This window comes from Oryctolagus cuniculus, chromosome 6 (genome assembly GCF_964237555.1).
Source record: "Oryctolagus cuniculus chromosome 6, mOryCun1.1, whole genome shotgun sequence".
Taxonomy (NCBI): domain Eukaryota; kingdom Metazoa; phylum Chordata; class Mammalia; order Lagomorpha; family Leporidae; genus Oryctolagus; species Oryctolagus cuniculus.
Window position 1 is genome coordinate 111,353,824 of NC_091437.1, and position 144,179 is coordinate 111,498,002.

Here is a 144,179-nt window from a genome sequence, read left to right on the forward strand (position 1 = left end):
AAAATGTTTGAGAAGGTGGTTATGGTTATCCTGATTTGAATATTATACAATGTATACATATGTTGAAATATCACTTGGTAGTACCCTATAATATTCACATTTTAGTATCAGTTAAAATTCTAAGAAAGAAAAATTTCACAATATAAAAACAGAGCAGAAAAAGCTCCTATCACACAGTGTGTATAGATTTATAGTGTGGTTTGTTATCCTGGGTAACTTGATTTTTTTCCTTGAGGTTTACAAATTTGTACAACAAGCATGTATATCTGTGACAGCATAAAAGAAAACAAAAGTGGTATATTAAAAAATGAAAAAGAAAGAGTCATGTGTTGAATAAAGTCATGACCCTGAAAGAAGAAACAGAGACATCCATTGTTCTTCCAAAATAATCGTGATCCTGTAACAGCAACTTGTCATCCACAGCAGAGCCAGCCAAGTGTCATCATTGTTTAGAGTCCAAGCAGCAAGATTATATGAATCTATTTCCAATTTCATTTTCCTAACAATTTATACCAGTGTCGTCCTGCTATGCTGGGCAATACCTACTGCAGGGTTTATGCTTAGACAGACAGCGAGAATGGCATGGCACTCACAGATGTGTGGCAGGACTTCATAACTGAAGTGACTGGAAGAAGCTGCCACAAGCGTAAACACTTCAGTAACCTGAAGGCTACAGCAGGACCACAATGCATACTGGGTGGTGCTCACAGGGAAGCACTGGGGAGACTGGAAAGATGTTTTTAAATGTCTTCGGGCCAGCATTGTGGCATAGCAGGTTAACCTGCTGCCTGCAGTGCCAGCATCCCACATGGGCATCAGTACAATGCCCAGCTGCTCCACTTCTGATTCAGCTCTCTGCTGATGACCTGGGAAAGCAGCTAAAGATGGCCCTGCACCAACATGGGAAACTCTGATGAGGTTCCTGGCTCCTGGATTATGCCTGGCCCAGCCCCAGCTGTTGCAGCCATTTGGGGAGTGAACCAGCAGATGGAAGAAATATCTGTCTCTCTCCTTCTCTTTCTGTAACTTTGCCTTTCAAATAAACAAACTAAATATTTTTTAAACAAATAAAATGTCTTAGAGTAGAAGGAAGGCATGAGAGGATACTAGCTAGAGTTTGGATATATCCAATAAGTTATTGGCAGGCCTTTCAGAAATTTCAAACACCTTGATGCCACAGTCTGGGAGCTACTACAATAATGTGGAAAATTTAGGAAAACAAAAGTAATTCAAAAGCCTGAAATTGAACTAGGATGAGGTGAAATGAGGGAGTAAAATAGATTAGCAAAGACTTGCAGAGGTAGAGAAAGCAGGGCTTGATGATAAAATAGAAGCAGAAAGCGACGGAGAACGTTTACAAGGTGGCTGCTCACACTGCAATGATGCAATTAGCACAACCCCTATACGTTTCCATCATCACAGTTTACAGGAATAGAAGAAACATAGAGTACTAATCTGTTCCCCCGCAACAAGTGACAACATGTGCCCTCCACCCTTCACTTGTAGGTACAAAGTGTCCTTGAGAACCTCGGAAGACAAGGCATTCATTACCATATGTCCAACTATTGCTACATTAAGCACAAGGGCAGAAAACCAATGCATGGGTAAACTGAAAGAGGATACTGCTTAAATATTGGTTTTAGAATATGAGTGTGATTTTAAGAGGCAAACTTTGACCTCCTCAACAAAGAGGAACTCACTTCTTTACAGGTGCCATCATTGTGCTGCTGCTGCTGTTCTAAGTGAGATGTGAAATTCTTCCTGAACTTCAGACTGTCTCTCTATCAGGGTGGGAGGTTTGGTTAGTCAGTATCCCCCAAAGAAGCCACACACAGCCAGGAGGCACAGGTCTGCCACTTTGGCTCTGAGGACCAAGGAAAACAATCCTCTCAGCAAAATGTCTGCATTTCTGACCACTGACTCATGTGGAATCCATCTCACCTCTCATATTCTTCTTGTGTATGTATGATAGCAATGGAAGTATGATGGCAATGTAAATATACAAGAAACAAATTTCAGAGTTTGCATATTTTTTAAGCATAATATTTACCATTGTTTGAAAATACTACTACAATCCACTGAAAATTTAAAATCGAACTTGGGGCAGGTGTTTAGTGTAGTGGGTAAGAAGCCACTAGAGATGCTTGCATCCCATATCAGAGCACCTGGATTCCTGATTCTGACTTCCAGCTAATGTGAACTCTGGGAGGCAGCAAGTGATGGCTCAAGTGTTAGGATCCCTGCCATCCATGTGAGAGACTCAGAATGGGTTCCTAGTTCCTGAATTCAGCAGGACCCTGCCCTGGATCTGTGGGAATTTGGGGAGTGGACCAGAAGATGGAAGATATCTCTCTCTCTCTCTCTCTCTCTCTCTCTCCTCTGCCTCCTTCTGTGAGAGTGTGTGGAGTGTGTGTGTGTGTGTGAATGTGTATGTGTATATGTGTGTGTGTTACTGTGACTTTCAAATGAATAAATTGGAATTTTAAAAAAGAAAAGGTCAAAATCACCCCAGGCCTGCCTTAAAATCCCTATCTACTACAGATTTCATGGAAGAAGTAAATATATGAAAACATAATTGTTAAATGGAAACAAAGATGGGACCTGATCTTGGGCATTCTAATACAGGACGTGGGCGTCACAGGCAGTGGCTTAACCTGCATTGGCTTACCCCGCTACACCACGACACATTCCTCTACCCCTCAATTTTGCCTTTTCTATCTTTTTCCTTTAGAGCAGCCACAAGGTGTTCTTTATAAGGAAAGCCCTATATTCAGAATCACCCATATCTGAGCACAGAACACAGTTGCTTCCATAACACTGATCTTTCATGGAAGGGCAATGTGCTTTTCTCCTCTAAGAAGATTGCTTTCCATGCTAGCCTCCTACACAGAGGCGCCAGTCCCAGATCCCCTGTCTTGGCTGGAGCCTGGATTAGTGAAATCCATAAACCCAAGCTATGATTCAGAAGTCACTCCAGGGCAGCTTCTCCACCCTGGAGGGTGGTTTTGTTTCAGATTAACTATGGTCAGTGAAGAGGCGTCCTCTGGTTGCTGAATGGCACAGAGTGTGACTTCCAAGTAATCTCGACCTTGGCTCTTTCCCTTCAGTTTTCTCTTTCCCTTGTAAGCACAGATCTCTCACAAGAAGCCAGGAAACACCATGTCCCACAGCTCACAACCTCTTCTCACTATTCTGCTTGTCCCTAACGCACACTGGGAATATGGGAAGATGGCATTCATTACGGCAGGGAATGTTAGCACTGAGGTGATGCTATTGCAAGGCATCTTGCTTGGAGTTTCACTTACTGGTTAAAACTAAAGCCAGCTCTGGCAGCAAGTGAAGCAGAGCTCTTGTAAAGCTACTCTAAGCAGTGGCCAGAGCCATCATGCCAAGTTAGTATCAGGAGAACTGTCTGGGGCATGAATCTAACTTTAGGTGATTTATAAGAACAAGCAGAACTCTGTCTACATTCAAAGAACTCCCCAACTGAACCCAGCTGGTTAATCCCCTGGACAGCTCCACAAACACGGAGCAACACCTGTACCCTTCTGCACAGTCTCCCTGCCCCATTTTTTAAGTGGAGAGCTTTTGATGTCAAAGGGAGTAGGGGTGCGTGTGTGGTCAAGGACTCAGAGTAACAGTCCACAATCCTTCCACCCAGACCAAACCACTGCAGCATCCTGGAAAGCAAATGAAAAGGACTTTTCTCCAGTTCTGCTTCTTGCTCCTGCTGTTTTGCTAAGATTTCCCTTTGCCAATGAGAAGAGATCCTCTTCTATCTGTAGCCAGATCACTTATTTTACCAAGATAATATGATTGTTCATGATAAGGAATTCTACATAAAAGCCTTGGGTAGTCACCTTTTTAAAAAACTAGGTATGTTTTGAACAGATCCTACTATTTGATGTCTGCTGGAAAGAAGGGCTCACAATCTATTCTAAAAATCGAAGTCATGATTTTTATTAGATAAGCTTCCATTTTTAACTAGCATAAAGATGTGAATTCTACGTAACACAATTCATTCACTTTCCTGAGAAGTAGTTCTTCAAGCCAGTTTATTTTAGAGGAAAGGGCACCAAGAAGGAACACAAATAGTAAAAGTTCTGTGACATTTTATTGAATTTTTATATCTTTTTTTAGATTTTGCCACTTTGAGATTTCTCAGATAAAAAATGACCCATGTAACAGGCCATCAAGGAGAGAGGCACCTTTCTCTGAAGGGAGGAAGGAACCTCCACTGTGATACGGCCTTGACTAAACAAGTTCAGAGTCGGTGAACTCAAGGGACTTCCATAGCCTAGACAGCTCATAGCAAGAGTCTCGGGTGATTGCTGATGTCATAAATAAGAGTGCCAATTGTTAAATCAACAACGGGAGTCACTGGGTACATGCTCCCCACGTAGGATCTCTGTCAATGTGTTCTACTATGAAACTTAAAAACAACACTACTAGTCGAACAATACCCTATACCTTGTGCAGTTGTGTGAGTACAGCCTGTTGAAATCCTTGCTTAGTATATACAAAGTTGATCTTCAGTATATGAAGGTAATTGAAAATGAAACTCGATGAAGGGCGGGATAGGAGAGGGAGTGGGAGAGGGGAGGACCATGGGAGGGAGGGAGGTTGGGGAGGGGAAGCCACAACAATACAAAAGTTGTACTTTGTAAATTCACATTTATTAAATAAAAAAACTATATAATAAACAAAAAAAGAAAAAGAAAAAGAAAGAACTTAATACTTTACCCTTTTAGTATTTTTTATGTTCTACTTAAAACTATTGGTTGAACTCTGTAATTAATACACAATTACTCTTAGGTGTTTAATTAATGCTATAACTAGTACTCAAATACTATTTTACACTTTGTGTTTCTGTGTGGGTGCAAACTGTTGAAATCTTTACTTAATATATGCTAAATTGATCTTCTGTATATAAAGATAATTGAAAATTAATCTTGATGTGAATGGAAGGGGAGAGGGAGTGGGAGAGGAGAGTGTTGTGGGTGGGAGGGAAGTTATGGGTGGGGGGAAGCTATTGTAATCCATAAGCTGTACTTTGGAAATTTATGTTCATTAAACAAAATAAAATAAAATGACCCATGTAATGTGCGTTTGGATGGCCTTTGGTTGCCCTTCCTTCTGACACTGTGGCAGGCTCCAGTTTCTGGAGAATACCCTGGCACTTCCAAAGAGGTGCCCTTATACTATCTCCATGTGGAGGGGCAACAGCTTCAGTTTAGCCTGTGTGTAGCACAGGTTGTCTTCCTGGACCCATACAACTATGTCCTGAGCTGGCACTCTAGGGTAGCCATGAGGCAATGGTCACTAGGACAACTGGGGTTGCCACTGTATGCAGTGACACAAACCTCAAAAATGGGGGGAAGAAATGATTTTTGGAATATTACTTGGAAGACATGTAAACTATTCCTTCCTTTAGAGTTTCTCAAAATCCCTGTTTCCAGCAAGTGAACAAACATGGACCTTTGTGCCTAGTCCATAATCTCGTGTGCTCCCTGGAGCTGTTTTCACCAAATACCCCACAGGCCTACACTGAGGACCAACAGGAGCGGGAACCCTTTGAAATTGCTCCCTGAGTTCGTGCTAGGAGACTGCTAATCACACTGTATCGTCTCTTCCGGAGATTCTATAAGAAATTCTCTCCTGGGGCCAGTGCTGTGGCGCAACCGGTTAATGTCCTGGCCTGAGGTGCCGGCATCCCTTATGGGTGCTGGTTCTAGTCCCAGCTGCTCCACTTCCCATCCAGCTCTCTGCTACAGCCTGGGAAAGCAGTAGAAGATGGCCCAAGTGCTTGGGCCCCTGTACCTGCGTGGGAGACCCGGAAGAAGTTCCTGGCTCCTGGCTTCAATCAGCGCAGTTCTGGCTGTTGCGGCCAATTAGGGAGTAAACCAGCAGATGCAAAACCTGTCTCTCTCTCTCTCTCTCTCTCTCTGTCTCTCCTCTCTCTGTGTAACTCAGACTTTCAAATAAATAAATAAATCTTAAAAAAAAAGAGAAATTCTCTTCTGAGGCTCAAAGTCAGAAATGAATATGCTTTTCCCCAAACTACTAATTGAAATTAATTTTTTCACTTTATAGTTCTTTAACACATGGACCTGCTTATTTCTTTGAATGGATGCTAGCAAACTGAGAATCAAATATGAAGTCTAACCTTCATATTTTGCCTTCTACAACGGGTAAGTTTTAAACATTTTATGGTTTAATTTCTAATTTTTATGTAATAACATTACCTTCTATTTCCTTCAATCTCTTCTATTTTCATTTTTATATTTTCCTGTGTTCCTCTCCAAGTCAATTCTAATAGATTTTCCTTCATTTTCATCTATTTAAACCTCTAAAATAGGAATTGAATAAATAAATAAAGACTGGAGTATTTGGCACTTTGAATTATTCCTCAGAGACAAATAAATATCTTTTTTCCTAAATTGATACACCAAAATACACAATTATATAATTTTATAGAATTGGAGCAATTCTAAGTAATATTATCCAAGTTTACTAATTAATATGAAACAGACCATTTCATGAAATATTGGCAATGGGGCGGGCCCTGTGACACAGTGGGTTAAGCCCCAGCCTGTGCATCCCATATGGGTGCCAGTTCTAGTCCCTGCTGCTCCGCTTCCAATCTAGTTCCCTGCTAACTCACCTGGGAAAGCAGTGGAAGATGGTCCAAGTACTTGGGCCCCTGTATCCATGTGGGAGAACCAGATGAAGCTCCTGGCTCCTGGGTTTGGCCTGGCCCAGCCCCAGTCATTGCAGCCATGTTGGGAATGAACCAGTAGATGGAAAATCTCCCTCTCCCCTTCTCTCTCTCTCTCTGTCTCTCCCTCTCTCTCTGTAACTACACCTGTCAAATAAATAAGCAAATCTTTTTTTTTTTTTTTTTTTTTTTTTTTTTTTTTTTTTTTTTTTTGCCAGGCAGAGTGGACAGTGAGAGAGAGAGACAGAGAGAAAGGTCTTCCTTTTGCTGTTGGTTCACCCTCCAATGGCCGCGGCCGGCAAGCTGCGGCTGGCGCACCACGCCTATCTGAAGGCAGGAGCCAGGTGCTTATCCTGGTCTCCCATGGGGTGCAGGGCCCAAGGACATCCTCCACTGCACTCCCTGGCCACAGCAGAGAGCTGGCCTGGAAGAGGGGCAACCAGGACAGAATCCGGTGCCCCGACCGGGACTAGAACCTGATGTGCCGGCGCCACAAGACGGAGGATTAGCCTATTGAGCCGCGGCGCCGGCCTAATAAGTAAATCTTTTAAAACAATTTTTTAAATAAAGAAATATTGGCAGGAGGCCCCCAAAGCCAAGGCCAGGGGCAACAGAAAGGAAGGCAGTGACTCAGGAAGCTGTTCTAAAGGGAAGACAGCAGGCATTTGCTCCAGAGCTGTAAACGACAGGGGATGACTCCCATCTGTGAAGCACTGCACAGCGACCTGCAAGGTCTGTCCCTGCAGACCCTCAGACTGAGAACTTACTTGGAATAAGGGACTCTTCAAATTCAAGATCATCCAGAATGAAGATGAACTCCTCATAAAAGACAGACAGAGAAAGAGGGGAAGGCCAAGAGGAAAATGAGGCAGAGAAGGTAGGGCAGCTCCCAAGCTGAGCGGAGTCAGGGATTGCTGGCAACCTCAGAAGCTGGGAGAGTACCAGGGCAGGTTTTCCCTTAGAGCCACCATTAGGAACCAAACCTGGTAATTCCTCCGCTTTGGTCTTCTAAATCCTTGGTAAACATGTTAGAGCAGCATCAGGAAAGCAAGACACCATCATGCGTCCCAAGATGCAGATTCAGGCGCACAGCAATGGAACTGGGCTGAGCCAGTGAGGATGATGATGGACACACAGCAGCTCTCCCTCCTCACCAACAAGCCAAGCACATTGTTCTCTGCCACTCCAAGGCCATCAAAAAATCCCAAGGGAAATGAGTGTGGTTTCTCTACCCTAGGATTCCAGGACCAAGTTGGAGGGTGTGATAGGCCTTCATTCTTCACTTCCTTAATAAAACAAAATATCCATTTTCATCTATATGAAAGACAGAGCAAGAGACCGAGAGAGAGCTTCCACCCACTGGTTCATTCCCCAAATGACTACAACAGCCAGGGTTGGGCCTCTCCAAAGCAGGGGCCTGGAACTCCATTTGGATCTCCCACATGGAAGGCAGGAGCCACAGCACCTGAGCCAGCACCTGTCATATCCAAGGATACACCAACAGGAATCTGGATCAGCAGCAGGGTAGCTGGGACTTAGCAGAATAGGCTTTGCAATATGTGATGTGAGCAACACGAATAGGGCTTTACCCACTGTGTCACAATGCTTGTCCTGGACAAATCTTCTAAAATTAACAACAAGCAAAGATGATAATGAGCTATTACATAACTACCAAGAGACAGAGCAGTAAGAAAGAGTAAAAAAGTAAGAAAGAAAATGCTGAGAAAATGCAAAACCTAAGTGAGGGGCCAGAGTTCTAGTGGAATGGGTTAAGCCACTGCCTGCTATGCCAACATCCCATATGGGCACAGGATTGAGTCCCAGCTGTTTCTCTTCTAACCCAGTTCCCTGCTAATGGCCTGGAAAAGGTAGCAAAAAGTCGCTTAAATGCTTGGGTGCCTATCGCCCACATGGAAACCTGGAAGAAGTTCCTAGATCCTGGCTTAAGTCTGGACCAGGCCCATCTTTTGCAAGCATTTAGGGAGTGAAACAGTGGATGGAAGCACACTCTCTCTCTCTCTCTGTCTCTCTCTCTCTCTCTCTGTGAGTGTATGTACTTTTTTTTTTTTTTACAGGCAGAGTCGACAGCAAGAGAGAGAGAGAGACAGAGAGAAAGGTCTTCCTTTGCCGTTAGTTCACCCTCCAATGGCTGCCGCGGCCGGCGCGCTGTGGCCGGTGCACCGCACTGATCCGAAGGCAGGAGCCAGGTGCTTATCCTGGTCTCCCATGCGGGTGCAGGACCCAAGCACTTGGGCCATCCTCCACTGCACTCCCGGGCCACAGCAGAGAGCTAGCCTGGAAGAGGGGCAACCGGGACAGAATCCGGCGCCCCGACCGGGACTAGAACCCGGTGTGCCGGCACCGCTAGGCGGAGCATTAGCCTAGTGAGCTGCGGCATCGGCCTGTATGTACTCTTTCTTTCAAACAAATAATAAATATTTAAAAATTGAATGAGGGCCGGCGCCGCGGCTCGCTAGGCTAATCCTCCGCCTAGCGGCACCGGCACACCGGGTTCTAGTCCCGGTCGGGGCGCCGGATTCTGTCCCAGTTGCCCCTCTTCCAGGCCAGCTCTCTGCTGTAGCCCAGAAGTGCAGTGGAGGATGGCCCAAGTGCTTGGGCCCTGCACCCCATGGGAGACCAGTATAAGCACCTGGCTCCTGCCTTTGGATCAGCACAGCGCGCCGGCCACGGCAGCCATTGGAGGGTGAACCAATGGCAAAGGAAGACCTTTCTCTCTGTCTCTCTCTCCCACTGTCCACTCTGCCTGTTAAAAAAATAAAAAAAAAATTGAATGAATATATTAGACAGTAATGAAGGAGAAGTTAATATTGTTCAAGAAAAACATTTTTTCTATTGGAAAAATAGAAGTTACTTCATAAAATAAATTTAATAAGAAAATATGAAGTTTAATGTGTGTATTACAGAATAATCTGGCTGTTCTTTTTACTCTATTCATGCTCAAATAAAGGGAAAAATATCCAAATTTTTAGAAAATGATTTGCAATACCTAATTTCACCAGAAGATGGTAGAACAGGGTCAAAACCTAGAAAAAAATACTGTTTTATATTTTTCTCTTAAGTTCACAAAAATACTGAGATATTTTGAGTTTTTTATTCAGAAGTAAAATTTAGAAAAGTGATATGACAGGTTGGTTGGTTGGTTGGTTGATATGCTTGGTATTCTGTTTCATTTGGGGTAGGGAAAGGCAAATGGGGAGAACTCCACCGAGGATGTAAATATTGACATGGGAGTTCCTTGGAATGTCAAATTAACGTAGCAAGAAGTTAAGCCTGTAAAATTTGTAAAGAACTATGAGTTTATCAAAGAAACCATATTTTAAAAAACTGAATTGATTTGGAAGAACTTTATGAAAGTTGAGGAAAGAACTATTTACCCATCCACAATTTTCTACTTAAACACCTTAAAGATTGGGGTCCAGGGAACACTGAGCAGGATAAAGAAGGATTCTAACAAAAATCCCTAGTGTGTCTCTTGTGAGGCATCTCCTGTCCCTCTCCTTATCCCTCTCCATTTCCCATCTCATCCACCAATCTCTACTAAGGACCACGCGATTTGGATATTCTTCAGAGGGAACTGTAGCTGATGAGCAGGGAACATGGCGGGGGGAAAGGGATGCAGAAAACAGCAGGTGATGTGCAGCCTTCCAGGTTCTGGAGCTTCAGAGACAAATAGCATCTAGTGTCTGCATAGAAAACTTAAGTGCAGGTGTTGAGAGCCGCTGTCTACCTGGTGTTCCTTCCATCTTGCTCTCACTAGGGGTCTCCCACCCCTCCATTCACCAGGGGTCCCAGGTCACAGGGAACGAGCACTGTGAACCTGAGGAATCATTGGCTCAGTGGTGCCAAAGGGCAAAAATCACCACAATTGGAAGATTTTTATTAGCTTTGTTGTCAGTACTAGAATGGAGCAGCCCTTCAGCCCACCCATAAAACAGGGTAAGTGTCCCAGTGGGCTGAGCAGAACAGGTTGGTTTTATAGACAAAGACTGAAAAAAGTAGAAACAAGAACAAAAGGTGGATTGGCCATTTCAGAGTTCCTTTCCTTGTAAGAAGGGAACAGAAGCATAGAAATAACTGCTTAGTTAGCACCAGGATCCTTCAGGCTCCCTCTGTTGTGTAAGGATTAATGCAGAGGGCATTTTGTTTACCAGGCTGGCGGAAACTGGCTGTTTGGGAAAGCTGGCAGTTCCCTCCCTCTCCTGATCTCTTCTGAAGGTCAGATAAAAACTCTCTCAGCTTTGGTTTGGTGACATGGAACATGAGCATGGGTGATTCCATTTTGATTTTTTTTTTTTTGATAGGCAGAGTTAGACAGTGAGAGACAGAGAGAAAGGTCTTCCTTCCATTGGTTCACCCCCAAATGGCTGCTACAGCCAGCGCCCTGCGCCAATAGGAAGCCAGGAGCCAGGTGCCTCCTCCTGGTCTCCCATGCAGGTGCAGGGCCCAAGGACCTGGGCCATCCTCCACTGCCTTCCCAGGCCACGGCAGAGATCTGGACTGGAAGAGGAGCAACTGAGACAGAATCCAGTGCTCCAACCAGGACTAGAATTCAGGGTGCTGGTGCCGCAGGCAGAGGATTAGCCAAGTGAGCTGCAGCGCCGACCTCCATTTTGATTTTTAACCTAGTCTGTTAAGGCACAGTGTAGGACCTTAGTCCAAAGCAGTGACCTCCTATGAATGTTCACTTAACACCACCAAGTTCTTCCCTGAAGGCCCTGACACCTTGCTGTGCCCCCCTACCTGGGGACCTGACCCTGAGTTGTCTGGATCATTCACCTGGATTTCTCCCAAAACCCCAAGCTCCTGGCCTGTGGGGATCTCTGAGGCTTGAGCCATCTTCCCAGCCCAGCCACACCTCACTTTTTCTCCATGCATGGAATAGCCCTTGTTGCCCCAGCAACGACCTAGTCCTGCCTTTGAATTTGTTGATGCCTGCAGAGTGGGCTCATTAAGGCTGATGTTGACGGACAAGCACTTCAAGCAACCTACACAGACAGGCAAGATGTGAAAGTCAATTACCCCCAAAAAACTACAATATGTATTTACACCAAAATGCATAAGACTGCCTCTTTGTAGCACAATAGACAAACTGTAAGGCATCAAAATTGCCTTTTGTATTTTTATTTCTTAGAAATGATCAAAGTAGAGATTAAAGGACAAGTTCTGAGTTTCTGTTTCCAGATCTGCTATTTGCCTGCTGTTGACCTTGAATAAGTTACTTCACATCCCTGAGCTTCATGTAGAAAACCAAGAATAACACCCACCTTAGAGATTGTGGTGAGGAACAAATGAAACAATCTATGTTAAAAATCTTAGCGTGGTACTCGGAACACAGCAAGCGTCAATAAATGATGGAATAAAATTACACTACTAAAGGGTTCTTGCCTGGAGCATGTGGGGAGTGAGTCAGTGGATGGATGATTATCTTTTTTTTTTTTTTTTTTTTTTTTTTTTGCTTGAGTAATGCAATCCTGTGTGTGTGTGTGTGTGTGTGTGTGTGTGAAATTTGCTGGAATTCTCCAAGCAAGACATCTTTGGCTGCTTTGCTTTTTTTTTTTTTTTTTTTTAAGATTTATTGATTTATTTGCAAGTTAGAGTTACACAGAGAGAGGAGAGGCAGAGAGAGGGAGAGAGAGAAAGAGAGGTGTCTTCCATCTGATGGTTCACTCCCCAATTGGCCGCTATGGCCGGAGCCATGCCAAGCCGGAGCCAGGAGCCAGGAGCTTCTTCCAGGTCTCCCATGTGGGTGCAGGGGCCCAAGGCCTTGGGCCATCTCAATACTGCTTTCCCAGGCCATAACAGGGAGCTGGATCAGAAGAGAAGCAGCCGGGACTAGAACCGGCGTCCATCTGGGATGCCGGTGCTTCAGGCCAGGGCTTTAACCCGCTGCACCACAGTGCTGGTCCCTATCTATCTATCTGTCTGTCTGTCTCTCCTGTATCCCTCTCTCCCTCATTCACCCTTCCTTTCAAATAAATCAGTAGGTTTTTTTTAAATTACATAGTAGCATGTTAAAGCCATTTACTAATTAATTAAGAACTCTGAAAGTACCAGTATTCCAATTTTTATTACTTATTTTATTCTAAAAATTTCAAGTGGCAAACATATAAAGCATCCATTAAAAAGGATGGATTTTTCATAGTTGATCTCCCCTTTCTCCAGAGTGCCTCTCTGTTGTCTTCCTTCTGCTACTTGCACTTTTCATTGCATTTTCTTTATATATTTAAAGCAAATACATATTTTTTTTAATTCAAGGTGAAACGGCAGTAAAGTGAAGAGAAAACCTTCCCTGCCACTCTAGACTTCCCTGTCTTTATTTCCTTGAAGTAATCCTATCTTCTTTGAATTCCTACCCATCTTTCAAGCTTCTGAACCTTTTTTTCATGCACAGGAGATCATATGATCTCTTGCTTTTTTAATCACAATAATATATCATATCATATAGCATAGATTTATAGTATTTTTTCTTTTTTTTTTTCATTTTACTTGAAATGGAGAGAAAGAGACTGATTGATTTCTACTCTCTAGTTTACTCCTCTATGCCTGCAAAACACAGGCTGGGCCAGGTTGAAGCCAGCAGCCTGAAACAATCCAAGTCACACATGAGTGGCAGGGACCCAGTTACTTGAGCCATCATATGCTGCCCTCAAGGCACACAATAGTAGACAGCTAGATTTGAAGAAAAACCAGGACTTGAATCCAGGCACTCCAGATACAGAATGCAGGTGACCCAAGCAGCAACTTAACTACTACTCTGCCAAACACCTGTCCCTATTGCATCATCTTTCGTGGCTGCATAGTAGCCCTTTGCTTAGATGTAACACACTTCAATGAGTTCCCCCACAAATAGGCCTTTTGGTCGTGATTCTTGTTTATATAAATAACAATATTTCATTCACTTTTGCACTTAGGTATTTTCACACTTCAGCAGGAATATATATATAGGGCAAATTTCTAGAAATGCTACTATTATATCAAAGGTCAGTATGATTTTTATTTAAACAGACACCTCTCCCAAACTGTCTCTCACCCCCTGGAGGTGGCAACACATTGCACTCCTGTCTCCTAATGCAGCATAAGAGTATCTGCTTGCCTGCAACCTTCCACCATATGTATTGTCCAAGTTTTAAATTATTTAACCCGAAAAATGAAAAAATGGCATTGTCATATTAATTCTTGCTTTGAAAATTGAGTGAAACTGAACACTTATTAATCAGCTATATTTTTATAAACTGTAAAATTATTTCCCCTTTTTATTATTTTTAATTTGTAAGTGTTCTTTCTACAGTAAAGGAATTAATCCATGATCTTCCATTTGTGATACAGTGTTACAATTTTAGAAGAAAATATTTATGTCACTATATATGTCTATATACCATATATAGAAACTGTCCCATATGTGTAACTCAAAAGAGAAAAATAAAATGATAGAAATAAGACTGATTTTATAGATTAAATGTCACTCTAGTATTTGCTTATTGTAAGTAGTAAAATAAATCAAGCTATACCAACTAATAAATCACTCATTTACAGTATTTATCTACCCATACAAGTGACCCACAGAGATAGGAATGGTATATCAGTCCTAATATCACTTTATAAAAAATTACTGGGCTGGAGATCAGGCCATATTTATCTGGTCCAGAGAGCAAAGTTTTAGGACTTGCCTCTTTTAATTATTTCATGGTGGGTATTTACAGTCTTCAGGATATTTGATTAAGTAATTCTGGGGGGAAAAAACAGTGCTGATGAAAAACAGTGACAGCAGCAAAAAGAAGTGAAATGATCATACTCTCTTGTATAAACTCTATTGGATGATGAACACTAACACTATAACTGAAAATAAAATCACTGTTTGAGTGCTGAAATCCCCATTAGCCTGGTGGTAGATGCCTACAATCCATATCAAAGTACCTGGATTTGAGCACAGGCTCTAGCTCTTAACTCCAGCTTCCTACCAATGCAGGTCCTGGGAGGCAGCAGTGATGGCTCAAGTAATTGAGTTCCTGCTACCCCCATAGGAAACCTGGATTGAGGCCGGTGCTGTGGCTCACTAGGCTAATCCTCCGCCTGCAGCACTGGCACACCGGGTTCTAGTCCCAGTTGGGGCGCCAGATTCTGCCCCAGTTGCTCCTCTTCCTGTCCAGCTCTCTGCTGTGGCCCAGGAAGGCAGTGGAGGATGGCCCAAGTGCTTGGGCCCTGCACCCGCATGGGTGACCAGGAGAAGCACCTGGCTCCTGGCTTCGGATCAGTGCGGTGTGCCGGCTGCAATGCACCGGCCATGGTGGCCACTTGTGGGGTGAACCAACAGAAAAAGGAAGACCTTTCTCTCTGTCTCTCTCTCTCACTGTCTAACTCTGCCTGTCAAAAAAACAAACAAACAAACAAACAAAAAAAAACCTGGATTGAGCTCCCAGCTTCACTACTGGCCGTTGTTGGTACTTGGGGAGTGAAACAATGAATAGGAGTACCTCTTGTTCTCTGTCTCTAATACATACATAAAATTTCTTTTAAATATCTCCATTTTCCAGTGAAAAACATACAAGTTGGACTATAAGTTTCTGATGTATCAAAATTTAATCTTAAGATTTTTTATTTTTTCATAATTACAAAATTTTCAAAAATATTTGCAGACTAAATATTAAATTAAGAGATACCTGTAACTATCTTGAATGTTACCTAGTTAACATCATACACTGGATCTTAAATATGTCAGTAATGACAGGATAAGTATATTTATTCCCCATATCTAACTATGCCTTTTATGCATATAATTCAGCATTCATTCACATATACATTCTTTATTTCTATAATATTTTATTTATTTAATACTGAAGAGAATTTCTTCATCTACTGTTTCCAGTTACTTCGATGCATCTAGTACTTATCATATTATTAATCTTTTGCAGTGGTTTATTTTAGGAAAATAAATACAGATAACAGGAAAAACTATAGACCAAAAAATGCTCAAAATAAAGATCAACATTATCCAACAGGAGCCACCTGCTGCCATGTCCTTGGAGCTTTAGGGTACCCTATTCATGGTGAAAGGATCTCTGTTGGATTAATGTTAATACTGAAGTTAATGGATCTGACTTAAAATAGGACAAATGGCTGTAGAGGTCATCTTCTTACAAAAGTGCAGATAGAGATGATTCTGTGATCCTCGAGTTTCTCTTACTCCACATATGTCTTGATTTCTGGGAATGACCTGATTTAGACGATTGTGCAGACCCAGGGCTCTGAGAGTGAGGAGATGCCCTTCGCATGAGGTTCCGGGAAATCACCCTCTGCAGATTCTTCATGGAAGCCCCTGCAGCCATGGTAATCACCCAGGGGTGATCCAGCGCCTGGCTGGCCGACATGCGATGACTGGCCTCCAACATCAGCAGTTTGTCTATAAAGTCTTTTGCCAAGTGGGAAATACTTGGCCAAGGCTGAGAAAAAAACAAAAAATAGAATAAGATAAAGGCACACACCAAGAATCATATTCTTCATTATACGTATTAGTGTCTACCAAATCCAAAAATCTTTTTCAAATAAACAAATTGAATATGGTCATTAGTGAACATAAGAATCCACTTTTGAAATAAGCAAAAACAAAAACAAATAAATAAGACCTCTTGAGGAAAAAAAAAGAAAAACAAATAAAACACAGAAATTCTCCTCCCTGCTGTTCAATGAATGAGAATGACCTTTCCAGAAATCTGCCCAGCAAGGTGTCCTTAGCAATATGCATTCACACATCACACTACCAGGAGCTGGACACAGCAAAGCAGCTGCTGTTGAAGCAGCACATCTGAGAATGATCTAGAGCAGAAAGTGCAAAGTGGAAAGGATTTGAGGCCTCCCCAACTTTTCTGTCCCTCTGAAAGCTTACTCTGGACTAAGGACACCTGCATCTGCACAGCCTGGAGCAAGCAGGGGAAGAACAGGAAGAACAGGAAGAGCCCTTCACCAAAGGATCCACCCACTCTACATTTCTTCAAACCCAGGGCCCTCTCCTTCCCAATCATGTGGCTGGCTGCAAATGGCAGTCAGCAGATAGCAAAGCCATGACATAGTACAATATGCACAGCATTTGCATGTCTTCTAAGTACAAAAGGAACAGTTTATACCACCATTGTGAGGATGGGGGCAAGAAGCCTTTGATTTACACCCAATCTTGTTTCCCCTCATCTCCAACAAGCACACAGCACATGCCTAGAACAAAAAAGCATAGTTTTGTATCCCTTGTTCTCTACAAAGTAGAAATGTTGAGAAAATTGCCCATATATCTTCTGTATCTCAAACACAATTTCTGATTTCTTAAAAGTTGTATCTAACTTGAAAGATAAAGAAATCCTGGCCGGCACCACAGCTCACTAGGCTAATCCTCCGCCTGTGGCGCCAGTACTCCAGGTTCTAGTCCCGGTTGGGGCACCGGTTCTTTCCCAGTTGTTCCTCTTCCAGTCCAGCTCTCTGCTGTGGCCTGGGAGTACAGTGGAGGATGGTCCAAGTGCTTGGGCCCTGCACCCGCATGGGAGACCAGGAGGAAGCACCTGGCTCCTGGCTTCGGATCGGCCATTTGGGGGGTGAACCAAGGAAGGAAGACCTTTCCCTCTGTCTCTTTCTCACATTGTCTAACTCTGCCTGTCAAAAAAAAAAAAAAAAAAAATAAGGAAATCCTTATTATCTATTGTCTTGGCCTTGTGGAAGGAAAATCAGACTCTACACACAAACACACTCTTCAACTTCATTACACCCCACTAGCCTAGAATTTGAATAACAAGAAATCAGTAAAGGAATTGCTCTTCTTTTTTGCTTCAGCTTATTTAGGTAAATGAGATATGAAAACAACTTTTCCCAAAAATAAGAGTCATAAAATAAACAAATATATTTGCCAAATACTCAAACACAGGACAACTACAATATAAACCCTGCAAGTCTAGACAAGGTACATCAATGCCTTACATAATGTCGTACCCTCTGATTCTGGCTTAGAATCTCCTTGGCCTCAGATCCAGACACATTTATCTGGGTTCAAGACCATTTAAATGAAGAGTAAATTAGATGTCTTCAGTGGAATATTTTAAGACAAGCCATTGAATCTTTCTGGAAAGAATATAAGATATGCACAACAAGGTTTATGGCAAGCTCATTATGATGACCCCAAATGAATGTACATTTAAAATGCAATTACAGAAAATAAAGTAACTGGTGTACTGGGGGAAAAAATTCTTTAGCCAAAGCCTATTATTCAAATACAAGTCATAAATTACAGAATTCCTGAGCCATAAAGAACAACTAGAGAATGTCTGGGAATCAATTTCATGTTACCTTTTAGAAAAGGGCAGGTACAGGAAGAAAAAGAGTTCCTATTTTATTTTTATCTTTTATTCTAAATGTCCTTTTTGTTGATGTTTAATGAAGTATAAAATAGACTATATCTCTGATGTAAATAAATTAAACTGAGTGTATTTGCTCAAAATCTTTAAAAGTGTTATAAGAACAAAACCAATTAGGCGCCACACATTGAATTAAGCTCCCCACTTTCACTTAAAGACATCATCCAGATCATCAACTTTTGCATCCACCCCATGTCCAGGGAAGCTTAGCAGTCTTGAGTAAACACTTTTAACACATCTTAGCGTGGAAAAGCCCAGGAATGAGGTCAGCAGAACTGAACTAGACAGGCTATCCAGCTCACACTGCCTGCCATTACACAAAAGAGGAAAGTCCTATCACTTTCACAGGATTGTTCATTAGACCTAAGTTAAATAAGAATATAAAAATGGTTTTCACAGTATAAGCTATCAAGGAGATTTATGTTGTTGTTCTCCTTACTATTAAATCCACACAACTTAATTCCCTCCTTGGTTCTTCTGTAGACTCATTCACTAACTACATGAGAGGTCTTCACAAAACTCATGGAAAGTACATATTAAAAAAAATGCTATGCATGATTTCCAAAAATTTTGCACCAAAATTAATTTATGCTTTAATTCTATGGTCCCATAGACTTTTTGAAGTGCTTTTGTATTTAGATAATTGGAATATGAATATTATCCAGTACTTTTCAGGCCAATTCCAATTATCTTTATCATGATAAATGTTAATCCCCCCAAAAAACTCAAAGGCTTGGTAAGAGATAATGAACAACATAAAAAGACAGTTCTTTCTTTTATCCCAAGATCATTCAATAGTTTAATATTTTGATGTTTGTGGATGATTCAGGCCTTTTTTTCCTCCTTTTCTCATGTAGTACTTTACTTCTTCTGTCATCTTCTCTAATCAAAGTTAGCCAAACTGTCTAAAACAACACCACAAACAAAGATATAAAGCTGAAATTTAATTCAGCAATTGCACTACTTACTAGCTTGGGGAATAAAAGGAGCTTAGAGAGATGGGATTTTATATTCTATAAAAACCTTGACTCACCTTCAAAAGAAAAAACAAAGTAAGAAATGATTTTAGCTTACTGCTTTTCAATTTCCTAAAGAACATTTTTCTTCTAATGTGTAAGAGTCTGGCTCTGTTAGCACTACGCACCCTTCAGCCTACTCTGGTGCAGGCGTTGCCATTTTCAGCACTGTGCCCAGACTGCCTGCCTGTCTTGCTCTCTGCGGGTCTCCCCAGCTTCCCAATAGGTGGCTCCAGCTCCATCCCTTCCTGACCTCCTTCTCCTTTCTGTCCTCTTCCTTGGTCTGGCAGCCAGCACCTACTTCCTTCTCCAGTTTTCTGAATCTGCTCTCAAATTAGCTTCTCTGTTCCCGGTTCTCTTTACCCACAGCTTTTTGTACTGTAGCCCCCTTCCCGCGCCTCCCCCTGAGGGTCCCAGGAGTCTTTATGGGGATTCCTGGCACCCCCTCCAAGAAATAAGTCACACATTCATGATTCACTTTATTCATCCTCTTCTTTTTACAGACACTAAATAATAGAGCTAACATAACGACTTGTGCAAGCGATGAATAATATGCAAAAACTGCCGTGGCTATTTTTCTACTCTAATCACTATCCCCTATATGTAAAGGTAACACATAAGGGACCAGTATCTGTTGTGGTGCAGCAGATTAAGCTGCTGCTCGCAGCACTGGCATCCTAAACAGGAGCACTAGCTTGAATCCCCGCTGCTAGGTTGCTGGTTGATCAGCTCCCCATACAGCTCCCTGCTAATGCTCCTGGGAAGGCAGAGGAAGATGGCCCAAGTGTTTGGGTCCCTGACACTCATGTGGGAGATTCTAATGGAGTTCCAGGCTCCTTGTTTTGACCTGGCCCAACCCCAGCCTTTATGGCCATTTGGGGAGTGAACCACAGGATGAAAGATCTCTCTGTCTCTTCTCTCTCTCTCTCTCTCTCTCTCTCTCTCTCTTTCTCTCTCTCTTCCTTTCAGATAAATAAATCTTTAAATAAACAATAATTAAAGGTACAACATATACAGTCAAAGTGAAATGTACCATTAAAATTTCAATTTCAATTCCTAGAGATACTGGGTTTAAGGAAAAGATTTACAGCCTTTAACTTTAAGCTTAGTCGGAGAAGAGATGAAGAAAGAGATAGCCTTTTCCCCCAAGCATATATCTTCCCACATGATGTTGATCATACTAGATACAACTTATATTCTGCTTTTTCTTATACTTGGGAGCAGATTTGAAACACTTTCCAATGTCCTTATCATTATTAAACACACAAAATTTAGAGACTATCATACTTCATAGCATAGATGTCCCATGATGTATTCAAACATTCTCTTTGATTCTTTTCAATGTTTCACTTTTGTAAATACAGCTCAGATGAACATCCTTACACTGAAAGCTTTGCTGCATTTGGGACTACTCCCTTAGAATCTTAGAAATTAAATTGTCAGTTCAAAATACATAATTTTAAGTTCTAGATGTGTATTTTCAAACTACTTTCTCAGACACCTATGACAATTCTTTCTACCACCAGTCATTGAGAAGGCTAACTAGGTTGTACCCTTAACAGAAATGAGTAGAACTGAGTTGTTGATTATTTTTATTTTTACCAATTTGAGAGACAAAAATATTTGTGTTTTCTTTGTTCATTAATGAGGCTGAGGCTGGGTATTTTTCAAACTTTTAAAATGAATGATATTGCATTGTCTGGAAATTCTTCTCATCCTGCTCTACTTCTCTATATAAATTTTATTTTTTAAAAGATTTCATTTATTTATTTGAGAGGTAGAGTTACAGACAGTGAGAAGGAAAGACAGAGAGAAAGGTCCATTGGTTCACTCCCCAAATGGCTGCAATGACCGGAGCTGTGCCCATCCAAAGCCAGGAGCCAGGTGCTTCTTCCTGGTCTCCCATGTGGGTGCAGGGCCCAAGCACTTGGGCCATCTTCTACTGCTTTCCCAGGCCACAGCAGAGAGCTGGATTGGAAGAAGAGCATCTGGGACTAGAACCGGCACCCATATGAGAGGATTAACCTAATGTGCCATGGCCCCAGCCCCATCTCTATATAAATTTTCATAATCATTCATCAGTCCGTATGACTTTTTAAAAGCATACATGTAGGGCTGGTGCCGCGGCTCACTAGGCTAATCCTCCACCTGCGGCACCGGCACACTGGGTTCTAGTCCTGGTCGGTGCGCCGGATTCTTTCCCGGTTGCCCCTCTTCCAGGCCAGCTCTCTGCTGTGGCCTGGGAGTACAGTGAAGGATGGCCTAAGTGCTTGGGTCCTGCACCCCATGGGAGACCAGGAGAAGCACCTAGCTTCTGGCTTCGGATCAGCGCAGTGAGCCGGCCGCAGTGGCCATTGGAGGGTGAACCAACGGCAAAAGGAAGACCTTTCTCTCTCTGTCTCTCTCTCTCACTGTCCACTCTGCCTGTCCAAAAAAAAAAAAAAAAAAGAAATTAAAAAAAAAGCATACATGTAGAAGATGGTACTGAAGTTCAGTCAAAGTGGAAAGTATTTTTAAAGTTTTTTTAAATTTTAATATCCTTATGATTTTGCTATACATACAGATGTTATTTACATCTGCATACTTAATAAAACTATCAATATTTTTCTTCATGAGAAATTAAAAGTAAAACAAATAGATTCAATTGCTCTACCTTAAATGAATCTCCTATTGTGTTGGACTTCCCTTACAAGCATTGGCAACTTCTCTTCCCTACTCAAAACAACAAAAATTTAACACATTCATGAACACTGGGAGTTCCAAGTTTAAATGATGGGTAAATATTTCACACAAGCTGTGAGGTTAAACATTGCACTGAGGAAACACTACATCACAAAAAGGATCATCTAGATTTAAGGCAGAAAATCTCTCACCAAACACACAAGCATCCTGCTGAGCTTCTAGATACACATTAGCCTCATCAGCCAGCTCAGCTGTGCATGCGACTGAAGGAAAACCTGCAAACTCACCTAGCTATACAACTGTCAATGTCAAGTGCTAACCACAGACAGCTAGTCACCCAGGCCTTGATATTCTGAGACCAATGGCTCTCAGCCAGGAGCAATTTTGCCACACCAGAGACATTTTTTAAAATGACATTTTCTGGAGTCATAACCAGGGTAGGCACCTTACTGGAATCTAGTGATGGAGGCTAGGAATGATCCTAAATGTCCTACAATGCAAACGACAGCAAGCATCCCCCAGCCCCCACCACAGCAGCTACCTCCATCCCAATAAAGAATAGTCCAATCTTAGAGGTTAACAGTGCCAAGGATGAGAAATCCCACTCTAAACCAACACAATAGGAATAGAAAAGGATCTCTTACCTCTCCTGTATAATTATATTTGCCTTTCAGAATCTTTCTATAAAGCCTTGTATGGCTTTCATCATCAAAAGGTAGAAAGCCGCTAAGCAAAACATAGGTGATTACACCAAGAGCCCACATGTCCACAGCGCTGGTGTAGGGTTTTCTTAGCAAAATCTCAGGGGCAACATACTCGGGGGTCCCACAGAGAGTCCTCATCATCCAGTCACCACCTCTGTTCCCAACATGTGCCAGTCCAAAATCGGTGATTAAAATTTTTGACTCTGCACCTGGATGATAGTATAAGAGATTTTCAGGCTTTAGGTCCCGGTGAGTTATTCGCAAAGCGTGCAGATACCTAATCCCATCAGCAACCATCCGGAGGATTCTGACAGCATCCTGCTCTGTGAAGGATCCCTGAGCAGTGAGCCGATCGAAGAGCTCCCCTCCCATGGCCAGCTCCATCACCAGGTACACTCGGTCCTGGGCCTCGAAGATCTCCACTAGTCGGATGATGTAATGGTGACTGACGCGCCTCAGGACACTGAGCTCAGCCTCGCACGCCTCTCTGCCTTCCCTCACTGTGGTTTCCACCACCTTGATGGCAAAAGGTTTCTTGGTGGCCTTCTGCTCCACCCTGAGGACCTTGCTGAAACTGCCCGTCCCAATGAGAGCTTGGATGTCGTATCTGTTGGGCAGAAAAACACAATCTGTTATGGGAAGTGATGACTCCCAAGTTTGCCAAAGACCATGCTTCATATCATCACCATCTTTATATTCCTCCCACCACATTACTTACTCATTATCCATTGGTTTTGTTTACTACTTTTGAAAGCCACCCCAAGTTCTCTTTGGAAAGGGAGCAGTTGATAGAAAGCTATATAGGTGGTAGAAAGAGAGTCTGAATAATAATATCTAACATTTATTATATGTTTATCTTATTTCAGGAAATTTTTGAAAAGTCTTTTCTTGACCCAACCTTGTAGCATAGCAGGTAGAACCTTTACCTGTGGCGCCAGCATCCCAAATTGGTGCCAGTTTGAGTCCCGATTGCTCCACTTCTGATTCATCTCCCTGCTAATGCACCTGAGAAAGCAGTCAAAGATAGCTCAAGTGTTTGGGCCCCTGTCACCCATTTGGAGGACCCCAGTGAATTCCTGGCTCCTGACTTAGACCTGGCCCAACCCTGGCTATTGTGGCCAGTAGATGTTCCAACAGATGGAAGATTGATCTCTATCTCTCAATCTCTCTCTATCTCTCTCTGTCTCTGTAACTCTGCCTTTCAAATAAATAAATCTTTATAAAAATAAAATTTAAAAAAATCTTTTCCTTACAGAAACCATGCTATGTGATACAATCATATCCCCCCTTCTTCAGATAAGGATATTCAGGCTGAAAAAGAGCCATAGGATTTCCCAAGTACACACAGATTGCAGTTGGAATGAATGGGAATCAGATCCAACCTTTCCAATGGGTTTCACCAAAATTTCCCTGAAGAATTTTATGAGCTCCCTCTACCATCTTCTACCGTGCCCCCAGTCCATTTTTATCATTCTTTGACAACCACAACCAAATCAGAGAAGCTTATTCCTGTTTACAAGTTCTCAAAGGGGGATATCATATTAGGGAGGAGATACAAACAGCACACTTCTTTGTACCGCTTGGTTCTGAGTTCTCCCAGGCTCATCTTGTATATAATAGCATGTAATAAAGAAAAAGCAAACCCAGCTGTGCTATTATGAGAGCCAGATTTCAAAAGTCTGTAGGGGTAGCATCAGGGCTACAACACAGTCAGCAGCTTTCCAAATTTCCATCACCCTCTTTCCATCCTTGCGATCTCTAAGAGTAAAGAGAATTTTGACATGGATTGCAGGCCAATAATTTGAAAACTGTTTATCCCACACAACAGTCAGGAATTATTGAAAACTGTTTATCCCACACAACGATCAGGAAGTCAGCTCAAACTTTCAAGGCTAGGGATCTTAAACTTCATTTTTCTGGGGGCTGGCATTGTAGTGTAGTGAGTAAAGCCACTGCCTGTGACGCCAGCATCTCACATGGGCGCCAGGACAAGTCCCAGCTGCTCCACTTCTGATCCAGCTCCCTGCTTATGTGTCTAGGAAAACAGTGGAGGATGGCCCAAGTCCCCGGGGGCCCCATGTCCAGATGGGAGACCCAGAAAAGGCTCCTGGCTTGGATCTCCCTGGCCACTGCAGCCATTTGAGGAGTGAAACAGCAGATGAAAGATTTCTCTCTCCAAGTCTGACTTTCAAATAAAAATAAATTAAAAAGCAAACTATCTGTGTACATTTCTACTTAAATTTAAGGGTCATATCAAATTTAATCCTCCCCATTTAAGATTTAATCTTCTACCTTTTGTTAACAAATTATGATACAACTAGAAAAAATAGTAAAGAATGATTTAATCCAACCCCCCCCCTTTTTTTTTACCAATGAGGAAATCTGAAGAACAGGTTAGTTAATTGGTTAAGAATCAGGATTAGAATACAAATTTCTTTACTTGAACCACAAGTTAGTGCCCATGTCACTTTATTAAAATCTCTGCCAAGTAAAGTCTCCAGAGAATGCAGTGTACCCAGGAAGTACCAAGGTAGAAGGTAATTCTTCAAGTCACATACTCAGTACCAAAGATTCAAATGCAAATATCAATCTGTGCTTTAAATAGCCTTATTTCTTTGTGCTGAGCTTTGTCTTCTTGGGATTTTTATTTTTATTCCTTATATTCCTGCACTTACTGAATAAAAATGGCATTTATCTGTACCAGCTTTCAGAGAATAGCTTTGTTCTGCACAGTGCATTTAATTTTCTGGCCTATTACCTTATCAAAACAGATAGCAATTTAGTAATCTTAAATAGATTCTTTCCCCTCTTCTCTTTCCAACTCTGTTTTTTTTTTATTCACATGCACTCCCAGTGTGATTTTGAAGATAATCACAGGCATTTCAAAACTGATTGCTTTGCAGACCAACCAAGTATTACATTACCTCTGATGTGGATGAAAGCACTTGCAAATATTAATTTATCACTATGCCCTCAAAACTGCAGGCAAACTCATTTGCTCACAAAATTAATCATCAGATATCAGACTAACTGCCATTTCTGGAGAACCGCACTTTTGTTCAAGTAAGGGGTGTTTTATTCAGTACTGCTAAGGGATTTTCATCTACCAAATATTTGCAGAAGAGGGGAAATGCTAGTAATTTGGCATTGGAGGAAACAGTAGATTCTAAGCCAAGATTTAGATTAGTGGAAATAAACAGCCTTAGAGTGAGCTGAAGCCATATCCTTGACAAATTCCTGTAGCTACAGCCTTAGTTGGGAGTCCCGGCTGGCCATGGACAGTGATCATTTTCAAGACGTGTAACTATATCTCGGGTAGCACTTAGCTAGCCTTGAGGGGCAGGGGATAATAAATGCTGAATTAATGAATCATTCACTAAATATGTATTATCCCTGTATCATCAAATATATTTTTGGGAATATTAAGTAAGGGTGGAGTCAAACAGGGCACAATGTTCTTTAATTTTCCTCCACTTCTATTCCTCTACCTTCACACCCAGAAGGCAGCCTCAAAGTCAGTATTTTTTCTTGATTTTTTATTTATTTGAATGGCAAAGATACAAAGAGGACTTTCCATCTGCTATTTCACTCCTCAAATGCCTTCAACAGCTGGGCCTGGGCCAGGCTGAAGCTGCAACCTGGAAATCCAATTCAGGTCTGCCATGTGGGTGACAAGGACTCAAGTTTTTGAAATATCACCTGCCACCTCTCAGGGTGCACATTAGAAGGAGTAAGAAGCAAAGCTGGAACTTGAACCTAGGAACTCCAGCAAGGGAGCTAAGTATCCCAAGTGGTGTCTTAACTGCTGCCCTAAGTGCTTGTCCTCTCAAAGTCAACTTTGTAGGTGGTGCATTTTCCCATCATCCCAGAGATGACATAAACTCAAAACATTATTTTAACTTCAACTGTTAACAAACTGGGAATCTTGAAAATGGATTTAAAAAAAAAGGATAATAATATCACAATCTGTTTGATGGGAGCAATTGCCATGAGTTCCCAAGGAGAAAGTGAATATAGTCAGATTTAAATTCTATTATCTCTGTCCTGTAAGAATGTAATCACTATGGAGAGGAAAGAACTATATTCTAGGCCCAGTTCTACCCATAACTTCAACAAGTTATTTCACCTGCTGGGGCTCAACCCCTGGTGGATTAAAGATGAGCCTGGAGTTAAGTCTCTGCAACTTTTAGAATGCTGAGATCTAAAGGACTCCACGATCCCTCAGCACTCTAAGAGGTTGAGCCTACTCCAGGGGTGGGAGTTAGGAGGATAAATACCAGACCAGAACAGCATCATCTCCTTGTCTATAGACAGCCAAAGCACTGTTTAACCAGCTCAGTTTTGACAAGTTCAGTTACATCAGCTGGTTTTGCTCTGCTGTAAGTTTAGCAGCTATTAGACTGATCCTCCAGCTGTCATTGGATGTAATGTTGTCCAGGAAGCCAGGAAATGGCTCTGCTTAGACACCAGGCAGAGCACAATGAGGAAGTGAGCACACAGTTCTAGGCCAGAGGAGCCCTGGGAAGCCAGCTGAGCCACCCATCACTTGTCCTACCAAACCCCACACAGGGAAAGGGGGGAAGCCTGAGAAACATTCAGAAAAGATGGGAGTGGGTTTCATGTCTGGCTGTTGGAAGCCTAGTCCCTACCCCTAAAGCTCTTAATGCAGACTCTATCAGCTCCCAGTGTCTCTCCCTCAGCTTGCAGTTCCTCAGTTTTCCCTTTGCTGATGTTAAGTCAACTCCTTGTGAATAATCATTAAATTAAGGGAGTAGCACAAGGATGAAGCTGACCCCGCAAGACCCCGAAGACTCAGAATTCAATCATTTGCAACTTAGCACTAGCCTCTATTCTGAGAGCGTCACAGGAACTCTCAGGCCCGGGTCAAACAAAGTCACACCCAAGCTGCCCATAGGCCCCTGACAGACAGGCGCTTGGCTTTCTCATTACAAAAAGACCCATGCTGGGCCCTGTCACTGACCAATTAAAACAGTCCAGGAGCTGCTCACTCACTGCTCAACCCCAAATCTATGAGGTGTTCCGCCCTTAATCATTGCTCAATCCCAAATCTAAGATGCACTCCTAGGGAGTTAAGACCACTCTGGGAGTTCTAGAACCAAATGAATTCTTCCACCTCCCTGGTTGCAGTAATTGGCTTGCTGTGCTTTGGGCAAGCAGACTCTGTTTGGGGAGTGTTCTAAATAAAAAGCTTGTTCCACTAATTATAATCCTGTTTCCTTGAATTTAGTAGAGAATCCTTCACAAGCCAGGTCTGGCTAGATATAGCCCCAGTATATGAGTGGCAGGCTCCCTGCCCCCACAGACGCTGTTTGGGGTCATTGCTGCTCCAAGATCGGAAATTCCCTTCCTTTCCCCATCCTCTGTACTCCCTGCTCAGAGGTGTCAAAGGGAACTTGTGTGCAGAACACTTACTAAAAACACTAGGAAAGACTTCATTCCAGACTGTGGAAACACAGGTCAACAGGGAGAGGGAAGTGAACTCAACTCCACGGAAACCAGAGGCAGCGGAGATGCTAAGCCCTGGGGTGAGCTCCGGGAAAGTTAGGGAGGCGGCCCACGACTTGAATAGCCCTGGAGCGGTTTTTTTTTTTTTTTTTTTTTTTTTTTTGGAAGGCAGGCATCCACCCTCCCTCAGAGCCCTAACTTCCTTAATGACTGCATTTCAAAGGGATGGCCCCAGGTCCATGAGAAGGACCTTCCTGGTTTGAAGAGGATTTACAGGTCCAAGAACAAAGAGAGAATTTAAGGAGGTCAAGTGGCAGGAACTACCCAGGCCGGTGCAGCTGAAGGGTCTCCGGTCCGCGGTTTCTCTCCCTCAGCCCAGCCTTAGGCCAGCCCTCCTCGCCGCTTCACCTGGCGCTTTACCTGGCCAGCACCCGGGGGTCGAACTTGGCTCGGAAGCGGGCCACCTGCATCTTCCGAGCCGCCTGGGCGGCCGCCTCGGACCCGGACCTCGCTCCTGCCGCGCTGCCTTGGCTCTGACCTTCCAGTTTGAGCGCGGCCAGTGCGGGCGGCTCCGGGGCCACTTTCTTGCTGGCGCCGCACCCCATTGCAGGCGGGGGCTGCGGGGAGGAGGCGGCCTCCGCGCAGGGCCGCGCGTCTATCCCGGCAACAGCTGGGGGTGGGAGGCGGGACAGAGCAACCTCCTAGGAGGTCTTTGTGGGTAAGACAACCCTCAGGGTGCCCCAGCGACCTTCTGAGAGCGGGATGTCGCTGACCAGTTACCTAAACGTACAGTGTGGCCCGGTAAAAGCCAACTAAGAGGCTGGACTTAACGCTCTTGGCCTCGCCTTTCTTCTCTCCAAAGTGACGGTGTGAACGTATAAAATTACGTGTTTCCACGAAGGATGTGGTCCCCCTGAAGGACTTTTATCTCCGTGGCTGAGCTCACCTGCGTGTGTTTCAGTTCTAAGAGCCTGTAACGTAGAAAGCACAACACGCCACGCTGTAGCACTAACTCAGCTGTCGGCCCTGCGCTTCAGCACGCCACTCACCTTTTTACAGCTCCAGCAAGATAGAAAAACTCCCGCCGCAACCGCCCTCCGGGACCCAGCCAAATTCCCTGGGCAAATAAAAGGATAAATCTAAATCTGTTTTTAAAAATCATATATATTCTTTTAAAGGGACTTAGTTATTATTTGAAAGGCAGAGAGAGGGAGGGGGAGGGGGAGGAGGAGGGAGAATGAATCTTCCTCTGGTTCACTCCCCTAATGGCCAGGGCTGGGTCAGATGGAAGCCAGGAACTCTATTCCAGTGCCCCCCTGTGAGTGGCAGAATCAAAAGTACCTGGGGCCGGCACTTGGTGTAGCGGGTAAAGCCTCTTCCTGCAGTGCCAGCATCCCATATGGCCGCCGGTTCAAGACCTGGCTGCTCCACTTCCGATTCAGCTCTCTGCTGTGGCCTGGGAAAACAGAAGATGGCCCAAGTCCTTGGGCCCCTGCACCCACGTGGGGGACCCGGAGGAAGCTCCTGGCTCCTGGTTCCTGGCTTTGGATCGGCACAGTAACGGCCCTTGAGGCCAGTTGGGGAGCGGACCAGCCTATGGATGACCTCTTTCTCTCTCTGCCTCTCCTTCTCTCTCTGTGCAACTCTGACTTTCAAATAAATAAGTAAATCTTTAGAAAAAAAAAAAAGTACCTGAGCCATCTTTGCCTTCCAGGAACATAAGCAGGAAGCTGAGCTGGAAGCAGAAGAGCCTAGACTCAACCCAAAACTCCAGTACAGAATATGAGCCTCCCACATGGGGACTTAACCACCTAACGCCACAGTGCCCTCCCCTGTAATATAATTTTATATTTCACATATTTATCCTGTATTCGGATGCATGTATTATGTATGTGTACGTGCAATATCTCTCACACTCACAGCTTTGATAAATATTTGCTATTGATTCTATCACTGTATTAGGACCACTGACGTTCCTATGGTATATGCATATATGATGTGTGGAAAGTGGAATTCAGCCAAGATCAAGCAGCTCAGGACCATGCTCAGCAAGTTGTAGAAGATGAGGAGGAGACCAAGTGTCACATTTCCAGTAGAGTGCTCTCTCAGTTGTGCGATTTCCCTTCTAATCTCATTTAATCTGCAGATTGGCTTAACAGGGAACATCTGTGATGAGTAAATTAGGCACTCATTTTCCCAGAGGAATTGTATCATGAAGGAAAATCTGAAGTATGGCTTGGATATAGTTGAGAGAAAATTAGAGCAGTAACTATCAAATAAAGGATTTTCTTAGTAAGGAGCCCTCAGAATTGTCCATTACTAGGAAACAGAGGGAAAGTTGGTTTTAAACAGGTGGACAACTGCCATTTTTATGTCTCAAGCTTTTGAACTAATTTGCAGAGTAGCCTATAGCAGCAGAGTGGATAGAGAATAAAAGGGAACAAATAATGGAATAAAATGTTAAGGTTCTGCTCAAGGAACAAATCTGTCCCTCAAAGAGCCCAAGGGTAAGGGCCTTTTGAGTAACTGCAGCCCAACACTAGGGAACATCCACCATAAACCCTGAGGCTGGGCAGCAGATATTTCCACCAGGCAGGCAAGTCTGTCCCCATGTCTGGTTTTTCCCAGCTTTACAGTGGGCTTCAAATCTTTTTCACTCCCTGGCCATGCAGCAAGAAAAGTCTCTCCCTAAAGAGGACCCATGTAGGCAAGGCCTCCATCTACAGTGCCAGCATCCTATATGGGTGCCAGTTCAAGTTCTGGCTCCTCCTCTTCTGATCCAGCTCTCAGCTTATGGCCTGGGAAAGCAGTGGGAGATGGCCCAAGTGCTTAGGCCCATGCACCCTTCTGGGAGACCTGGAAGAAGTTCCTGGCTTCAGATAGACCCAGCTCTGGCCATTGCAGCCATGGGGAGTTAGCCAGCAGATGGAATATCTTTCTCTTCGTCTCTCCCTCTCTCTGTCTTTAACTCTACCTCTCAAATAAATAAATAAAATTAAATTTAAAAAAAACTCCTCTTAAGCATGAACCAGGTTCCTTGGAAATTGGCTAATGCAGACACTGATTTTAAAAGCCCTTTAAAATGAGAACATTCATAGAAGCACTAATTAGCTTTTCTTTTGGAGAGCAGCATTAACTGGAAGTGTTGTTGATAATATAAATCCTGTGCCTCCAGACAATATTTAGCTACCTATGCATTTAAAACATTTATTTTCAAGGATTTGTACCAAATTTTAAAATCTTAAAATTATCTTGAAAATGCATCTTGATGTGAATGGAGGGGAGGGGGAGTGGGAGCGGGAGAAGGAGGGTTGCGGGTGGGAGGGAAGTTATGGAGGGGAAAAAACCATTGTAATCCATAAGCTGTACTTTGGAAATTTATATTCATTAAATAAAAGTTAAAAAAAAATCTTAAAATTATCTTAAGTACATGCTTTTGAGCTATCTAATCCCAAGAAAGAATAATTCCTAAAGTAATATGTACAATAATAGCTTAATATGTGGAGTCTCCTGCATGTATTTTTTATACTGCATAATTATTTGGTTATGCAGGAGATGACTCAACTATTGTTTGAGATCATATGTGCTTCACACATTAATTACTATTTATGGTTATTTAATTTCATATTTTAACATAATTAAAGTAATAAAATTTTTAAGTGAGCTTTATACTTAAGGCCAGTTTTAAGTGAACTTTTAACTTTACAGCAATGTACTTAGTGCTTATAAGTGACTCCTTGTAGCAAAAACACCAGCAGAATAAATTGAACTGGTCTTTAGCAGTTGTGTCTGTGAACTTCACTCCACCTGTGTTAAATAGATTGAACCTCCATATTCTAAACAACAACAAAAAAATCTCAACTGCCATTCATTGCTCAAAAGTCACAGATTCTTAGTATTTGGCTGTAACATTTCTAAGACTAAGTACAAGGTACCATCATACACCCAGTTTATAAAAAGCAAAGTTAGAAGAATGGAGAGAATGAAACCCCAGAATAGCAATTCTGAACCCCTGGAGACTTCTGGGCATAACTCCCAGGCTCATATTTCATAGATTTGTTTAATTAATAATTTATAAAAGATATACTCCACAAGTTATAATGCAGCTTCTAAAGAGTATTGCACTGAAAGGACTTTTTAAAATTATGACAAATCAAAACTGCCTTGAAGATGTAAAAACTATTATTTAGGGAAAACTCATTTCTCTTCTATATGATTAATATTGGTAGAACACATGAAAACAGTGTACAAGTGTTTTATGTTCTTTTCTGTTATCAGTCTTTCATATACTTCAGTAAAATGAGAGCAGGGGGCCGGCGCTGTGGTGTAATGGGTAAAACCGCCGCCTTCGATGCCGGCATCCCACACGGGCGCCAGTTGGAGTCCCGGCTGCTCCACTTCCAATCCAGCTCTCTACAGTGGCCTGGGATAGCAGTAGAAGATGGCCCAAATCCTTGGGCCCCTGCACCTGCATGGGAGACCCAGAAGAAGCTCCTGGCTCCTGGCTTCAGATCAGCGCATTAAGGCCAACTGGGGAGTGAACCAGCGCCTCTGTCTCTCTCTGCCTCTTCCTCTCTGTGTAACTCTTTCAATTAAATAAATAAATAAAACTTTAAAAATAAGATAAAATAAAACAATGAGAGCAAAACAAGTCCTCAGGGGTATCCCAAGGAGTGATACACTAGGAAGCTCTATAATATAATACCCACCTAAAACCCAAAGACATTTTTAGCTGGCGAAATGAAGAATTCACTTCATTTAGTATTAGTGTAGCTGCATTTTTTTTTTTCTGTTTTTCAAGTTGTAGTTTCTTTAGAGCCCCCTACTGGGATTAATTTTCTTTAAAGTGATCTCCTGCTTTCAACATCAATTTGAAGGTGTTTATCTTATTGACTTCCTTTTCCCCAAGGTGTGGGATTTGTGTTTGTAATGACAACTAGCATGGGGTTCTTTTAAGCCAATTTCACATGCACCACGATGTGTGGAATCAACAGTGCACAGCTACTGTCAGAGCTTTCTTCCATAAACAAAGAATGAGCCTCTGCATAGGAGCTCTTTGTCTGAAACGCAGAGCTGGTAGGGACTTTTCTGCCATCCTGGCTGAATTATTTCTCACTAACACTAATTCAGAAAAATTGAGACAAGTTAGCAATAACTTTCAATTACTGAAAATATTTTCTTTCTCTACACAAATGAATGATTCATGCTAACTTGCATATCTTTACATTTAGAACCAAACACAGAAGGAGTGGCTTCTGAACAATGTCAATTTTTAAAAAGCAATTTGTCTTATAACTACCTTAAAGGAGATGCATATTAGTAGTCATAACAAATTATGGGTAAAAATCCCTTCGACCAAATAAAAACACATGCTTTGCTTTTTTATGGTAGTGATTCAAAGAAGTCACTATCCATAGCATTGAATAGAGCGTCCCTGTTTCAGTACACAAATTTAAAAAAATAAAAGAAAGTATATGGCTATATTTTAGTGAGGTACCTAAAGGATTCCTGTCTTTTCAAGTTAGTAATTTGCATCCCAAGTCTTTTTAAAAAGGTAGCTAGAAATAAGCTTAATTACATGGAAAAGTATTCACAATATGTTAGTGGATGGGAAAAAAAGCCAAAAATAGCATATTCTCATTTTTTAAATCATTAGTGAAATAAGTTTCTGTGATGAGGAATGGAGGCCTCCAGCTAACAGGCAGCAAGAAACAGATCTGCTGACATCCATATGAGTGGACTTGGGAACAGATCCTGGACACACAACAGCGCTGGCCACTGCTTAATGTCAACTTCCTGTTTACCAAGCTCTGAGTAAACTTCCCAGCTTCCAGCCCTAGTAACATCGCTTACCCCAGGAAAGTTATGTAACTTCCTTGTCTCTCTTAGAGATTTTATCTGTGAAATTGACATCATAATACAATGTCATAGGGTTGTGAACAACTTAATTCCTGTGGGCACCTAAAACAGCACCTACCTAGACTCTTAAAAATGAACAAGAAATATTAGTTCTTGTGAGTCAATGGGCATTAAGGAGTTGCACCTGTTATCTACTGCCACAGAGCAAATTTTCACCAATTTTAGCAGTTTTAAAACAACAAACATTTATTTTCTCACATTTTTCTGAGGATCAAGCATCTGAGAGGTGAATCTGTCCCTGGGTCCCAGGAGGTCGTAGGCGTCTCAAGATTTCACTGAAACTGAGTGCCCCAAGTCTCTGCAGGCCTTCATTGGAGGCTTCCACTCCTCACCATGTGGGCTTCTCCCCGGGCTGTCTGAGTGTGCTGGAGTCTGGCCCTCCCCAAGTTATTAAGGAGTATGAACGTGGGTGATCAAAGAAGCAGGACAGCACCCAAAAAGAGGCTTCGCACGTTTCTAACGAACGTCATCTCAAAAGCAGAGAACAGTCACTTTGTCTGGGTATCCTTGGTCAGGCAGCTGGATCAGTGTGGGAGGGAACCACACAGGAGTGTGACTCCAGGAAGTGGGGACTTGGGGAAGCCATTTTGAAGGCTGGGTTCCCCTAGGATTGAACCAGGACTGCAGAGTCAGAGTGGTCTGGAGACAGACACTGTGAAGCTGTAGGGTCTCCATCGCTAGAGCTGTGCGAGCAGCTTTGATAGTGCTGGGCCTCTCTGGGGAAGAGCAATTTCTTTCTTTCTTTCTTTCTTTCTTTCTTTTTTTTTTTTTTTTTTTTTTTTTTTTTTTTTTTTTTACAGGCAGAGTGGACAGTGAGAGAGAGAGACAGAGAGAAAGGTTTTCCTTTGCCGTGGGTTCACCCTCCAATGGCCGCCTCGGCCGGCGCACCGCGCTGATCCGATGGCAGGAGCCAGGTGCTTCCTCCTGGTCTCCCATGGGGTGCAGGACCCAAGCACTTGGGCCATCCTCCACTGCACTCCCTGGCCACAGCAGAGAGCTGGCCTGGAAGAGGGGCAACCGGGACAGAATCTGGCGCCCCAACCGGGACTGGAACCCGGTGTGCCGGTGCCGCGAGGCAGAGGATTAGCCTAGTGAGCCGAGGCGCCGGCCGGGAAGAGCAATTTCAAGCACAGGTATGGTGGCACTTGAACATCTGTGTCTCTTCCAAACCTGGGATTGGAAGACCGTTTTTGATCATGTGATCAACACTAACCATAACGGGATAGTAAGCCTCTTGAGTCCTGGACCTTCGTGTCCATGCAAGTGTGGAAACCAAAAAAGAGATTTCCGTAAGTTTTTGCTAAGTCTGTAGCTCATGTACCGTTAAAACCATTTTCTGATTGAATAATTCAGAATTTATTGTGATCTCTGTGTTTATATATTTTAAAATGCATCTGTACCTTTGTGATCAAGTTTTTTGGTTTCACATTAAGTCATCTACATTGACTTCTGTTACAGGTCTTAAGAGACTTCTTCAGTATTGATTTATTTAAAAGGCAGAATTCGGGGAGGTGGGGAAGAGATCTTCCTCCACTGGTTCACTTTCCAGATGGTTGCAACATCTGGAACTGGACCAGTTTGAAGCCAGGAGCCAGGAGCCAGAAGTTTCTTTTGGTTCTTCCACGTGGGTGTTGGGGGCCCAAGTGTTTGGACAATCTTCTGCTGCTTTCCCAGGCCCATTAGCAGGGAGCTGGATTGGAAGTGGAGCAGCCAGGGCTCCATTTGGCACCTACTACATCAGAACATCAGCCCCCATTTTTCAACTTTTTAAAGGTCTAAGATAACTACCAACCCATATGATTTCAAGTAAAATATCTTGCAAGTAAGTTCAGCTGCCAGGAGGTATAAAAATGAATAAGAGGATCAAATCAGCCAAGATATTTAGGAAAAAAGTAGAAATACAATGAGAATAAATAAACACCAGTGACAGCTCAGTAAAGCTGAACATTTTAAAATTCTTCCCACTGCAGTACAGATTGTAGCTCCACATTTTTCTTTCATGAAAACAACGCATTTCTTTACCTGCACTTCAAACAGGTTGCCACTGAAACCTCTGATTAGAATATAATTCTGAGGGAAGAAACTACCAACAAGAGACTGTGTGATTCTAGGTCCTCTAAGAAGCAGATGTCACGACCTGACTAAATGGGCAAGAATTTTATTAGGTGAAATGTCCACGTGAAAGAAAGTAGGAGAGTGATGGGAAGGACTAGGAGAGCTGTTGAAGAGGTTTGGGACAAGGTGTCCTGCACTGCAACACAGGAAGTCATCAGGGAGTCCTTGTGCCCAAGTCAGCTGGGACGGGAGACCGCTGTCTCCTGGGAACAGATCTATTTAGCCTCCCCTCTATATTTAGTCATCAGGTGAGGAGCTGCTGTCCAGCCCTGTGACCTCTGTGCAAACTCAAGGGTGGATTTCAAAGTTCAGACCTGTGGCCCCCGTCAACTGTGTTTCCCACAGGAGTAGGTTACAAGACACAGATCTCCTGGCTGCCTTAGATACCCATTGCAGCTGTTATAAAAGAAAGCAACATTTAAACATCTATTTTCAAATGAACGTTTTAACAAATAAAAATCTTTTCATTACTTCTATTTGAAAATTTTGCATAGTTTTCCTAAATGTTTTGAAATTGATTATAGCTAAAATAAATCAACATTTCTTAATTATTTACTCATACATAAATTTCCCTACATCATTGTTTAAGACAAAAAAAAAAACTTTAATAGTTGACATGGAAAAGAACCTTGGCTCTTGTTTGACTTGTGGTTTCTATTCCTTTCTACAACTCATACAAAATACTTCTCATCTGTCTCTGATTTCCACACAAGTCTTGCTCTCCAAGGAAATACTTATCTCTTTCTAAAACACCCTCAATTGCATCCTTGCAATACTTTTCTCTCCAACAGTTAGTCTGCAACCAATTTTTCTCTTTGCAATGTTTTGGAGAAACCTGCTGTGGATTGAAATTGGAGGTCACAGCTTCCTTCCAAACATTAGTCTCAGAATGTAGGACACAGCCCTACAGCCCAAGAGAAGACTGTGGTCAACCAGCTGCAAACTGTGAAAGCTTTCAAGATCCAATGCTCTTCCTCATATTATCAACTCCTCTGGTGTCGAAATTTGTCAGGTGTCATTGGTTTCAGGAATACTCAAAATGTTTAACTCAAGATCTATGTCTCCATTATGTGAAATGCTATTCTGAAATGTTCTTTTAAGACATTGCTTCATGGTTAATTTACTTCAATTTACAAATACATGCTGAGTGCTTTAATGAAATAGTAAATTTTTGGGGAAAAATAAGCTCTTGGGTTATTAAAATTGCATTATTGGTTTGTCCTTATGTGTTTGTCTTTTTGAAATGTTGACTGTGTCATCACTTGTCAGGAAAACAGCTCAGACAAGAGTCAGATAAATAAAATTCACCATTTAAAAGCATCCAGTGGTTCAATATATACAGTCCATTGTTTCTCACCCTTGATCTCATGCATTATCAATAGTTCTCAAACTTTAACATGTATAAAAATAACCCAGGGTGCTAATTAAAATGCAAATTCTAAGATGCCCCAATATCAAAATTTCAGAGCCATTGAGCCTAGGAAAGAACCAAGAATCTGTGTTTTTAACAAGAACTCAATGCAATAAATGGTCTATAAACCACAATTTGAAAACCTGGTTTTGGAGCTTCAAATTTAGAAGTCATTAAAATTTAAGCCAAAGATGTACAATAATTCACCAATATTACTTATTGTCCTCCTAAAGAGTCACTTCATAGACCCTGATTCTTTAATCTCTAGGTGATAGGGATATGAAGCAGCCTCCATGTGAGCGCTCCTTAGCTGGCAGGCTCTGAAAAATTTGGGGGGCAGAGCACTGTGCACTTATTACGTCAGGAGTGTTGCTTTACTAACTCCTGCAGGATTTAGAATTTGAGGATTTTTCACTAATTTTGGAATATGTGCTGACTGCAGACTTTTTGAAAGCAACAAATAAAAGTTTGCTCTTAAAAATGACTATAGGAGCCAGCGCTGTGGTGTAGTGGGTAAAGCTGCTGCCTGCAGTGCCGGCATCCCATATGGGCGCTAGTTCGAGTCCCGGCTGCTGCACTTCCAATCCAACTTTCTGCTATAATCTGGGAAAGCAGTAGAAGATGGCCCAAGTCCTTGGGCCCCTGCACCCGCATGAGAGACCCAGAAAAAGCTCCTGGCTCTTGGCTTCGGATCGGCGCAGATCCGGCCGTTGCGGCCAACTAGGGGAGTAAGCCAGTGGATGGAAGACCTCTCTCTCTCTCTCTCTCTGCCTCTCTGTAACTCTGCCTTTCAAATAAATCTTTAAATAAATGACTTTAATTTCTAAATGTATGTGACTGTTCTTCTCTTACATTTTATATGTTATTACTTACTGAAGGTCTTACAGTGTATATAGTGCAATTTGGATTTTTTTCTAATTAGTGCATTCTTTATTTTCCTAAGACAAAAAAATATTTACCTAAAAGGTGATTTTAAATGGCTGACATGGAGTGCTATATAATTTAAGTACACATTCATTTATTACTGAATATTTAGTTCTCCCATGTTCAGATAGTGGGTTGCAGTATGACTGTCTTCTTCAGGAGTGAAGCATTTTCACATGTTTGTAGAAGTGCTGTCAGAAGACAGCCTACCTACAGTTTTCAATGGGGGTGTGTTTGGCTTATCTGACCCCTAGAGAAAGCGTTGTTTCAATATCCTTTTCCAACTTTACCACGTATTTATTTTTCTTATAATCTTGAAATAAAAACACAAATATTAATAAGAAACACAGGCAACAAAAATTCTTTTATTGAATTTTGCTAATATAAATAATTAATATTATGGTACAAAACATAGGTTAATACTTTTAGATCACTTAATGTATTTTGGAGAGAGAAGGAGAAATTATTTCTATTTATTGGTCTGTAGTAATACTAAATAAGAACACTGTGGTTCCTGGTTTTGAGCTTAACTTCTGCTAGTTTGTCCAAGAATTCATCAAAATCAATCTCATGATGCTATTCAGCAGTCCAAACAACCAGTTTTGTCTATCAATCTTCACTCATAATTGACAAAACAATTCTTTTTATTAATGTTAATCTTGAAAAGCTTCTTTGGCATGAAGTAATAGACACAAATAGGAAGAGTCTCACATGTGAAGTTAAATTGCCAAAAATTAATAAAAATCTAATTTTTGATGCAGGCATTTGGCTCACAGTTAAGGCGCTACTTGGGTTGCCCCCATTTGGTTGGAGTGCCTGGATTCCAGTCCAAGCTCCTCTGCTACCAATCCAGCTTTCTGCTAATATGCACCTTGGGAGACAGCAAATAATGGCTCAAGGATTTGGGTCCTTGCCACCCACACGTTGTAAGCTTTTGGGGAGTGACCAGTGAATCTAGAATCTCTGTCTATCTATCTTTCTGCCTTTCAAATAAAGTGAAAACAGATTAATGAGTAGTTTTTTAAAAAGAAAAATCTCTTTTCACAATAAACAAAATTGTAATGTTAATCATGTTCTCTGAGGTCAATACTAGTGGCTTTCAAATATTTTCCTTAACAAAAATTTTTCCTAATTTCTTTACAAAGCCATTCAATATAAATTTCTTTTACATTTGATAAAACTTTAAATGTTCCACCTGTTCAAAATTTGTTCAAACACACTTTAGGAACATTCATATCTCCTGGTTTTTTTGTTTTGTTTTGTTTTTTGACAGGTAGAGTTATAGACAGTGAGAGAGAGACAAAGAGAAAGGTCTTCCTTCTATTGGTTCACTCCCCAAATGGCCACTACGGCCGGCGCTGTGCCCATCTGAAGCCAGGAGCCAGGTGCTTCCTCCTGGTCTCCCATTCGGGTGCAGGGGCCCAAGCACCTGGGCCATCCTCCACTGCCTTCCCCGGGCCACAGCAGAGAGCTGGACTGGAAGAGGAGCAACCGGGACTAGAACCGGCGCCCATATGGGATGCCAGCGTCGCAGGCGGAGGATTAACCAAGTGAGCCACGGGGCCAGCCCAATCTCCTGTTCTTGTATTCAAAATAAACAATGATAGACTGAGTTTTTATTCTCGAAGCTAAATGAGGTATGGAGTTTTTACATGTTAAGAGTCAACTGTCGCCGGCACCACGGCTCAATAGGCTAATCCTCCACCTTGCAGCACCGGCACACCGGGTTCTAGCCCTGGTCGGGGTTGCTGGATTCTGTCCCGGTTGCCCCTCTTCCAGGCCAGCTCTCTGCTGTGGCCAGGGAGTGTAGTGGAGGATGGCCCAAGTGCTTAGGCCCTGCACCCCATGGGAGACCAGGATAAGCACCTGGCTCCTGCCTTCGGATCAGCACGATGCACCGGCCGCAGCGCACCGGCCGCGCCGGCCATTGGAGAGTGAAACAACGGCAAAAGGAGGACCTTTCTCTCTGTCTCTCTCTCTCACTGTCCACTCTGCCTGTCAAAAAAAAAAAAAAAAAAAAAAAAGAGTCAACTTCAACTGTCTTCCTTTAGGATCTCTCCAAAATCATTGCCATGTAAAGTATAACACTTTATAAAAGATAATGTTAGAAATAGGAGAAACCACTGTTTGTCCTACACTCCCACTCAAAACAGCATTCGGCACAGAACACTTCACCTCCAGCCACCAAAGTGTGTGCACCTTTCCCCTCCACACACTTAGAAATTCTCCAGAGGACACCAGTGGGAAGACTACAGTTCACATCTGACACTGTCTACCTGGAGATAGCATCAGCTCCTCAGGGTATGGCTCAGTCCCATATAGCTACCCCACTTCAGATGTCACTGCAAGTCCCAGGTTGTGACCTGGGCTTCTGACCAATTGGCTACACCCCAGAGTTCCTAGGATCTTCTCCTCAGTTTCAATTAACCTGCTAGTACATCAGGAAACTCATTTACTGGCTTATTATAAAGGATGTTACAAAGGATAGAAATTATCAGCCAGAAGAACAAGTACATAGGGCAAGGAATGTGGGAAAAGGCTGGCCACATTCCAGGTCCCTCCATGTGTTCAGCAATCTGCTCTACCAACCTTGCTCTTTTGGGTTTTTATGGAGAATTCATTAAGATGTGATTGAAGCATTCACCATTGGTGATCAACTCCACCATGAGCAATTCTCCCCTTCCCAGAGGTGGGGTGGGGGCTGTGCTGAAAGTTCTGCCCCTCTTGTCACAGGGATGGCTCCCCTAGCAGCTAGTTCTCCATCCTGAAGTTCTCCAGGAGCCCTACGAGTCTTCTTTTTAGAATAAAAGATACTCTTATCACCCAGGAAATTCTAAGGGATTTAGGAGCTCCACGTCAAGAACATTAAAGCAAAATATTCTGGTGCCCCTATCTATTTTTTTTTTTTTTTTGGGACAGGCAGAGTGGACAGTGAGAGAGAGACAGAGAGAAAGGTCTTCCTTTTGCTGTTGGTTCACCCTCCAATGGCCACGGCGGCCAGCGTGCTGCAGCCAGTGCATCGCACTGATCCGAAGCCAGGAGCCAGGTGCTTCTCCTGGTCTCCCATGCGGGTGCAGGGCCCAAGCACTTGGGCCATCCTCCACTGCACTCCCAGGCCACAGCAGAGAGCTGGACTGGAAGAGAAGCAACCGGGACATAATCCGGCGCCCCAACCGGGACTAGAACCTGGTGTGTCAGTGCCGCAAGGTGGAGGATTAGCCTACTGAGCCGCGGCGCCGGCCCTGGTGCCCCTATCTAATAGGGAATTAGAAGTCCTGTGTAATGACTGGAGGTAAAGACTAATGAATCAATATTTATATGTTTCCAATTATATCACGATATCAAAGGTAAGTAGTAAAACTATATAAATTTGAAGCTTACATACTTACATATGTATTATTAAAATCCATAGTAATCCCAATATTTTTGCCTTAAACCAACAAAAGACTTGAAGGGAGATCATTTTATCAACATTGTTCAGAATCACTGGCACACAGTGATATAAAAAACAAATCCACTTTTTTTTTTAAGTTTTATTTATTTGTTTGAAGTCAGAGTTACACAGAAAGAGAAGGAGAGGTAGAAAGAGAGAGAGAGAGAGGTCTTCCATCCACTGGCTCACTCCCCAATTGGACACAACAGCCAGAGCACCAAGAGCTGTGCCAGTCCAAAGCCAGGAGCCAGGAGTTTCTTCCGAGTCTTCAACACGGGTGCAGGAGCCCAAGGACTTGGAACCATCTTCTACTGCTTTCCCAGGCCATAGCAGAGAGCTGGGTCGAAAGTGGAGCAGCCAGGATTCAAACCGGCGCCCATATGGGATGCCGGCACTGCAGGCAGAGGTTTTACCGCTATGCCACAGCTCCAGGCCCAACAAATCCACTTTTTAAGTGTGTTTTGCTTTCAAATTCTGTACAGACGGTGCTCTTCTTCTTCTTCACCTCAATGGAGGGACACCTGCTCCATTGCCCACCCTCAGTAAGCCCCTGACTGATTCCTCTTTGTGGGTGCCTCGGCTAAAGAAAGTCACCTGGTCCAAGGCCACACTCCTTTCCAGGGGCAGCACATACCAGGCTCCTGGGTCTCCAATAACCACCTCACCGAGGGCTGTTGGAGGAGTCTCAGGCTTTCTTGGAGTCAGCATCAGAGCTGAAGTTCTCCTTCTGCTCAAACTTCCTTCCTCCTACCCCCTTCCAGAGGTGTTGATCCTGGGGGCTCTCCCCAGTCAAAGTCTTGCATGCTAAAATAAAAACTAATGGTAAAACAAAAATAAACTTAAAAGCCCTGCCTGCTAAGGAACCCAACGTGGTACATTATTGTTTCAATTTTATGAAGACTCCAATAAAACCTGGTAGTTGGAATTAATATTTCTTTGTTTGCTAGAAAGATTAAAATATTTTCCTGATGTCTTTTGGTTTTTTGTACTTTGGTTTGTAAATTGTCAGTCTTTTGTTTTCTTTATCTTACTGATTTGTTCTTTATAAGTTAACGGTATTAACTTTTCTTTAAAGTTGTATTTATTTATTTGAAAGGCAGAGTGGCAGAGAGACACAGAGACAGACAGAGATCTTCTACTTGCTGGCTCACTCCCCTAATGACTGAAATGCCCAGGGCTGCACCCGACTGAAGCCAGAAGCCTAGATCTTCACCCAGGTCTCCCACATGAGTGGCAGGGGCCCAAGTACTTGGGCCATCTTCTACTGCTTTACCAGGCATATTAGCAGGGAACGGATCCCAAGTGGAGTAGCAGGGACTCCAAATGATGCCCATATGGAATGATCACGTTTCTAGTGGCAGCTTGACTCACTGTACCACGACACCAGCCCCCTAAGGTATTAACTCTGACTGACATATTCTCAGGCTTTCTCAAAGTTATATTTCCTTATTAGCCAGTGATCAAAACAAATTTTGTCAGCCTCATCGTTCAGCTTCATGATAATCTTTGAACATATAGATATTATTAAATATTTTTGCAAAAATTTTCCATTCCTTCCAATTACTGCTTATCTTTTTCATTAGTACTCAGGAAAAGCTTTTTATACTGCGTACATTATGCTGTCCAAATGTGCTGTCTACTTGGCCTCGGTTCTTTAGATTGAACACTTTCTCAATCTCTACCGCATGGATACCAAAGCAATTATAGCTCAGAGTTCAAGAATCAATAGAACTGGTTCTCACTGCTTTAGAGTTAAGTCGGGGGGCAGCACTGTGCCATGCTGGGTTAAGCTGCTGCCTGCAACACTGGCATCCCATGTAGGCACCAGCTAAATTCACAGCTTCTTCCTTCCAATCCCACTCCTGGCCAATGACCTGTAGAAGCAGTGGAGAATGGCCCAAATGCTGGGGCCTCTGCACCCACCTGGGAGGCCCAGATGAAGCTCCTGATTCCAGGCTTCGGTCTGGTCGAGCCCTAGTCATTGCCTCTATTTAGAGATGAAATTTCTTTCTGTCTCCCTCTTTATAATTCTGCCTTTCAAGAAAATAATTTCATATTTTAGGAAAAAAAGGAAGTTAAGTGGATTGAGAAAGTAATTATCGCTTTCTACCCCACGTAAATCTCACCCAAATCTTTGCTCATTCTGTTCATTGACCGTAAGTGCATGACGTCCCACCCTGTGTGTGCCACCTAGTGGTGGTTATTGAGAAGTACAGGTCACCCTCCTTTCCAGTCAAGAACAATCCCTTCACACAGTACAGAGCAGTTCTAAGGTCATCCGCAGAGTAAACTCAAATTTATAGAAAATTAATCATAGTTCATAAACAGATTTTAATAGAGGTTCATGAATTATAAACCTGGAGTCGTAAAATCTTTGTTTTACTCCCAGTTCTGCCATTATCGATTTGTGATGCTTTAACCTTTTTGAAGTTGCATTTATCTTGCTTTAAGAAGGCTGTTGTAGATGTCCCCAAGGCCTCTGCATTTCCAACATGTCCTATGATTTTAAAGAGAATCTAGTCAATCAATTTCTTAAACAGATGCTTATCTTACAGAAATAGAACCAGTGGATGAGAGGGCCATGGGAGCATATTTTGCTTTGCTAAGAAATAGATATTTCTAATACTTGGAAGAAACTGAAAATTTAATGATTAGCCTCAAAAATCATGAACCCGTCTGCATTTCTGCAGTTGGTATGACTCTATATCAAATGATCTCTGTGGGTCCTTCCCATACCGAGCTTGTATAAACTTTTTCTGATGCAAAATCATTGCTCTGTGACATTTTTCTAACCTTAAAAAATTATAAAATAATGACTTTATACCTATGATAATTTATTTTTCTTAGTTTGTATTTTCTCATAAAAATAGTATTAATGGCATTTTATAATGTCATATATTATTCTGAGCTGCTGAACTCCTCATCATTAGTTCCTGTAATTACAAGTTACTCCTACAGCAAGAGAGGCCCTGGGATCACTGCCATCAAAATAGCAAAAAATTTAAAATGGGAAATGTTTGGAAAGGAAAAGCAAACATTATCAGCCTCTTAAGTCTATAATGCTTGTGAATTCAGAAAAAGATAATTTATTCCAGTTAAAAAGGAATGGAATGTTTATAATACAGTATGTTTAGATGAGTTTATAATACTTCTAAATATTAATGTCATAAATCAGAATTTCCTAAGTCATGATCCAAAGAATACTAATCCTTTAGCTTTCTGAAGCTATTAATTAACTAAACAAAGGAAGTCACCATCCAATCAATTGGTTGGAAGATGCTGACAGAGGTTAAGCAGTTTTTTTTTTTTAAAAAAAAGATTTATTTATTTATTTGAAAGACAGAGTTATAAAGAGAGAGGAGAGGCAAAGAGAGAGAAGTCTTCCATCCACTGGTTCACTCCCCAATTGGCCGAAACAGCCAGAGCTGTGCCAATCTGAAGCCAGGAGCCAGGAGCTTCTTCCGGATCTCCCACTTGGGTGCAGGGGCCTAAAGACTTGAGCCATCTTCTACTGCCTTCCCAGGCCATAGCAGAGAGCTGGATGAGAAGTGGAGCAGCTGGAATAAGAACCCACATGGGATGCCAGCACTGCAGTTGGCAGCCCCACCTGCTACGCCATAGCACCGGCCCCAAGCAGTTTTAATTACAGAAAGAACATCTCAGAGCCTTTGAACCCTGACATCTAAGATGGGATGTACTATCTCTGTCTTTCGCAAACCTACTTGTTCAGAGAGCTCTTTTTTCCTAACAGAGCTTTTCCCAGGGATCCTTAAAACAACATATGTGGCTCTGAATGTATACAGTAGCTTGTGAAATAACAGCTGCAAGTTAAAAAGTCATTTGCCATGTAGGAGGAAGGGAGTGAAGATCTGGTGTTTGTGATGAAGCACTGATGACCAACAGTGGTTTGGAGAGTAAGAGCCAGGGATTAGCAGAGCTCCTGACGATGATGAGAAGTTGAAAGGATCTTTCTCTCTTTTTAGAAAAAGATTTATTTATTTATTTATTTGAAAGGCAGAGTTACAGAGAGGCAGAGACAGAGACAGAGAGAGAAGTCTTCCATCTGCTGGTTCACTCCTCAGATGGCAGAAATGACTGGAGCTGCGCTGATCAGAAACCAAGAGCCAGGATCTTCTTACAGGCCACCGTGAGGGTGCAGGGGTCCAGGACTTGGGCCATCTTCTACTGCTTTCCCAGGCCATAGCAGAGAGCTAAATGGGAAGTGGAGCAGCCGGGACTAGAACCAGTGCCCATATGGGATGCCAGCACTGCAGGTGGTAGCTTTACTTGCTACGCCACAGAGCTGGCCCTGAAAGAATCTCTTAAGGTCAATAACTGGAAGTCCTTTGTCAAAACTTTGATGCGACACCTAAAATATATATATTTACATATTATATATTTACATATTATATCTTTTTATGGAGCCAGCATCACCTTAATTCCTAAGCCGGAAAAAGATGCAGCATTGAAAGAGAATTACAGACCAATATCCCTGATGAACATAGATGCAAAAATCCTCAATAAAATTCTCGCCAATAGAATGCAACAACACATCAGAAAGATCATCCACCCAGGCCAAGTGGGATTTATCCCTGGTATGCAGGGATGGTTTAATGTGCGCAAGACAATCAATGTGATACACCACATTAACAGACTGCAGAAGAAAAACCATATGATTATCTCAATAGACGCCGAGAAAGCATTTGATAAAATACAACACCCATTCATGATGAAAACTCTAAGCAAACTGGGTTTGGAAGGAACATTCCTCAATACAATCAAAGCAATATATGAAAAACCCACAGCCAACATCCTATTGAATGGGGAAAAGTTGGAAGCATTTCCACTGAGATCTGGTACCAGACAGGGATGCCCACTCTCACCACTGCTATTCAATATAGTTCTGGAAGTTCTAGCCAGAGCTATTAGGCAAGAAAAAGAAATTAAAGGGATACAAATTGGGAAGGAAGAACTCAAACTATCCCTATTTGCAGATTTTATGATTCTTTATTTAGGGGACCCAAAGAACTCTACTAAGAGACTATTGGAACTCATAGAAGATTTTGGCAAAGTAGCAGGGTATAAAATCAATGCACAAAAATCAACAGCCTTTGTATACACAGACAATGCCATGGCTGAGGAAGAACTTCTAAGATCAATCCCATTCACAATAGCTACAAAAACAATCAAATACCTTGGAATAAACTTAACCAAGGACGTTAAAGATCTCTACAATGAGAATTACAAAACCTTAAAGAAAGAAATAGAAGAGGATACCAAGAAATGGAAAAATCTTCCATGCTCATGGATTGGAAGAATCAGTGTCATCAAAATGTCCATTCTCCCAAAAGCAATTTATAGATTCAATGCAATACCAATCAAGATACCAAAGACCTTCTTCTCAGATCTGGAAAAAATGGTGCTGAAATTTATATGGAGGCACAAGAGACCTTGAATAGCTAAAGCAATCTTGTACAACAAAAACAAAGCCGGAGGCATCACAATACCAGATTTCAGGACATACTACAGGGCAGTTGTAATCAAAACAGCATGGTACTGGTACAGAAACAGATGGATAAACCAATGGAACAGAATTGAAACACCAGAAATCAACCCAAACATCTACAGCCAACTTATATTTGATCAAGGATCTAAAACCAATTCCTGGAGCAAGGACAGTCTCTTCAATAAATGGTGCTGGGAAAACTGGATTTCCACGTGCAGAAGCATGAAGCAAGACCCCTACCTTACACCTTACACAAAAATCCACTCAACATGGATTAAAGACCTAAATCTACGACCTGACACCATCAAGTTACTAGAGAACATTGGAGAAACCCTTCAAGATATTGGCACAGGCAAAGAATTTCTGGAAAAGACCCGGGAGGCACAGGCAGTCAAAGCCAAAATCAACTATTGGGATTGCCTCAACTTGAGAAGTTTCTGTACTGCAAAAGAAACAGTCAGGAGAGTGAAGAGACAACCGACAGAATGGGAAAAAATATTTGCAAACTATGCAACAGATAAAGGGTTAATAACCAGAATCTACAAAGAGATCAAGAAACTCCACAACAACAAAACCAACAACCCACTTAAGAGATGGGCCAAGGACCTCAATAGACATTTTTCAAAAGAGGAAATCCAAATGGCCAAAGGCACATGAAAAATGTTCAAGGTCACTAGCAATCAGGGAAATGCAAATCAAAACCACAATGAGGTTTCACCTCACCCCGGTTAGAATGGCTCACATACAGAAATCTACCAACAACAGATGCTGGCGAGGATGTGGGGAAAAAGGGACACTAACCCACTGTTGGTGGGAATGCAAACTGGTCAAGCCACTATGGAAGTCAGTCTGGAGATTCCTCAGAAACCTGAAGATAACCCTACTGTTCGAACCAGCCATCCCACTCCTTGGAATTTACCCAAAGGAATTTAAATTGGCAAACAAAAAAGCGGTCTGCACCCTAATGTTTATTGCAGCACAATTCACAATAGCCAAGACCTGGAACCAACCTAAATGCCCATCAACGGTAGACTGGATAAAGAAATTATGGGATATGTATTCTTTAGAATACTATACCGCAGTAAGAAACAATGAAATCCAGTCATTTTCAACAAAATGGAGGAATCTGGAATACATCATGCTGAGTGAAGTAAGCCAGTCCCAAAGGGACAAATACCATATGTTCGCCCTGATCGGTGACAACTGATTGAACACCAAAAAGGAAACCTGTTGAAGTGAAATCGACACTATGAGAAATGGTGACTGGATCAGCATAGCCCTGACTGTTAATGAACAACTTAATACATTATCCCTTTTAGTAGTTTTTTTTGTCTGTTCTACTTAATATGACTGGTTTAATTCTGTAATTAATACACAGTTATTTTTAAGTGTTGAAATTTAACTGAAATGTGATCCCTGTTAAACATAAGAGTATGAATAAGAGAGGGAAGAGATGTACAATTTGGGACATGCTCAAGCTGACTTGCCCCAAATGGTAGAGTTAGAAACATACCAGGGGACTCCAATTTAATCCCATCGAGGTGGCATGTACCAATGCCATCTCACTAGTCCAAGTGATCAATTTCAGTTCACAATTGATCATAATGAAAGGACTAACAGTCAAAGGGAGCACATAAACAAGTCTAGTACCTGCTAACACTAACCGATAGAATAAAGGGGAGAGTGATCCAACATGGGAAGCGAGATACTCAGCAGACTCATAGAATGGCGGATGTCCTAAACAGCATTCTGGCCTCAGAATCAGCCCTAAAGGCACTCGGATCTGGCTGAAAAGCCCATGAGAGTATTTCAGGCATGGAAAGCCAAGACACTCTGGCAAAAAAAAAAAAAAAAACCTAAATGAAAGATCTCTGTGAGTGAGATCCCAGTGGAAAGAACAGGTCTTCAAAGAAGGAGGTACCTTTCTCTGAAGGGAGGAGAGAACCTCCACTTTGACTATGACCTTGTCTAAACAAGATAAGAGTCGGAGAACTCAAGGGGCTTCCATAGCCTTGGAAATTCATGACTGGTGCACAGGGAGATTACTGATGCCATAAACAGGAGTGTCAATTTGTAAAGTCAACAACAGGAGTCACTGTGCACTTACTCCTCATGTAGGATCTCTGTCCTTAATGTGCTGTACATTGAGGCTTAATGCTATAACGAGTACTCAAACAGTATATTTCACTTTGTGTTTCTATAGGGGTGCAAACTGTTGAAATCTTTACTTAATGTATACTAAACTGATCTTCTGTTAAAAAAAAAAAAGAGAAGAAATTATCAATTCCCAACTTGACTCTCACTGGGATTAAACATGACAATAGGTCTGATCTGATTTCATCATCATTTAAAAAATCATCTATTATTTTTCACCTTATGTTTCTGTGTGGGAGCAAACTGTTGAAATATTTACTTAATGTATGCTAAACTGATCTTCTGTATATAAAGAGAATTGAAAATGAATCCTCATGTGAATGGAAGGGGAGAGGGAATGGGAAAGGGGAGGGTTGCGGGTGGGAGGGACGTTATGGGGGGGAAGCCATTGTAATCCATAAGCCATACTTTGGAAATTTATATTCATTAAATAAAAGTTAAAAAAAAAACTTTGATGCTACACCTAAAATATATATATTTACATATTATATTTTTGTATACATGATATTTATTTATATATAAATAGATTTGTGCATTATATATAAATATATAGAAAATAAAATATAAATATATTTTTATATTATATATTTATATATATAATTTATTTGAAAGGCAGAGTTACAGAGAGAGAAGAGACACAGAGAGAAGATCTTCCATCACTGGTTCATTCCCCAAGTGGTTGCAATGGCCAGGACTGGATCAGACCAAAGCCAGGAACCTGGAACTACATCTGGGTCTCCCCTGTGGGTGGCAGGGGCCCAAGTCCTTGGACCACTTTCAGCTGCTTTCCCTGTTGCATTAGCAAGGAACTGGATTGAAAGCAAAGCAACCAGGACTTGAACTGACACTACTGGTGTCACAGGCAGTGACTTAACCTGCTGCGCCATGACAGCAACCCCTGATGTGACACTTTTCAAATTAAAAATGTATAGGTTGGGGTGAACTGTGGCAAAGCTGTTTGAGTCACCACTTGAGATGCCAGCATCCCATAGCAGGGTGGCTGAGAACGAGCTCCACCTCCACTTTGGATCCAGCTGCCTGCTAATGTACCTGCGATGCAATAGATGATGACCCAGTGTTTGGGGCCCTGCCAATCAAATGGCGATCCAGATGAAGCTACTGGCTCCTGGATCGATCTCTCTCTCTCTTTCTCTCTCTCTCTCCTTTGCCCCGTCACTCTGACTTTCATATAAATAAATAACAAGTTAAAGAAACCAAATGTAGAGACTTGCTTGCCATAATGTGATGCTGACCTCTTGTGGTTTAACATCAAAACAACCCTTTGAAAAATTAATTCTGGCATCCTCAGCAACAAACATCTTAGTGTTTGAACTTCTTTCAATGTTCAGCTTAATTGTTATCAGAGGTTATTTTCTCAGAATGGTACCAGGAAAACTTTTTCTCATCAATTTATGTAATTGCTGAATTTTTTGCAGAAAGTATGCATTTCTCTTATAAGCAGAAAACAATAAAAATTGTTGAACCAATTCTCCCACAAGTGCAGGGGCCTAAGGATTTGGGCCATCCTCCACAGCTTTCTCCGGAGAATTAGTAGGGAGCTGTATTGGAAGTGGAGCGGACGGGACTAAATCGGCGGCCATATGGGATGCCAACACTGCAGGCCGAGGCTTAATCTGCTGAGCCACAGTGCTAACCCCTAAGCTTGTCTCTTCACTCCATTTCCACAAACTTCTTGTAGTACCTCATATAGGGAAAATGAGTATCTTTCTCAGGTAATTTTTCATTTTCTCTAAGTCAGTATATAGAAGTTAGATTAAAGAATGAACCAATGCCTATACATTTATAAGATAAACAGCCATTCCATGATTTTTAACTTCTTACCTTTGCTTGGTAGACAAATTTTACTTAAATATTAATTAACATTTAACAATTAATAATTAATTTTAATTAATAATTTAATATTGATTATATATTATATAATCATATATCATATTTTATTATATATTATATAACATAATATATTATATATTATTAATATTAATTAATAATGACTAATTTTTCTTATCAGATTAAAATCCTTGTTGTAGAATAAAATTTGCAATTAATATAAAAGCAAATACGGTCACAGAAGAACAATCAGGTGCAGGTTAAATCAATACACAAAAGCAAAACTATTATTTTGTTAAAGTATAAAAGGTGGACGCTCAGTGAAAATAGTACATAGGAAATCACTGACAAGACAGTTTTAATAGCTGACCAACACCTGAAATTGTTTTGGTCTTCTCTTCAGGAAGAAGAAAACATTAAAACACCTTTCAAACTTCAAATTATACCAAATCAACACAGTGTGAATGGCCCCTCTTCCAATTTCAAACATAAGGGACTCTTCTGGTTGAAATGGCCTGGAAAGTCAATGATTTTGATGACAGGTTCACAAATTCTCCGGTTTATAAGAAACAAGTTAATACAGGTGCGTGCCCCAGCCAGGGAACCTGATTGCTGTCGAGGGAGCAATCTTGATTTGCCTGCAGCGTGTCTGTCCTGAGACAGCTGGAGGCTTTCTACCTTTTCTCACTGCAGTCTGCTTTAATAAAATTGTGATTCTTGAGAACACACACAGGAATTAAGTCCAAATGGCTTTAAAACTCAATTTTATCAGCATGATGTTTTTCTTGAACTGATAGGAGAGGTTTGCTTTGTTTGATGTGTTCTTACTGGAAAACCTCACGTAGCACAAGTAGAGGGAAAGCTTAGAGGAGGTAACCACACACCCATGTTCGGCAGCTCAGCCCCTGATGGAGCTCATCTGCTCTTGGATCTCTGTGCCAGGGTGCAGATCGTAGCTTCCACAGAGGAAGGTAGGGCATCACCCCACCTAGTGCCATGCTACTACACTGCAGACTTTGCCCTTTTCAAACTTACATTAGAAACTGTGATCTTTTCCACATCCGTCCATGTTGTTGCAATGGCAAGATTTGTTTCTTTTTTTTTTTTTTTTTTGACAGGCAGAGCTAGACAGTGAGAGAGAGAGACAGAGAGTAAGGTCTTCCTTCTGTTGGTTCACCCCACAAATGGCTGCTATGGCCGGCGCTGCACCCATCTGAAGCCAGGAGCCAGGTACTTCTCCTGGTCTCCCATGCGGGTGCAGGTCCCAAGCACTTGGGCCATCCTCCACTGCACTCCCTGGCCACAGCAGAGAGCTGGACAGGAAGAGGAGCAACTGGGACAGAATCCGGCACCCCAACTGGGACTAGAATCCCGGGGTGTCGGTGCCACAGGCGGAGGATTAGCCTAGTGAGCCGCCGCGCCGGCCAGGATTTGTTTCTTTTTAATAGCTGAATATTATCTGACTATACACAGATATATAGATATCTATGTAGATATATTGTAATTTCTTTTTTGTTAATTGTATTCATATAAAGAGAACAGATTTCAGGCATTCCATAGCTACAGTTCCAGAAGACAAGCACACCTCCCTCCCTCCCTCCCCCGCAACTGTAATTTCTTTAATATTAAAAGTATTATTTTATATATAATATATAAATATATTATATATAAATATAATATATATTATATATAAATATATTATATTTATATATAATTTAATATTAAAATTGATCACTTGATGGACCACTGGGTTGTTTCCCTGTTTCAGTGATTCCCAGACTGTGATGAACTTGGAAGTGCAGGTATCTCTTTGAGATACTGATTTCATTTCTTTCTTTCTTTCTTTCTTTCTTTCTTTCTTTCTTTCTTTCTTTCTTTCTTTCTTTCTTTCTTTCTTTCTTTCTTTTTTTTACAGGCAGAGTGGATAGTGAGAGAGTGAGAGACAGAGAGAAAGGTCTTCCTTTTGCCGTTGGTTCACCCTCCAATGGCCGTCACGGCTGGCGCGCTGCGGCTGGCGTACCGCGCTGATCCGATGGCAGGAGCGGGTACTTATCCTGGTCTCCCATGGGGTGCAGGGCCCAAGCACTTGGGCCATCCTCCACTGCACTCCCTGGCCACAGCAGAGAGCTGGCCTGGAAGAGGGGCAACCGGGACAGAATCCAGCGCCCCGACCGGGACTAGAACCCGGTGTGCCGGCGCTGCAAGACGGAGAATTAGCCTATTGAGCCATCGCGCCGGCCTGATTTCATTTCTTTAGGATCTATATCCAGAAGCAAGATTAGAAAGACAAATACTGGACTATCTCACTTATCTGTGAAATCTGAAAACTTCGGCCTCATAGAGACAAAGAGTAGAATTAGAATGGCGGTTGCCAGGGGTTGGTAGGTGAAGGAAAAGGGGAGATGCTGAGCAAAGGGTACAATGTTCAGTTTTAGAAGCAATAAGCTCTGGGGATCTATCCACAGTGTGAGGATTATAATTAACAATACTGTATTGTGTTCTTGAAATTTCTTGAGAGTAAATCTTAGAAGTCTCACTATAACAGCAAAAAAAAAAAAAATAGAATTTTGTGAAGTGATGAATAGGGTAATTAGCTAGTTTGAATGATTTCACAAGGTATACATACATCAAAAATTTATGTTCTAAGTAGTAAATGCATTCAAATTTTATTTGTCAAGTATACCTCAAAAAAGCTGGAGTGGAAATAAAAGCTACAAGATTAAATCAGAGCTTTTCAGAGAAATAACTGATTCTAGGTCTGGGAAAAATTCTACAAAATATGCAGGAAACATCCTGTTGTTATGGAAAGTAAGGAAACTATGAACAGCTATCAGACTTACAGCAAAAGAATATGTTGACTGTTTAAATACACATTAACAACTTTTTTATTTAAAAAAAAAACTTTGTTTCTCACTCTTGGGGGATACTAGAGAACCAATTCATTATCTAAATCTGGTAAGGAAATGGAACACATTAGGTATTTACTCTCCATTTCCTATACAAACTGTAAGCTAGGATAACTAACAATTGATGTCAGAATATTTCTTTTTTAGGGGAGAGTGATCCAACATGGGAAGTGAGATACTCAGCAGACTCATAGAATGGCAGATGTCCTAAATAGCACTCTGGCCTCAGAATCAGCCCTAAAGGCATTCAGATCTGGCTGAAAAGCCCATGAGAGTATTTCAGGCATGGAAAGCCAAGACACTCTGGCAAAAGATCTCTGTGAGTGAGATCTCAGTGGAAAGAACAGGTCTTCAAAGAAGGAGGTACCTTTCTCTGAAGGGAGGAGAGAACCTCCACTTTGACTATGACCTTGTCTAAACAAGATAAGAATCGGAGAACTCAGAGGGCTTCCATAGCCTTGGAAACTCATGACTGGAGCATAGGGAGATTACTGATGCCATAGACAGGAGTGTCAATTGGTAAAGTCAACAACAGGAGTCACTGTGCACTTACTCCTCATGTAGGATCTCTGTCCTTAATGTGCTGTGCATTGAGATTTAATGCTATAACGAGTACTCAAACAATATATTTCACTTTGTGTTTCTATGGGGGTGCAAACTGTTGAAATCTTTACTTAATGCATACTAAACTGATCCTCTGTAAAAAAAAAAAAAAAGAAAAGAAAAAGAAACTATCAACTCCCAACTTGACTCTCACTGGGATTAAACATGACAATAGGTCTGATCTGATTTCATCATCATTTAAAAAAAATCATCTATTATTTTTCACTTTATGTTTCTGTGTGGGAGCAAACTGTTGAAATCCTTACTTAATGTATACTAAGCTGATCTTCTGTATATTAAGATAATCGAAAATGAATCTTGATGTGAATGGAAGGGGAGAGGGAGTGGGAAAGGGGAGGGTTGTGGGTGGGAGGGACGGTATGGGGGGGAAGCCATTGTAATCCATAATTCGTACTTTGGAAATTTATATTCATTAAATAAAAGTTAAAAAAAAATTCCAATTAGATAATATAATGAATTTTAATACATTTTTACACATTAATCACCTATAAAATATTTCAAGATTATTCAAGTTCATTAGGTAAATAAAAATGTCTCTGATTTGAAATTTAAAAAAAAATATTTCTTTTTTGAAATTTTTGTGTATTTATCTGAGAGGCAGAGACAGACATAATGAGTTCCTGGTCACTTGTTCTCTCCCTAAATGCCCACTATGTCTAGGGCTGGGCTGAAACCAAAGTGGGGAGATGGGTGCTTAACCCAGGTCTCCCATGTGGATGGAAGCAACTCAATAACTCCGCCATCACTGCTGCCTCCCTGTCACTCCCCGTCTTCGTGGAGGAATGACACAGGACCCTGCGCTGTTCTTTTGTCTGCTCGGCCCTCCCCGGGTTTGCTGCTGGTTCTTCCCGGGTTGGCTACCATCCCTCCACCTCCGTGGAGGGGCGGGCCCCCTGCCACTTTCCCCACTTCCGCAGGGGAGCGGCACGCCGCCGGCCGGCTCTCTCGGGGGCTGCACAGGTGTTCCTTCAGATAGATGTTCCTCGTGCATGTTGTCTCTCTCCTCCTTTATAGTCCTCTTCCACCAATCCCAACTCTGCTACCCACACGCCGAGTACGCTGCTCTCCTCCAATCAGGAGCAGGTCCTACAGTTTATTGGTTGAACTGGAGGCAGCTGTGTAGAAGCTGTTTCTTCCTTCTCAGCGCCATATTGTGGGAGAGCAGATGCATAGAATAAGTCTTAATTCCAGTAACTTAGTCTAGTCCGAGTTGCTCCCAGTTGCTCCCCACACCTCCCAAGATCTACACCAGCAGGAAGCTGGAATCAGAAGCAGAGGCAGGTATCCAACCTTGGTACTGTGATATGGGACATGGGCATCTTAACCACTAGGCCAAATGCCTACCCTCAAATGCTTCTTTTTATGGAGGTACTCTAGTTAATAAGTGAAGAAAAATTATAAACCAAAATATAATCAATTTGTTTTTCCTGGATCTAGGTGGTGATCATAACTGGTTGCTTTAGTTTTTTTTTTTTTTTTTTTTTTTTTTTTTTTTTTTTTTTTTTTTTTTACAGGCAGAGTTAGACAGTGAGAGAGAGAGAGACAGAGAGAAAGGTCTTCCTTCTGTTGGTTCACCCCCCCAAAAATGGTCGCCACGGCTGGCGCGCTGCCCCAGTCAGAAGCCAAGCCAGGTGCTTCCTCCTGGTGTCCCATGCGGGTGCAGGGCCCAAGGACTTGGGCCATCCTCCACTGCCTTCCCAGGCCACAGCAGAGAGCTGGACTGGAAGAGGAGCAACTGGGACAGAATCCGGTGCCCCAACTGGGACTAGAACCCAGGGTGCTGGCACCGCAGGCAGTTGCTTTAGTTTTAAAAAGTAAGAGACGTTGCATGTGTCCTGATGGAAGTATTCAGTACTGCCATGAGCTTTTTTTCACAAAAAATCATCTAGACTGAGAGAGGGAGAGTTCCCATGCAGTGGTTCACTCCTCGACTGTCCAAAATGGCCTCTGGCTTAGGCAGAATCAGGGAACCAGGAGCTCAATATAGAAGTGATCTAGCGGGGCCGGCGCTGTGGCGCAGTGGGTTAACGCCCTGGCCTGAAGCGCCAGCATCCCATTTGGGCCCCAGTTGGAGTCCCCGCTGCTCCACTTCTGATCCAGCTCTCTGCTATGGCCTGGGATAGCAGTACAAGATGGCCCAAGTCCTTGGGCCCCTGTGCCCGTGTAGGAGACCTGGAAGAGGCTCCTGGCTCCTGGCTCCTGGCTTCGGATCGGCACAACTCTGGCCATTGCAGCCAATTGGGGAGTGAACCAGCAGATAGAAGACTTCTCTCTCTGCTTCTCCTCTCTCTGTATAACTCTGACTTTCAAATAAAAAAATAATTCTTTAAAAAATGATCTAGCTTCCAGATCTAAATATTAATTTATAGGAATTATAGGGGACAGAGCAACCAGTTAAATGATACCTCAAGATGCAGTCAGCAAATTCTAATCAGTGAAAAATTCCCTAGGCTGTGTGACCTAGTTTCTTTAAAAAGCAGGTCTAGGGTGATGGAAAGTATATCTTAAAGAAAGTTAAGGGGATGGTACTGTGGCTTAGCTGGTAAACCCACCACCTGCAGTGCCAGCATCCCATATTGGGTGCTGGTTCAAGTCCTAGCTGCTCCACTTCCAATCCAGCTCTCTGTTATGGCCTGGAAAAGAAGTGGAAAATGGCCCAAGTCCTTGGGCCCCTGCACCCGTGTGGGAGACCTGGAAAAAGCTCCTGGCTCCTGCCTTCAGATCAGCATAGCTCTGGCCATTACCACCATCTGGGAAATGAACCAGAAGATGAAAGACTTTCTCTCTCTCTCTCTCTCTCTCTCTCTCTCTGCCTCTGCCTCTCTGTAAGTCTGCCTTTCAAATAAATAAATAAATATTTTTAAAAAAAGAGATGTGTAAGCCAATTTTAGTGTCTTCTCATTCAAAAAACTAATAAACATTATGAAGCAATTAATGATTGAGCATTTGCTGGAATTTAAATATGCTAATTGTGTTTTCGCTGTAAAAATGTCTTTATCTTTGAGATCCTTACTGAAATATGAGTAAAATAATACACGTTGGATTTATTTGAAAATAATTCAGAGTAGCGATGGAGTGAATAAATTTATAGATCAGGGACTGGCAAATTACAGCCCAGAGACCAAAGCTTGCCCATCAAATGTTTTTGCCAATAAAGTTTCATTGAAACACAGTCATGTTCATTTATTTGCATGTGGTCTATGAATGTTTCCCTACCACAATAATGGAGTTGAACAGTTTTGACAAAGACGGCATGACTCACAAAGCCTAAAATATTTACTATCTGATCCTACAGAGAAAGTTTTGGGTCCCTGGTATAGCTGAACCAAGATTGGTCATAAGTGGATAATAATTATTATTTTTAATTATTGAAAAGGTATTCTACAATTCTTTTTAAATATTTACTTAGTTATCTTCATTTATTTGGAAGGGAGAGAGAAAGAAAGAGAGAGAGAGAGAAAGAGAGGGAGATAAAGAGAGTTCTTCTATCTAATGGTTCAACTCTCTAAATGCCTGCAATAACCAGGGCTGGGTCAGGCCAAAGCCAAGAGCCAGGAACTCCGTCCAGGTCTCCCATGTAGGTGACAGAGACTCAAATACTTGAGCCATCATCTGTTTCCTCCCAAGGTTTGCATTAGCAGGAAGTTGGATTGGAAGCAGAAGTCAGATTCAAATCAGGCACTCAGATATCTCTAGTAACAGATATCCCAAGGCAGACATCTAAGCAGCAGCTTAACTTACTCTGCCACAATGCCTCCACCAAGAGTGTAATTATTGAAGCTAGGTGATCCATACACCTAGGTTAATTATAGTAGGATTTTCTTTTGTATATGCTTGAATGCAAAGTTCAAATGTTTTTTGTTTTGTTAAAGTACTGGTAACTTTATAGAAAGAGGCTTTGGCTTGGCCTTTGACTTTGTCACTATGGATGACATCTTGGGTCTACTCAATGGCACCTCCTACACAACACTCTGCCTCTACAAACCCTCCCGGGGGCTATGTGAGGGTAGTTAGTGCTGCCATCTTGACAAGCAGGTCAGGGTCCAGCAAGGTGCTGGCTTGCCTTCACACGTCTCAGACATCCAGAGGACCATTCTCAGGTGGCAGCTTTGACCTCCTTGGCTTCCTCCCTGTACACTGGAGAACATAATCCATCTGGAAGGAAACATTTTATGCCAGAATAACAGACATCATATCTCACCCAAGGAATATCTTCATTCTTTGGAAGGATAAATAGATCCTCTAATGCTGTGAAACCAATGACTCTTGGAGACTCTTATACTTGACAGAAAGTCACAATAAATCCTACATGTCTTACACAGATATGCACACATTTACCATGATATGTGTATGTATACCACCTTACTATTCAGATACACCTACCAAATGTAGTGTTTCCTAGAGGTACCTGGAATTAAATGTTCTTTGAGAACAATTTTCAGTTGTTTTAGAAACCTGACTGTATGGCCGGCGCCACGGCTCACTAGGCTAATCCTCCGCCTTGCAGCGCCAGCACACCGGGTTCTAGTCCCGGTCGGGGCGCCGGATTCTGTCCGGTTGCCCCTCTTCCAGGCCAGCTCTCTGCTGTGGCCAGGGAGTGCAATGGAGGATGGCCCAAGTGCTTGGGCCCTGTACCCCATAGGAGACCAGGATAAGTACCTGGCTCCTGCCATCGGATCAACGCGGTGCACCAGCCGCAGCACGCCAGCCACGGCAGACATTGGAGGGTGAACCAACGGCAAAGGAAGTCCTTTCTCTCTGTCTCTCTCTCTCTCTCACTGTCCACTCTGCCTATCAAAAAAAAAAAAAAAAAGAAACCTGACTGTACAAAGGAAATAGCCATTGAATATCTGCATCCCACAAGGCATACTACTGAACACCTGAAGGAGAGAAAAGTGGACTAGGTGCTGTGCTTAGCCTTAAGGAGCTCAATCTAGTCTTAAGTGATTGGGATGACCATGGTTTGCAGTTACAGGAGGAAGAGGATGAGCACTGCAGTAGGTTCATTTTATGAAGTATTTAGTGCTCATGCTCCCATGTGCTGATCATTTTTAGGATTATCTCATTCAATCCTTACAACATCTGCTGTATCGTTGTTCCCTTTTTATGCATAAAAACACTGGTGCTCAGAGGACATGAGTTAAACCCATGCATGCCTGTCATGCTCCCACTCCCACTCGCCTACACATCATTGCTAGTTTAGACACTGAAATTAAATTTCTTTTTTTGTCTCTACTGTAAGGACTCCTTTACAAGCTCCAGATCTTGTCACTGTGTTAGGTTTCCTCTCATCGTTCATGAGCTCGATCTCATTTTTGACGAATTCCTCTCACAGAAATGAGACATTCTTGCTTCTGCCAAGTTAGAAAGATAGCATGAAGGGCAAGAGAAAGGTTGCCTACCTCATCCATCAACTTCATATTAGCACAGACAATAGATCTGTCATTTCAAGAAAACATCAGAATGTGTCTCTACATACAAGATATCTCCAAAAAGGTCATGGAGAAGGCATAATATGAAAAAACAACACATGAATTTCAGAATTATATGTGCCAAAATAAGTTTTACCTTTTAATTCAATTTTTCCACAAACTTACCAAAGATTATTTATTTTCTTCCTAATCTGAGAGAAAGAGAGACAGAAACAAAGATAGGGAAAGATACAGAGCTTCCTACTGCTGGTTCCCTCCACAGATGCCTGCAACAGCCGGGAACTCAATCCGTGTTTCCCACATGAGTGGCAAAGATGCAATTACTTGAGCCATCACCTGCTGCCTCCCAGGATCTGCACTGGTAGGAAGCTGGAATCAGGAACCAGAGCCAGGAATCAAACACAGGCACTCCAAGGTGGGCTGTAGGTATCTTAACCAGCATCTTAACTACTAAACTGAAATACATGTCCAATTTTGCCATAAACTTTTGGAAGTACCATCCTATAGTATAAAATATGGTAGGGAATTTGAAATATGCTACATTATATTCATTTTTATAGTTTATATATTTCCTTATAAAATAATTAATATAAATATTAAGAAATTATGGGTCCAATGCTGCAGCACAGCAGGTTAAAATCCTGGCTTGCAGCACCGGCATCCTATATGGACACCATTTCGAGTCCTGGCTGCTGCACATCTGATCCAGCACCCTGATAATGTGCCTGGGAAAACAGCAGAAGATGGCCCAATTCCATGGACCTCTGCACCTACACAGAAGACCTGGAAGAAACTCTGGCTCCTGGCTTCAGATTGGCTCAGCTCCAGCTGTTACAGCCATTTGGGGAGTGAACCAGCAGATAGAAGACTTGTCTTTCTCTCTGCTCTGTCTTTCAAATAAATAAAATTTTAAAAGAGAACTTATTATTCAGTGTCAGATATTATGACTTTCTGGCTGTGATTTTAGAAAGGGTTCTTGTCTTTCAGAGACACATATTGAATATGGATATAATTATATGATATGATGTCTGATATAGGTATCAAAATAATCCATTGTGTGAGAGTATAGATTAAACAAGTTTAATCTAAAATATATCATTTTTGGAAATGGGTTATGAGCACATGGGCACTACTTTCTTTACTTTTGTATATGACAGAAACTTCCCATTATATAAAGGCTTGACAAGAAAAGCAAGTTTAAAGGAAAGCAAGAGCTGTTATTAGTTTCTGGAATAGATAAGTAATTGTGAAATATGGTGAACTAAAAACATGTTTTGCACACAGAAAACAAATTCAGTTTTCTTTTACCTGTTTCTAGGCCAATTTGTGAAGATCTTACAATATACATGCTTACCAACTGGATAGCTAAAAGGAAGGCTATGCATGTTTATTAAAAATCTTACTGAGAAAAATGATATGCAGCACCTGACTTATAAAAATAATAATGTAATGCCCTTTATTAAAAATTACATATAGTCCATTGATTTTCACAAGACTTTGATTGATTATTGTTGTCCAGTTCTTACATATGTAGTCAATCTATGGTTGCGACTCATTAACAAGTGTATCTCCAACATAAATGTTGGTTGATAGTTTTATTTACATTTATTGTCATACAAAATAACTGATTTGCAGCAAATAAGGAGACAACAGGAATAATTTCCAAACCTGTGACTCCATGAGCAGGGGAAATGATGAATCTGTTCCAATTTAGGAGAAAATGAATATTTAGGAGGGATGTTCTCCTCACATGCAGAAGTGGGTGCAAGTTCAAACACACACAGTTTAGAAACATGCTCCAACACAGGTTGTGTGGTATGGCAATAAGTCTTAAGTTCCTCTTGGGGTGCAGATTCTAGCATTAAAATGGAGCAAAGGGTGACCTTTGGATACTTATTGAGCCACGTGCACTTCTCTTGCAGGAGAACCTGGACCAGTCCAGGGAGGCTGGTGATTGCATTTCTGCCTGGAATATGACCAAAATCCTGAAAGACAACTTCAGAGAGCATCAAAGGTTTTAGAGTTTTGAACTAGAAATGAATCAGAATAAAGATTTCTGAACTGCTCAGGGCACTAGCTGTGACAGTACTAAAGACACTGAAGACATATTCAGAATTTCAGTTCATAATTTTAAAACTGGAAGAATATTTCTTCATATTTTGCAATCATAATGTTTGGTTATAGACACCACATAATTTTTAAAGATTTCATTTATTTATTTGAGAAGTAGAGTAACAGACAGAGAGAGGGAGAGACAGAAGAAGGTCTTCCATTTGCTGGTTCACTCCCCAAATGGCTGCAATGGCTGGAGCTGAGCCAATCCAAAGCCAGGAGCCAGGAGCTTCTTCCAGGTCTCCCATGTGGGTGCAGGGGCCCAAGCACTTGAGCCATCTTCCACTGATTTCTCAGGCCATAATCAGAGAGCTGGATCAGAAGAGGAGCAGCTGGGACATGAACTAGTGCCCATTTGGGGTGCCAGCACCATAGGTGGAGGCTTAGCCTACTACTGCACAGTGTCAGCCCCAACCACAAAGTTTTAAATTTAATTCTTTATTAACATTTTCTCTACCACTTTTTTAACATTGTATAATCAACCAAATAATAAATCAAGCCCTAAAGTGTAGCATTTACATATTTCATAGTATAAACTTCCCATAATTATTGGCTGCAAGCTATCATCATACTATGATTAAACCCAGAGATGCATAATAGCACATCATGATATTGATTATCTATCACACAGACACAACAAACATAGTAACCTCAAGTGCATAAATTTAGTAAAACATAGAGTAATTAGGAGAATATACATTTCTTTTTATAATTTATTGGTTTGAACTATATAATACTGCTGATATACAGTCATCTTTAGAGCTACAAAAGTGATCAATAAGTCACATGATTCAACATAAAATCAGGATATTTGAGCATGGTGGAGTTGTAGGGGAAGGGATAGATAATGATGACATAATAATAAGAGCCTCTACTATTTATTGATCACTTTCAAAGCCTGGGCACTGTGGAAGTTACATTTGATTCTTTCTAATTTTCAATAACTAAAGCAGAATTCTTCACAATTGATTCACTCTTATTTAGCTTCTCCCGAACAGTTTGGAAATACTAAGACAGACCAGAGATTTTCTGGCACCTTTACTCCAGTTGAGGACTTGACACAAATATGAAACAGTATATATGCAAATATTATTCAGAATTATTTCAGGTTTTTTTTTTTTTTTAAAGATTCAATCATTTAGAAGGCAGAGAGACAGAAAGAAAGGGAGAGATGCAAATCTTCTACCTGCTGGTTCACTTTCCAAACAGCTGCAAAAGCCAGGTCTGGGTCAGGCCAAAGCCCGGAACCATGAACTCCATCTTGGCAACTCCTTTTTGGAACATTAAACTCAACAATCATGTTGTGGTTTCATTAAATATTTACTACATTACAGCCATTCCTTATCTGTCACCAAAATAATAATACTGTGTGTACATACACATCTCAGACTAATCATAAGATTCAAATTGGAAGCAGAAAATGTAGAGTGCTTTGTCAATAGTCAGATTTTGCAAAGGCAGTGATATGCTATGCATCTGCTTCCCAAATTGCTGGAATCTGCCCCTACACTAAGTGGAAGCAGCTACCAACCTTTGGCAGTTTTAAAACAACAGTAATCGCCGGCGCCACGGCTCAATAGGCTAATCCTCCACCTTGCGGCGCGGGCACACCGGGTTCTAGTCCCGGTCGGGGCGCCGGATTCTATCCCAGTTGCCCCTCTTCCAGGCCAGCTCTCTGCTGTGGCCAGGGAGTGCAGTGGAGGATGGCCCAAGTGCTTGGGCCCTGCACCCCATGGGAGACCAGGAGAAGCACCTGGCTCCTGCCTTCGGATCGGCGCGGTGCGCCGGCTGTGGCGGCCATTGGAGGGTGAACCAATGGCAAAAGGAAGACCTTTCTCTCTGTCTCTCTTTCTCACTGTCTACTCTGTCTACTCTGCCTGTCAAAAAAAAAAAAAAAAAAAAAAAAACAAAAAACAAAAAACAAAAAACACAACAACAGTAATCATTTGTTTTACAAACACGTTCTATGGTGGAATTGATCTTTCAAACTACCTGCTCCTTTCTCATCTATATAGTACATTAAATTATCTTTTAATTAAAATCTTAAAATTGCAAGAAATGCAGAACAGATATGATCTATAATTGAAAGCTCAGCCAAGGGTAGGGATGTTTACAAAACATTCAAGTGTTTGAAATCTCCCAATGGCAACACTGGGAGAGCCAGTGCTGTGGGAGCGTAAGAGGTGAACCTGTATCCACCCTCCCACCTCCTTCTCCTGGCAGTGGTCTGCGCCTGCCCTGGGTTTTCCTCGATCCTCTGGCTGACTCACTGTTGCTGTAAAAACAGGGCCAACCACACTGTGTTGAAAGCCACTGAAACCGGAGGAAACTAGTCACAAAAACCCTGACCGTCAGCTGAGAGATTGCTCCGGTCACCTGATAACTACTAGCACTTTTCCCAGACTAGTTCAAGTCTTCAGGGGCTACGCAGGACTCCAGAGCCACTTCAGCCTAAATCAGCTACCATCTCATTCCTCATGCTTGAGAGTGCAGAGCTGTACTTCAATGTGGACCATGGCTACCTGGAGGGCCTGGTTCGAGGCTGCAAAGCCAGCCTCCTCACCCAGCAGGACTACCTCAACCTGGTCCAATGCGAGACTCTGGAAGGTAAGTGTAGCCCTTCTCTCCCTTATGAAGAAAGCAAGCCAGTGATACCACTTTCTGGAAGCAAGCAAAATGGTCTATTATCCCATGGCCTAGGAGTCCTGAGTAGGTATCTGTTCTGGAGTCCAGATATCTGGTGTCCATGAACTTGGATGAGGAAAAAAAAAAAAAAACACTAGTTTCAATATCCTCTAAGTGAAAAATAACATTTCCTTTCATTGCAAATATAAGCTACATATCAGTGTGGTTAGTATAGAAGTACCTGTAACTTTGGCATCAACAGAAATTCAATAATTTTATCTCTTTAATGTCCTTGTGGATACCTTGAAATGTCATTTAAGTTTTCTCTACTTCAAAGTTAGAGTAGATGTTATACTCATCCTTTAATCTTGATTTTTGATGTCATAATAAAGAAGTTTAATATTTATTAAACACATTTAAAGCTCTCTAAAAACTGCATTTTAAAACCTTTGGCTTCTTTTGTAATCCTTTTTATCTTTCTTTCACTTGTTTACAAACATTTGAAGAAGGGTTTCATCAAACTGCCAAGGCATGTATAGGAAAAAACAAAAGAAGATAGAACCTTCTCCAGAGAATTTCATTCTTGATTTTTATCTTTTTTAAAGAATTTTTCACTATTTACTATTTGAGTGTTGCCTTTAATGGAAGTTTAAGTGAAAAAAAAAAAATCAAGAGACGGGGACTGTGATAGAACCAGCCTTGGACTTACCAGCGCTTGCTTTGCCCTCTGCCATGTCCAAGCAGGTGACCCAAGATTCCAAACCTCTGTGCCTCAGAATCCTCATTCGTAAAATGTGATGGTGATGTCTGATTTACTGAGTTGCTGGGAGAAGTAAAAGAGATAAACATCCAGCAAACAGAAATTGCCTTTAAATCACAATTTTTTCAAAATTTTACCAAAGATTCAACATCTGAATTGGTATTTTTATTTTTTAAAGATTTATTTTTCATAGAGTGACATAAATATATTAATAATCAACTGCTTTAAAACTTCCAGATTATTCTAGAAAAGAGCAAGAAAGTACTAATGAGAAAAACTTCTAGGAAGAGTATTCAAAGGCAAACACAAACTTGAAAACCTTTTGAAGGTGACTTTGCAGGCTGAAGTCTCTTGTTTATGTTCTGACCAGTTAAAGCCTGTGCAGCTAAAGCTTGTTAGTATTGGAAACAGCTAGACTCTCACATGGTGACTAACTCTGTTGGCCACAAATAATTACAATATAACCCCAAATCCTACCCTAATTTAGCACATGAAATTAGGAGTTGGGTGGCTGAAGGATGTTAATCATGTCTGGAAAATCAGCATAAAATGAGGCAGAATGAAACTAAAGAACTCGGGGCAGAATAAGTGTTTCTGTCAGAAGTGTTACGAATAGATTTTATTAGTTGTCTCTCCAGCTTTAAAGTGAGCTAAGAAATGCAAAATCTAAATGCAAACAGTACCTAAAATATGTTCATTACACTGAGAACATGGTTTTGCCCTGTCACAAAAGAATTCAGAGAAACTAGGAAGCTATATCCAAAATTATATAAAGACTTCTAGAAAATCAAAAAGATAAAACTCAAGAATTGATCAAGAACTATTTCTCCCATTATTTTCTGCCAAAAGACCTTTGGACCAAACGACTGGGTTGAGGGAGAAGAGACAAGAGAAGTAAAGAGTGAAGGTAACGGATCTATCATCTAAATAGGGCCCGAGTTGGGCACCTTCATTTTTAGGGGGAAGAGAGGGAAAGCTTTGAAACCCTTTCAAAGACCTCAACAATGAGTTTCTTAGGAAAATGCAGGTAAGGGCATATACAGAATTTCCCACACAATATCAATGGACCATGGGTCACCCAAAGCCAGCTCTGCACCCTAGTTAAGAAATCTTGCCATGTACACCATTGCTTTATGGTTATTTTATCCTATGGCTTTTCTCTTCTCAAAAACGTTTTGTTTTTTTACAACTATGTCTGAAGTTGTATGCCAAACGACTGTCTGGTAAGTTCCAGAAATATCAAGTGTAAATCATCAGATCATATCTGGCTTATCATGGCTGCTGCAAAAATACATCAAAGTAAGGAATTCATGTCCTTGCTTAACAACAGTGAGGGCACAGACGCTTATGGCTGTCTCCAACCTTATAGACTGTAGGCATTGGAGACTAGAGAGAACTGTGGCTCTTATTCTGCCAAAATGCCATTGCCTCCTAATATGAATTGAAAATACATGACTAGGCCTGTGTTAAGTTGATAAGCATTCGATTCTCATACAGAAAATAGTCAGGGCTGCCCTACCTGATTGTCGTTTTATTGAAGTTGTGAAATGAGTAACTTGAGAAAAGCAATGCAACTATTGCATGTGTGACTTCACTGAGAGAGACCCAGCTACCTTCTGAACTGGATTCAGGGTTGAGAAGAAATCAAGGCCTTCTTGTATTACAAGCTAAGGGCATAAGGATTTCTGTTTACTTTTGCACAAAATATACACTATGCAAATTACAGATTTTAAAAAAGTAGGTAAAATGTCCACATGTTGAAAAAAAAAACAAACCTGGCAAAAATTTAATTTCCTTGTAATCTTTTAAAATCCTCTACACTTCAAAAGTGTTGTGCCATTAACAAATTGTTTTGGAACTGCTTACAGGGAACACATACATTTTCAGGTAAATTTAGAGAAGAGAAAATAAAGGTTGTGCAGAAAAGCTTTGAAAACTCCTAGTACTAATAATTGCCCTGACTGATGTACACAATCAGGTAAGTGTTATCAGAAATACTCATCTGTCCCTAGACATGCCCCTGACCGACAGGGACCTGAACCCGCGGCTGAGACAGACTCACAGAGCTGCTGTGACTCAGCCTTTCCTGGGTACAAAGTGGGAAGCTAGTTCACGTTGCCTTTGTCATGGGTGTTGCTTAGAGGCTGGAGAGGATCTCCATATGGACATTTTAAGGTCTTTTTTTTTTTTAGATTCTTTTTTTTTAATTTGAAAAGCAGAGTTACTGAGAAAGAGAGAGAGAGAGGGCGAGAGAGAGAGAGAGAGAGAAAGCGAGGAGGGGGGAGAGAGACAATCTTCCATCTGCTGGTTCACTTCCTCAAATGGCTGGAACGGCCTGGGCTGGGAAGGGCAGACCCGAAGTCAAGAGCCAGGGACTCCAGCTGGATCTTCCAAATGGGTGGCACGGACCTAAACACTTGAGCCATCTTCCACAGCTTTCCCAGATGCATTACCAGGGAGCTGGCTAGGAAGTGGAACAGTAGGACACAAAACAGCACTCCTATGGGATGTTGGCATTGCAGGTGGTGGCTTTTTCCACGGTGTCATGATGCTGGTGGCCGAAACTTTAAGGTCTTTAAAAGGTACTTTGAGCCAACATGACAACTTTAAAGAAGCACAAAACATTGTTTAAAATAATTTCCACCCTTCTGTTTTCATCAGTATTTTTAAAAATTACAAATAAGACAATTGTATAAGTATTCTTTCCTCTCTATAAAAGATGAGATGGTTAAATTGGTACATAAAGTTTAATAACAAGGGGTCTTTTCTAAAACATATGGTGAAAATGACCCCTGGCTCTGAGGGTATGGTAGAGTACTCTGGATGGAGCCTTTACTTTGTTCTCCTGGCCACAGTCTGTATTTTTTTCCCTTTTCGTTTTCTTTCTTTTTTGGGAGAGAATGAGGGGAGCCTGTTATATCTCAGTAACAATTATATCCCTTTTAAAGGATGTGACCTTCAATTCTTCTCCAACCATGCATTCAGAAAGGAATTAGTTCAAGAACTATATATTAAGCACTTTCTAGCTAAAGCCAAGGAAGTAAAGATGAGGAAAATATAGTCCCTGCCCTAAGAGGGCTCCTCCTCTGGAGGATAAAAATATTAGAAAAACAAGAAACGCTTAAGGAGGATAATTGGGCAGCATTTCTCAAAATTCCAAAAACTGGAAACAAATTAAGTGTCTCTATGTAGGAAACTGGTTAAATAGGTTATGAGATATTCTTATAATGAAATATTCTGTAGCTATTAGAAAAAAACTTGCATGTGGAAGCAGAATAAGAGGATATGGCAAGTTCACCAAGATATATTAAGTAAAAAAGGAGAAGAACCTTGTGTAGCATGATACTCTTTAACCAAAGGGGGGATAAGTTGAAAATACACTTTCTATAAGATTACCAGACATGAAGAAACTCTAAAAGGATCCAAAGGAATGAAAAGCAGGCATCACCTGGGCTAGGAATGAGTAGCAGGGGTGAGAGGTGCTAAGAGACTAGTGGACCTCTCATTATTTATTTGTACATATACTATGACCTATTTTTACATTTAAAATTAACATACTGGAGCGTGACTTATTTCAGAGTTCCCTGTGCTCCCTTACACATTATTTGTACTCTTAATTATGACACTTTTTCTTCCTAATATTAAAAATTCATATCCAACATTTTCCCATCTTGTATTAAAAATGCACATCCAGCACTGTCACTTTCTTGTTCAAAAATACATCAATGGCTTTCATCAGGCGAGGAAAACACTGCTCTTAGCTTAAGAGGCTCAGGAGGTCTGGCTCACTGATGTGCACCATTCCAGCATTTCTTCAGAACCTTCTGCATTTTCTAAAGCTATTCCATCAATCACAAATTCCATTAACCATCCAGTTTGCATGGGACACACTTATCCCCTTTTAAGTCCCCATTCAAGTCAGTTCCTCTCGAAGCCATTTGCCAGTAAAATGGACCTGACAAGTCTCCACTGCATGCTCTACTGTAACATGGAAGAGACCTCATTCTGGGATGTTTTGCATAGATATGTCACCCTGTGCCAAGACCTACGCTTCACTTGTCTCTCCAGATCCACAGACTATCACAGCTAGGGGCTTAACTTGTGAATGAGGAAATGAGCCATCTCCTAAACTTTTAAGCTTCTTAAGGGCAGAAACTACACCTTAGACTTTCCTCCCTCCTGCCTCTCAGAACCTATCATTGTTACAGGCAGGAATCTGAAAGCACACATTAGAAATGGGTTCAAGCGCTCAGCCTTGAGTATGGACCTTTCTTATCTGATATGTAGATGAAGTCTCCTTGGCTTAACTCTCACTTCACTAGCACGGTCATACATATCTGGAGATGTTTTGTAAACTGTCCCAGGCACTGCTGGACTATGCCAGTGAAATTCAGTGTGTATACAATAGGCATTAGTTTTCCTTCTTCTGCTAGACTTGGGAATTCCTGAAATAGTTTGTTCCGTGTCTTGGTTTTGATTGGTGGTGTTTGGTATATGACCGTTTAGCTGAGTCCATTCCCCTTTAGAGAGCGTCAGTTTTGGAAATACTCATTCTGATGAGTAAGAATCAAAACGAGTAGTTTCTGCTCTGGTAACACTCATTGATACACTCTGTGGCCACCAGTGTGGCCACTGGTATATTGGTCCTCAGTTTTAATTGCAAATTAAATAAAATTTTTGAGGCTCATCTATGTGGAAAAAATTCCATTCGGTGCTGTGGGGAATAAGAAAAACAATAAGACACTGTGTACAACCTAAAGTGCTATTGAGTTTAGAATATATCATAAAAATTAAAATTGGAAATATAAAATTGGTTTAAACCCACACACAAAGGTGAACCAAATGTCGAATATTAATAGGTTGGAAAAAGACCAATGAGATGGGATTTGGTGGAAGAAGAGTTAGATGACAAGACATTCTAGGCAGGCAGAGAAAACTCATGAATTACAGATAGGAAAATACAAAATATCTAGGTGGACGACAAGCCAGTTTGGCTGCAACACTGGAATACCTAGAGATAAGGCTGGCATTTAGGTTCGGAAAAATGTTGAAGTGCCTCTGTCTGATTATGGAGTTTCGAGATATTCAAACTAACATTGAAGGAGGACCAGACTGACATTGGAGCCTTCAGTGGAATACTTTTGAGCATGGAAAACATGCACAAGTTGTTTCTCTGAGCCTCAGTTCTTTCATCTATGAAATGGGGGTGATTGTTAAGGGTAAGAGACAATGTATATAGAAACCATTCTCTCAGTGATAAAACACTCCACAAATTCTATGAACATTGGGTGTTTTAAGATTTATTTATTATTTGAAATTCAGAGTTACAGAGAGAGAGGGAGAGACAGAGAGAGAGAGATCTTTCACCAACTGGTTAACTCCCCCTGATGACTGAAATGGTCAGGGCTGGGCTAGGCAGAAGCCAGGAGCCAGGGGCTTCATTTGGGTCTCCCATGTGGATGCAGGGGCCCAGACATTTGAGCCGTCTTGTGCTGCTTTTCCCAGGCCATTAGCAGGAAGTTGGATTGGAAGAGGGGCAGCCGGGACTTGAACTGGCCCCCATATGGGATGCTGATGTCACAGGCAGCAATTTTACCTGCTACCCCACAAAGCCAGCTCCTGTGAACATTGCTTTTAATCTGCCTAAATCTTCTAGCTGCTTGTAGGAGGATCATTACAAGATCAAAACAACAAAACAATTCTTAGGAAACATTAAAATAGAGGCAGGCAGAGCTTGAGGAGAAATGAGCCAGGAAAAAAATCAAAAGAAATCACCACAATATTCCAGGTGCAAATGGCCATCCTAAACCACAGGAGCAAAGGGCCAAAGTCAGCAGAAATGCGGATGCGGTGAAAGAAGCACCCCATGGACTCTGAAGTTTTGACAACATAAGAACAGCAGATAATTATCAAAGAGGAAGGGAACAATGCCTGATTTTTTAAAAAATATTTATTTGTTTGAAAGTCATAGTTGCAAAGAGAAAGAAGGAGAGGCAGAGAGAGAGAGAGAGAGAGAGAGAGAGAGAGAGGTCTTCCATCTGCTGGTTCACTCCCCAATTGGACACAATGGCCGGAGCTGTGCTGATCCAAAGCCAGGAGCCAGGAGCTTCTTCCGGGTCTCCCCCGTGGGTGCAGGGGCCCAAGGACTTGGGCCATCTTCTACTGCTTTCCCAGGCCATAGCAGAGAACTGGATCAGAAGTGGAGCAGCTGGGACTCCAATTAATGTCCATATGGGATGCCAGCACTGCAGGCAGTGGCTTTACCCACTACGCCCTGATGCCTGATTTCATAGATACCAATAAACATGAAAAAATTATAAGATCTGATGATCTATTTTAATATATTTGTTGAGAAAATACTGGCTTAGCAAATAAAAGCCAAAGTCCTTAGCCACTGAATGAAATGATTTTGAGTGTGGCTGAGTACACGTGAGAGGAGGAAATGAGTACTTTGTAGGGGCTTCTGGAGCTGGCTGTTTTCCTACCTGCATCATCTTTTTAATCCCTGCGATGACCTGAAAGTATGGACTCTGTATCCCTGTAGATGAGGAAACCGAGTTCCTGAAGGTCAGATAACTTCCCTAAATTCAGCTCCAGCACAGTTCGCTGTCTTGACTCATTCACTAGCCAAGTGATCTCAGACAGTTCCTTTAACGCTGGGACTGCAACCCAGAGATGTGAGTTTTCCATCATGACCTGAGGCACAAGCCTGCGGGCACACTCTACTCACACACTCCGTGATGGACTCTGACTTTTGTCAAAGTGGGCCAACCTATTTCTTTTATTCTATTGCCCTTTAGGATCTATTACATTGATTTAGTTGGTAGTGATTCCACAGTTTAGAAAGCATTTCATTTCTTCATTGTAATAACAAAGGCTTTTTTAAAAAATCACTTGCTACATTACCTTTCTCAAAAAAAAAAAAAAAAAAAGCAGCATTGCTTTCTCAAATACTCCCTGTGGGAGGACCCCTCATTATTTTTAGTGGCTTGGGAGGTTCTGAACCCTACTCTTTTTCTAAGAAATCACTTAAGCTAATGCTTCAAAGTCTTTCAATCCTGCAGTAAAGATGCCTGTCTATCCCAAAATTATTTGCCTCAGAGTCCTGTTACCCAGATGTCTGTTTGGACAAGAATTTATGGAAAAACAAGACAATTAAGGGAACCCATTCTGAAAGCTGTAATACTGTGAGCACTGCTGCTATTACTGGCAGTCTGTCTTATCTCAGAGCAAACACTTCAGATCCAAGTGCCCCTTGGATCTCTATGATGATAGCGAAAGGAGCTGCCTTGATTTTTGTCTCTCCGCCCACTGCAGTACACAGGATTCCTGCGGGGACTGAAATACTACAGTCATTGACTTTCAGGATCGCATTGGCAGCTAAAAGGTTTGAAAATTATTTAACTTAAAAGAAACATATGTCATCTGAGCAAAATACCATGGTTTTGAAAGAAATACCATTTGTGTCACTTCTGTTGGCAAATATTCCTTGTTGCTGAGAATGCAAACTGTCAAATCACAGAAAAATCTGAGCTGCCAGAATAAAAGCCAAGTAAGCCATGGCAAAAAAATAAAAAAGCATAATTGTTCTAAGCTAATTAAATAGGTAATTGAGCAAATAAATTCAGCAGTCAGATAAAGAGCATCTCTGAGGCAAAATGTACTCCAGACGCCGAGAAAGAATGTCTGTATCCTGAATTTCAGCCAGTCATCAACCGCATTCTTTGCAGAGTTGCTCTTCCGCAGCCACTAGAACAGTCAATCCTTAGCCCAAAGTGACTCTCTGTTATTCTCAGAATAAAGATGTCATACCAAGCATTCCTTGTTGTCTACACCCTGCTCATTTCTTTGGCTTCAGTTCTTCTTAAATTTTATTTATTTTCACTTTAATTGAAAGTCAGAAAGAGAGAAAGAGAGATCTTCCATTTGGTGGTCCACTCCCCAAATGCCTTCCAAGAGCCAGGGTGGACCAGGTTGGGACTAGGCTAAAGCCAGAGACATGGACCTCAATCCAGGTGTTCCAGCTGGGACCCAAGAGCTTGAGTCATCGACTGCTGCCTCCCAGGGTGCTCACTGGCAGGAAGTTGGATCAGAAGCAGACCAGCCAGGACACAAACCAGTGATGACTTAAGTGGGCAAAGCACTCTTGTTTGGGCTTTAATTCTTACTTCTCCTTTTTCTAGCGCTTTTTAAAAAACTGACAAATAAAAATTGTATATATTCATCATGTACAGCATGATGTTTTGATTGTGTTTACCTGGTGGAATATTTAATTAACATATGCTTTGCCTCACATGCTTATTTTTTATGCTGAGAACACTTGAAATTGACTCTCTCGGTGACATTCAAAATACAATTTTTGATATTTTCTGTAGTCACTGTGTTGTACAAAAGCGCTCTAGAGATTATTCCATCTACCTAACCAAAATGTTCTATTCTTTGGCCAAAATCTCCCAAACATCTATTATCCTAGGCCCTGGTAACTACCATCCTATTTTCCATTCCTTTGAGTTCAACTTTTAAAAATTTAACATCCAAGTGCAGTATTTATCTCTCCTTGCCTGACTTATTTCACTTAATATTGTGTCCTCCATGGTCGTCCCTGTTGTTGCAAGTGACAGGATTTCCTTCTCTTTTTAAAGTTTTATTTATTTTCATTTTTATCTGAAATGAGAAATGAGAGCAATTTTCCATCCTCTGATTTATTCTCCAAAGGCCCCAAATAGCCAGGATTGTGTCAGGGCAAAGGCAGGAGCTCAGAACTCCATCTGGGTCTCCCAGTTGGATGGTAAGGACCCAGACACTTTAGCCATCATCTGTTCCCTACCTGGGGCCATATCTTCTTTGCCCAGTCATTTGCTGATGGGCACTTAGGGTGATTTCCTATTCTGGCTGTTGTATGTGATGCTGCAATGCACGTGAGTGTGCAGGTGGCTCTTTGACATACTGATTTCATTTCCTTTGGATTTATCCCCAGCACTGGGATTGCTGAATCATACGACAGCTCTATTTTTAATTTCATTCTGTTTCACTTAATGCTTCAATACTGCTGAACTTCTTTGAGCTTCTTGCTCATAACACAATGCTCACGGGATGCTTTTCTCCCACTCTCACACAGCACTTTAAGGCCATCTCTGGCCTAACTTATTTCTGGAAACTTGCCTGGGCTTCTCATTCCCATTCTTGTGGATCTTGGTCTTGTTTTCTGTCTTTTCAAAACACAAAATCTTTATCACCAATCTTACTACATTATTTAAATCGTTTGTACGCAGTTCCCTTCTCCCACACCAGATTATGAGTTCCCTTGAAGATGAGAAATATATTATCTCTGGTACATCTTTGGGTCTCTTGTAACTGACAGCACATAACGGATGCTTCATAAAGGTATGAATGAAAAATACAATAAGTTCTAGGATGCTCTATTGACTTTATTTATATGCAAGATGGTGCCAAAGACATTTTAGACATTCAGAAACACAGTTTGAGTGCTATTTAATCAATCACATAAATAAATGACATAACTAAGATAGAATAACTGCCTTTTGGAGTTAACATGCTTAAGAGAATATAACATCTTGTAATAGGTGGTATGGTAGAAGTATTTTCAAAGAACTTTGAAATTCAGCTGAATGCCATTGAATAGTTCTGCCTTAGGGAATTAAGGCTTTACTGAGCATATGATAATCCAACTGAATTGGCCCACAATAACACTCAGGTTTTAAAGATTTCTTTTATTTGTTTATTTGAGAGGTGGAGTTACAGACAGAGAAAGGGAGAGACAGAGAGAAAGGTCTTCCATCTGCTGGTTCACTCCCCAAATGGCCCACAATAGCTGGAGCTGGTCTGACCTGAAGCTAGGAGCTTCTTCTGGGTCTCCCACACAGGTACATGGGCCCAAGCACTTGGGCCATCTTCCACTGCCCTCCCAGACCACAGCAGAGAGCTGGATCAGAAGAGGAGCAGCAGGGACTTGAACCGGCACCCATATGGGAGCCTGTGCTGCAGACAGTGGCTTTACCTGCTATGCCACAGCACTGGCCCAACATGCAGATTTTAAGTGACTTTGAAGTTAGATGAACCTGACTTTGAATCAGTTTATCCCTCTGATCTTGAACAAATTAGTAATTTAGCTGAGTTTCAGTGCTCTTATCTTTAAAAGGCCATAAAAATCTTTTCTACCTCATTGGATTGCCATGAGTATTAAATGAGACAATTTAAGCTTAATACAATACCTGGCATATGATAAGTACTCAATAACTAGTAATTATTCTAGTATTATAACTAGACTGAATTACACATTATATAAGGAGCAAATCTGAAAAGGGATTGGGGGAGAAATTCTAAAGATTGGAGTGGGGTATGGGTGTTAGAAAACACGCAGTATGTGCAGGGGGAAGTGGCAAGTTAAGCTGGAACTCAATTCAATCCAATTATCTGAAAACCCAAGCTATTATCATTTTTTTTTTTTTGACAGGCAGAGTGGACAGAGAGAGAGAGAGACAGAGAGAAAGGTCCTCCTTTGCCGTTGGTTCACCCCTCAATGGCCGCCGCAGCCGGCGCACTGTGGCCAGCGCACCGCACTGATCCGATGGCAGGAGCCAGGTACTTATCCTGGTCTCCCATGGGGTGCAGGGCCCAAGCACTTGGGCCATCCTCCACTGCACTCCCTGGCCACAGCAGAGAGCTGGCCTGGAGGAGGGGCAACCGGGACAGAATCCAGCGCCCTGACTGGGACTAGAACCCGGTGTGCCGGCGCCGCAAGGCGGAGGATTAGCCTAGTGAGCTGCAGCGCCAGCCGCTATTATCATTTAAAAGATGTAAGGTAAAAAAAAAAAAAAAAAAGCCAGCACCGTGGCTCACTTGGCACCAGCACCCCAGGTTCTAGCCCCATTTGGGGCGCTGATTCTGTCCTGGTTGCTCCTCTTCCAGTCCAGCTCTCTGCTGTGGCCTGGGAAGGCAGTGGAGGATGGCCCAAGTGCTTGGGCCCTGCACCTGCATGGAAGACCAGGAGGAAGCACCTGGCTCCTGGCTTCAGATCGGTGCAGCACGCCGGCCGTAGCAGCCATTTAGGGGGTGAACCAATGGAAAAGGAAGACCTCTCTGTCTCTCTCTCTCTCTCACTAACTCTGCCTGTCAAAAAAAAAAAAAAAAAAAGATAAAGATGTAAGGCATAGTCTGGCGGAATGATGTTGGATTTCGAGATTAAGGAGACTCATCTAGTCTAAACTCAACCATTCTGTAACTCCACCATTTAGCTCCACTCAACTTGAATTTCTTCATCAGTAATGAAAGGACATCAAAACTGAGCCATGTCAGGTACTCCTTCCACTACCACCCCTCCTTATCCCCATGATAGTTATTACCAGTGAATTTCCTTTATCATCAATGTGGAGTGGAGCCTTAGTATTCTCTACAGTTTCCCAAGAAACTGTTTCTAAATGACTAAAACTGGCTCAGGTAAAATCTATTTGCCAGCTCTGGACTTGATGTTTGTTAGTATTTTTTCTTAGCTCTGCTAAGTAATATCACCTTTCTTATGGAATTGAGAATTTTTATGGTATGCTGGAATATATATATATGTATATATATATATACACACACACATATTCACATTAAATTGTTCATTAGAGATCAACACTCAGGTCCAAACCATATATGGGTCTTTTGTTAGAGTAATGAGATAATAAGCAATACTTAAAGTTGTCACAAATTCAATTAATGTTGAAAAAGCTTTTCATCCACGTTGGAAATGTAACCTGACTCGGGGCTTCATTTCATTTCAGATTTGAAAATTCATCTCCAGACCACTGATTATGGCAACTTCTTGAACAATCAAACAAATCCTCTTACTGTTTCCAAAATTGACACCGAGATGAGGCAGAAGCTGTGCAGAGAATTTGACTACTTCCGGAACCATTCCCTGGAGCCGCTCAGCACCTTTTTCACCTACATGACGTAAGTGACAATAGGAAGCCCCATTAAGCCCCAAAGTGATTGTGCAAGTGACCCCCAACAGTTACAGCGAGGTATTAGGACAGAAGGAAGCCCAAGAAATTTTCCCTTGTTTTGAACCTGAATATATTCTAGCTCCAGCAACTGATAAATTCACAGTGCCACATTATATATGTGTGGTGATGGCCTTTTCTAAAGTAATGCTTTCACTTTTCATTTGTAAAAATAACAAATAGTGCTGATGCTTAAGGTTACAACTGAAAGTAAACATATTGTGAAATTTTGAATGACTATTGAGATATCATAAATTTTTCATAAGGTCCTATCTACCTCTCCTGATGATCCTTGTAACAGTGTAAGTAGTCCCTGCTGTCATTAGGGGATATTACTTTTTTTTTAACCGGTGGTTCCAGTTTTTCAATGTGTGGACTCTTCACTCTAGAAAATGTGTGGTGTCCTCGCTTTGGCAGCCCATAGACTAAAAAAATGTTTGAACTTTTACACAATTGTAAATTGTACTTCTATTAATACAGCTAACATTAAATCCAGTGCTCACATGGGCCATTTGAAACATACTGCGTTGCTCTAGTTGTCCTAGCTAACAAGCTGAGAAAAAAGATTCACAGTAGATGAGCTGTGAATAATGCAGATAAAATTTAGATGTAAGGTACAGAACTATAAATGTTAGGGCTGGCATTTTGGAGTAGCAGGTAAAGCCACCGCCTGCAGTGCTGGCATCCCACATGGACCTGAGTTCATGTCTCGGCTACTCCACTTCTGATCCAGCTCCCTGATAATATCCTGTAAAAAGCAGCAGCAGATGGCCCAAGTGCTTGGGCTCTTGCTACCCACATGGGAGACTTGGAAAAACCTCCTGGCTGTTGGCGTAGGGCTGATCCAGCCATGGGTGTTGCACCCATCTGGGGAGTGAATCAGTAAATGAAAGATCTCTGTCTCTCCCTTTCTCTCTCTGTAACTCTGAGTCTCAAATAAATAAATCTTTAAAAAAAAAAAAGGAACTATGAAAGTTTAGATGTCAGGTATAAACTGCAGGTATAAACACAGAGACAGAGAGAAATCTTCCATCCACTGGTTCACTCCAAATGTCTATAACAGCCAAGGCTGAGCCAGTCCAAAGCCAGGAGTCTGGAACTCAATACAGCTCTCCCACATGTGTGACAAGGACAAAGTACCTCACATGTTACCCCTCAAGGTGCATGTTTAGCAGAAAGCTGGGTCAGAAGAGGAGGAGACGAAACTTGAACCAGGCACTCTGATATGGATTGCGGGCATCCCAATCAGTGAAGTTATTGCTGTGCCAACTTACTTGGCCTGCTATTGAAGATTTTCCATAATCTGGCTGTAGTTCAGTTCTGTAGTCTCCTCTCTCTGTTTCTCCCCCACTCCCACTTTCTGGCATGTCCCAAATCCAAACTGGCCTGCCACTCATGCAGGTGCCACCCTTCCCATTTACGTGCTTCAACCCCATGAACTGAGTGGAAGAAGCAGAACCAAATTCTACCCTTTTTCCAGGCTCAACAACAATGACAGCCCTTCTGGGAAGGCTTTCCAGAATTCCTGGACTGGGAATATCCAAATTTATGTCCAATCTTCATTCCTGACTCAATGTATATTTATAAATTCTTCAAAAAATATCAGCATCTTTGCTTTGCCTACAAATAACCATCAGAGGCAGGTTCAATGAGACAGGATGAATGTGTAAGTGGCTGAGGTGCTTTCTGAATGGACAGTATCACCTCTGTTTCGTTGACTGTGTTTGGGAACATGCGCTTCTTCAAGGACAGGGAAGAAAACAACCAGGCCTATCTGCCCAAGAAGACACTCCTTCTATCTGTCCCTTCTTCATTTCTCCGTCATCCATTCGACAGCATACAATGGTTCTGTCTTTGAGTCCAGTGAGTAAGAGAATAGAACTAAGAGCATCCAAATGTATCTGCTAAGCTGAACAAAGCTGGGTGTGTTCTAATTGCTACCCATGACTATAGTTTGAGGAGAAAATAATATGGCAGTCAGCAAGCTTTCTCACACAGTAGCAGATATTTCTTGGAACCTCACTGTGACAACCAGAAAACATTCCACAAACACAGAGCTGCATCCCAGGTCTTTGACACAAAAGAAAATCAGTATAAACTTTCTATTATTGATAGTGGGCAAGACCAGAATTAAAGGAAAGCCCTTCTCTTTGAGATTTCATATCAGATCATTTTGTTTGAGGATGCACTTTACTTAGTGAATAATATCTTTAGGAAAGAAATCAAGGGACATGATTACAGTCTTCCGAAATTTTGTAAAAGCACAAAGTAAAAGTCCCAGCTGCCTTATATATCCCCTTCTTCTATACTCAATTTTTTGCTCCCCAAATAATTTCTCATTTTCTTATGTGTTTGTTCTAGAAAAATCCTTACATTTGTATATATCTATTGGTATATACTCCTCCCACTCCATCTCCAAGTTTTAAATTACACTAATGGAATCATTATTTCAGCAGTTTTTTCCTACTAAATATTTCTTAGAAATATAATTATCACTGTTTTTCAATTTTTAGCCTCTATCTTTTATTTGTTAGCTTCTGAATATTTTACTCTGCTTAGAAAGTCTTCTCCACTCTAAATTCATAAATAAATTCATTTGTCTTTTTTTCCATTCATGTGTTGTTGGTTTTGCTTTGCTTTGTTTTTTATGCTTAGGCTTATCTTACAGTATATTTCAGTGTATAGAATGAGACTAGGAATTTAGCTTAAATTATTTTTCCCAACAGCGCTCTAATTGTTCCTGTCCCATTTCTAAAAATAAGCAAGTAGAAGACATGATCCTAGTCAAGGAAGGAAATCATTGTTGACATAACTCAGTGCTGATGTTCCTTCTTTGCCATCACTACTCCTTCTACAATCACCATGGGTTAAGGTTATCCTCGCCATTTTATTTGTAGGCAAGCAAAGATGCTGATATTTTTTTGAAGAATTTATAAATATACATTGAGTCAGGAATGAAGATTGGACATAAATTTGGATATTCCCAGTCCAGGAATTCTGGAAAGCCTTCCCAGAAGGGCTGTCGTTGTTGAGCCTGGAAAAAGGGTAGAATTTGGTTCTGCTTCTTCCACTCATTCATGGGGTTGAAGCACGTAAATGGGAAGGGTGGCACCTGCATGAGTGGCAGGCCAGTTTGGATTTGGGACATGCCAGAAAGTGGGAGTGGGGGAGAAACAGAGAGAGGAGACTACAGAACTGAACTACAGCCAGATCATGGAAAATCTTCTTTATTACATCAGCATGTTTTTCAAATGTACGTGTGTGTCTTATTGTGTTGGTGTCTGAAGGAACCTTACTAACACAAACATCTTTAGTAAGGAGAAATGCAAAACATAAAAGAGATGGTGTAAGAGGCCAAGTTTGCTCATGGGACTCTTTCATTCTCCCATTAGCGGTTGAGGTGAAGTAAAATATTGAGGCTTTGGAATGAATGAAACCCAAGTTGAGTTCTAATCTTCAACAGTCGTCCCCAAGCAGGGATCCCTCCTTCAAAAGTGCCTGTTCTGCATAACTACAGGGGCGTCACTGATTCCTGAGCTGAAGGATAAAATGGCCCTCGCTGTGTGGAAGTAGAAATGATGATCAAAATAGAAAGCAACATTCATGCAACGTTACCACTTGCTGGCAGCTGTGCTAAGTACTTTACAAACATCTCACTTAACCCTCCTGAAAGTCTAACTTGATTCTTATCACCATTCTGAAAATGAGGAAGCTAAAAGTTAAGTGCAGTAAATTGCCTGGATCTCAACTGTAATAAGTGAAGAGTCAAGATTGGAAGTAAATGTTGGCAGTAGGCTTATAAAACTATTCTATTCAATTTTAGTTGAGGTCAGAGATTCTGACCATGGTGATAACAAAGAATAGCCCCATTTTAACTGAGTTGAAAGCTACCAGGTTTTATACTTTTGAGCTGAGGTCAGACCTCACATAAAGGGAATTTTCCCAAAACATGCTGGGAAATGCACTAGTTCCAAGAATGACTGTGAGTCATTTGGGCAATAGTTCTTCTTATGTGATGATCTCACTGATTCATTGTTTCCTAATCACAGAATCTTAGATATGGAAGGAACCTTAGCATTGATTGAACAAGCATCCTCCTTTCATAATAAACTACCACGCTGAGACTTCCTTTACTATAAAAAACATATTAAAATGCACTGTTTCTTTAAAAAAGATTGCTTAAAATTCCTTATTTCTAGTCATTATCAGGATGTTTAAAATTGGAATACAAGGACACAGGTAATCACAAAGCCCTGAGTAGAAGGTTGATACAAAGTTAGAATTGCAAAAGTAGTTTTTGTTGTATTAATATTGTTACTAATGGATATATTTTAATTTATCTACCCTTCCTATTGGCTATATACTCTTTTAATTCATCCTTTTTGTATCTCTATCTGGACTTGTCAGTATATAGTGGTCTTTAAATATTGCCGACTCAATATATAACCCTGTATTTAGCAGCAACTTACACAGAGCTAAAAAATACATACAAAAAACTCAGTGTTTTATATTTTATATGGCACTTGAATATTGGTTATTTATTGCCCAATATGTTAGAAATAAGAAGTGGATATCACACCAACGGATAGATTCTGTGAGGTCAATTTAGTGTGTTTTTTAAATTAATACATTTATCCAGGGTTTATATTCTCCAATTAGTCTCTGTCTACAACACTCTTTGGTCTCACAAGCTCCATGTAGCCTGCTTATCAGACCCCTAAAGAGATTTACTTCAAACTAGAAGCGTTACTTGGATCGCTACACGAGAACTCTGCAAAGGTGCTTCTATCTCCATTTTTAAATTAGAGAAACTGAGGGTCAGTGAATTAATATTTTGCCCAGATCACAAAAGTAAGACTAGACAGGAATTCCACTCCAGTCCATCAGTCTAGAAAGGTAGTGATCTTGCCACCACTCCGGTAGTTTATAAAATGACAAGCCAATCAGAACCGTATGAGGGTCTTCACAAATATGCCATTGCTGAACCCTACTTCAGAACGTCCTGATCTAACTGGCCTTGGAGTAGGGCCCATCTGTATTTTAGGATGTGCCTAAGTTATTCCAATGAGTAACTTTGAAGTGTCTCATCATGTCGTCTCTTAACAGTTATGTATACTGATGGCACTATGTGCTTCTCAGGAGACCAGATACCTCAACTGCTCCAATGCCCACATGGTCTGAAACTCAGTCCATGGTTTGTGCCAAATTGCCAGGTCACTTGTCAGTCCAGCAGTATCCAGTTTCTCTCTGCGGAGTGTAGAGATTCATTATGATAGCAACAAGTGTACAAATAGGGAAAAGGTTTCTCACAGTGCTGAAATCACTTTTCTTATTTCTCTTCCAGGATATTTTGCAAAGCAAAGTGTCTAGCTAACACCCATGAACTTCCATTAATTGGAATTACATCTTGTCCTATTGGGAAATGCCCAAGGCAGCTTTACAGAAATGATTGAGGCAATCCTAGTAGAGTCGAAACATAAATTGATACAATAAATACAGTCTAAAACCTTACAAATTTTATGTGACATAATTGCTGTACATGTGAACTTGTTCTGAAAAACTAGAACAGATATTTTTACATACTTAATAGCAGGAATATCTGGAAGTTTTGAGCACTATAATTATACACAGTTGTGTGAAACAAAGGAATGAATCCAATAGCATTTTGCTGAAGAGACTATTTAATATAAGCCGGGTTGTTTTATTTTCTTCCTCCTACCCAACACTTCTCAGCAGCATTTCAACATCTCATCTCCTTTTACATTAGCCCCTCTTTTAAAGCATTCTCTCAAGCATTCAAAATATCCCCCTGTAGGGGCCAAAAGACTTCTGAGTATAGGATGATACAGTCTTCAGGGCTTCCACGGTGATCTGAGAATTAAAGGACCGCGAAAAGATATCTGTGGCTAAAGGCCACAAACTGAAGAAAGCTTTGCAGAGTCCCTCCCAGAGAATAATCAGAGCACTTTACTGCCCCCAGGCTGCGTTGGAAGCCATCTCTGCGCATTGCACTCTGCTGTACACCTGGGTGCTGTACAGCTGGGCTTGTCTGAGAGGTTTTTCCAGATGCTGAATGTCCAGTGCTAAAACCAGGGAAGGTCTTAGCAAACCAGATAAGCTGGCCACTCTATCACTTGATAGTCAACACATGAATCACACACTCTGGTTCACCGAGAGATCACATTCTAGTGATAATGTCCCCAAATGGTGGAAAAAATAAGACAAACTTAAGCAAAAGCCACGTTAGAGCCTTGAACATTCAATTAGAGGAACCTAGAGGACTGGAACTCTAATTCTGCTTTAAAAGATGCAGATAGGGTCAGCACTGTAGCATAGCAGGTTAAGCCAAAACCTGTGATGCTGGCATTCCACATGGGTGCCGGTTTGTGTTCCAGCTGCTTCCTTCTGATCCAGCTGCCCCTGCCAATGGCTTGGAAAAGGCAGCAGAAGATGGCTGATGTGCTTGGGCCCCTGTCTGCTACACGGGAGACCCAGAGAAAGTTCCTGGCTCCTGGCTTAGGCCTGGCTCAGCCCTAGCTATTGCAGCAACTTGGGGAGTAAACCAGTAGATGGAAAATTTTCTGTGTGTCTCTCTTCTCTCTCTCTGTAACTCTGACTTTCAAGTAAATAAATAAATTCTAAAGGAGCTGTCACTGTGGCGTAGCAGGTAAAGCTGCTGCCAGCAATACCCGCATCCCATATGAGCGCCAGTTCGAGCCCCGGCTACTCCATTTCCGATCTAGCTCTCTGCTATGGCCTGGGAAAGCAGTAGAAGATGGTCAAGTGCTTGTGCCGCTACACCCATGTGGGAGATCCAGAGGAAGCTCCTGGCTCCTGGCTCCTGGCTTCGGATTAGCCAGCTCCGGCCACTGCGGCCATTTGGGAAGTAAACCAGTGAACGGAAGATTCTCTAACTCTGCCTTTCGATGACATAAATAAATCTTTAAAAATAAATGAATAAATAAATCCTTAAGAAAAAGATGTTGCAGAGTAAGTAAAATTTGAGCCAATATTTAAAATGGACATAGATGGAAGGAATAAGTGAAGCATGAAGGGAATTTGTGTTTGGAGATGACAAGTCATCTCTGCTCCAGCTGGAACCTGGACAGAAGCAGGAGGAGCATGGGCTGGGAGAGGACAGCAAAGAGCCTGGCCAGGGTCAGGGTTTGACCCTAAGTCTCCAAGGAGAAACTACCTAGTAGGGAAGTCTTTCAGAGAGGTGCTGCCTTTTGCATGCTTCAAGTGTGCTACACACGGTGCCCTTCACTTAGTGGTCACACAGCCTGTAAGGTGAGGAGTATTTCACTCCCAGAAGACCATAACATAGAGTGGAGGAACACTTCTACCACCTCTGCTGTGTGACCACAGGCAGATTAACACTAAGCACTAGTGTCTCATCTAGCCAATGGGAGAGTCCCTGTTTTTAGGAGTATTGTGCACATGGTACTTGTTCAAGAGTTAGCAAGTGATAACATGGTGCTTATTTCCTGGAGCATACTTGAAAATAAAATGTCCAGAGCAAGTGTTTCTCCTAGCAGTCAAAATGCCAGTTAAGATGCCCACGTCTTCAGCACAGGGATTGGAATGCTGCTTGAGACACCCACATCCTGAATCCAAGGGCCTTGTTCGAGTCCCAGCTCCTCTGCTTCTGATCGAGTTTTCCATTAAGATGTATTCTAGGCCCAAGGACGTATGTCACTGCCACTCACAGAGGAGACCCACATTGAGTTCCAGGCTTCTGCCTGGCCTAGCCCTGGTAGTTGCCAGCACTTTGGGAGTAAACCAGCAAATGGAAGATATTCTCTCTCTCTCCTCTCTCCTCTCCTCTCCTCTCCTCTCCTCTCCTCTCCTCTCCTCTCCTCTCCTCTCTTCCCTTCTCCTCTCCTCTCCACTTTCAAATAAAATGAAAATAAACCATTTTTTTTTAAATGATGCCCACATTCCACTTGTCAGTAGCTACACTGGACACCTGGCTCTGGCTGCTGATTCCATCTTCCTGCTCATGCAGACATGTGGAGATCTGGGTTGTGTTCCAGACTCTTAGCTGTTCCAGGAATTTGGGGAGTGAACCAGTGAGTGGAAGCTCTCTCGTTCCCCTCCACCCTTTCTTTCTCACAAATACAATTAATAAAATAAGGTAGGAATGAAAGGGAGTTTCACAATAAATAAATAAGTAAAGTATCTAAGTCCTTGTAGCTAGTAAGTAGAGCATCTAAGATGTAACTTCAGGGCACTCCAAATAGTGTTGCAAAGTTGCTACTTCTAAAAAAATGTTTTGAATTTTGAATTTTTACTGCCTTGCAAAGTGAGGGGACTGATCTTATGTATATTTTAGGAAAGTGATTCTGCTGGTTTTATAAAACATATATTCCATCAGATTTAAAGAAGAAGCTATTGAGAAAATTTAGACTGGAAATATCAAGCACAGAGATAAGGAGGGGACAATGTTTTTTTTTAACTTTTATTTAATAAATATAAATTTCCAAAGTATAGCTTTTGGATTACAGTGGCTTTTCTCCCCCATAACCTCCCTCCCATCTGCAACTATCCTATCTCCCTTTCCCTCTCCCATCCCATTCACATCAAGATTCATTTTCTTTTTTTTTTTTTTTTTTTTGACAGGCAGAGTGGACAGTGAGAGAGAGAGAGGGAGACAGAGAGAAAGGTCTTCCTTTGCCGTTAGTTCACCCTCCAATGGCCGCCACGGCCAGCGTGCTGCGGCCGGCGTACCACGCTGATCTGATGGCAGGAGCCAGGTGCTTCTCCTGGTCTCCCATGATGGTGCAGGGCCCAAGCACTTGGGCCATCCTCCACTGTACTCCCTGGCCACAGCAGAGAGCTGGCCTGGAAGAGAGGCAACCGGGACAGAATCCGGTGCCCCGACCGGGACTAGAACCCGGTGTGCCGGCGCCGCAAGGCAGAGGATTAGCCTAGTGAGCCACGGCGCCAGCCAAGATTCATTTTCAATTATCTTTATATACAGAAGATCAATTTAGTGTATACTAAGTAAAGATTTCAACAGTTTGCACCCACACAGAAACACAAAGTGTAAAGCACTATTTGAGTACTAGTTATACCATTAATTCACATAGTACAACACATTAAAGACAGAGATCCTACATGGGGAGTAGGTGCACAGTGACTCCTGTTGTCTATTTAACAATTGACACTCTTGTTTATGGTGTCAGTAATCACCAAGGCTGTTGTCATGAGTTGCCAAGGCTACGGAAGCCTCTTGAGTTCACCAACTCTGATCTTATTTAGACAAGGTCATAGGCAAAGTGGAAGTTCTCTCCTCTTTTCAGAGAAAGGTACCTCCTTCTTTGATGGCCCGTTCTTTCCACTGGGATCTCACTCGCAGAGATCTTTCTTTTAGTGGTTTTTGTTTGTTTGTTTGTTTTTTTGTTTTGTTTTTCCAGAGTGTCTTGGCTTTCCATGCCTGAAATACTCTCATGGGCTTTTTAGATAGATCCGAATGCCTTAAGGGCTGATTCTGAGGCCAGAGTGCTGTTTAGGACATCTGCCATTCTGAGCCTGCTGTGTATCCTGCTTCCCACGTTGGATTGTTCTCTCCTTTTTAATTCTATCAGTTAGTATTAGCAGACACTTGTCTTATTTATGTGATCTCTTTGACTCTTAATCCTATCATTATGATCCATTGTGAACTGAAACTGATCACTTTGACTAGTGAGATGGCATTGGTGCATGCCACCTTGATGGGATTGAATTGGAATTCCATGGCCCGTCTCTAACTCTACCGTTTAGGGCAAGTCTGATTGAGCATGTACATCTCCTCCTTCTCTTATTCCCACTCTTATATTTAACAGGGATCACTTTTCAGTTAAATTTAAACACCTAAGAATAATTGTGTGTTAATTAAAGAGTTCAACCAATAGTATTAAGTAGAACAAAGAGGGCCGGCGCCGTGGCTCACTAGGCTAATCCTCCACCTGTGGCGCTGGCACCCCGGGGTTCTAGTCCCAGTTGGGGAGCCGGATTCTGTCCCGGTTGCTCCTCTTCCAGGCCAGCTCTCTGCTGTGGCCCAGGAAGGCAGTGGAGGATGGCCCAAGTGCTTGGGCACTGCACCCGCATGGGAGACCAGGAGAAGCACCTGGCTCCTGGCTTCGGATGGGCGCAGCACGCCAGCCGTAGCAGCCATTGGGGGGGGGGGGGTGAACCAAGGGAAGGAAGACCTTTCTCTCTGTCTCTCACTGTCTAACTCTGCCTGTCAAAAAAAAAAAATTATAAGTAGAACAAAAAAGTACTAAAAGGGACAAAGTATTAAGTTGTTCCTCAACAGTCAGGACAAGGGCTTATCAAGTCATTGTTTCTCACAGTGTCCATTTCACTTCAACAGGTTTCCTTTTTGGAGGAGGGGACAATGTTTAGATGCATAGTTGAGGTAGACTTATCAGAATTAAGTATCTTGATATATGATGAGTGAAAGAAAGCAAGAAATGATACCTAGGTGTTCTAAGATGAGGAAAAAGAGGATTTGCAAGTAAGGCAAAGGTTTTAATTTTTTTTAATAAAAAAGAATAGGAGAGGCCAGCATTGTGGCGTAGCAGATTAAGCAGCCACCTGTCAGGCTGGCATCCCATGTGGGTGCCAGCTGGATTCCCTGCTGCTCCACTTCTGATCCACCTCCCTGCTGATGTTCCTGGAAAAGCAGTGGAGAATGGCCCAAGTGCTTGGGCCCCTATACACATGTAGGAGACCGGGAAGAAGCTCCTTGCTCCTGGTTTCAGCTTGGCTCAGCACCGGCCGTTGCAGCCATCTGGGGAGTGAACAAATGGAAGATTTCTCTCTCTCACTCACTCTCTCTCTCTCTCTCTCTCTCTGTGTGTGTAACTCTGCATTTCAAATAAATAAATCTTTAAAAATAGAATAGGAAATCCACTGAAAATTACAGAAAAGCAATTCACCCTTAATCCCACCTTCATTTGGCATATCACCATACTCTTTTTCTATATAATACATTCTTTTATCTATTTTCTTCTACTTAAAAGAGAGAGAGAGAGATTTTCCATTTGATGGTTCACTCCCTCAAATGCCTACAATAGTCAGGCCTGGGCCAGGCCAAAATCAGGAGCTAGTAACTCCATCCAGATCTCCCACATGGGTGGCAGGGACCCAAGTACTTGGGCCATAATCTGCTGCCTTCCAGGTACATTAACTGGAAACTGGATCAAAAACTGTGTAGCTGGGTGGCAAACCAGCATGCCAATATGGGATACGTGTATACCAGGCACTGACTTAAACCACCGCACCACAACTTCCACTGCTTGTTGTCTGTATATCTAAGAACTAAAATCACTGTCAGTTCTAACTTTGACTCTTATTTTTTCTATAAATGATATGGCCTTCCATCATCATGAACATCTTCAGTGTATTGAGTTTTGTGTTTTCTTTATCTCAAACTCTTGCATAGAACATAGTATTTTATCAGCTGAATTGTGATTTATAACAATCAAATTCCCAATAATATTATGAGGTTAACTATTTGGCACCTGTATTCATTTGTAATACTGAATCTCTGGCCAGAAAAATCTCTTCTGAGTCTTCAAGATTGGCTGCTGTAAGGGCTTTGCATCCAGAGACTCAGTGGGGAGCAAGCATAAGGCAAAAGTGCCTCATCTACAGTTGCTGGTTAGGCCTGCAATGTTTAAAACTCTCAAGCACTTTGTGAACCGAGAAGCACAGGAGCTGTTGTGAAAGAGCAATACTTGGCCTATCTGCTATGGAATGATAATCACTTAATCAGCAGAACATTATTAAGCAACTGCTATGAGTGAAGGCCTATGCTACATTCTAACATTAGAAATGAAATGAATATGGACTTTGTTCTCCAACTGGTGGAAGAGTTATTTAAGGTGCAGATTCCAAGACCATGTTTCTAAACATTATAATGAAGTAAGTCCTGGAATGTAGTCTGTGAATTGTACTCTTCCTCTACCACCCATGTCAGAGATCCAAATGGAGTTTTGGGCTCCTGGTTTCAGCCCGGCCCAGCCCCGGCAGATGTGACTGGTTGGGGAGTGAGCCAAAAAAAAAAAAAAAAGCCCTCCAAATGACAATGGTGAAAATGAGAAACTCTTACAACCAGTAAGTAAACTTTCCCCTGGGTCCATAATATACCAGCTGTGGGACCTCAACAACAGTCTCATAGTCACTCCAAGCCTTGATATCCTCATTGGTAATAGAGAAATAGTGATTTTATACAATGCAAAGTTGTGTGTTTTATTTAAATTGTATTTTGTGAAGCTGAGTACAAATGAAAATACAGGGTCCCCTATTTTAAAACATGTTCAGTGATTTCAAGGGAACACTAGCAGGACCAAACATGGGGTCCTGTGTGACTGCATAGATTGCCCACCTATAAAACCGCCTGATTGGAAAAAATACATGACACAACAGGTTAAGCATCTACTTGCAACTCCAGCATGCTATACTGGAGTGCCACTTGAATCCCAGCTGCTCAGCTTCTGACTCAGTTTCCTGATAATGCACCCGGGAGGGCAGTGGAGGGTGGCCCAAGAGCTTGGACCATCTGTAGGGGAGACAAGCATGAGGTTTCAAAAAAAAATCTAAAAAGAAAAAGCAAATATACTAGATCAAAAGGCAAATATTTTGGGGTTGGTGATTTGGGTAACAGGTTGAGTCAATACTTGCAGGGCCAACATGCCATATGGACACAGATTCCAGTCCTGGATGCTCCACTTCCAATCCAGTGTGCCTGGGAAAGCAGAGGAGGATGACCCAAGTCCGTGGGAACCTACCCCAACATGGGAAACCCAGATGAACCTCTTGGCTCCTGAACTGGGCCTGGCCCAGCCCCAGCCATTGCAGCCATTTGGGGGGTGAACCAGCAGAAGGAGGATTTTTCTCTACCTCTACCTATCCCTCTCTTTGTAACTCTGCCTTTCAAATAAACGAATCTTTTTATTTAAAAAAAAAAGAAAAAATGCATATTTAAACATTATATATCCACAGAGATACACCCCTACTAGAGATGCACACCTGCTTAAAACTGTAGCTAAGGTTATTTGTGTGATGGAGCATAATGTTCACTTATGAGAGTGACAAAATGTTGCAGAGGTGGTGATGCCCAAGCTAAGGCTTGAAGGATGGGGCTGTGCTTGCACTTGGATATGTCTGGACTGAAGCAAATCCAGCAAGAAAAAAAGAAAACAGGTTTAACTGGTACTGCTGTTGGGCTACTGATGTCAAAGGATGTTAGCAAAATTAGCAATTGAAGATTAAGGAGGTTAAAGAAATAGATGTGAATCAGCTTAAGATGCGGTTGCTACAAGAGTTCTATGGCAGTGTATCAAATCAGGGTCAAGGTAGGCATGTTCTTTCCTTAAAGCTTTGTAACCTTTCCGGCTAGGCATCAAGCAACCACCAGGGGGCAAGAGCGATCCCAGTTACCCTCCCCAGCGATTGTTGTCGGATTTAAGGCAGAACCATAAGCTTGTTTTTTTGGAACAGGCTGAAATCCACATTGATACTGATCCAGATATCCATTGCTCTAATTTTATTTTACCTTGAGAATTATTTTATTTGAAAAGAAATGTGTGTGTGTGTTTTTAAAAAAAGGAAAGAAATTTTGCTGAAATGTATTTAGTGCTTGTTACAAGTCAGTATTATAATTTCACATATATTATTTTCATTTAATTCTCACAACAACCTTATAAGGTGGCACTTTAGAAATAAGGAAACAGATTAAGTAAAGATGATATTTTAGGACCCAAGTCCCAAAACTCAGAAATAAACCACCGATGAGTTTTGATGCATATCTTTCCCATTTTTTTCTATGTGAAAACATTTTATAAATATGCATATGTTTATGTGTAACATAAATAGAAATAGTTGCTTTTATGGTTTGTTCTAGAACAGAGGGACAATGTTATGTATTGTCTACAGTTCGTCCTTTTTTTTTTTTTTTTTTGGTCATACTATTGTGAGTTTATTTCTGGATTTTTTTTTTACCTTTTATTTAGTAAATATAAATTTCCAAAGTATAGTTTATGGATTACAGTTTTTTAATGTAACCTGCTATGAATTTTCCACATAAGTGTGTATATATATAGATCTACCTTATTTAGTGACTACATTGTACTCCATTGTGTTCATATACCACAATTTATTTAATGATCCATCTATGTCCATCTATGTTGGTTCATTTCTTTGATATTTCAGGTAGAGCAGCAACAGATAGCATTGCACATTTACCTTCACTTTCTTCTGCTAAAATAATTTCTCTAGGATGGATTCTCAAAAGTGAAACTGCTTTATTAAAGGATATACAGGCTTTAGATTTTCATAGCAATTAGCAGATTGCTTTTTTTTTTTTAAGATTTTCCAATTTTTTTGAAAGAGTTACACAGAGAGAAGGAGAAGCAGAGAGGTCTTCCATCTGCTGGTTTACTCCCCAGATGGCCGCAACGGCCAGAGCTGCACCATTCCGAAGCCAGGAGCCAGGTGACCTAGCCATCTTCCACTGCTTTCTCAGGCCATAACAGAGAGCTGGGTTGGAAGTGGAGCAGCTGGGACACCCACGTGGGACACTGGCACTGCAGGTGGCGGCTTCACCTGCTACGCCACAGCGCCAGCCCCAGCAGATTGCTCTTTAATACTCCACCGATGTTTGAAATTCTTTTTTTCCTATCCTCTTGGCTGTGCTTTTTTTCTTTCCTTATCAAAAAAAATAAAATAAAATAAAAAATAAAAAAAGAGGATTCTCCAAAACCTGTTATGACTGGTGTTTTAAATATGATAAAGATGATGGGTCAGCACCGTGGCATAGTGGGTAAAGCTGCTGCCTGCAGTACCAGCATCCCATATGGCTGCTGGTTTTAGTCCTGGCTGCTCTACTTCCAATCCAATTCTCTGCTATGGCCTGGGAAAGCAGTAGAAGATGGCCCAAGTCCTTGGGCCCCTGTACCCATGTGGGAGACCTGGAAGAAGCTGCTGGCAACTGGATTTGGATCAGCTCAGCTCCAGCCATTGTGTCCATTTGGGGAGTGATCCAGCAGATGGAAGATTTCTCTCTGCCTCTGCCTCTCTGTAGCTCTGCCTTTAAAATAAATAAATAAATCTGTAAAAAAAAAAAAAAAAAAAAAAAAGGCTGATATCCACTTCTCAGGTTTTTTGACCATTGGAGAGCAGCCTGTAACAGTTTGTTTAGCTGATCTAAGTGGCAAAAAGTCCTCTTCCACTGATGTCGGTCTGTGAGTTACCAGAATACTCACATGAAAGACTGCAGAGGGGGCAACACTGCAGCAATTGCTCTATTATTGTAACTCTCTTGGGTGAAAAAAATTACATTAAAGCAAGAAATAGGCATCTGTGTCTCATTGTAAAATACCAAGTAGCAAATTATTTCCTTTACTTCTCTTTGCCTAATGAGTTAACAGGGTCGTGTGAACATAGAGAAAAATTTTATTCATTGGTTGACAAAAATGATCTTTATGTCCTTATTCCATGCAAAGTAAGATTCAGGCCTCCTGAAGGCCACACTAAAAATGTATTGTCTTCCCATCTTTATAGCTGATAAAGATGGGGAAGAGTGGCCATCAATAACTATATTTGAAATGAGCATGTAAAATGATTTATGCAAGAGCAGACAGTTAAATAGCAGCAGAATTAGTACTGGAATCCAGGTCCTATGCCATATTAGATATATAATAAAAGGACAGGCATTTGACCCAAAGGTTAGGAAGCTACTTGGGGCTACTACATCCTGTATCTAAATGCCTGGTTCAAGTTCTAGCTCTGCTTCCAATTCCAGCTTCCTGCTAATGTGCACCTTGGGAGGCAAGGTGATGGCTCAAGTAGTTGTGTTGGGTTACCCATGTGGGAGACCTGGATTGAGTGCTAGGCTCTGGGCTTCAACTGGGACCAACCCCAAGCACTGTGAGCATTCGGGGAGTGAACCAGTGGGTACGAGATCTCTCTATCTATCTCTCTCTGACTTTCTCTGTCTACGGCTTGCTACCTTTTAAATGAATATTTTTTAAAAGTATGTAATAAACATATGTGAATGAATGAGCTAACTTCCTTATGCTTATCACCTCTAATTTCACCCCAGGACAAATACAAATCCAGAAATTTAGAGAGAAAAATATGTCAATTCTAGCTGTCAACATTTTCACAACTTAAGGGAAAATGTGGAATTTGAATATGGTCTTTAAGGATGGGCAGAGTTTCAACTTTAGCAATTGATGAGGAAGGGAAAGTTTACACATTTGGAGAAGAATAGGAACAAAACACCAATATAGAAGAAGACAAATAAGTTTGAGGAATTTTTAATCCAAACAGATGGGTTAGACCAGGATTGTAGAGAATCCTAAATACTAACAAGTCTTCTTTAGTTTCCAAAGCTACTGAGGGTTCGGGGAAATGCATCGTGATCAGCATTTTTGTTCTAAAATGTGCTATTATAGGCAGTGCTGACTTCTGAATAATTTTTCAGTATTTTATTTTCTAAAAGTAAAAAATGAATGTGACAGCAAAATTAATTTCTTTTAAAAATTCTTTTAATTTCACTTCCTTTCTTTAAAAAAGGAAGCTTCAGATAAGTAAGAAATGTTACCCCAAAACATCAGATTTCAAGAGGAAGCAGAATGTTGACGGGAATATTCTAAATCGCAGCAGACTATACTAAATCAGGCAAAAATGTCAGGATTGTACTATATGAACCTATGTGGTTTAGCATTTGATTGAACAAATCCAGGACATAATAAATATTTACCAGTAGAATGAAGAAAAGCTTTCATTAGAAAACTACAAATTTTAAAATAGTTCCAACCATGACTCTTATTGTCCCTATTACTATTGTAACTGTTGGGGCTGTTAAGAGTAGAGCAGCGCCTCTTGCTAAAGGAGTTTCACTGCAGAATGAAATAATGGAAAACTGCACCAAGGGGCTAGCACTGTGGTATAGTAGGTTAAGCTGCTGCCTGCACACCAGCATCCCATATGGGTTTCAGTTCATGTCCTGGCGGCTCCACTTCCAAACCAGCTCCCTACTAATGACTTGGGAAAAGCAGTGGAAGATGGTGAAAGTGCTTGGGCCCCTGCCACCCATGTGGGAGACCTAGATGAAATTCTTGGCTCCTGGCTTTGGCTGGGTCCAGGCGTGGCCACTACAGCCATCTGGGGAGTGAACCAGGGGATGGAAGATTTCTCTCTCTCTCTCTCTCTCTCTCTGTCCTTCTCTCTCTCTTCCTCTGTCTGAAAAAAAAAAAAAAAAAAACTGCACCAAATATATTTCTCACACAAATACCCCAATCTTTTATATGAACAATTACCCTGGAAATGTATTTTGTAATCCTACCTCTGTATTTTCCACATGTACAAACAAGACTTAGGCAACACATCACATGATCCAGGTCACCTAACACAGAATCATCATTGAGAACACTGTGCTATATGTTGCAGGTGACAGGGTGCTCACCCGACTGCCAAGAGAGGAAGGAAACCAAAGCAATCAAGACCTGAAATAAGGATGTGGTTCCCAGGGTTAAGAAAAATCTTAGTGGCAGTACTTTAGGCCATGAATCTGTGTAATCACCATAATCACCGAGTTACTATTCAATCAGGCTCAAAGGAAGAAGTTCAGACTGAGTGGGGCAGTGCCTCCATCTAACAAAAGGTTCAGGCATTTTCATATATGAAAGTGGTAATCATTTATGACTGCCAATTAGCAAGCATTGTTTCAAGATTAGTGATTACATTCCCAAAGAGATAACATTGAAGCTTTTGAAGTTCAGATATCTTAAAGGACACCTATAAAATAATGACCCTGACCTCACCAAGACTACTCAGGGTTGTAAGATGCACAAGAGATGGTAACATGTGTGACAAAAGACAAAAGAGGTATAAATCAGAGCTGGGGGCTATCCCAACTGTTCATCTGTGGTCCTGGAGATTTTTCTCATCTTCCAAACAACTGTACTCAGCTTCTTTTCTCTTTGACACAGGGCTTGATAACCTTTTCTTATCATCAAAGGGCAACAGGTAAACTAGAAGGGCTTCTATTAGCTAGAACTAAAGGTAAAACCACACAGATGTAGAATCTCAGGCTTACTAAAAAGTATAGATATGGCAAATTTTTTACACTAGAGATTACATGGTTTTTAATTTCCTGCTGCCATTCCTGCAAAGTTCAGATCATAGGAAAATATTTTCTTCTAAGAGTGCATGATTCTCCTTCTTTCTGTAAGACACTCCGTAGTGCTTTATTACGTATTAGTTATCCTGTTGCCAACAATTCAAAGGTGAGTAAATATTTTCCCTTTTAAAACTGAGGAGACAGAGCTCCTGTTAAACTGGTTTTTCAGTGGCAGAGCTTGCTTAAAATCAGGTTTATCTGTTTCAAAGCCATGCTTCTTCCACTGCAACAACTTCTTTATGATTTACAAACTGCTTTCATACGCATGGTTTCATTTGCACAGTGACCCTGCGAAGGAAGCACTAGTTTACCCCTTCTCAGTCAGTGATACCAAGTTCATTGAAAGAATTATCTAAACACTTCTATTTTCTCAGTCATTTACTCAACTCACTTCAGCTGTGTTTCCTACCCATTGTGCCATCAAAACTATTCTGGTTGCTAAGGCCAGTGGCTACTTTTTCCGCCACTTTCTAGGTCTCTATGGCATTCACTGTTGTTGAGATCCTTGTTCCATTTATTCTATGACAACGCTTTTCCTTTGTGCTCCTTTTACCATTCTGACTCCTTATTCTACCTTACAGAGTCTCCTTTGTGCACACTAAGAACTTTCCAGAAGATCTGTCCTATTCTCTCCTTTAAAAGCTATACTTTATTTTTTAATGATTTTACCCACAAAATAGCTAGAGAATGCATCAGAGACCAATTAGTGAAGGGCATTATATACAATGACTAGAAATTCTAAAGGCAAGAGGAAGCTACTGGTATATTTTCAGGAAAAAAAAAATAAGGATTGCAGAAAGAGAAACACAGAAGAGGTATTCATGTCTTGCAATTATGTACCTGAGGCACCTATGAGAAAATCAGGTAGTCATATCCACAAAAAGGAAGTAAAAAATTTGGATTCAAGGCTAGGGAGCGAGGTTTTGACTAGAGCTGAAGATTTACAAATAGTCTCATCCTATGTAGCAAAAGAAAAGTGTGGCCATGAATGAGATCTTAGGGAATCTTCAGAATGAGAATAACATTAAAACGAATCCTTGGTTGTATACATATATATTTCTTTGCTCTCTCAGCTGAGAAGATCTAAAAGAAACAACACCGCAGGAACAAGCTCAACTTGTACCCAGATCTTGACTTCTAATATCGTTTCCTATAAAAGGAGTAAAGTAACTTGAGAAATAGCTGATTCTGGGATGGGGTAACAAATGAATAGGATGAGCATGGACTATCTTGTGATGGCAGAAAATAAGTAAGTGCCAAAAACAAAAATAAATAAGAAAAACACACAATTCAAACATATTAAGCAACACAGGTGCCAAATGAAAAAACTCCCAGTAGGCCAAAATGTGGAGCAATTTGAGTAGTGAAATAAAAGAAGTAGCATCCAAGAATAAAATACCCATGAGTCCCTCTTATTTTAAGTAAACAATTGAAGATTTATTAAATGGAGAAGGGACATATGCCCTTTACAGAAGAATTCCAACTAATTGATGTAGATGCCCCACTCTCAAGGAGAGGAACCATAAATCCTCACTTCTTAAGTGTGCTGTCCATAGAGACTTCCTTCCAAAAAGTGTAATAAGGACAAGGCAGTGGGCGGGTGGAGTAATTTTATATCGGGGAATTCTAACAAACACCACATCAGCCAGGCGATCAAGCTCAGTATCAACAGTCATAAATTAGGTTATATATATATGTGTATCTATATATATTTGAGGCTCTCTCCCAGCCTCGAATCCAAATTTTTTACTTCCTTTTTGTGGATATGACTACATGTGTGTGTGTGTGTGTATATATATATATATATATAGAGAGAGAGAGAGAGAGAGAGAAAGGTGGTACCTTACCAATGTGGTCTTATTTCTAGTAATTTATAACTCAGGTCTTATCATAAAAAAAGACAAATTACAGGGACAGGCATTTGGCCTACTCATTAAGATACTGATTCAAATGCCTGCATTGCTTATCAGAGTGCATAGGTTCAAAGCCTGGTTCCGGCTTCCAGCCATTGCAGACCCTGGGAGGCAGCAGGTAATGTCTTTGGTGGTTGGGTTCCTCCCACCCATGTGGGAGCACTTGAGTACTTGATTGAGTTCCTGGCTTACGGTTTCAGCCCTGACCCTGCCCTGGCCATTACAGACATTGGAGAGTGAGCCAGCAGAGAATGCCTTCTCATTGTCACTCTGCCCATCAATCAAAAAAGAAAAAAAAAGAAAAAGAAAAAAGGAAAAGACAAATTTCAGTAGTGGATCATCTATCAGGGTTCTGAGCAAAAATTTGAAAATCTACCCCAACCTAGAGAAGCCTGAGGAAATAGGATAACTCATGAACACAATGTTGTATCTTCAATGGCATCTTGTAGCAGGAAAAGGACACTGGGAAAAGCTAAGGAAATAGGAGTAAATGATGGACTTTATAATAATGTCCTAATGTGGATTCATTAAGTGTAACAAGCGCACCATACTAATTTAAGATGTTAATAATAGGGGAAATGAGGTTAGAAGTATACAGCATCTCTCTGTACTGTCTTCTCGATTTTTCTGTGAATCTAAAGTTGCTTAAAAAAGTCAAGTGTATTAAAAATAGTTATTAAAAACAGAGCTCTTGTATTCTCAGGTGTAGAATATTTAAGGGACAGACAGGGAAAAGAAGACAACAAATGGACTGACCGAAAATAACTGACCTGGGAGATAAGCAAACCCAAGACAGGTTATCACACTGTGCAGGAGCAGATAGGAGCAGATGCTGCAGAGGAATGTTCAACACCGACCGCATAATACTGGAAAGCTGAAGAAGGCCCCGGCCACAGACTCAAGCCCTCCTTTACTGCGTCAGTCTGTCCTCCTCCCTAGGGACCCTGCAGGGAAGGGGGAGGCCATAGCTACTCTTCCCATTTTTTCTCTTTTGATTCTGTTTTAAGGGCCTGAGTTAACCTGCATCTCTGCTTGCTCTTATTTAAAGCTCATAAGCACACCACAAATCTTAAATCTCTCCTTCACTAACCCAGAGGCTCTATTCGTTTTTATTCTAGAGACAAACGACATTGTGGCCAGTGGTTCTTGTATAGTGACCAATGTCCCTTCTGCCCACTTAAACCAGTGATCACCACCCTTTTGTCCTATACCCCAGCTATTAAAGAAGTGACAAGATGACCACAATTAAAAATGGCTGTATGTCATATTTAAGTATAAATTCTAGCATATGCATAAATCATTCTTCAAACATTTGTGTTCGCAAACATACCCACAAAATAAAATTTAAAGAAGGAAATTGAAATTCATCCACAGAATAATTTCAAATACTCTCTGAGAAAGCAATCTTGTTACTGTGATAATATCTCTCTAGTATACAGGATGGCTTTCCAAGAGTTTGCAGATAGAGTAATTGTAAGGTGACTCACATCATATCCTGAATGCCTATATAAATATATAGGCACTGAAACTACCTAAGAACATTTGCAGTTAGGGCATCATACGGGCTCCACTTTGTCATCTCCTTATTCACAGCAGACCATTTTCTACCTGCTTCTAAAATGCACCAGGACACACAGCCCTGAGGTATCACAAGCCTCAGGGCAGTAAGAAAACTATGGGACTAACTGAGGTATTCCTATCTTGCAGGACTATAAAGTCTGAAAGGTGGAGAGAAGGCAGATTGGCTAAGAAACCTGAGACCCCAGGAACGACTTGGTGAATTCCCTAGGTTTCCTTATTGCCTTAGAGTGTTGGAGAATCTTATAGCTCAGAAAAACAATGGAACCAAACAAAAAAAGCCCATTCTATCTAAATGGTGAAGAAAGAGGCAGCCTAGCCAAGAGAAAATCTTTAGATTAAAAAATGCCCTACTACAGCCAAACACCATGGAAAATCTGCAACCCACTTGTCCCCTATAAGCTGAGTGGGGAACAGAGACATTCCACCTTCCTTCACCACTCACTGCCAGAATTGAAGTCAGAGGGCCAAACACAAACCTAGACCTTTAAAAAAAATTACTTATTTTCATCCTATTTGGAAGGGAGAGAGCCAGAGAGAGAGAGAATCTTCTTTCTGTTGGCTCACTCTTCAAATGCCAGTCAGCCAGGGCTAGGCCAGGCCAAAACCAGGAACATGGAACTTCATCTATGTTTCCTACACAGGTAGCAGGGGCCCAGGTACCTTAGCCATCATCCACATTAGCATTAGCTAATTAGCATTAGCAGAAAGCTGGATCAGAAGTGGAGGATCTGGGACCAATACCCAGGCACTATGATATGAATGTGGGCATCCCAAGCAGAGACTCAACCACTGAGCCAAACTTTGGCTTGGGGGACTTTGACCGCTTCCCAGCATTATCAAATCCTCTTTTCCATTTTGGTGGCAATAGAGGCCACACTCAGAGCAGAAATGAGTCTAAAAAATAAAGGAGGAGAAGGTGGATGCCAAAAAAAAGCTTTCAAAGAAATAATGGCTGAAAACTTCCCAGATTTGGCCAAGCCAAAGACACACATGTACTGATTCTAGAGGGTTAGTGAGCCCCAAACAAGTTAAATTAAATTATAAGTTAAATAATTGCACCAAGGTATGTCATAATCAAACTTCTGAAACACAAATAATTTTGAAAGCCACAAAAGAGGAACAGCACCTTACCCACAGAGGAAAAGCAATTTGGATGATAGCAGATTTCTGAGCAGAAACTATGGAACCCAGAGGAAGTGGTGCAACATTTTTCAAGTGATGAGAGAAAAGAAATGTCAACAGAGCAAATCTTTTTAAAAATGCATTTGAAAGGCAGAGTTACACAGAGAGAGGGAGAGACAGTGCGGTGGAGGTGGGGGGGAGAGAGAGAGAGAGAATATGAAGCTTCCATCCACTGGTTCACTCACAAAAAGACTGCAACAGCCAGGACTAGGCCAGGCCAAAACCAGAAGCCAGGAACTCTATCTATCCTGGTTTCCCACCTGGGTGGCAGGGGCCCAAGAACTTCAGCCATCTTTCTTCACTTTCCAAGACTCATTAGCAGGGAGCTGAGTCAAAAGTGGAGCAGCTGTGACACAAACCAGCACTTAGGTGGGATTCCAGAGTTACAGGCTGCTATTTAATCCACTACATCACAACATTAGCCTCCATTAGCCTCAATCCAGCATTTCTTTTTTAAGATTTTATTTATTTGTTTGAGAGGTAGAGTTACAGACAGGAGAGAGAGAGAGGTTTTCCATCCGCTGGTTCATTCTCCACGATGGCTGCAACATCCAAAGCTGAGCCAATCCAAAGCCAGGAGCCAGCAGCTTCTTCCAGGTCTCCCACATGGGTACAGGGGCCCAAGGACTTGGACCATCCTCTACTGCTTTCCCAGGCCACAGCAAAGAGCTGGATGGGAAGAGGAGCAGCCAGGACTTGAACAAGTGCCCATATGGGTTTCCTGCACCATAGGCAGAGGATTAGCCCACTGCGCCACAGCACTGGCCCATCATAGCATTTTATACCCAGGGAAAATATCCTTCAGGAATGAAAAAATAATAAGATATTCCCTGATGAAGGAAAACAGAGAATTTGTCACCAGCAAGCCACTCCAAAAGAGTAACAAAACAAAGTTCTTGAAACAGAAAGGAAATGATAGAAAAAGGAATCTTGAAACAATTTGAAAGATCAAACAGCAGAAAGCATATTTGGCAGTTATAGCAAAAAGCATCACATTGCCTTATCTCAATGTACATAGAAGAGATATTTAAGACAATTATAAATAGGAGGGCAAAGGAACTTAAAAGGAAGTAAAGTCTTTATACTGTGCTAAAACTGATACAGCCATGCTGGAAAATAGTTTTGCAATTTATTTATTTATGTAAAAAGCAGAATGACAGGGAAGAAGAAAAAGAAAGGGAAGAGGATAAAAGAGCGAGATCAAGATCAATCTTCCATCTGCTGGTTTGCTCCCTAAATGGCTCTAATAGCCAACGTTGGGCTGGGCCAAAGCCAGGAGCCAGGAACTCCATCTGGGTCTCCCACACAGGTGGCAGAGACTTTGGCCGTCATCTGCTTGGCACATTAGCAGGGAGTTGGATGAAAAGAAAATTAGCTAGGATTCAAAGCCACATTCTGATATGCAATGTGGGTGTCCCAAGCAGCAACTTAACCTGCTATGCCACAACACAGGCCTCTTGCAATTTCTTAAAAACCTAAACATACCCTTACCATGCATCTCAGCAGACTACATTTCTGGGTATTTATCCAAGAAAACTTAAAATTAGTTCCACATCAAAACCACCACACAAGTGTCCCTGATAGTTTCTATGTCCAATAGCCAAACAATTGAACAAAGCAAAATGCCCATCAGTCAGATGAATGGTTAAACACACCCATGTCATATCAATCCCACAGAATACAACTTACCATTAAAAAGGTCAAGTAAGGGCCAGCATTGTGGCAAAGCAGGTTCAAGTACCAGTTGCTCTACTTCTAATTCAGCTTCCTGCTGATGTACCTGGGAAGACAATAGATGATGACCTAAGTAAGTACTGGGGTTCCTTCCATGCATGTAGGAGACCCATATGGAGCTCCTGGCTCCTGGCTCCTTGCATTGGTCTGGCTAGACTTGGCTGTTGTAGTCATTTGAAAAGTGAGCCACCAAATGGAAGCTTTCTCTCTCTCTCTCTCTCTCTCTCTTTCTCTCCCTCCTTCCTTCCTTCCCCTCCTCCCTCCCTATGTCTGTGTGTGTCTCCCTTTCTCTCTGTCACTCTGACTTTAAAATACATTTTTAAAATCATTTGAAAAGTACAAAGAAACAATTATTTACATGCAACAACTTGAATGTGTTATCTGTATCTAAAGGCTGTGAATTAAAATATCCAATCCCAAAATGTCACATATTGTGCAAGTATACTTCTAGTTCTCAATTTTAAAATGGCAGAACTATAGAGAAGAATAGATTTGTGTTTTCTAGGGGCTGGGATGGTAGATGAGAAAGGAGTGGATGTGGGGTAGGCGTTGTGGTATGACACCAGCATGCTCTATCAAAGTGCCTGGGAGTGTCACCTCCTTTTCTGATTCAGCTACTGATACACCTTGGAGGCAGCAGTTGCCACTCATGCGAGCCACCTAGATGGAGTTCCTGGCTCCTGGTTTCAGCTTAACCCAGCACTGGCTATTGCAGGCATTTGGGGTACGAAACAGTGGGATGGAAGATCCCAACTTCTCTCTGTATCTCCCTCACTGTCTCTCCTCTCTGTCATTGCCTTTCAAATAAGTGAATAAATCTTTTTACAAAATTTTAAGGGGCAGGTGGTGCCATGAAGGGGAAACACACTGCAAATCTTCACCAGTTTTTCTTAGAAAGCACTTCTTTTTCTGTCTCATGCCAGAATGCTTACTGAGTGACAGTCCTTGCTCAGCTATGGCTCTTGCCACTGATGTATTAGAATGTTTACCCATAAACAAACAGTTCTTCTAACTCACCAAATGAGGGCTCTAAATAGTTTGAGACTTAAGCAATTGCTAATTCAGCCAAGAATTCGATAGTTATCATGCAGAAAATGTATTTGTTATCTTCAAGATCCTTAAATAAGAGAGTAAGAAGAGAAAGACCAGCTCTAAGAACAAGAAGAAAAGTTAAAATATTATCTGGCTTGAGCTGTGTTATCAACACCTACCAGGGAACCAGACCTTTGGCTCTTGGAGTCCCATTCTGCTGCTTCTCAGCCGTGTGATCTTGGCAAAGTTTTGAATTCCTCTGTGCTTCAGTGTCCTTATCAGTTAAGAGGTGATGAGAATGGTCCTTACAGCATTGAACTGTTGTAAAGCTGGACTGAAGACCTACAAATAATGCCTGCCACACAAGGAAAACTTTAGGAAGAGTTGCCATTTAAAAACGTGCATTTTTGCAACCAAAAATATTGCTGAAATTGAGTAATTTACTCTATCATTATTGTAGTTGATGTCATTATTTTCACAGGCGTCAAAATCAGGCTTATAGAATAAAACATTTGGAAAACACTAAAAATAATAATGCATGTCTAGATCTAGAAGAAAAATTGACCTGAACGAATGAGCAGTAAGCCTGACTCTGTGATTATGTATGAGCACAATCATTTAAAACATCAAGGACTTGGACTAGGTGAACCACCAGGTGTCTTCAGGTTCAAACATTACTCAGGCAACATTAGCAATCATTTCATTCCTAACCACTACCATATGCATAGCCCCGGAAGTCCATAAAGACTACAATCTGGAGAAAATAAGTTGTCTTCTGGGCACCTTATCTTCCGCCACTCCCATATCCAGTGTTAATTATATACCTAGTGCACATGTGTGATGGGGAGGAGAGAGGAGACAGGAAAGTGACACACCTTACCCACCCCACACCCCCACCCCAGAATGTGCCAATCTCTGAGTTTTCACTTCATTTCCTAAATAACACTATGATAACAGGTATTGGCATTCCATTTTCAAAGCAAACAGGGCCACTCAAATAATACCAGTTGAAATTAAATCGAACCCAATCTATGAGACCCTTTCTCCTTGCAATGGAGAAGCTAGCCTAATTATTTGTTAAAAAAAAAAAAAGAAGAAGAAGAAGAAGAAGAAGAAGAAGAAGAAGAAGAAAGTGCTCAGTACACACATGCACATACTTTAAAGGTATAGGCTTAGATATTGCATGTGGGTGAAAACCTACTCACAGCCTTGACATTGATTGCCTATCAGTATTGGTCTGCAGGTCCCCTGCAAACTGGGAGTATTTGCAGCTTATATGCTTTTACAATCCAAGGTTGAAATAGAGAACACTTAAATGTCTAGAGTCTGCTAAGGAACTTATTAAGCGCTGGCAGTTCCCCTCTCAGGTAATTGCCTTTGAGCCATGAAGGGACAGTTAAATAAGCACTTCTATTTTAATATAATTTTCAAGAGATAAAAATGATTCTAAAATCCCAGGATGTCTAAATTTGGTACTGCTGTTTGGGAGGTGAAGAAACTTTACTGTCATGTGCTTTTTATAAAGGGATAATTCCTGCTTCAAAATCGTCTTTAGTTAAGATCTTTATTGAGGTAAACTGTGGATGTTCTACAATGCTCTTCTGGCCAAAAACGAGCTCTTGCACAGGATGTCAGTAACCCGCGCTGCCAGTCATCAATGACAATGCCTCCCAGGGTCTGAGTTAGTGTTCTATCCAGGGAAAAGTGTAATTTTTCACATCTGTCTTGAGTCAGTGATTAAGCTCCCATCACTGTCAAACCTAGAGACCCTCCAGGTGTCATTGGGCTGCCCCTTCCACATCTGATCTGCAACCTCACTTTCTCACTCCTCTTTCCCTTCAGCACCTAAATATCTTCACTTCCCTTTAACCTCAGAAAAACAAAAAGCAAATACTAAAACTAAAAAACAGCTTCCTTGGCCTCCAGATCTCCATCTGAATATTGAATATTGTCTCTTCCTCTTAGGTCAGCTTTTTTTTTTTTTTTACAGGCAGAGTTAGACAGTGAGAGAGAGAGAGACAGAGAGAAAGGTCTTCCCTCCGTTGGTTCACCCCCCCAGATGGCTGCTACGGTCAGCGTGCTGCGCCCATCTGAAGCCAAGAGCCAGGTGCTTCCTCCTGGTCTCCCATGCAGGTGCAGGGCCCAAGCACTTGGGCCATCCTCCACTGCCTTCCCAGGCCACAGCAGAGAGCTGGACTGGAAGAGGAGCAACTGGGACTAGAACCGGCGCCCCAACCAGAACTAGAACCCCCGGGGTGCTGGCACCACAGGCAGAGGATTAGCCTAGTGAGCCGCAGCGCCGGCCTCTGAGGTCAGCTTTTAGGGTGAACTCATTTTTGAGCCTCTTAATTACCATTCGTTTTAAACAGAGTAGTCAGGCGTCTTCCTTCCTTGCTCTTTCCTCCCCAACAAGAACACTCCAGAGTGATTCATTGCCTTCCCAGATGAAATCTCATTGCTGTATCCTATTGATGTCTGCCTCAATGTTTACCGTGGTTCACCTGTGGCCTCTACACTCTGATCACTTCTTCCTAGAAGTCTCCAGAACTTCCCAGAATTCACTGCCCTTGTTTCTTAGCTCTCGTCTGGTCATTTCTCCCTGTCTCCTTCAAAGTTCTTAAAGGTCGGGGTTCCCTGGAATTTTCAGGAAATCAGTCTTCCCATGCCCTCTAGGATGTGATCCTAATTATTCCTAAGACTTTAGCTTCTCCTTTCAGTCAACTACTCTGACTCCCTCTGACCACCCCACTGCTAGCCCCCTGCCCAGGCTCTCTTGTCTGCACACATGTTCAAGACCCAGGATTTGTAAGTGCATTTGGAGTCTCCTTTCAGTAGCTCCTAGCATCTTAAATTAATTTTGTCCAAAAAATCCACACCCACCACTACCCCCTCTCCCTCCAATGCTCTCACCTCAATAAATGGCTACACAACCTGTTCAACCTAGAAATCTACAAATGGACCTCAACCACCAAAGCAGCATAATATGAGATTTAAGAGTTAAGATTCCAAAAGCAGACTGCCTGAATTTTATTCTCCACTCTCCCATTTGTTAGCTGTGTGTCATTATGGGCTAGATTTTGATCTCTCTAGACTTGGAATATCTGCTGTGCAAATGAAATAATAATAGTACCCACTTCATACTGTTGTTACCATGATTAAATAACTTTTGTAAAGTGCCTCACCATATGTGTTGCAGTGAATGTTTTCATTCTTCCTGTTTTGTTTTAATAATTCTTGCAATACTTATAATTCTTCTAGCACTCTTATTGTTTTCATAGTTCTCCTATTTCAATATTTAATGCATGGATCATGATACTCCTTAGTTTAAAAGCATTCAGTATTCTCCACTGTCCCCAGCATGCGAATTCTGAGTCTTGCCTTTCAGGACCCAGCATGCCCTCCCCTGAGCCTTGGCTCCAGGCGAAAGCAGCATCCTGAATATCCTATGCTCTCATCTTGGCACTTCTCAGATTCTCTTCCTTCTGTCTGAAACACTCTTCCCCAATTCCCAGCCTCTTTTGCCTAGACAATTCCTGCTGCCGCTTCAAGTTTCAGCTTGAATACCACTTCCCTAGGAAATCTGATCCCTGGACTGGTCCCAGTTACATCCTCACACCACCCTATAATTTCTGTTGCATAGCGTGTATGCTTCCTTGTAATTTACTGAAATTTTTTTTCCAGTTCTTCCCTTAAGCTGTGTTCACTTTGAAGAGAGGAACTGGGTCTTGTTTGCTTCTTGACCTCATTGCTTAGAATATCCAGTGTGCTGAGCACATGAGTGAACAAGCACATGCACCCAGAATGTCCCAGGAAGAGCCCAAACCAAGTAAAGAAATCACATGAAATATGAACTTCGGGACTCTTGGGAATCTGAGGGGGAAGGGTAGGCTGAAAAATTCACTATTTGGTCTCATAGCGGGAAAGGAACACCGAATAGTTTTAGAATTCTATTTGAGTCCTCTGTTAGGCTTCATTGCAGATTTAAATAGTATTTCAAGTAGGATGAGATGCTCTAGATCTATATTTCTAAACTTTTCAAGCCCAGAGTCCATTCAGATAAAATAATTTCACAGTCACCCCCTCCCAACACTTTGACAGTTTCTGTAGGAGCTGTTTTCTGCATATTCCCACCAGCCACGCTTTCATTCTGCTTTTGTTAGTTGTTATAACAATGAATATGGTTTTTCGAACAGTGACACCTCCAGAGAGTCAGCTATGTTCCACCCACTCACATCTCTTAATCCCCCAAAGTTAAAATAAAAAAAGAATAAAATTCCTTTTAATGATAGAAAATGTGTCTGAGCTGTATGGTTTATTTGTGGGATGCTTCTTATCTTAAGGTTTTCCTAATGAGTCAGTCTTCCTGTAAACCAGGTGCAGTTACATGATAGACAACGTGATCCTGCTGATGAATGGTGCACTACAAAAAAAATCCGTGAAGGAAATTCTGGTGAAGTGCCATCCACTGGGCCGGTTCACAGAAATGGAAGCAGTGAACATTGCAGAGACAACTTCGGATCTCTTTAATGCTGTACTGGTGGAAACACCGCTAGGTATGAATACATAGGTCATTATGTGTATGTTATCATAGTCATTAGAAAATGTACACCTAAATCATTTCTTTTCTATAAACACAGTGTCATATCATGAACTTGAAACCAGGCTCTGGATGGTCCCACCAAAGTGATTTGAGGCAATTAAATTCACCTCAGTGTCCTCATTTTAGAAATAATTGTTACCTTACTATAACAGAGTTTTGGAAACTCAGTTTTAGTATAACTCAATGCCTGGCATATAATAAGATTGCAAATGATAAATATTGTATTAGATTACATGGAGCAGGGGACTTTCTACAAATCTTGTGAATAGTTCTGTGGTAAGAGTTAAATAAATTGAAGGATAGTCAGTGTTTAGGGTAATGTTTAGGGCTTTTCCACAGTAAATGTTTGATAAAAATTCACTCCTGTCATCCTGATTACTGTTAACCTTATTGAGTCTGTGGATTGCAACTCTACAGTGTTCTCAGCAGTAGTAAGGAGTGGCTGGTGTATTCAGGAGATATTTTCTGTGGTTTATAATCTTGCTATTGATTCATTTATTTTGTATGATAATTTCTGCTTTCAGCTCCATTCTTTCAAGACTGTATGTCTGAAAATACTCTAGATGAACTGAATATTGAATTGCTGCGCAATAAACTGTATAAGGTAATGGTTTTCCCAAATATGCTTCTCTTGATTATATATCATAACTAGAGTTATTTATTAAAAGTTACTTTGCCCATTAGCCAAATTCTGCAATTATGAAGCTATGCATACTTGGAATCTACCTTTTATAGCCCTGGCCTATCTTCTAGTTAAAAACATGTGTCAGCATCTGCAGCTAGCAAGACTTTTGAGGGGAAATAGCATCTCTTATTCTTTTATGTTCTTGGTTCCTTGCACATTGCCTGGTACATAAAAGGTATTAATTGTATGCTGATAAGTAAATGGATAGAAAAGTTATATGAACTGTATCAATCCATTTAAAGCTAACATAATACATAGTAAATAGTATGTAAACTCTATCTTTGTTCTTGATTCTGTTAGAGTCCCTGAATCTCATAGTTATCTTGCCCATACGATTTTAATGTACAGTGTGCAACAATATCAGAATGACCAACTGGTAGACAGACATGGCATCATAGGTACCATTGCATAATCTGTGCTGATTATTGTTAGTTTTACTGAGTGTGTGGATTGCAATTCTACAGTGTTCTCATCAGTAGTGAGCAGAGGCTGGTGTGCTCATGAGACATTTTCTTTGGTTTGTAACCTTGCGATTGATTCACTTATTTTGCATGATAATGTCTGCTTTTAGCTCCATTCTTTCAAGACTGTATTCTGAAGATATGACAACTATGTTGCCCACATTCAGTAGCTCTATGTCCATTTTTACTCACATACCCATAGCATCTTTGCACACTCACATAGAAACTCAATGGTTACTGCTTCTCTCTCTCTCCATATATGTGTGTACACACACATATATATAATTTTATACACACACACACACACACACACATATATATATAATGTTATACTCAAATACATGGTTCTCTCAAAAGTATTGCATTGCAGGCAATTTGCCTCTTCATACAGAGACTTATTGCAATGCAGGCAATTTGCCTCTTCATACTGAGATTTATGGGCTTGGAAGAGGCATCTTTGGAACATACCTAACAGAAGATACTGTTAGAAGGCACTTAAAGGCCTTAACTCATTAATTCACCTGCAAAACTATGACATTCATCCTATCGCCATTCTTCAAATGAGAAGAAGGGCAGCAGTCAGTTAACTTGTAAGTATTAGAGTTTGCATTCAAATTCAAGCAGGCTGAGCCTACAGCCCAAACTCTCTTGTCTTTCCAAATCATCTCCATATTTAAAGCCATCCCAAATGCGTTTTTAAGAGATTAAATATCAGCATAGGGCCCCTAGAAGCATTTTTCTGAACTCATAAAAGGACTTTGCAGTCTTACTAGAATAGTAAAAATTAACTATGTGAACTATGTCCAAGAACCATGCAAAAAAAAATCTTGTTAAGTCATTATGTTTTTTAAATGGAGCTCTTTCTTAGTCTATGCAACATGCTAAAACATGAAAGTCTACCAAATTTATTATAAAATAGCTCTCTATTGAAGAAGTAATTCAATTTCCATTAAAGCATTTAATAGGAAGTTTCCAAAAGGAAAATACATTCATTTTATTGTCTTACGTTCTTTCTTCTTTTTAAGTCCTATCTTGAAGCATTCTATAAATTCTGTAAGAATCATGGTGATGTCACGGCAGAAATTATGTGTCCCATTCTTGAGGTAAGGAAGAGTCTTGTAATTTTTTATGCCAAAAAATGTGCCTATACAATGTTTGTTGTTTTGACCCTAATTCTATTTCTTTATGTTAGAAGCTTCTATCTAGAAATGAAATAAGCAGTACATATTATTGTTTATTTTATTTGTTGTTAGGAATAGTATTTCCCAAGTTTTCTATATAGAAGAGTTGATTTGGAATTAGAACAGAAAAAGCTTATAAAAGTTTGGTCATGATTCATTTTGATGTAGTATGTAGAAAGTAGATTATAATTAAACTAAAAATTTAGTGTACTATGAGCAGTTGGTGAACTATAAGTACTCCTATAATGATCATCAAAATTCCCTCCAATGAAGGAAGACTGAGCAGCTGGGAAATCCCCGAAACTTGACACCAAAGTCCACTGTGGATCCAGCCACAGTGATAATTGAACCCTAAAATAAAGTCCACAGCAAACAACTCTTGAGCATCCCAGTTTGGCAGGAAGACTCCTTCAACTAGGCAATTCCTGGTTGGCAAGCTCATTTCATTATGCAGAAAATGCCACCTTTGGTGTCCACTTCTCTAGTGGATGCTACACTATTTGTAATTTCTCACTATCGGCAGAGATTTCATCAATGCTCAGAGGTCCTCTTGCATGAGAATGTTGGCCTGCAAGTGTATGGAGACTGAGGCATGGATCAGAAGTATCTGAGGGCATCCTGGATAGAATTTGCACTTGAATTTTTTTTTTGACAGGCAGAGTTAGACAGTGAGAGAGAGAGAGAGAGAGAGAGAGAGAGAGAGACAGAGAGAAAGGTCTTCCCTCTGTTGGTTCACCCCCTCAAATGGCTGCTACGGCCGGCGCACTGCACTGATCCGAAGCCAGGAGCCAGGTGCTTCCTCCTGGTCTCCCATGCAGGTGCAGGGCCCAAGCACTTGGGCCATCCTTCACTGCCTTCCTGGGCCACAGCAGAGAGCTGGACTGGAAGAGGAACAACCGGGACTAGAACCCGGTGCCCCAGCCGGTACTAGAACCCAGGGTATCAGTGCTACAGGCAGAGGATTAACCAAGTGAGCCGCGGTGCCGGCCAACACTCAAATATTTTATTTACATCTCTTGCTTGGTTCCTAATTCATTGAAATGAAATAAAAAAGAATAAGAAAAAACATTTTGGGCTTTATCTAAACCATTGCTTTGCCTTGTGAAACTAAGTTTTATTTAAAGAACATTCTTAATGACGAAGCTATGTGTTATAGTGACTTCACTGGTGGGCGGATATTTAAATAGCTTGAAGACTTCTGATTTTAAGAAAAGCCTAGGGGTTGGCACTGTGGCGTAGTGGTTAAAGCCACCACCTGCAGTGCCAGCATCCCATATGGGTCCCAGTTCGAGTCCTGGCTGCTCCACTTTTGATCCAGCTGTCTGCTATGGCCTACGAAAGCAATATAAAAAGGCCCAAGTCCTTGGGCCTCTGCATCCACATGGGAGACCAGAAGCTCTTGGCTCCTGGCTTTGGATCGGCGCAGCTCCGGCTGTGTGGCCAAGTGGGGAGTGAACCTCTCTCTTTCTCTGCCTCTCCTCTCTGTGTAACTCTTTAAATAAATAAATAAATCTTTAAAAAAATTAAAGGAAGAAGGCCAGTGCCGTGGCTCACTTGGTTAATCCTCTGCCTGCAGCGCTGGCATCCCCATACGGGTGCCTGTTCTAGTCCCGGTTGCTCCTCTTCCAGTCCAGCTCTCTGCTGTGGCCTGGGAAGGCAGTAGAAGATGGCCCAGGTGCTTGGGCTTCTGCACCCGCATGGGAGACCAGGAGGAAGCACCTGGCTCCTGGCTTTGGATCTGCGCAGTGCCGGCAGATTAGTTAGTGGGAAGATTTGATCAAACACAGTATGCCCACTGTTCTCATTTTCCCTTTCTGAACCTCATGGCACTATCAGATTAGATTAGATTTTTTTCAAACTGCTCCAAAAATAAAAATCTATCTTCAACTATGTTTATATAGAGATACCAGCTATACATGGCATACAATAATAATCTTCATATTGATTTGTCAGAGATCTGTCAGTTTTACATATACTGACATTTGGGGAGTGAACCAATGGAAGGAAGACATTTCTCTCTGTCTCTCTCTCTCACTGTCTAAAACTCTACCTGTCCAATAAATTTAAAAAGAAAGAAAGAAAGAAAAGCCTAACAAACGTAGCCTTTAGGCAAAAATTTTAAAGAAAAACTAGCATCATCATCTGCATATATTTTAATCTAATGTTCTAAAACTGCATGTGATAAAATTAGCTCCCCTCAAACCATCTAATCATTATAATTTTACTGTTAAAGATAATTTGCTATCCCCTGTTAAAATTCTTAAAATAAAACCAAAATCGTCCTTGAAATAAACATCATAACACTGGAGAGCTGCAAAAAACTTTTGGTCCATACCTATAGTACACAGAAAGTGATCATCACATAAATAAATAATATTTATTTCATGGCATACCAAGTGTCAGAAAGTTACGTAGTCTCTTTCAGACATTCTGATCCTATAACACAGACAACCCAGTGACTCTGTGAAGCTTCCCCCCCTTTTCCCATAAGTTTTCCTACTAGCCACACTTTATGAAGCCATATTATCTATGGATCAAAAGTATAGTTTCTACTTTAGATGATTCTTGTGGTCTAGCAATGGTTTGTGTCCTTTATACCCACAAAATATGTGAAAGGAAAGTTGTGTTAAAATTTACAACTTTACAATAGGTATATAATGACATTATTAATAGCTAATGTTTACTATGTACTAGATACTGAGTGTCTTATCTACATGAATTCACTTGGACTTTAAAGCTTCACAAGATGGGAATTTTAACATCAACTTTTCAGAAGGGGCAACTGGGTCTTAGAGAAGGACATCATGCAGCTAATACATGGTGGTTTCGAGATCTGAACCCACGCAGCCTGGTTCCAGTTCCTAAGTGTTTATTAGGAAAAATGTTCCACTCTGCAATATTCCCTGTGCAGTTAATTCGCCATTCATAATTTTTTGTATATAAGTGAGTGTTAATTCACAAGCAAGATCCTACTGTGTACACATAAAAATCAGAAATAGGCAACAATTATGTCTTTAGAATCCTTAGAAATGTAAAAATAGACAGCATAGTATTAGAAAAATGCTTGTTAGTGGGAAGATTTGATCAAACACAGTATGCCCACTGTTCTCATTTTCCCTTTCTGAACCTCATGGCACTATCAGATTAGATTAATTTCTTCAGACTGCTCTAAAAATAAAAATCTATCTTCAACTATATTTATAGAGATACCAGCTATACATGGCATGCAATAATAATCTTCATATTGATTTGTCAGAGATCTGTCAGTTTTACATAAATTCATACAATTTTAGATTGTGTAATACCTTTGTTTTTATTTGTGTAACTACAGAGGACTTAAAGTTGATAAAGTTCCATGGATTTTCATTTAATCACATTTGGCTGTAGACTACAAAAGTATTAATATGGTGGAAAAGAACATTAGTATAGGCTTGCATGTCAAAATGCGACAATTACCAAATTGTACCTTCATATAAAAGAAATTGACTTACGTTCAAGACAAACACACTGTATTATGTCATCTGCCTTTTATTACTGCTCCTCTGTCTATATGGCTAATGGAATACCAAAAAAGAAGCATGTAGTGTTTGTTTTATGTCTCTTTGTGCACATGACAATTAGGCTGGGCTTGATTCCAGTTCACTTTATTCTCTTCCATTGCGATTGACACCTACACCCAGCAGCTCCCACAGGGTGTATACTTCTTCTAGTAAGGAAATGGCAAGTATATGTGACCCAATCTGTGTGAAATGTACTAATAATGACGTAGAACAACAGTATGTGTTTAATATCTCGTAACAGTAACAAAAATAAGTTATGGTTTTAGAATCAATGAGTATCTATAAGGAAGAATGAAAGGAAAGACATAAGGCATCTAACAAATAACAGTACTTCAAAAAGCATGGAAAAATGGAATGAAAAGAAAAGTTTGCTTTCATGTAAAAAAATTGAAATCTTCCCACAATTTCTTTATAAGATGCATTTTCCCTGAGCTTTTTCCAGTCCCATTGTACACTGAACCACACAACATGCCAATTCTCTTGCAAAGGGAATAGGATTAAATCAAATTAGTATCACCCCAATTAGATGCTAAGCTAAACTATGCTTCAGGATAGTCAATAAACAGTCCTTTTATAATTCCAAAGTTACAATTTTTTCAAAAAGAGGATGCATACACTAACACATACAGAATCTCTAGACTAGAAGAATAAGATGGCTATACAGTTATAATAAAAAGAAAATTAAGTACGGTAGAAGTTCAAAGGAAATCATATCCAATTAGGAAAGAAGTATAAGGGCCTGTTATGGAGAGGGTGAAATCTGATGCTGATGTGACAACATGTAGAGTTATTGAGTGGAATATTGACATTGTAGGCCATTTGAAGTGCTAAGCAGGACAAGGAGCTGGAAAGTGGAAGGAGTGTTCAGACAACCTATTGTTATCAGTTAAAACCCTTCCTTCTTGACCTGGTGTGTGAATCCCTTTACGTTCTCTCCCCAACTACCTGTCCTCACTTTTCTAACTGCTGCCCCTGTGTTTGAATTGCAACCAAACTATCCTGCTTTATTTGATACAGCCTTCTCCTCTGCCATGGCCTCTATTGTCTAGCATTTCTGCAGTGCTGTCTACCCTGCTCTATTTTCCTCCTTAAAATCCTAACGTCTTAGAAAGAGAAGCACATAAAAGAACATCTGGGGCAATTACCTCCACTGTGACTCCTCCTGCCCTAATTTTTATTTTAAGATTTCTTATTGGCAGGAAATCTCCCTCTTACATTTCTTCTCTTATCCCTAGAAGGCCTAAAATTATAGACAGGACTGGTTATATTCAGTAGCCAGAAGCAGCTGCCTTTGCTTCCAAATAAGGCCACTCCCTGCGTCTGGCTCACCCGTAAAAAGCAATCAAAAGGATCACACACAGCTAACTCACTCTCCTTCTGGTAGGACACACCTGTTCTAACAAAAAAGTTTGAGTGAAATCTTCGCAAGTCTGGCTGTATTGTGGGCTAGTTAGTCAAAAAAAAAATGCTTAAAGGATAAAGTAGAGCAATCCTCTTTAGCTTTCATATGTATAAGAATGACCCCAGAATTTTGTTAAAACGTAGATTCTGGTTGAGTAGGTTGGAACTGTGGCCTGAGACTCTGCATTTCTCCTGAGCTTCTGGGTGATATCAAAGCTATTGGGCCACAAAACACACTTTGAGTGGCAACATTGGAGAAGATATTGGAGATTTTCAAAAGTAGTAAAGTCATAGACTACTCTGCTAAACTCAGTAAACAGCTAAGATCTTCCTATGTGTCAGGCACTGGCTATTCAAAAATGAACAGTGAACAAGAGAGATGTTTCCTCAAAGATTTTAGAGAGTAGTAAGAAGTAAAAAAAAAAAAAAAGATTTTAGAGTGTAGGCACATATTTCAAAATACTGTGGTACCAGGGTAATTCAGGCACCTAGCAGAGAGAGTCTTAGCCCCAGTGCACCATGGCAAACCAGGCAGAGAGGAAGCATCTGGAAGATAGATTGGGGTGGAATGAGTAGGGTATATAGGAGGAGAACCATGGAGACCAAAGGGAAAGAAAAGAAATTTCAAGGAAGACTGAGTGGTTAGATGAAATAGAGAAGCCTGCTAAGGAGCTAGGAGCTCATTTGCAAAGTGGTGTCCAACACAGAGAGAAAGCAGGCCATGAATGCATGTTGACCTGCCCTGGAGATCATAGAGCCAAACTCTATCATCTTACAAATAAGGAGACTTAGACACCAAGAGGAAGATACCTCTCTTCATACCATATAATCTTTAGAGAGTTAAACATATTGATGTCTGACCAAGAACATTAAAAAAAAGAACTAAAACCAAGAAAGTCCAAACAAACAATAGTAGCACAAAGTGTCATTATATAATTTCTAGTTGACATCCACATTTAGAAAGGGAACTTAGAATGCACCACATGCACTTTTTGTTCCCAGCCCCCTGCTAGGCACCTCAACTTCCATTATCTTGTTCTATGCCTGACTGTACCCCAAGAAGTAGGTATGATCCCCATTTTAATGAAAGAGACATTTGTTTGCTCTAGTGGCCAATGTGACAGGGATACATAACTCATTGCAGAGTACCTGGGAAATAAACTTCATGGACATTTAAGAGCCACAGGCCACCACCGCTGCAGAGTGTTCCTTTTCTGGCAGGCGAAGTTGCTCCATTCCGAGAAGAGTCTAAGGGAACATTAATAACATATGTCTGCTTTATAATTAGACATAGATCGGGAAAGGCCTGCAGATCACTTCAGAAATGAACTTGCTTAGGGTTGTGTTTACGTTGGGTAGATTATTACAATGCATTCCTTTTATGTCTTGCAAATTCAGTTCGAGGCCGACCGACGTGCTTTTATTATCACTCTTAACTCCTTTGGCACTGAATTGAGCAAGGAAGACCGGGAGACCCTCTATCCGACCTGTGGCAAGCTTTATCCTGAGGGGCTGCGCCTCTTGGCTCAAGCGGAAGACTTTGACCAGATGAAGAGAGTAGCAGAACATTACGGAGTATGTGATGACACCGGCTCCCTAAGTACCCTGTGTTCTTTGATCACATGTGTTTTGGAGCATCACACAGCAAATCTTACCAAAGAAGTTATGACGTTTGTGAGTTAGCAAGTGGTGTTGCTTGCTGAATTAGCTTTACCAAAGAAATACTTCAAGTTTCTCGTCCAAACTGGTGCTTTCTAAGGTTCCTGCCAAGTCTGCATTTGCTTAAATCTCCAAGGAGTGGTCATCTGAGTGCTTCTTTTGAAGTGCTTGATAAAGCAAGTTTCCCAAGAGATTGGTGTGGTGTTCTGGAAATATGAGCTCATGTCCAAGTTATGTAAAATAGCCTGACCCAGGGGTCCTTTCAAGTACCCACTGGGGAAACAGGCGTAGGTACAGAACGAAATGTCTACAGGGATTGCAAGGGGGAATAAGGATGTACTGGTTTTTCCACTTGCTTTGCTGAGTGGCCAGAATTCAGCAAAGCAAAGAGAGCTGCTCATGTCCTTCCCCTACTCCAGCATCCAACCGCTCTTGAAGGGCCTGGAGCTTCAGATCTGTGTGATACAGCTTGTCCCCAGTTCATTCCCTAGGGCAAGTAGACAATCAGGGACACACCCTCTAGTAGGTGCTCCTGGACTAGAATCATCCTCATTTTCCCCTGTAGCTTTCTAAAGCCCCCTTGGAAGGATAAAAATCCATGAATGATGCCTAAATCTTCGCAACATCTCACAGGTGATTGCATGAGATCCTTTAACATATATTCAGATTTGAGCTTCTCCCAAATTTCAATCCTTGCCACACTTACAATTCCTTGTGAATTTTTTCACTTATCAAAGAACCCATGAAACTACAAGCATGCAAACCACAAGCATTCACTGAGCCTCCATAATGTTCCTAGCTAGCCCCAAGAACATAAGAGATAGCTCAAGCAGTGTATATTCACAGTAGAATTGCTTTTGCCTCTGCCTTTAGCCCTAAATAAGCAATAGGTTGTAATGCCAGCCACTCTCTTGTTATTTAGATATTTTCATGTTTCCTCAGGAAATCCAAAGATCATCCAAAGAACATTCAGGAATTCTGGTATAGCTTTTAAAAAAAAAGATGCATATTTCTGTATTGCTGGGGAATATATTTGTATATGTTTGTAAATAAGTGAAAATTTCTTTAGCATTAATTTCTCATCTTTGTTTTTAAGGTATACAAGCCGTTGTTTGATGCTGTAGGTGGCAGTGGGGGAAAGACATTGGAGGATGTGTTTTATGAACGTGAGGTATATATATAAGTGGAAATGTTATGTGGGTTTTAAATATTTTCTTACTTTGGATTTTCTTTTCACAGTTGATCAGCTCAGTTGTTTAGGCAGATCTGTAGTTGTTAGTCAAAAGTGTATTAGTATTTCTGCCGTAGAGAGCCAGGATCCTGGGGCTCGCATATGACAGCTTCCTGTAGAGCTGTCCTCTTCAGAGAGATGTACAGTCACTGAAGCTTTGGGAAGAATGCAGCTATTTCATAATTAGCTACAGAAGCAAAGCTAGGTTGTCATCATGATCAATACTGAATACACTCCTTCTGCTTGGCGCATCTCACTAATTCCTTCTTCAGAAAGGATTTATCTTTGTTTATAACATAACACATGGGCAAAATTGTAACCCTTAGGAATTAGAAATCTGTTTAGAGAGTCTAGATTCTTTTTCTCTAAAAAGATGTAAGAATACTTAATCCATTTATGGTCAATTTCTAGGCGACTGTACTATAGAACAAAGGGCTTTTTGATGGTGTTGGTACCAAGTAGGATCCCTTGAGCCTAGAAGATTTTTCCACTGTATTCTATTCATTTCTCTAAATCCATTGGCCCTTCCTAATCTATCCTGATTAAAACTAATTGCAAACCCTGAAAGTTACCCAAACTTTAGGGTAGACTGGCTCCAGAAAACAGATTAGGAAACTTTCTGTAAGGCCTGCACTTTAAATACTTTCCAACAGCTCTGCAGTGCTTATCGTAGAGACATTAAAGCAAGGCAAATTGTCTATCGTGTCAGGGGTGTTTTAAAATTCCACAGTATTGCACCATTCCTGCAAAGGAGGCTGATGAGGAAGCTGCATTTGGCACAAAAAATGAGTGCCTACTCCTGAGAGCAGAAGTGGCTTCCACTTCCTCTCTGCTTAGCTTGAGGTTTTCAAAGCTGCATGAGCACTAACTAACTAACTCTCCTTTTTTTCTGTCTTAAGTGTCAACATTGAAAAAAAAAAAGAATTGTTTTACGTCAAAGTTTATTACAATTAAAAATAATTTTTTTAAAATTTTCTTTTACACATTTAACTTCTGCAGGGGAAAAAAAAAACAACTCTATGTAAAGTTGTTGCAGAAGATCCTAAGCAAGTTTAAAATGTCACTCAAAGTCCCAGGAGCCTGTGACATTGCCCTGAAGGGGACTTAAATGGCCTAAAAACAATGTAAAATTTTAAAAGCTGTGGCCAAGAAGAAATACTTTACCCACATGAGTTAAGCCCCCTAGCTAGAATTCACATAAATTTTACAACAAAATTACAAACATACCCCAAAATATACCTGGAAATATATGTGCTAAAAGTACTGCCAAGATTTGGAACTGTCTTGTGATTCCATAAACTTGCTTTATAAACTACTGTTGCCTGTTTATCAAACTGACAGTCTCCCTTGAGAACTTACTGAATTGCCAGTTTTTCTCTATTTGGTCCAACTTGGAAATTTTCTATTTAAATACAAGTCAGTACTAAACAGTGCAAACCATTCTGCAGCTTAATTATTTCGTAAAGGTAGTATGTTCAAAATAACCTGATTGTGCATGTTATTTTTTTTCCTTCCTTAGGTACAAATGAATGTGCTGGCATTCAACAGGCAGTTCCACTATGGTGTGTTTTATGCTTACGTAAAGCTGAAGGAACAAGAAATGAGAAATATTGTATGGATAGCAGAATGCATCTCACAGAGACATCGAACTAAAATCAACAGTTATATTCCAATTTTGTAACTGGGGGTGGGGGTACCCAAATGCAGAGAATCAGAAATATTAAAAGGAAGTTCTTGAAGAAGACAAAAGTAATTGTGTTACATTATCTAGGTTACATAAAGGTAAACCACGCGAGACCTTCATGAATCATAGATCTGCTGGCTACACAATAAGATAACTCTGAAACAAATCATTCCTCCCTGCTACACCAGCAGCCTGAAATCTTATTTCCACATTTATATCTCTTTTTTTTATTGGGCCTCAGCCATTCATTTTACTTAACCCTATGGTACTTTTCCTATTCTTATTTGGTCATGTTAAAAGTCAGACCTAACAAACTTGTTTCATTCTTACTTTTTTGTACTCCTCCACATGTTCAAGTACTGAGTTTCTGCTTTACCTTTTAGCTGTCTGTGCCTTCCCAAGACCCAAAGCTATATGTAGCCAATCATGGACCACATTTGATGGGAATTTATTTTGCACACTTTGCTGGCAGACTTGAGAAGCCCATGTGATTCCAAATCATAATCCCTAGACACAAGTAGTATTAAATTTGTTAATAAATTTTCTCCGAGCTTACTTTAAATAAAATGTATATCTGTCTTTCTTGCGGTTCCTTCATATTTTGCATGAGAAGAGAATAAACCCACTAATTATATGTTATTTATTCAAAAGCAAAAAGCATAGGTTCAGTTTCCAATTTGATAGAACTGGTGCAAAGAGCTACCCAGAAACACTGCTCAAGTCCTTTCTTTAAATGTAAAGGATATTCATATATATATATATATATATATATATATATATATATATATATAAATCTGTATTTGTTATGTTTAAAAAATTAAACAAGTATACATATTTGAAAATTCTTCAAACAAGAATATTTACAGAGTATACATAATGAAAATATAGAATTAGCTGCACAGACAAGGAGTAAATTAATTTTCCTACAAAAATCCAACTCTTTTTTTTAAAAAGGTTTATTTATTTACTTGAAAGGCAGAGTTACACAGAGAGAGGAAGACATAGATACCTCTTCCATCCGCTGGCCCACTCCCCAAATGGCTGCAATGACCAGGGTTCAGCCAGTTGAAGCCAGTAATCTGGAATGCCATCGAGGTATCTCACATGGGTGCAGGGGCCCAAACATTTGGGCCATCCACCACTGCTTTCCCAGGCACATTAGCAGGGAGCTGGATCAGAAGTGGAGCATCTGGGACTCGAACCAGTGCTCATTTGGAATGCTGGCATTATAGGCAGTGGCTTTACTCCTTGAACCACAATTCCTGCCCCCAATCAACTTTTTAAGTAAAATATTTGTTATTCTAGTGATAGGGGTTTTTAAGAATAAGGAAAAATTGTGGCTCATATAACTGGAAGGAAAGACAGCCTCCCAGCCTCACATCTATGTAGATACCTGCGGGTCAGTGTGTGGAGGGCTCCAGTACACACCTGTTGGCTATAACCAAAGCACCTGCTGACCAAGCATGGCTTCTGGTCTAGAAAGTACGCCACTTACCTTGCTAGGGCATCTGTCCTTCAACCTAAGGCTTAGACCCTGTGATATCTATATACTCTGTATTAGATTTTAACCTGTGGTAGGTAATCTTCACTGGGAGGCTTAATTAAGGCTTAGCCTTTCTTTACAGTTAGAAAGCAAGAGAAAGATGTAGTAGAGAGAAATTTGGAGGTGATTCTCAGACTGTGACCTTCCCACCCCACCTCTGCAGGATAGGAATAGGAGCCCTTAGGCTATAGGATGAATTTGCATTCCCTTTCTCTGTTATATATAAACAAGGGTACCAATCTGCTAACGCCCCTTTTTAGTCACCCAGGAGTCAAACAGCCCCTTGAGGCAAATAGAATGAGCCTCTCTCTTAGATAAGGATACAGCATAGCATTTGAAGGACTTGCTTTGAAGTTTCATAGCTTTTAAGTGGCCCAGCTGGGATCTGATCACATGGCTCAGGGAGCTGGTCTATGGTGCAGAATACAGGCCTTTGAAAAATATTTTAACATATCTGAGAGAACTTCAAAAAGTTTGTGGAAAATTGAATTTAAAAAAAAGTTTATTTTACTGCAAAAATAAATTTGAAATCCATGCAGAAGGCCCCTCATAAACTGAGGTCAAAAGATCAAGTACTGGCCGGCACCACAGCTCAATAGGCTAATCCTCCGCCTGCAGCGCCGGCACCCCGGGGTTCTAGTCCCAGTCTGGGCGCCAGATTCTGTCCCGGTTGTTCCTCTTCCAGTCCAGCTCTCTGCTGTGGCCCAGGAAGGCAGTGGAGGATGGCCCAAGTGCTTGGGCCCTGCACCCGCATGGGAGACCAGGAGAGGCACCTGGCTCCTGGCTTTGGATCGGTGCAGTGCGCCAGCCGTAGCGGCCATTTGGGGGGTGAACCAATGGAGGGAAGACCTTTCTCTCTGTCTCTCTCCCTCACTGTCTAACTCTGCCTGTAAAAAAAAAAAAATAAAAAAAAAAATAAAAAAAAAATTGTTGGAGTTGAGCCAGGCCTATGCCAGGAGCCCAGAGACCTTACAACTTGAGCCATCACTTGCTGTCTCCCAGGGTCCATATTAATAAGAAGCTAGAATCAGAAGTGGAGCCAGGACTTGAATCCAAGCACCTCACTAGAGTATGGGGGATCCCAAGTAATATGTGTGGGTGGCAGGAGCCCAAAAACTTGGGTCATTTCCTGCTGCTTTCCCAGGCCATTAGCAGGGAGTTTGTTGGAAAGTGGAGCAGCTGGGACACCAACTGGCACACATCGCCACAATGCTGGCCCTAAAGATTATTCTGAAAACAACAACAACAACAAAATGTAGAGCTAAGATTTCAATAATCACCATGATTTGGTATTTTTAAAAATACCAATATTCAATTTTTTTTTTAGAGTCGCATGGGTTACGATCATAAATCCAGTTCCTAGTGTCCAGAGTATGTGGTTGTACTCCAGGATTCACACTGGTGGTGTGATAACAGTAATGTATACAGAATAAATCCTCCAGAGCCTAAAAGGGTTTGTGAGTGGAAGTGTCATAGGAAAGTTCTGCAAGATTCATGCATTCAAAGGAATCAATGATGTTATAGGAAATAAACATTTCATAGTTTAGCTGTGACATACACTAGATGTAACTGTGAAATATCAGGATTATTTTAGTTATAATTTTTTTGAGATTTATTTATTTATTTGAAAGTCAGAGTTACACAGAGAGAGGAGAGGCAGAGAGAGAGGTCTTCCATCTGATGGTTTACTCCCCAATTTGCTGCAACGGCCAGAGCTGTGCCAATCTGAAGCCAGGAGCCAGGAGCTTCTTCCAGGTCTCCCACGTGGGTGCAGAGGTCCAAGGACTTGGGCCATCTTCTACTGCTTTCCCAGACCATAGCAGAGAGCTGGATCAGAAGTGGAGCAGCCAGGTCTCTAACTGGTGCCCATATGAGATGGCGGTGCTTCAGGCTAGGGCGTTAACCCACTGCGCCACAGTACTGGCCCCTTAGTTACAAAATTTAACATCAGCCTTTAACATTGACTTTAATTGTTCAGGTTCAGATCTTCTTTAAGAATCACTTGTGGGGGAGGTGCACTGTGGCACAGAGGATTAAACCATAGCTACAGTGCAGGCATCTCACATGGGCTCCAGTTTGAGTCCTGGCTGTTCTACCTCTTTTTTTTTTTTTTTTTTTTTTTTTTTTTTTTTTTTTTGACAGGCAGAGTGGATAGTGAGAGAGAGAGAGAGAGAGAGAGAGAGAGAGAGAGAGAGAGGTCTTCCTTTTGCCATTGGTTCACCCTCCAATGGCCGCCACGGCCAGTGCGCTGCGGCTGGCACACCGCACTGATCCGAAGCCAGGTGCTTCTCCTGGTCTCCCATGGGGTGCAGGGCCCAAGCACTTGGGCCATCCTCCACTGCCTTCCCGGGCCACAGCAGAGAGCTGGCCTGGAAGAGGGGCAACCGGGACAGAATCCGGTGCCCCGACCGGGACTAGAACCCAGTGTGCTGGCGCCACTAGGTGGAGGATTAGCCTATTAAGCCGCGGCGCCGGCCTGTTCTACTTCTAATCCAGCTCCCTGCTAATGTGCCTGGGAAAGCAGCAGAGGATGGCCCAACCGCTTAGATCCCTGCACCCATGTGGGAGACCCAGAAGAAGCTCCTGGTTCCAGGCTTTGGCCTGCCCAGCCCCAGTCTTTGTGGCCATTTGGAGAATCAAACAGTGATTGCAAGATACCTCTCTCTGTGTCTCTTTTCTGTGTAACTCCGACTTTCAAATAAATAAATAAATCTTAAAAGAAGAAGAAGAAAAAAAAAAGAATCCGCTGGGGCCATCATTGTAGCGCAACAGCTTAAGCTTTTGCCTGCAGTGTTATCATCCCATATGAGCCTCAGCTCTTCCTTCTGCTCCAGCTCTCTGCTAATGTGTGGGAAGCCATGGAAACTGGCCCAAGTACTTGGGCCTCTGCCACCCATGTGGGAAACCTGGATGGAGTTTCTGGCTCCTGGCTTTGGCCTGGCCCAGTCCTGGCCATTATGGCTCTTTGTGGAGTGAACCAGCAGATGGAAGCTCTCTTTCTCTCTATGTGACTCTTCCTTTCAAATAAATAAACCTTAAACAAAAAAAAGGAATCCATGAGCACTATGGACATCTTGCCTCAGAACAATGGACCAGAGATTCTCTAAAATCCACTCATGAGCAACCTATAGACAACAAGTTACAAACTAAATTGTGTAGATGAGGAAGAAAAGTACAAGTCAGAGAGTAATGAAAGGGAAAGGATTTTAATTTTAAGAACAGAATATAGGTATTCATGGCTTTCCTGTCTCTTAGAAAGGGGTCCTACTGGGCTGAGCAACCAGCCTCAGGATGGGAGCACCTGAGTAAGTAGAGAAGGGCTTCCCACCTGGCCAAAAAAATCAGTCATGTCAATCAGGGAGAGGGAGCAAGTATGAAGGTTACAACTAGCATGCTCTTGTACTAAATTGAGATTATCATTCGGAGCACCCATATTGTTTCTTACAACTATTGATGTCCTTATCCACCAAACGCATTGCCCAATGCTGCTGTTTATTGTTAGTGTTTTGCAAGAAGTGCAAACTTTATGAATTGATTAAAAATTAAATTCTGACCAGCTGGTCTTTCCTGAAGCATATTTCTAGGACTGACTGATCAAATGGGAAAATTACTTTTAAGGCTTCATCTTCAGTGAAGTGGGAGAAAATTGTGCTCTCACATTCCCTTGTGGCACCTAGAAATACATCATTTCTACCTTTTTGGTCATCTTTTATTGCTTAAGGCCAAATAAAAATAAGTCAGGTGGAAGAGTAAAGAGTAGGCAGGACAGATGCACAATCTCCTCAGTAAATACTGTAAATCCAGGAAGAGCAGGTGGGCATGTAAGTGCCTTTCCCAGAAGGAAACATAGATCTTCGTGTCCAGGGAGAAGCCTATGCTAGCCTGCGTTGACAAGAACGTTTTCAGGAAAGACTATGGAATGAGTGATTGCATCCAAATAAAAACCAGCTGGACACACTGCTAACCACTTCCTAAGCCACCTGGAAAGCATAAATTGACTTAGGACACAAGTAATTTGAAAATAGGGAAAGGTGGCAGCAAACAAAGTAGAAATCAGCCATCAGGTCAGAGGTATAGATAAGTAACATATATATATATAACATAGCATATGCAACAGGGCATAGATAAGTAAAAGCACATCTTGTGAATGTTGAATAAGAAGCATACTCCTTCTAAGTCAAGCTAACATTTAATGTTTTTTCCCCTAAGTTCTCTTAGGCTTTCTGTATTTTCCCAGTAGGATTTAGCTATTACAGGGTAAACACTGAATTTCATTAGGAAAGAATAGACTCAGATCAAGAAAATAAATTCAGATTTTAAATGTAACTCACAGGCACTAAGGAGGCAACAGGGTAGAATTCCTTATGGGCCAAGGGAAAGCAGTGGCGGTAGCTTGCTGAACATCCAGAGGATCCACCTTAACAGTCAGTGAAGGGCTCTCCGGTCCACTTCCAAAAACTCACCTCAGACTCAGCAAATGGCTGAGAGTGTTCCTTCGTCTCTGGCATCTTGTGAGCATGCTTGCAGCACAAAGGGGAGTCTTACTTTTTGTTAAATAGAAATTATAAACAAGGGCCTGGTTATTGTTTAAAGCTGATGCCAATTGAGGATCTTCTTGCAAAAGTGCTAACACCTCTGCTGAATGAAATTTTAGGAACCAAATGATACTACCAAAAGCCACGATTTAAGAAAAGGGGCGTTTGAACATTCATTGGAAATGCTTTGGGGCATGTATGTTACATTTCTTTTGTACTTATTTTTATTTGTTGGCTCACTTCCCAAATGCCCAGGAGCTGGGAACTCAATCCAGGTTTCCCACTTGAGTGGCAGGGACCTAACTCCTTAAGCCACTCCCTGCTCCCTCCCAGGGTATGCATTAGCAGGAAGCTGGAATCCAGAGCAGAGCCAGAACCTAAACACAACACCCATGGGATGTAGGGTCTTAGCTATTGTTAAACACTCACCCTACATTTGTTTTTTCAAATCAGAGTTTCTCGGCCTGTGTATTAGTGTACACAACTGTGCGGCAGTAGGGTGGAGACGTTGATTCTCATGGTGCCTGGATGCCCTGACCTCCAGTTTCCTCTGCCCTCATCAGCCTTGTCTGTCTGTTCCCAGGTGCCATACAGATGTGATCCTTTTATGTGTACACAGTGATGTGGAAAATAAGGGAAGCAGTTTTAACCAAGCAAGATAGCAGAACTTATTTTTATATTTTTACAATACCCTGTGTGGGTCTCAAAACACCTGGTCACACAATTTAGCTTTTCTATTCCTTAGAGATTAACATCATCCACATTCACTGTAGCTAGGACTTATTTGTCTTAGAGCAAAAATGTAAACTTATTATCCACATGACATCTCCATAAATAAGTTGATATTCATGTATGATCCATTAATTTGTCTATAGTAACTCTATTTTCCTAGTCATATCTTGACCTAACACCCTTAGTACATGATACTGAATATTCCTTCTGTCTCCTCATTCATTTTAGCCTTCTAGGAAATGTATGTTAGTTTCCTCACTGCTATCTGAACATTTTTCCTGAAGAGACCAAGAACTGAGATGTATGATTCAAGCAGGATACTGAAATATAGGTATAAAATGAATTCTTAGAGAAACAGAGTCTACAACTTACAATGCCTCAACTTACAATTTTTTGACTTTACAAAGGTGTAAAAGCCATAGTAGTTGTAACAATACATGGACTTTCGAATTTTGCTCTTTTCCCAGGCTAGTGATAGACAATATGACACTTTTTCATGTTGGACAGTAGACCACATTTTACAATCCGGCCACACAACCATGAGGATGAACAACTGATACTCTACAGTGCACTGTGTTGCTAAGCTATGGTGTTCCCTAGGTTAGGTATTGTGGGGAGCAACTCGGACTAGACTAAGTTACTGGAATTAAGACTTATTCTATGCATCTGCTCTCCCACAATATGGCGCTGGGAGAGGAGAAAACAGCTTCTACGCAGCTGCCTCTTGCCAACTTGAGTGATGACCTCCAGGAGCTGATCCTGCTCCTGATTGGAGGAGAGCAGCGTACTCGGCGTGTGGACAGCCGAGTTGGGATTGGCGGAAGAGGACTATAAAGGAGGAGAGAGACAACATGCACCAGGAACATCTAAGGGGAACATCTATCTGAGGGAACACCTGTGCAGCCCCCGAGAGAGCCGGCCGGCGGTGTGCCACTCCCCTGCGGAAGTGGGGAAAGTGGCCAGGGGGAACCGCCCTTCCACGGAGGTGGAAGGGATAGTAGCCAACCCGGGAAGAACCAGCAGCAAACCTGGGGAGGGCCGAGCAGACGAAAGAACAGCGCAGGGTCCTGTGTCGTTCCTCCACGAAGACAGGGAGCGACAGGTATGTGAAATGCATTTTTGACATGATATTTTCAATTCATGATGGGTTTATCTGGACATAATCCCATTCTAAGTTGAGTAGCATATATAGAAATTGAGCTAGAATGGACACAAGTTTTCCAAACGAAGAAAGTAAATTTGAGGAAGCTAAGAGTGAAGAGTCCAACACAGATGTAAATTGTCCTGATTCTACAATACACATGAAGCTACTTCAAAAAGTTCATGGAAAAATGAAGTTTAAAATAAGTTTAAGGAACTGGTATTTCATCTGGCAGGTAGAAAGCCCATGTCTCACATTGGAGTACCTGGGTTCTATTTTTAGCTCCAGCTTCTGACTCCAACTTCCTGACAATGCAGGCACTGGAAGATAATGATGATGGCTTGAGTGATTGTAGGTCTCCTACACCATCCATGTAGGAGACATGAGTAGTATTCCCACTTCCTAGTTTTGGACATAGCACAGCCCCAGCTGTTATGGGCTTTTCAGAAGTGAATCAGCAAATGGGAGCATGTACTCGCTAATAAATAAATAAAATTTAACAACCCCCAAAATTGTGTAATATTTGTTGTAAAGAACTGGTTAATTCCCTCATCTATGGATTGTATTGGAAGAGAAAAAAATCAGACAATTATCAGATGAAATGAGATTTATTTTACCATGTAGTGTTTGTTTACTCACCTAATTTAGTTAACTGTCCTACAAGTGTTCAAGACATGCAGATCAAGGCAGAAGCACAGAATATTCCATTTTAGTGATGATAATTAATGAATAATTTGAGGGGAGATATATAAGAAAAAGTAAAAGTATAGAAATTATTTCAATTAATTCCATTATTGGACTCAGTGTCTATACACCAGGCACAAAGTCACAAACCATTCATCCCATCAAGAACAGAAAGGTGCTCAGATAGGCTACAATTAAGCTACAGGAATATTTAAGATTTTCTGAAATAATTGTTTGGGAAATTTCACATTTCACTCAGTATGCTCTCCTGATCATTAAGTAGCATTTAAGCATCTGTTCAAAATAAACAATTTTTTTTTTAAAGTGGACCCATTGAAGAGGGAAGGAGGATAGGGTGCTCTATAATAGATTCCTTCAGGCACAGCTTAAAATTAAGAAGTAAACTATGTCCATGGGGCCGGCGCTATGGTGTAGCGGGTAATGCTGCCTCCTGCAGTGCCGGCATCCCATAGGGGCGCTGGTTCGAGTCTTGGCTTCTCCATTTCCCACTGAGCTCTCTGCTATGGCCTGGGGAGGCAGTGGAAGACGGCCCAACCCTTTGGGCCCCTGCAACCATGTGGGAGACCCGGAGGAAACTCCTGGCTCCCAGCTTCTGGCTTTGGATTGGCATGGCTCTGGCCATTGTGGCATCTGGGGTGTGAACTAGTGGATGGAAGACCTATCTCTTTCCCTCCCCCTCCCACTCCTCTTCCCCTCTCCCTTCCCCTCCCCTCTCCTTCCCTCTCCCTCTCCCTCTACCATGCCCAAACACAGATCAAAAACCACATGAAGTCACCATTGCAAAACCTCTGTAGTTATATAGTTCTCTTTCAAGGTGAAGAATGCTGCAAATGCACTCACTGTGAACTAGCCCTGTGTTTCCTCAGTTACACCTGCTTCTACTAGGCACTGAAGCAATGAATCTAAGTTCATCAAATGCAACATCCCAAAAATAAAACAGCTTCAAGAACACACCTCCCAAATGGATCAGTTTTGTTGTCCTAATACTATAATACATGTAAATCTAGAAAGATTTATAAAATACAGGCCTCGGTTAAGGATCCTTAAAGGGCATAAAAGATGAAGATATTTGGGACTTCTTGGTTATTACCTGTTACTGTTCTGACTGCCTGTGCTTAGGTCATTTCACTGGAACTCAAATCACAGTAAAGTTGAAATATTCTAAAATAGGGCTCCCTCAAAGAGTATTATTTGCTTCAGTAACACAGGAATAGAGCCCTAAAAGATCAATGTGTTAAATGATTTCAGAAATGATCTCTGCTTACCATTTTCACACTTTGGGACAGTGAAAAATGTCCAATCTCCATGGAGGGGCTCCCCTCTCAAACTGTGATTGCCTCATCCTCCTTTTTCTTTGCTAGACAGAGTCCAGCTGATGAGGGCTTTATAAATAAATACCTTGACCTCAGAAACAGCCCTTAAGGCATTCGGATCCAGCTAAAAAGCCCATGAGAGTTTCACAGGCATGGAAAGCCAAGATACTCTGGCAAAAAAAAAGACCTAAATGAAAGATGAAAGATCTCTGTGAGTGAGATCCCAGCGGAAAGAACAGGCCATCAAAGAAGGAAGCACCTTTCTCTGAAGGGAGGAGAGAACTTCCACTTTGGCTATGGCCTTGTCTAAATAAGATCAGAGTTGGTGAACTCAAGAGGCTTCCATAGCCTTGGCAGTTCATGACAAGAGCTTCGGGTGATTACTGACGTCATAAACAAGAGTGTCAATTGTTAAATCAACAACAGGAGTCACTGTGCACTTACTCCCCATGTAGGATCTCTGTCCTTAATGTGATGTACTATGAGAATTAATAGCAAAACTACTACTCAAATAGTATTCTATACTTTGTGTATATGTGTGGTTGCAGTCTATTGAAATCTTTACTTAGTATATACTAAGTTAATCTTATGTATATAAAGATAATTGAAAATGAATCTTGATAAAGAATGGGATGGGAGAGGGAGTGGGAGATGGGATGTTTGCTGGTGGGAGGGAGGTTATGGGGGGGAAAAGCCGCTATAATCCAAAAGTTGTACTTTGGAAATTTATATTTATTAAATAAAAGTTGAAAAAAAAATAAATGCCTTGACTCTTGTTGGACATGAAACAAAATCAGACTCAAAGAAATTGACTTGCTAAAGTAGAAAAGGAAATGAGTCTGAGAGTCGGAGAAATTGGAGTCTGTCTTCTTATTGCTGTAACTTGTGGCCTTAGACAAGTTACCTAGTTTTTCATATAAATTTATTGATGGTTGCTTATTTTAAAAGAGAGAGAGAGAGAGAGAGAGAGAGAGAGAGAGAGAGATCGGTCTTCCATCCACTAGTTCCCTCCTCAAATGCCCACAACAGTCAAGGCTGGACCAGGCCAAAGCCAGAAGCCGGAAACTCAATCCAGGTCTCCGACATGGGTGGCAAGGATACACTTACCTAAGCCATCACCTGCTGCCTCCCATCATGCACATCAACAGGAAGCTGGAGTTGGGAGCAGAGCTAGGACTTGAACCTAGGAACTCTGATATGGAACGTGGGCATCTCAAGTGGTGTCTTAACCACTTCACCAAATGTCTTCCCCAAATTACTGAATTTTGAAAATTCAGTTTCCCCGTCTGTGAAAATAAGATAACTACATGTACTTCTTGAGATTCCCATAGAGTTTAATGAAATAATATGTATAAAGGCTTAGTCCAGCCTGACACAAAGTAGATGCTTCATAAATGTTCTATTCATACCCCTTTGGACTCACTTGCTTTAGAATGACTTGCATGTGGAACTATCCCAGTGACGAGATGGAATCACTTGGAAAGGGAACAGCATGTCTTATTTACTGTATCTTCATTAGTTTCCACAAAAAATTGCTCAAAACACCTCATGCATGTATTTTAAATAAAATCAAATGTGGACTTATGCCCAAAATATTTTAATTTAATTTTACATATTTTAATTTCTAATTGAGGACCCTTACCCTCTGTATCAACCAGCATTACACTGTGTAGTCTCTCGTGCACAGTGATTTCTTCGATTGTCACCTGAGGCCTTCCTCCCCCAATCCCTTAGAGCAGGTCCTGTGCTTGTTTTCAGCTGCAGTTTCTCCTCAAATCTCTCCCATGTCCTTCATGGGTCTGTCGGTGGCAACTGACTACGTCCTTAGGCACCTGCACTTTGTTTCCTGAGACTCACTGCTCCTCTTTCTTTCTTTTTTTGACAGGCAGAGTTAGACAGTGAGAGAGAGAGACAGAGAGAAAGGTCTTCCTTCTATTGGTTCACCCCCCCAAATGGCCACTGTGCCGATCCGAAGCCAGGAGCCAGGTGCTTCCTCCTGGTCTCCCATGCAGGTGCAGGGCCCAAGCACTTGGGCCATCCTCCACTGCACTCCCAGACCACAGCAGAGAGCTGGACTGGAAGAGGAGCAACTGGGACAGAACTGTCACCCCAAATGGGACTAGAACCTGGAGTACTGGTGCCACAGGCAGAGGATTAGCCTAGTGAGCCACGGTGCCAGTCACTGCTCCTCTTCTTTCAGTCCTCATGACCTCCCCATGACTCAACACAGTCTCATAATAAAATCTACAGAAATTTGAATAAAAATGTTTTCTCTTAAACGGAGGCTCCAACAACATATAAACCCTTCTCACAAGCTGAGGATGCCTTTCCAAAACCCTTTACAAAATAAGAGTTGCCTCTGGGGCTACTAAGCTGAATTCAGCCACTTGTCTGTCTTGGAAATGACTCCAGACAAGTACATGGTTTGTAGTCTTGTAAGGACTTTTTGGTGTAATTTTCTTGGTCCTTCTCTCACTCTCCATTAATAGACGTTCCTTTTAATTACTTTTCTCCTGCTTTCTTCAGTGGCATCTGCTTTGCTGCTTGTTAACTGGGAGCTATAAAACTAAACTTTTACGCTGGCTTGAATTAGTTCTAAAATAGGAGTAAATGGAGTTCGAGTAAGCCTTAGCACCTGGACCTTGTGATGCTGTTTTGAATTCTCAGTAAGCTTTTTTGTTTGATGGATTAGTTTCTATTTCCTGAGAGCTGAGATTACTTTGTTGAATAACCACTGGGTACGTGCAGAGTTTTTTATAATATTATCATTGTTGTTGACAGGAAGTAGTGGAGCTGAATCAGCAGACGGATATGTCATCTCAATCAGTATTAAATAATGCCTTGTGACGATACTGGAGATGCAGTTGCCAAATTACATTATAACACCAAGCCTTTGATTCCTTCTGATTATTAAGTATTCCACTGAATATGTGTGTGATAGCAAAATAGTAGAGGACATTTTTTCCCCAATGTTCTGCCAAATCTCTGCTTGACTTTAACACTTTGGCTGAGCACATTTCCCCTTTCTGTTTCCAGTGGATAAATTTTGCATTCTTTAGTTCCTGTCATTTAAGATTATGTTTTCCAAAAGGCTGTATCTTATAACCTCTCATTTTTTGGAAAAGAATTTTACAGGATGAGTGTTAGGCTAATTAGAGAGTAAAGCTGCTCAGAGCAAGCTGCTATGGAAAAGCAACAGATACTGCGTCAACTATGTCATGTTCATGGGCACTGAGGGCAAGTGGACTGAATATCTAGGAACAATTTAAGACAGAACCCTTTACTAAGTTAATAGGACGTTTTATACTTGAAGTGAAGAATCTGTTTATTGAAGGTGAAAATGCATTCTTCTATGGAAAACAAGGAAAAATGACACCTGAAAAGAAAAAAATCTTTAAATTGAGAATATTGTTTGTTTTTGGAAAAGCTGATTGTAAATATATCTGCCTCTGTTTTTGCTAAATCTAATCTCTTAGAAGGCTGCAATATCTTTATGCTCCAAGAGCTTCACCAGTGGTGTATGAAGATCTATTAACCCACAGAACAGAATCAGCTAAATTTGCAGTCCTTTTGTGATTTAATGATTTGGGCTTTGGTTAAGATTCTTTTATTTGCAAGGAAAGAAACTGACGCTAATTCATGCCAGTGAACTAGGGGGATGTGTTGAACAAATTGCTCAAAAAAATCCAAAGAACGGGATCTATAGTCCTCGGAGAGGACACGAAAAGCAGCAGATCCGGGGAAATAATCGAGGCTGGCTGCTCATGAACATCTCTGCAGGAGAATCACATCATGACTCAGCTCCGAGAGCCTTCAGTTTTTCATATATCAATTAATTTTCAAATGCTTGGAGAGGAAGTATCCTATTGGCCCAGCCAGACTTAGCATCTCTCCCCTTGGATTAATACCAGCGTCAAGGATACTGGGTAGAACCTGAAAGGAAAGGCAGTACCACTCAGGAAATCAATGCCTATTGAGCAGCAACCTCCTTTTGGATTCGTGTTATTGGTGAGTTCATAATGAGGCTCTGGATCCATGCAGCCATAAACAAAACTTGCATTATCCTGTATTCTCATCTTATTCTTTTTTAAAAAATTTTATTTATGTATTTATTTATTTGGGAGGCAGAAAGAGAGAAATATAAACAGAAAAACAGAGAAAGACTTTGCATCTGCTGATTTACTACCCAAATGCTCACAATAGCCCAGGCTGGGCCAAACTGAAACCAGAAGCCGGGAACTCAATCCAGGTCTCCATGTGCATGGCAAGGACCTAATTACTTAGGCCATCAATTGCACCTCCCAAGATGTACATAAACAGGAAGCTGGAATCAGGAGCAGAGCCAGGACTTGAATCCAGGCACTCTGATACGCAATGTGGGTATCTGAACCAGCATCTTAACTGATAGGCCAACTGCTCTCCCCTTGTGCTTTTCTTTTAAAGAATTATTTTCTTATTTGAAAGGCAGAGCATCAGGGAGCCAGAGCCAGAGAGAGCAAGAGAGAGAGCAGGGGGCGGGAGAGAGATGTTTCAACTGCTCATTCACTCTCCAAATATCCTCAACAACTAGGGCTAGGCCAAGCCGAAGCCAGGAGCCAGGAACTTCATCCTATTCTTCTACATGAGTGTTAGCGGCCCTCGCACTTGGACCGTCACCCGCTGCCTTCTCAGGCACATTAACAAGGAGTTGGACCAGAAGCAGAGCAGCTAGGACTCAAACTGGTACTCCAGGTGCCAGTGTCACAAGTGGCAGCTTAACCCACAGCACCACATGCTGCCCCTCCTTTACCTTTTAAAATGAATAATTCATCACTTTATTGAGTACCAGCAAGTGTGTGCCAGGAGGAAGACAACACTCCAGGTATAAAAAGATAAGCTACCATTCAAATAGAAGATGCACATGTGTAAGTAAAGTGATAAACATTATGACAGATCCTTATCTAATTCAGGTTCACCCATATTTAGGGAGTTAAAAGTTTTGAAGGAAAGTATCAATCTACGCACACCTGAAGATGCTAGGGAAACTTTTGCAGAATATTTGGGTTAATTTTTGAAAGATAAGTGGTGGGGGCAGTGCTGTGGCATAGTGGGCTAAGCCTCTACCTGCAGAGGCAGCATCCCATATGGATGCCGGTTCATGTCCCAGCTCCTCTTCTGATCCAGCTCTCTGCTATGGCCTGGGAAAGCAGTAGAGGATGGTCCAAGTGCTTGAGCCCCTGCACTCATGTGGGAGACCCAGAAGACGCTCCTGTCTCCTGGCTTTGGTCTGACCCAGCTCTGGCCTTTGCAGCCATTTAGGGAATGAACCCGCAGATGGAAGACTTTTCTCTCTGTCTCTTCCTCTCTCTGTAACTCTAACTCTCAAATAAATAAATAAACTCTTTAAAAAAAAGAACAGCAAGTTTTAACCTTGGTTTAAAAGAAAAGAAGAAAGAAAGTGGGAATTTGTTATGAAAGGAGAAGAAATGCATAACCTATATGAAAATGTATATGTCAAAGTATGTAGTACACACACAGAGAGAACAGGCTTTATTTGGGAGTCCTATTATTTGCTCAGTATTGTCAGAGTTTTGGAATTTGAAAGATAAAATGTTGAAAATGAGTCTGGAGAGCTCTCTGCTGTGGCCCGGGGAAGCAGTAGAAGATGGCCCAAAGTCTTGGGCCCCTGCACCCACATGGGAGACCCAAAGGAGGCTCCTGGCTCCTGGCTTCGGATCAGCGCAGCTCAGGCCATTGCAGCCATTTGGAGATTGAACCAACAGACAGAAGACCTTTCTCTCTGTCTCTCCCTCTCACTGTCTAACTCTGCCTCTCAAATAAATAAACAAAAACCTTAAAAAAGAAAAGAAAAGAAAATGAGCCTGGAGAGAGAAGCAAGTCCTTGAAATTTCTGTTATACAACATCAGGGTAAGTGAACTTGGTGCTTAGACATTAAGACTTAGAGAGTCATTACAGGTTTTATGATTTGGGTAGGTGACATGACCAAGGTTAGTTTTTTAGAAAGACCACTTCAGTAACATGGAGAAAGGTTCAGATAAGAGAATACCTGGGGTCGGCATTGTGGCTTAGCAGGTTAAGCCTCCGCCTATGACACCAGCATCCCATATGGGCATCGGTTTGAGACCCAGTTGCTCTACTTCCTAACTAGCTCCCTGCTAATGTGCTGCAAAACAATGAAAGATGGTCCAAGTACTTGGGCCCCTGCACCCATGTGAGAGATCAGGAAGAACCTCCATGCTGCTGGCTTTAGACTGGCTCAGCCCTGGCCATTGTGACCATTTGGGGAGTGAACCAGCAGATGGAAGATCTTTCTCTCTCTGTCTCTCCTCCTCTCTCTGTAACTCTGCCTTTCAAATAAATGAAATAAATAAAAAAGAAATCTGAGAGAGACAGAGAGAGAGGAGTGTGTGTGTGTGTGGTGTGTGTGTGTGTGTGTGTGAGAGAGAGAGAGAGAGAGAAAGAGAGAGAGAGAATCCAGCTATCAAGTTAGCTACAATGGAACAGAAAAAGGGTATCCAGGAAATTCAGTCTTCAGGCAGCAGAGCGCATAGTACGATTACTATCTGAGATAAGGAACTTACAAAGACAATGCTAAACCCAATTGGAGACCTAATGCATGCATAGGTCTGCAGTCAGAAGAAGAAGGAGAGTCTAGAGACTGGTACTTCTGAGTCAACACCATCAAAAAGTGTTTTAAATTTATGGTTATTGATGAGGTTTCACATAGAGAATATTTAGAATGGAACAACCAAATGGAACCCTGACAGGGATGGATCAAGAAAAGAAGACTGAGTTAGAAAGCCTAGAATAACAGGCAGACGACCCAGTAAAAATCATCACAGAGAAAGAACAGAGCAAAAGGAAGGGAGTTACAAGAACAAGTATGTATCAGGATTCGACTTGACTGCAGGTCATAATTCATTTTTTTTAAAGACGTATTTATTTGAAAGGCAAAGTCTCAGAGAGACTGATTGGAAAGGCGAGTGACAGAGAGAGAAGGAGAGGCAGAGAGATCTTCCATCTGTTGGTTTATTCCCCAAATGGCATCAACAACTGAGGCTGGGCCAGACTAAAACCAGAAGCCAGGATCTCCATCCAGGTCTTTGCACTGATGGCTGACACCCAGTACTTGGGCCATCTTTCTCCTCCTTCCCAGGAGCATTAACACAAAACTAAACAGAGCAGCAGGGAATCGAACCAGTGATTCATTGCACCAAAATGCTGGCCCCAGGTTATAATTCTTTCTCATGTAGACTAGCTGTGGAGTTCTTATAAGACAAAGACTAAATGGCGCTCATTGAATTAATGAGCGCCAATCTTGACAAAAATAGTTTCTTGGAGTGGTAAGACTATAACTCAAACTACAGCTGATGCTGAACTGACTTTAAGATAAGGAAAAAGAAAGATGAGTATAGCTGCCACTTTTAGCAAGTTGGGCCATTAAAAGGAAAGGTGATAAGTAAAATCATAGTTAGCTCAGCACCTTCATGACAACGGAGCCCAGCTAACACTTTGGTGGCCTATGTGCAAACTAAAGCAGAAGTCAATCATCAGAGAGGTGGGTATGGAGGTATGGAGCAATTTGCTTATCCTAGACTCTTCTTCCTCTTCCTGTTCCATTCAAAGTAGCACCATCTACATGGGATGGGATGACGAACTATGTCGTATTTCTTGTATGACCCTTTCCCAAGTCAGGGTTAATCTGTAGAGGGTAAATATAATTCAAGTTGATCCAAAGAACCCAAGCCCATGAACCACTTGAATGAATGACATGTGACTAATTTACTCAAATGAGCCAAGATATATATCTCTGTTTGGGGATTTTTAGATTTTTTACCAAGGAAATATTGGGTTAATTTCGCTTTGGTGATTGAAACTATGATCTGCAAAATTGGTTGTCACCATGCTTTTCATGATGTTTTGAAAAGCAAACTGCAATGAGAAAGAGAAATGAACATTTAAGGGAATGTGATGATAAATACTAACAGAACGAGAAAAAGATAAGCACTCTGGCAGCATTCGGATCCTTGCTTCTGCTTGTTTCTGAGATTCAGCAACACCCTTGCTCTTACAGGATCCTTATACTAAAATTCCTCTTTGTGCTTAAGTAAATTGTGGCTGTTTCTGTCCTTTATCTTCAAAAGTGCCCAAGTAATACTGAGAGAAACGTGCTTATATATTTAGAAAAAAAGATGTGGAAGAAAGATACAAAAAGATGAATATGAGAATGCATGCAAGCTTGAAATCCTACCTCAGCTTCCTTTTGAGGTAATAGTCCTTGGCCCCAAATCACTGTTCTTGTGACCCCAGTGACCTCTCTTTTTTTTTTAAAGATTCATTTATTTATTTGAAAATCAGAGTTACACAGAGAGAGAAGGAGAGGCAGAGAGAGAGAGAGAGGTCTTCCATCTGCTGGTTCACTCCCCGGTTGGCCACAAGGGCCAGGAGCTTCTTCTCACACGGATGCAGGGGCCCAAGCACTTGGTCCATCTTCTACTGCTTTCCCAGGCCACAGCAGAGAGCTGGATAGGAAGTGGAGCAGCCAGGACTTGAACAGGTGCCTAAATGGGATGCCTGTCTTTTGCACAAAAATGGATGCAACTAGAAACCATTATACTTAATGAAATAAGCCAGTCCCAAAAAGACAAATACCATATGTTCTCCCTGACCTGTGGTAACTAATAGAGTATAAAAATGTAATGTATAATTATTTGCATTGCTGTCTGCATAAGATTATTCCTGTGTATAAACTGTTGAGAGGAAAGGGCTTAAAGTCTAAATGAACTTAATTATTACAACCACACAGGAAATATTTAGATGTAACATTGTCACTGGTTCCACTTCATTGAAATAAATTATGAATAACTAAATGACCAAAATAAATTGTATAGAAGTGGGCTGGCACCACAGCTCACTAGGCTAATCCCCCTCCTGCGGCACCAGCACCCCGGGTTCTAGTCCCGGTCGGGACGCTGGATTCTGTCCCGGTTGCTCCTCTTCCAGTCCAGCTCTCTGCTGTGGCCCAGGAAGGCAGTGGAGGATGGCCCAAGTGCTTGGGCCCTGTACCTGCATGGGAGACCAGGAGGAAGCACCTGGCTCCTGGCTTCAGATTGGCGCAGCATGCCATAGCGGCCATTTGGGGGGGTGAACCAATGGAAGGAAGACCTTTCTCTCTCTCTCTCTCTCTCTCTCTCTCTCTCACTGTCTAACTCTGCCTGTCAAAAACAAAACAAAAAGCAAAAAAAAAAAAAAAAACCAAAATTGTATAGGAGTGAAATGGTCATTTATACATTCAATTATTGTTTATAGCCATTGTCTATATTTCCACTAAACTAGGGCCTTTTTGCTTTTTACTTGTTAAACCTCTTATTTGGTGAAATATTAAGCCTTTTTACTGTAATGTAAATTTAAAATATGTTACCTCAAAAACAAAACAAAAAAGAAATAAGGGTAGAAGGAAAGAGGATGGGAGGTAAGAGGGGAATATCATATGTTCTTAGATATGTATCTAGAAATCATATTGAATCTGTTAAAAATTAATTAAAATGAAAATGAATAATGAACTAGTCCAAGTGATCAATTTCAGTTAGCAATTGATCATAATGATAGGACTAAGAGTCAAAGAGATCACATAAACAAGACTAGTGTCTGCTAATACTAACTGATAGAATTAAGAAGGAGAGAACGATCCAACATGGGAAGCGGGATACACAGCAGACTCATAGAATGGCAGATATCCTAAACAGCACTCTGGCCTCAGAATCAGCCCTTAAGGCATTCGGTTCTGGCTGAAGAGCCCGTGAGAGTATTTCAGGCATGGAAAGCCAAGACACTCCAGAAAAAAAAAAATCTCTGCACGTGAGATCCCAGTGGAAAGAACGGACCATCAAAGAAGGAGGTACTTTTTCTCTGAAGGGAGGAGAGAACTTCCACTTTGACTATGACCTTGTGTATATAAGATTGGAGTTGGCGAATTTAAAAGGCTTCCATAGCCTTGGTAACTCATGACAAGAGCCTAGGGTGATTACTGACGCCATAAACAAGAGTGTCAATTTGCTAAGTCAACAACAGGAGTCACTGTGCACTTACTCCTTATGTAGGATCTCTTTCCTTAATGTGTTGTACAATGTGAATTAACACTATAACTAGTACTCAAACAGTATTTTTCACTCTGTGTTTCTGTGTGGGTGCAAACTGTTGAAATCTTTACTTAATTTATACTAAATTGATCTTCTGTATATAAGATAATTGAAAATGAATCTTGATGTGAATGGAATGGGAGAGGGAGCAGGAGATGGGAGGGGTACGGGTAGGGGGGGCTGTGTGGGGGGAAAAAGGCCATTGTAATCCATAAACTGTACTTTGGAAATTTATATTTATTAAATAAAGTTAAAAAAAGAAAATTAATACTGAAAAAAAGTGAAACTCTTCCCCGTTTCAATTCCCATCAACCCCAGAACCTGTCTTTACTTCTCAACATAATCTAGATAGCCTTTAAATAACTGTCTATTTGATCTGATTTGACTGAGGTTTTGCTCTTTGCTAACACTGGGGAGTTCTTGGACAAGCTCCTGCCTGAATCAGCATTCAGCAATCAGAATTGAGCCTCCGCCATCCATGGGACATGCTCTCTTTCCTGGGCTTCCGTGACAATCCTCTCGTCTGGCTTTCCTCCTGCCTTTTGGGCATCCCTCTTTCCTTAACCCAGCTTCTTCTGCCTGGCCTTTAAATTCTGTAAGTTCTAACTGCTGCAAGTTTTCAAAATGGGTTCGTAAGTGTCCTCATTTTTCTCACCTGATATTTTCTTCTTAGACAAGGCAATAACACCTTAAGTCATTATCATCTAATTGAATATTAGACGAAATATTATCTGTAACCCAAACCTCAACTCGCTTCCAAATGCGCATATCTCACTGCCCATCATCAAAACTCTGCAGGTGCAAAACAGATCTCAGGACCTTTCCCCCCAAAATCTGTTGCCACCCACCCCCAAGGGGTTTCTTTCTTGATACCACTGCCCTACACTCTTCCAGTTTTCAAGTCAGAAACCTGTGATATATACTGGACACAATCTCCCTTATGCGTTAGTCTAACAGAAAGATTTCTTAACGCTGTTGTCAAAATATTTTTTAAGGAGCAGACATTATGGTGCAGCTGGTTAAGCTACCACCTGGGACACCCGCATCCCATATTGGAGTCCCTAGGATTGAATCCTGGCTATTCCATTCCTGATTCAGCTTCCTGCCAACGTGCCTTGGAGGCAGTGGATGATGGCACAAGTAGTTGAGTTCCTGCCACCCATGTGGAGGGCCAGAGTGGAGCTCTTGGCTCCTGGCTTCAGCCTGCCCCAGGCTTGTCTCCTGCAGGCATTCGGGAAGTCAATCAATAGCTGCAAGATTTACCTTTCTGTCTCTCCCCTTCTGTCTTTCTCTGTCACTGTCTTTCAAGTAAATAAATCTTTTTTTTTTAAATAGCTTTCTAGAAACACACACTCTTCTTTATACACTCTCATAGTTAAAATATAGTATCAAACTATTTCCTTGCAGAAGAGCTTTACTTAAATTATCAGATCTTTCTTTTTTAATAAAAGTTTTATTTTATTTATTTGGAAGGAGATGTGTGTGTGTGTGTGTGTGTGTGTGTTTACACAGAGAGAGAGGCCTCCCATTCTCTGATTTACTCCCCAAATGGCTATAATGACCAGGCTGGCCAGGCCAAAGCCAGGAGCCTGGAACTCCACCCAGGTCTCCCACATAGGTGGCAGGGGCCCAAGAATGTGGCTCATCTTCCACTGCTTTCCCAGGTCATTAGCAGCGAGTTGGATCGGAAGTGGAGCAGGGGCTTGTATGGAATGCTGGCATCACAGGCCATGGCTTAACATCCTGTGTCACTACACCAGCCCTTTCAGATCTCTCTTGGAAAACACTTTCAGTGGCTTCTGATGAAGTGAAAATTGCATCATCATCAAAATTATTAAAGTTATAGCTATGGCAGGATTTTCCATTTATGTGGAAAAGAAGTATGTTCATACTGATTTCCCTATAGCTACTTGTAAGGATTCATTCATTTTGTCATATGGCTCTCTTCCTCCCAATGAATATTTTCTTTTGCTCTTATGGCAGTAAATGCAAATCATATTTAATTTAGCATGTGAACCAATTAGGTTAGGCAATACTTTTGGCAAATATATTTTTTCTTGATTTATCTATTTCTTCCACATTATCATATCTTAATTTGGGGAGATGAAGACACTCCAGCTTGTGATAATGTGGGGTACCAGTTGCTACCATAATCACTGACTTTGTTTTTAAATTGATACCACATACAATTGGGTAGATATTTTTCGATTAATATTGGGTATCTAGTCAATCTTCTATGACTCCAGGTTCAAATAATGTCCATATTTGACCCAACAGGAGCAAAGATTCAATATGGAATAATCAGATCAAGCCTCTCCCCTTCTGCTTTTCCTATTCCAGATTTGAATGTCATCCAGTGATGCAGTGCCCCTCGTTTGTAAAGTTGCACATTTATGCATCACCTTATTAAATTTGCTTGTGTGTCTATCATTCTGAGAGTGTTTCATGTTCTTCAATGAAGCATTGTTCTGGTTTTATATTGTCTTTCCCTGTCAGTACACATTATTAGTTGTAATTATTCTCTGGCTCCAAGTCCACACAAAATGAACAGACAATTGAACCGTCAATTGCATCTAATCCATGTAGACAACAAGCCAACTACTTAGAACAAAAGTAAACTCATTATTTTCCTTAATGAGAGAAATGCTCTATGGTTTTGCTTGGGTTCTCTATGCTCTTCTGCTGTCTTTGTACTTTCTCTGTATATTTACTTTATTGAACATTTTTTCTGCCTTTTATTTTTTGGCCAAGTATTATAATTTAAACACTAATGTTCTGTCCAAGTTTGTAATTGTTCTCTTTTCATAAAACCTAAAACTTACACATCTTACTAGACACTATTGCTTAATACTTTATCCTAATTTGATATTTTGTAAAGACTAAATAGTTTTCATTTTATGATATTACTTTACCTGACCATTCGGTCACAAGACACTTATAATTTTGCTCCATCAAGCCTATGGACACATCAGGTGAAAAACTTCATGCAGAAAAGTAGTTATGGCCTAAAAACCTGGCTTTGTGTAGAAATGCTATTTTTTCAAATTATAGACTATTATGTCTAAAACATCTCTGCTTCTTACTCCATTATCTCTGTTTTTCAAGTCCTTCCTGATCCCTTCAGACTAGATCAGGTCCCCGCATTAAACAGCCTTAAAGAGGGGGCCAGCGCCGTGGCTCACTTGGTAAATCCTCTGCCTGCGGTGCCAGCATCCCATCTAGGTGCCGGGTCCTAGTCCTGGTTGCTCCTCTTCCAGTCCAGCTCTGCTATGGCCCAGAGGGCAGTGGAAGATGGCCCAGGTGCTTGGGCCCCTGCACCCACGTGGGAGACTAGGAAGAAGTACCTGGCTCCTGGGTTTGGACTGGCGCAGCACCAGCTGTAGTGGCCTTTTGGGGAGTGAACCAATGGAAGGAAGACCTTTCTCTCTGTCTCTCTCTTTCACTGCCTATAACTCTAACTGTCAAATAAATAAATAATAAAAAGCCTTATAATACCATGTTCTTTTCTTGTATAACTTTTACTCATAGTTCAGTTTGTAGCTCTTTTCAGATTGTATAAGTAATATTTAAGTTTCCCTGAACACTATAATTTCCATGAAGGCAGAGATTGAGTTAATTTAAGACAGGCTAAAATACTTCAACAAAGAGAATCCCATATGACTCAACTTACACATGCTGCAAGTCTATTTCTGTTCTATACCATTCCAGAGCACGGCAATCTGAAGTGATAGGATGCCTGTGTTCTCCTCAACACATTGTTCTCAGAATCAAGAACGCTTCCAAGTCCTTACTATCTCCCTGTCAATAAGAAGAGGGAAAAGACCAGAGGAGCACAAGATCAATGCTTTAAAAGGAGAGCTGCCCGCAGTAGCCAATACTACTTCCGAGACTGTGTTAGACACAATATAGTCATGTGACTGACACTAACTGCAAAATAATCCAGGAAATGTAGTCTATATTTGGCAACCACCAACTGTAGGGAATAAGTGGACATTACATATTAGGGAAGAGGTGGATGTTATGGTGTAGTGGGTGCCAGCACCTGGGGGACAAGCCATCGCACGAGCCCTTGGGGGTACACTCATCCCACATCATTCACACAGCACTTTCTACCGTACTTTACACATGATACGACAGATCATTGTATTGTGAGATATTTGTGGGCTGATATTTGTGGATTGTTTGTATTTACCCCAAGCACCAAGTAGCACATAGTAGTA

At 41.4% G+C, this 144,179-nt stretch overlaps 2 protein-coding genes across 4 annotated transcripts; one reads left to right on the top strand and one right to left on the bottom strand.

Annotated features, from left to right (window-relative positions):
• Positions 1-4,364: 4,364 nt before the first annotated feature.
• Positions 4,365-120,432, top strand: ATP6V0D2 (ATPase H+ transporting V0 subunit d2). Of its 3 annotated transcripts, XM_070075274.1 has the most exons (9): positions 4,365-4,545; positions 6,094-6,191; positions 77,547-77,718; positions 107,763-107,941; positions 108,513-108,592; positions 110,160-110,237; positions 116,675-116,950; positions 118,032-118,106; positions 119,686-120,432. In XM_070075274.1, exons 2-9 carry the CDS (start codon positions 6,155-6,157, stop codon positions 119,845-119,847), a joined length of 1,059 nt encoding a protein of 352 aa, XP_069931375.1. In that variant the 5' UTR covers positions 4,365-4,545; positions 6,094-6,154; the 3' UTR covers positions 119,848-120,432. The 3 variants fall into 3 exon arrangements, with proteins under 3 accessions (XP_069931375.1, XP_069931374.1, XP_002710719.1); XM_070075273.1 differs by lacking the exons at positions 4,365-4,545; positions 6,094-6,191 and adding an exon at positions 64,592-64,985; XM_002710673.5 differs by lacking the exons at positions 4,365-4,545; positions 6,094-6,191 and adding an exon at positions 64,600-64,985 and having other exon boundaries at positions 116,675-116,851.
• PSKH2 (protein serine kinase H2) lies at positions 15,635-28,599 on the bottom strand. The gene is made up of 3 exons (XM_002710671.4): positions 28,415-28,599; positions 22,469-23,135; positions 15,635-16,176 (listed from the first exon to the last, which is right to left on the bottom strand). The coding sequence occupies exons 1-3, from the start codon at positions 28,597-28,599 to the stop codon at positions 15,871-15,873; spliced, it is 1,158 nt and encodes a 385-aa protein (XP_002710717.2). The 3' UTR covers positions 15,635-15,870.
• Positions 120,433-144,179: the final 23,747 nt, after the last annotated feature.

Coding starts and splice junctions, on each gene's coding strand:
- PSKH2 (XM_002710671.4), bottom strand. CDS start 28,599: ATGGGGTGCGGCGCCAGCAAGAAAGTGGCCCCGGAGCCGCCCGCACTG. Junction 23,136..28,414: donor GACCCCCGGGTGCTGGCCAG/GTAAAGCGCCAG, acceptor TCTGCCCAACAG/ATACGACATCCAAGCTCTCA. Junction 16,177..22,468: donor AATATAATTATACAGGAGAG/GTAAGAGATCCT, acceptor TTTTTTTCTCAG/CCTTGGCCAAGTATTTCCCA.
- ATP6V0D2 (XM_070075273.1), top strand. CDS start 64,856: ATGCTTGAGAGTGCAGAGCTGTACTTCAATGTGGACCATGGCTACCTG. Junction 107,942..108,512: donor ACTGGTGGAAACACCGCTAG/GTATGAATACAT, acceptor TTCTGCTTTCAG/CTCCATTCTTTCAAGACTGT. Junction 118,107..119,685: donor ATGTGTTTTATGAACGTGAG/GTATATATATAA, acceptor TTCCTTCCTTAG/GTACAAATGAATGTGCTGGC.